Here is a 130,506-nt window from a genome sequence, read left to right on the forward strand (position 1 = left end):
AATAACATAAAGCACAATAGGAAGACTGTTGTTAGAAAAGAAAAGAAAAAAATAAGTGCTCAATAAGAAGGAGTATTTCTGCTTTTCTTCTGGTCCTGCAGAGCAGACTTTTTGTTGTTGCACAATTAGTGCTGTGGCACAGTTATCCCAGTTTAGTGCTTTAGTGGAAACTAGGCTATTAACCAGAGTTGAACTCCACTAAGGATCATTCAAGAGCACTCGGGGTCACATCTGGAGCAGGAGTGCTGTGGCTGACTGCTCCTTAATTGATTGCAGAATGGATTTCGCACATGTTGTCTTCTCCGCTGGGATAGCTAGATGATGACTGTGGCTTTGGACTTTGCTGGAGCAGATTGCACTGATCTCTGTTCTGTTCTGACACCCAGCACTTAAATCCCCTGCGTGTGCATCAGTTTGAGTTTATATGTATGTTAGTGGGCGTGTTAGCATGTAAGAAAGGATACAGGGAGACTCTCAGATCTTCAGTTTGGAGACAAATTTTTGTCGGGGGCTTGATAGAGTAGAGTTTATTGTTGCCTCCAATCAGCTGCCTTACCAGAGGTATCCATGGCAACTGAAAGAGTAAAAGTAAGGTTTGAGGTCTCCAGAGGATTTGGAAGAGACAGAGAGAAGGACTTTGTATTTCCATGTAAGCACTCATTTCAAGAGCTGAATATGACAGAAGGGATATGAAAGTAGAAAAGTAGAGTGGTCGCGGTGCGAGCGATCTGAGGAGAGATAAACACGCAGCCCACAAATGCATAATGTAAGATCACTCAAACACTCCTCCATGCTCCCACATTGACAATGTGTCAGTGTTTATGTAGGAAGTATAATATATATGCTCCATAAAATTACACTTCAACACTTCAGCAAGGCGCAAGCTGGAACTTGTCTTCTAGGGTTAAACAGGGATTTGCCTCCTCCTTCGTTATTTAAAAATGCAAGTGATGCAAATGCAAAAGCATCGCCAGGCACCGGAAAATTCAAACCTCAGAGTTCCTTTTGCAAGAGGTGTTATGTTTTACCGCTTCATCTGCAAACTGAACATTATGTCAATATTAAGATTGCTTTTTTCTTTTCTCATTTTCTTTTGGGTTTTTTTGACGGGAGACTATATACTGCGTGGGTGTAGTGCTGGTAAGGTTAGCCAGTGTGTTTGCATATGTTTCCTTCCTTTACTTTCTTTGCTTTTTTTGGAAAATGCAAAGTGAGCAGGAAGTATTTACTTTTTTTAGAACAAGCGTCGACCACTGGGAGTTTTTTTGTGAATCGTGTATTTATATGTTGTGTTGTGTATCGTGGACTGTGAAGTGATAAACAGGCGGCTCGCGGGTGATCAGGCACCACTTCAGCTTTGAAAGCAAATGCAAAAATTTGACCCTGTTGGATAAAATGGAGCAAATATAACCACTAAGACGCTATTAGTAAACAAATGAAACAAAATGACTGATCTGTTTTTACACTGTCTTGTGATTGGCTGACCACAGCGGATGGTAGAGATCTATTATAACATACAACACATGAATACAGTGTAAAGAAGCAGAAAACGTGCGATAATACTGGTATTTTTGGGGGGTTTTGCTTCGTGTGGTAATCTTACAGGTGGCAAAGACAAAGATATCCTTTTACTGAGGACTGCAGTGCAGACTGACAGTAGACAACAGGCTGCCCTCAAGCCGTAACAAGTATAGACAGGCAGAACTGAACAAGAGGTAACAGGCTTAGACGACTCGGCTGATGATCTGGGAGAAAATAAGTAATGGCTTTTCCTTGATACATAGTGGGGCTGAGGAGCTGCTACGGTGACAGATGAAGGGATATGTGAGGTCGAGACTCTGTAGTGACAGCTGTTGGATGGTTACAGAGTGGGAATGCTGGAGACATTCCCATTCTGTATAAACTCATAGGTATCAAGTGTGTGTGTATACATTTTTTAAATGTACATTGGTTTATTGTCAAAAGGAGGAACAAATGACAAAGGCAAGGCAGGACTGTATTATTTGGTACACCTTGGTAGTACTGGGTTGGCCCTCCTTTTGCCTTCATATCTGCCTTAATACATTGACATGATAGTGATGATAGTGCAGGTTTGGTGAGCCCAAGCAAACTGCAGTCTCAGTTTCCTGTTCCTAGCTGACAGGAATGGCACCCAGTGTGGCCTTCTGCTGCTGTAGCCCATCTGCATCAAGGTTCTGCATTCCTTGCAATGAGTGGTTATTTGATTTACTGTTGCAGCTTCTGAAACACTTTGACCAGCCCGTCTGGAACCAACAGCAACGCCATGTTCAAAGTCACATGGTAACAAAGAGAGAGAGGGAAACAGTGGCGTGACTATAAGAATAATAAAATCAAGACAGAAATAAAATAAAAAACACCACATCATAAAACTGAAACTTATCATCACACAGGACCCAGGAGCTCAATAATGAAGTCTGAGAAGGTCTGAGGAAGAGGCAGTAAAATCCTTTAATGGGAGCTGTTTGGTGTGCAGATCAATCTATTATCATATCATCAGGACTTTCTGGCCTTTATTTAATTTTATTGAGAGCAAAGATCTGTTTACGGTGTTTCTTTTTCACACCATTTTTCTTTATTTGGCTTTGTGCAGTTGAGCGTTTTCACTTTGAAACAGGAATCAGTATCCCTGCACTGCTGTTCCAAGTAGACTGGTGTCTATAATATATTATATCTTAATACTAAAGTTACATCGTCAAATGGTACAGAGTGGTCTGGCATGAACTATGAGTACTATGAATAGGCTTTCACATACTACCTAACATGAGGCAAAGAACAGAAGCAGTGGAGTTGAAGACTAAACTGCTACCCTGCTAATATAATTTCTTTCTTTACCTGAAAGAACCACCATATCACACTGTGCTCGTTCCTCAGAGAACTCGTAATAGTCACACGCACATTGCCACCTTTAATTAATGCACAGTAATCATCCCACTCAATATGGTTACCAATATGCAAAAGAGCCAAATATGATTCTGCTGTGTAGTAAAGGCAAGGTCATGTGTGAGACTGAGCAGCAGCAGGACGCTCTCTTCTCTGTTTCTGTTCGCGTTAACACGACGGAATTCAAGTCTTTGGTTGTCCATTGACAACTAATTAATCAAAATCAAAGGGAGACAAATCCCATAAACACACACGAGCTGTGAGCGTGGGTCCATAGGTGAGAGAGAGACAAGCAGAAGGGGAGAAAAGGAGATTAAGGAAGGATTCTCCCCAGACGTCTTCTTTCCACTTTCTTCTGGTAGAAGTCATTAGGATTCATACCCCTGATCCTTTACTCTGTGCGGCTCCTCCGCTGCTCGCGCCGTGCATCTCTAGCAAGCAAAAAAAAAAAAAACTAGACAGAACCTGGACGCCCACGCCAGAATTAAAATGGTGATGCAGCACTTGTTTTCTGTCAACAAGAGTGAACATACTGAAAAAGAGAGAGAGAAAGAGAGAGTGAGATAGCACAAGAAGAAGAGGGAGAGAGCGAGAGAGTTCGGGGCTGACTGCTGGTTGATATTCCTGAGGCTTAGCCAGAGAGGCTGATGGTGCAGAGTGGACATCAACAAGGAATTTCAATGTGGATGCAATGGCTTGCAGTTTTCAAACCTTTTATAGTAGTGTCTACAAACGACACACTGAAGTGGTTAACATTAAACAACATGAAATCGTCCCTCATTACCTCATCAGCATAAAATATCATTTTAACACATGTTAATTGGACTTCACATTGTGTATTTTCCTGTTACACAGCAAGTTTTATAAGACGACGAGGCAAATGTGTTTTTGAGTCATTGCAGCTGTTTTGTTTGGTTTTTTCAAATCTACTTTTTTGGGCACAGACGAGTCGCCCTGTAGTCAAGAAGAGGCGAGCACTTTTGATCTTCATTTTCCTGTGCTGTTAAGAAAGCGATTTGCAGTGATCTGTATGAGTATTTCACCAATTTATGTACAAAAATCAGTTAGGCAGATGAGCTTATGATTGGGATTTACGAGAGTTAAGATGAAAGAATCAGTGTTCGGGGCTGAGCCTCCAGCACACGGCACGGTCTCAGCCCCAACGTCGGCCAGGCAGCCATAAGCATCTGGATCCAGCCTCCCTCCTTTCTCAAGGGGGGAACCTAGCTCTCCCTAAACCCAACCAATTCACTCAATAAACAGCTGGATTATTACATAAGACACGGCGAGGGCTTAATAGCCCCAAGTTCTTTGAAAAACCTGAAAAAAAGAGAGAAAAGATTAGGCAGACTTCTAATTTGCTCATGCAGTTTGGAGTTCAACAGTCATTGACAATTATGCGGCCATGTTCATTCATCTACCGGGGCCAAAGAGCTTCAAGGCTGTCAAGCCCCGGCTCAACAATTTTCAATTCCTTAATAATTTATTGATGGCGGGCAGTCAAATTGCATATCAATAATGTACAAGGGCTCAGTACAATGTTGATACGAAATACCCTTTCAGCTGGGCTCATTCATGCTCACAGACCTGCAGACATATGTACCGTGTTTAGTCCCACGTGGTCCGGCGCTGGCACGTTGCATGAATACAATCTGTTTCTGTGAGCTGTGTAAGTCTAGTTGATGATAGAGCATCTAAAAAAAAAAGAGGCCTCTCATGTTTTCATGTTTCAGGATAAAACCTCAGAGGAGGAGAAGAAGAATTAAGCTTTTCATGTGGGGGCTGGGACAGAATAGCAGATCAACTACAAAGACACTGATATGAAGAACAATGACAAAGCAATCGCTGTGTAAAGTGATACAAGCGTGATGCTGTAATAATATACATTCTTTATATTGTTGCACACTCTTTCTCTCCATACATGCAGAAAGAAAGTTTGCACGCGTGAATTTCCCCGACGCTTGTCTTGGTCTTCGATTGGGCAGCTATACTATAGGTTTGGGCATGAGCCAATCACGCGTGTAGGACAAATTAAGTGACCAATGGCGGATTTCCATCTAGGTCAGCATCTTTTATTCAGGAGTCATGCGTACACAGTTACATGCCATCCCGCCCTGGGGGCCCTGCGGAGACCCACTCTGCCATAGAGAGATGGTCCACCATTTTGTTCTGTTTTGAAAATGATCTCCATGCATGAGATTAGCTGGGGGGCCCGCGAGCTCTTCCCTTTGTTGTGCATCCCAGTTTGGATTTTCCCGGTTGGTGTCTGTGCGCGTGTGCCGGGAGTGTGCACGTGCAGGGCGTGCATCCGTGGCGGCGAGCTGCATCTGTGCATGAGCGTGCATATTGCCTGTGTGTCTCAGAATGTGTTTAATGGGGGCTTTTGCTCTGAGCAGAGGAAAATGCAATCCTGATGGAGACATCCGATGCCCCACTCAGTGGTCTGCTGCTGAGCTCAAAGCACATCTCTGGCTTTGGCCTTTATAGCAATGCACACTTTTTCATTCATACCTCTACATGTACAGCAGGTATCTATGCCTCTTTGCCCGAGGAAGGGTCATGGACTAAACATTTATGAAGGTCATTTCTTAAACTGTGCCTGACACTGCACTGTTGTTCCCAGCATCTACGCTTTTGTAGGAGGCTTGTGCCTTGGATGCATCGGCTGGTGTGTTGTTTTACATAGCTTAAAAAAAACCCAAAAACAACAACACCTTTACCGTATGAAAAATAATGTATACAAGTGGCTACAAAAGTATGTAAAGTTGGTTTTAAAGCTGATGTTGCCACTGCACCAAAATGTAAAAAGCTGTCTCTCTCAGCCGTTGGTTTCCCTCCACAGACTTAAAGCAGCAACAAAGCAACTAGACAGAGAGACGGAGAGTGAGAGATAGAGAGGGAGAGAGACTGGGGTATGTGGTTGCTATAGTAACCATCTGGTGGGTCTGAACTGTTTCTCCCTGGCATTCATTTCATCATATTGAGCCCCTGTCTCTCTCTCCGCTCTCTCTCACTCTCTGTACGTCTACTCTCACTTTTGTTTATCCCTCTCTTTTTTCCCCTCCATCTCTCTTATCTCCTGATTCCCATCTCGTGCCGCTCTCCCACTCTTTCCAAGCTGCCTGGCTTCCTCCTCCTCCCCTTTTCTCCTCCGGTTCTCCTCACTTTTGTTGCAAAGCAGTCGGAGATGGAGAATGTTTAATGTTAAATGCGCAGTGGTCATTCCATCTCTGTCCTTTTGGCTGTCCGTCCATTTTTTAATCACCCTGCCCTGACAGACCCATCTGTTAATCCTGGACCTTTTCAACAAAAAAAAAAAAGAAAAAGAAAAAAAGAGGGGGGGAAGAACTCAATTCGTACAGCCAGAATTTTTGGGCGGGATTCAGGTTTTGGGAGATGAGCAGAAGCTGGACTGATATCTAAGCGCAAACTTGCTTGAACGATTGACGTCATCTGTAATCACGATTTAGATGCAACCAAAGCGGGTTTTTACCATCATATCATTGAGGAGAGTTGCTTTTTTGGATAGATCTCTCTTTAAAAATGTGACGTGTAACTCCACTCGGGAGCAAACAGAATATTCTGGAGTGGTCTACAGGGATATTTATTTTATTTTTCCAACCAGAGCTGCCTGCATTTCCCCCCTTTTCCTTCTTATCAGCAGTTGTCCTTGTGATTTCCCAGCAGAGTCTCAATCAGCAAGAGAATACCTGATCCCAATGCCCACTGATATTTTTTGCGTCCACACACACACAACAAAATAAAAAGAAACATCAACACATGCATGTATAACCGCACACACGCAGTGGAACCAAATGCAAATGTCGCCTCAGCCATTTGCATGCGCACACATTATATTGCTGAGCCATATAGCGCCCACTGATTCACGCCAAAACCAACAGAGCGGGTGATTTTCCCAGGGAGTGGTTCAGCATGTCAGGTCACACTGGGTATTTCCCTGGCAGAAACAAAGGTCAGATTCAGGGTTGCAGTGGAGAGCAGCATAGTTTGGGATTTCCGAGGGGGACAGCCGTGTGAGAAACTGCCCGAGTGTGTGTGTGTGTGTGTGTGTGTGTGTGTGTGTGTGTGTGTGTGTGTGTGTGTGTGTGTGTGTGTGTGTGTGTGTGTGTGCCGCAGCTAGCAGGGTGTGGTTTCTTTTTTCCTCCACTTTCTGCCAGCGACCTGTGAATGTTTTCTCTCATTCTCTCTGGATTGTCTCTTCCTGTCCTTCACAGTGCTCCTCTTCATCCTCTTTCTGCCTCGTCTTCTTCACCTGTCGGAGCTTATGTAACCTAACAGCTACGCTGAGTTTGACTTTCATTTGCCCCCCCCGTCACAGCACTGGTGATTACTTTCTCATGAGTGCTCATCACAAAACTCAACTGCCACAATATCATCCAAGAAGCAACTAAGCATATTAAACTGTTAATGACAATAATAAAGAATCTGTTGAATCGTACGAGTCATCTTTTGAGCATCTTTTAACAGTGATGGCCACACAGGAAAAGTCTGGGCAACATCTCCTGCACTTCTCTGCATCAGGAGTTCTAGTTCTGCTGAACTACAACATGAGAGAGAGAGAGAGTCCTGCAGTGAAATCCATTGTGAAAGAAGGTGGTTGAAATGCAATTTCCAGAGGTAAAAAGATTTAAAAACCTTACTTTTGCGAGCAAAGCCAGCAAACTTTATCAGGCTTGACCGGCTGATTCTATAAAGGCCGTTTTTATATCACAGTGGCCATTGACATTAAGGTTAATTTATATAATATTTTATAGTAACTGCCCAAATAACTGCACAGAGACATTTCAGCCCCGGCTAAAGATATCTCCCCAGAGTGAGTCAAAACTGCACGTTTATCTGTGAGCATGTATTAGCTGTGTAAGCTAGCAGTGATAAACTGTATAATATAAAATGGCTAAATGATTTCTGTTGCGATGCACAATGAGGCCCCCAGAGTTGTAAGTTGTGCTATTTATCCAGTGTTTTGCTGGACCTATGCTTTAAAATATTCCAGAATGACAACTGAGTAAGTTTATTATTGTCATGATCCTGGGTCAGTTTGACCCAGCGTTTTGTGTTTCCTTGGATTTCATTTTGTGGTTATTCTGATTTTGTATTAGTTTAGGGTTGAACCTGGACTTTAGTGTTTTATCAGCCCTACCTGTATCTGTCCTCGGTGCTCTGTTCGTGTCCCCGTGTTTGTGTTGTAAAACAGCCTGTGTGTTTCCTGTTTTACTTTGAAGGTTCGTGTCTCGTCTGGTGAATTAGGTTCAGCTGTGCTCCCCTCTTGTGTGCCATTCCCTCATTACCTTCTGTGTATTTATAGGGTGTGTCTGCCTGTGTCCCTCGTCGCATCGTCTGTGTTTCTTGGTAATCCCAGTGTCTCTCTGTCCTTTATTCCTGCTCTCCTTTCGCCGCTCGTAATCCAGGGGGTCACTTCCTTATGTTTTTCCGTGAGTTATGGTTTCGGGTTTGGTTTGTTATTAATTTCCACAGTCTAGGTTTATGTTTAGTTCTGTCCTGGCTTTGGTTCTTTTCCACTGTAAATAAATCCTCATTCGCATCTCCACCGCCATCTGCATCTTAGCTCCTCATTCATTCCACAACACGACTGCTGCCCCAGCCGTGACAATTATAGTCAGCTAATATAATCTGAAAACCAAACCAGGTGAGAAAAGCTGAAATAAACGGTGAAAGACAGACATTTTTTCAGAAATGTCTTCTTTTTTTATACTGTGAAAAACAAACTTGTAGATTGCGGAAAAAAAGCAATATAAGAATCTGTTTCTTGATTACTTTGGTGTGGTATGAATGCCAACTGAGAGCAGGGTCTTGATCAATACAAAAAGCTGTAAAGCGTGTCAAACACACAAACTTCAAAAGCTTGCCCACCTTTCAGCGGCCAGGCTTTGTTTCCGGCACCCGGGCCTGATGTTTGACACCCCTGTTGTATGGGATGACTTCATGTTTAGACGACTCTGAGTAAGCTACCTTCACAGTTTGTGCTGTTTGTATTGTGGTACCTGTGTTGAGCTTTTTTTTATAAAAAAAAAAAAAATCTCCTAAATAATACCGTTAAATAATAATTTCTCAATATAAATACAAAATAAAAACTAATATAAAAATGCTAAACTGTGACAGCTACGTCTCACCACTTTGGTAATGCCTCGGGGCAGTTACCTTTCACTCTGATCATGTATCTGGTTTTAGTCCAACACATATACAACCTCACTTTCTATTTCTAACCTTGCACCATACATAATGAAGTTAAAAGCTATTTTTATGCACACAGATCTGTTATTTATTGCTCTGCACCCACATGAATGTGGAATCTCCCAGAACACAAAGCTTTGCATGACTTGCAAAACTTGTCTTTAATGCTGATGAAAGAACTCGCTCAACAATTTGGTCCAAATGAAGGGGAAAACTCTCTTTTCAGAAATATTTCATAGATTCAGCTCATCTTTAAGCTTCACAACTTGTGGGAAACGAGAAGATAAAACTAGGCTTTCTTCTAATGCTGAAAGAGAGACATTTGTTGCAGCTATACGAGTTTTGTTTTCTTGACTGTGTTCTGTAAACACTTTTCTGGGATACTGTATATCTCTAATATATAGGCTATGTTCCTTGTATACCTGGATTGGCAGGTTCCCTTTTAACCTCCTGCACATGGATTGTATTCATTTTGAACTTATTCTTTGGTTAAATCCCCCTTAAAAATTTCCCTCCACATGCACAGCTGGATAGGGATAAGACTGTTTTGTTTTATTAATTTTAATCTTTTAACTTTATGCATCAAGCAAAAATGTAATTATATGCAACATTCTCTGACTGGAAGAAATTTGTTTAACATTTAAACCTATTTTCTGCACATTCCAGCACATAAAATAAAATAATTTTTTTGTGTTTACACTCAGTCTTTCAAATAGATGCAAGTAAAACACAGCAGAAAATAAATAAAATCAAAGACTAGCGGTCCTGTTGCTCTATTTTCGCTGTAAAGCAGGAGTGGGGCAGGTGGAGGTTTGCCCTGGTGCAGGTGTGCCGCAGCGGTCAGTGGAAGAATCTGCGAGTTTCTCTGTGAATTTCCCATTACGTGGTAGCGCACTCGGTGCTTGCTTGGAAGTTACGGGAAAGTAATGGTAATCTAATTACCGTTTTTGCAATAGTGATCCCTTACTATACTCGTTACTTGAAAAAAGTAATCGGATTACAGTAACGCGTTACTTGCCCATCTCTGGTGACGAATAAAGCTTGCTTGTTTCTTAGAAAGAAATACCTTGATCCTTGATATTGGGACACAAAATGCCCAATTTTATCCAAAGTTGTAATCATAGAAATTCCTGCATCGAGATTCAGACCTGGTTAATTAAATTAAGATCAAGTTGAGCCAAGCTGACCCTACGTCTTGTTACATTTCTATGAAATCAATCGAGGTTGCTAATAAAAAGGAAAATTAATACTTACCCAATTCAGGGTTGCGGGACAGACTGGAGCCTATCCCAGCTGTTTGTTGTGGATTCAAACCTAGGACCATGCTACTGTGAGGCAACACAGTTCACCACTGTGCCACCCCAAACCATATCATCTAACCTAACTGGCTAATGTAAAAATTATCCACTTATCTACAAATGGCACTTTTTTTTATCTCCTTCGTGCAATCATAGGTCACTCAGACTCTAAAGGTTTGGTTGTGTGGGAACAGTTTGTGAGTTTTACTTCAGACTGAGGAGACCCAAACTTCATCCAACTAATCGAATCGAGCATTCCATGCACGATTTTGTATAAAAAGATCCACCGCACAGGCAATCGTAAACCGCTACTCCCCAAATGTAACATCCTCTGATCCTGTGTGTGGGGATAGACTCTTACTGCAGTAGGCATTGCTGTCATGCTTTACTGCCATCTTGGAGGAAGGGACTATTTTGGCAGGATAATGTGGTCACGCCACAGAGTGAATAGGGGGTCTTGAGAGAAGAGGGCAGAGATAAGAGAATGGAGAGCATTCCATTAAAGCTCGCGATTGCATCAAGCCGAGACTCAGGGAAGACTATTCTGCACCGAATACCCACCGCAACACCCATCAAGTGCAAGGTGCATCTGTTACCATGGTACCCGGCGCAGGCAGCCCCTTTCATGTCTGTCAAGATGGGGAGGGAGAGAGAGACTAGCAATATGTTAGTCTCGCCTGCAGTTGGAGCTGAAACGGACACGCGAGTGCCTGTGTTTACTTGTATGTATGCGTTTGTAGCATAGATACAGGCGGCCCGGGTTTTAAGATGCCGTACGCTGACAGAGGCTCGTCACACAACATGAATCATTTAGCCGCCACAGCAGAGCTGGAAATGTCACGTCTCATCAGCATTGCTCACGCCTTGGTGCTCCTGCACCATTCACATCTCCGGCAGCGGAGTTGAGGGACGACTTGATTAAAGAGAGAAGCTGAGATTTTAAATGCAAACAGACATTTATTGCATTGGGAAGCAGTGGTGTACATTTTCCCCACAAATTAATTTGCAGTACTGTAGCACTTCATGAGATCAGAGTCTGTTGTGCAGTTGTCCAAGCAGTGTGTCAACTTTCCTTTTCGACAAATCGCTACAAAGTTTAGATTCCAGGCTCTTTGATGGGATTACTCGCTCATCATGCCGTCTCCTTCCATATCTGCTCTTTCCAAGGAGTAGGATGCTACTTTCTCACAGTGGAAAATGCTGACTTGCCAGATAGGCAATCCAATAACAACAGGAGAAACTGTACAAGGAACATATCCAAAATTTTAAGCCAAGCTATCTGCTAATGTCTCTCTTATACAAAACTATATTTTTTGTGTTTTTGCTACAGATTTAAAACAGTTTTAACAAAAAAAAGCAACATCAAGTACATCATTCCTTATTGTAAACCACAATCAACACTAACAGTAAATAGTACTTTGTCATAATCTTTATTACAAGATATTAGGCCACTGTACAAATCAGTGTGAATCGTACAGTACAACGCAGAGTTAAGACTGTTTCTCGAGGTTTGTCATTCAAAGCTGTATACGAGGTGCTTCAAGAATACACAAGATTTTCAGAATTTTCTGCCATGCATGCATGATTTTATATTTGCCATGCATGAGTCGGTATTTCAGTGTTTTAAGAAAGAGCCCTAAAAAATGGCAACCCAACAAAACAATTGAACTCAACGAGTAAATGTATAAAGCACGAAAAATAACAAGTTGTCCGGTACAGTATATCCCTCATGAGATTTGGCACACACAATAATGCACAATGCAATATAAATAGTCTTTTTTTTTTGTTATCAATAAGGTGTGTACAGTCAAGTTACAGTATCAACCAATCCAGGTGAAAGCCTGGGAAGCTTACAAACAGGTGGGAGGTACACGGTATATAAATGACTCGTTAGCTGCAAAGTATGGTAACAAAAAACACTCAGGCAACATCAAGAATTGTTAAGTGAAAAAAATATCACTCTCGTTTGCTCACAGTTTTCTCAACATACAAAAAAACACTCCCTCAGGCCTTAAGTCACTGCAAAAGACATGTTCCCAAGGATCAATAATAAATAAAGTCTTCAACACGAAACAAACCAGTTTACCAATTCCCACTTTGTGCAAGAAAATATGGGCTACCCTTTCCATATTTACAAACTGCTATTCATTTGCCCTCGCTCAAAATGAAGAGCAGAACAAATGGTACCACAGGTTTGATTGATAAGATATAGGAGAATTGTGTGCTTTAGGTTTTATATTAGATTTTTTTTTTGTATCCTGTCCCTGATTTCTGCATTTCGACAGCATTGCCTCCTGCCTTTACCCCCCCACCACTGCACCCCTTGCCCTCCCCCTTCCCCATTGCCTTCTCCTGCGTTTGTATTTATGGCAAAACCCTGTAGTTGAGGGTGTGTGTGTGTTAGTGTAAGTGTGTGTTGGGAGTGAGGGGGGAGGGTCCACTTGGGGGTCTCCTTTGCTGCCATCTCCCACCCCTGCCAGCATGTGTCATCCGGACAGCCATGACTGACTGGGAGAGGAGGGTGTGGAAGTGCTGCTTGCTGCCACATGAGAGAAAGTGCTTATATACAGTGTCTTTGGATTAAAACTGGTAAATATCGCCATAAAAAATTTAAAGAGTGTCTTTTGAGGGGGGTGGTGTGCCGACCACTCTAAGCCTCTGCCGGGGTCTTCTCTGTTCCATTTTTCTGCGCTTCGTCGTCGCCATTCTCATCCTCAATCACAACTGTGGATGACAGGGGAGAGAGTTAATGAGGGGAGGGGAAGGGGGGGGACTCATCTTGGTGTGGCGTCTTGAAAATTCAACATCGACACAAGGGTGTCAAAGCCCTGAATCGTTAGTGCTGCAACTGTGTGAGCATAAGTGATTTGTGCATGCACGAGAGCGTAAGCCCATGCAAAAAGAGCGCGACAACCACCAATGTGCATCGGCGCCTCTGATGCATATTTGGGAATGTGCAGGTGTGACTGAACGAGTGTCGGCTGTGCACCTACAGGTGCAAGTCTTATGTGTCTTTGTGTTTGCCCATGTCTCTGTGCACTACTGTATATAGAAGTATGTCTGTCTAAATGTCTGTGCCACCACAACTGAGCCTCAGTTTTCAAGGACTATCTACCTTGGTAGATATGCAGGAATGCAGGACACACAAAAGCACATACATGGCCAGCCTGACTTGATCATGCAAACACAAAAATCTCCATCACACTGCATATAAAACTCGTTCAGCCATTCATCTGGGAGGGGACAATCAGCACAACTCTGTTGAGCAAGATTCAGGAGGCATTTAGCGGCACGCACTGCGCATCCAACTTGTGTAGCAATGCGAACAGAATTTTTTTTTTTTTTAAAAAAACCCACACAATACACACGCATGCAAACAGCAGACTGGTTCGCTGACCATACACTCGACTGAACATCACGTCAAGGCAATAGTGTCGCCGATCTGGTTTCTCAGGCAAACATCCTTAAATATGGTGCACTAACAGCCGATGTGCGCATTCACCACATCACCATACAGGCGAAAACGCCTTAATTATATAATTACCCCGTTTGCTCCTGCCTATTTGCCCGAGTTTCGGCGGACGTTTGTTCTGTGAGCCGTTGAAGAAGTTGTTGGTGTCTTGAAGACGACAGGTGAAGGAAAGGTGTCCCTCGTCGCCCTCATTTCCATAATGACTCATATTTTCTTCGTTGAAAGGCAACACTTCCGACATCTCCAAATGCGTCTTTATCACCAAGGCGCACAAACTGAAATGTATAGCTCGTCGCCAAGCTTGAACCGGCTCCTTCGTAAAAACACAAAAGGGGAAAATAAACAATGAAATCTGCTGGCACGACCTAGCCCTTTTTGCGTGCCCAGAAGACACGTGTCTGTCTCCGTAGGTGCGCGACAGAAATATCAGTAACTCAAAATGTCCTCAGTTTCCCTGCTCGTGGAGGCTCGGCAACATTATTCAAAGAAAAAAGAAAATGGGGGGGAGAAAAAATCCACAGGCTTTCTCTCTGTGCGTATTGCTTTGGAAATGGAGGCGCGCGTATAACCGAGCCGTGAAGCGCCCGCTGGTTTTGAGCGGCTGAACCCGTCGCACGGAAAATCTGAGGAAGAAATGCAAATTGAGGAGCGATGCAAAACACGGATCCCGGGGAGACCTGGCGAGGGAGCTGTTCGGGGGTTTTCTGGTGCAGCCCAGAGAAGCCAAGTCCAGTTGGAGTGGTGGTGTAGTACTGCCAATGCTCCTCTCTCCTCGAATGTGGATGCAATAAAAACAAATGGCGATTTGAAATTCGAAGGTGGCACATAAATGGGAATCGATTCATATCTTTATGTGTGGAGGGGAGGAAGCAATTCCGATTGCGCCACCAGTTAACGAGCACGAAATATTAAAACCTCGAGCCTCTTTTATTAATTTTCAGATTTTTTATTAGGGTTCGTGGGGTTTACGAGACCGTCAAACCTCACCAGATGATGGCAGTCTTTTCACAGGCTGGGATGTGACTTTTGGCCCCGTGGCGCACTTTAAGTTCCCAGCTGAGGCCCTGGTGGTGTTTTCACGTTATCGCCCACAGTATCTCGGGAAACTGCACATCAGCATTTTGGAGTGAAAAGAACGAAGGTTAGCATAAAAAAGCAGTGACTGTGTTTGTTTAAAATATAATCCATGTTACAGAAACGATGGCTAACTATCAAGTAGACCCCCCCAGAAAGAAAACAGTATGTATGATTTTTTTTTCTTCATAACATAATTATTCCGAATACATATGCTGTAATAGTATAATAGGATCCACACTGAGAACATTTCGCCTCATGTTAGCACAGAAAAGTCTAACGCAGCCTGAAAAGGTGTTTGGTTAAACTGATTCCTCTGGAACTTCTTTTACCACCCACTGCTGTCTACTGTTTGCATTAATCTCACTTCTATAGGTATGACAGTACAATGGACTGTCTTACAAAACAGACAGGGCATGGAGGAACGGACAGGTATTCAGTCTTGAGCTAGACTATCCTTTCTCAGAGGAACTTCCCTAAATATCATTACACAGACAATGAAATGAAAAATGATATGGGAGCCTGCAGCAAAGCTAACTTTTATGTGCCGTCATGACACACCTCCTCCCTTCGGAGCTGAGGTGGCAATGATTTTATCAGAGGATCCTTCTTTCATATGAGAACGTCTCAAAGAACAATATTTTTCACAAAATGTGGTTACATCGCCATCAAGACTGTTTTTTGGTCTTAAAGCTCCCAAGCAATGAAGACAAGTAACCTGATAAAATAGTAGCAGTAAACCCTTGAGAGTGTTGGATTGTGAAAGAGTGCATTTTCTTCTTGCAAATTCTATTTTTTTTTGTCTGCTAAATCAAGTATTTGTCATGTTTTCTTTCCTAAAGCTTCAGTGCAGCTGCTGAATAAGGTTTGATGCTAACATCAAAAAGAAACAAACAAAAAGAAAGAATAAACACTGCAGTAGTTAAAACTCAGATGAACTTCTCTTTCAGGCCTGTTTGGGTGTGGTTTGTTCAAATAAATGACTCCATATATTGTCATCAGATACTGACTCAAATGCTGCCTCAAATTCTTCATTGTTTTTGCTATCTTGCATTTATCAGAGTCACAGTGAGACATAGACAGGAAGGCAGGGGGGAAGATTGAGGGAGATGCCACGCAGCAAGGTGTGGAACCAAAGGGTGCTACACGTGGCTCTGAAGTGCGAGCTGTGGGGGAAGACTTCAAAGTACAGACAGGCACGTGGCTAGCCTGCTTTTAAACAGAAAATGAAATAACAACTTGTTACAATCAAGGTACGCAGAAGAGCATTTCTGAATGCGCAACATATTACAGGGTAGCTGTATCAGTGATTCAGGCTACTGATGGTGATGTAATGGTGTGGGGGATATTTTCTTTGCACAGTTTAAGCCCCTTTTGTACCAGCTGAGCATGATTAAACACCACGGCCTACCTGATTATTGTTGCAGACCACATCCATCCCTTTATGATCACAATGTACTCATCTTCTGATAACTTGTTCTAGCAGAATAACTAGACATGTCACAAAACTCAGATGATCTCACTGTGGTTTCTTGAACGTGATAATGAGTTCAGCGTGGTCAGATGGCCTCCACAGTCACCAGAACTCAGTCCAGTAGAGCACCTTTAAGATGTGCCACGAAAAAATGGGGTCAAAGCAAGTTTTAGCATTTAATGAATTACTAGTTGAGTGTATACCACACGAGAAACTGATTAAAAATAAGTGTTTGGGTTTTTTTTTTTTTTAGAAAGTACATGATCAGATCTTTCTATTTATCTTTTTTGTACAAAAGTCAAACTATGACCAAAACTGATTTTCGTCATTCAGCATTCAGAGCTGACACAACTCCACACCAGCCCCAGAGTGTTTTATTGGAATCAAAAAAGTTTCACAAATCTGTGAGCTCTACTAAAATTACATTTACAGTAACTGTAAACGGTGCGCATTCTAGTGAATCCTATAATCATAGTAATTATTTCAGAATATACAGCGTTTAACTATATTCAAAAGGTGATCTGAATTATCACTGCAATGTTTTTCTCAACAGCCACTGCAGCTTCCAACAGAACCACTTCCTATTCATGCTAATTTAAATGTGTTTATGGGAATGTTTCCTTTCAGGCACAAATGGCTGCTTTCATTATCTCCACGGTTTGAAGCAACGCAGGTATGACCCGTAGATGGTTTGATCTATCCACCGGCGGAATCTGGACACGGCCGTGTAGACTCCAGGAAACTTAGCATCACCACAACCATTGCCCCAGGATACAACTCCATAGATCCGTCTGTCACACACCAGCGGTCCACCGGAGTCGCCCTGTAATAAATAACAATAAAACCCTTCTATTAGTTCCCATTTCACAATGTGACTCCTGGAAAAGTTTTTTGTTACCATAGTATTGATGTAAAGCTGCTTTAATTTCCCTGATGTTACATGATACACAAAATAATACAAAGTGTCTGAACATGGGCGCCTCATAGGAGACTGTTTCAAAAAGCATTTACCGCCCAGGTGGGTCAGATATCCCAGGCATTGAAGGTTACTTGCTTTTGGTCTATTTTTACGGTGGCCCCTAGAGACAAAGCACGTACAAACTCCAAAACACATGCAAACCCCAAAACATGTGCAAACTCCAAAACACGTGCAAAATCCAAAACACATGCAAACTCCAAAACACTTGCAAAATCCAAAACACATGCAAACCCCAAAACACATGCAAACTCCAAAACACAACGGAAGTGCTCCAGGACGCTAGGGGCAGTGGTGAGCTTTTGTTACCTAGTAACTACACAAGCCAGGAAGTACCAATGACCGGATTTGGGGTCTGCAGCCTTAAAGGCCGCATTTTAAGGCCGATTACGTCACAGCGACAGGACGAAGGCTGTCCCAGTTCAAAGGCTGCTCGAAATGCGGCCTTAATTTCCCTGAATTTTAAGGATGGGTCGGTGTAGCCTTCATGGCCCAACATATCCCAGACTTCATAGCACAGCGGTGGTGTGGATAATTTTGCCGGAAAAAAACGGCGGAAGCGGAGCGGAGGAAGAGTAAACTTTCAGAAGTAAGTACTGAATATTATGTCACTTATTTATGCGCAAATGTTTTTATAATGAAGAACATTAAAACATTACTGCTGGCCACATGTCAGGAAAGTTATGTGACATTAGCGATGTTTGTACTAACTTGGTTTTAAAGCCTTTACTTCAAAATATACACCGTTCAATAGTTGACTTTAATCTTACAGAGAATGTGATGATTTTGTGGATAATTAAAGTCAGTCATATATCCACAAACACAACAAGCAGAAAGTCAGTGATGCTGCTCGGTTTGCAGTCCTGAATATCACGGCACCAGCAGGATTCACTGCACTGTTAATGTTAGCTATGTTATATTGCTGCCTCTGTTCGGTGGTGTCGAGCCAAACGGACTTTAACGTGTGTTTGAACGAGCTGACGGTTCACTCATTAAGCTGAAAGAAAGATGCTTTAATCACAGGAGTCACACATGTGTCCACTGTACCATCTGGGAACTCTTCTTGTTTAGCACTCGTAATAACACAAACACTAAATCCTCCTTCCCTTGTGCTGTTTTGTCGCAGTGTATACACCTGAGACTGTCACCTGTCTGTCTGTCCTGCACTCTCTCTCTTTGTCTTTCTCTCTGATTGTGGAATAAAAGTATGAACATTCATTTATAAGTTACACTTGTGTTTGAATCCTGCAGCTTATCACACATTTGATTTCCATGTGTGACAACTGCAAGTGTCCAGAGTGAGGACAGACTGAGGGACCCACTGCTGCACATCATCTGTGAGGCTTTGCACCCCTGATGATCCACCGGGACAAACTCAGCAGTGTGTGAGGAAGAGGAGGAGGAAGAGCCAGCAGCAGCTGACAGATGGAGAGAATAGACAGACTGTTCCCTGTTTGTGAAGGACTGCTAGGAAAGTTTAACATAACTAATTGTCTGTCCTGAATCAGTCTTATTAGGTAATGTTCAAATAATTTTATCATTCCAGTGTTTTCAGTGTGGGAGAAAGTACTCAGGGACTTCAAGTTACACACTATGAAAGGCAGCAACAAGTTTAATGTTCAGAAAAATAAAGTATGTATCAGCAGCAGAATGGACCTAAAAATAAATGTTTGTTTCAGTTCTATGAAGCTTTGAGTATTTTGGATTAATAGCACTGCTGTGTTTGTTGCATCATATTGCTGTAATTGTTTATATGCTTTATATATTCTGATTTAGCAGAAGTCAGCCTGTTTAAGGCTCTGATATCTATTCTGTATGACTTAAAGCAGTTATGACATGGTCTGATTTTCTCACCCAATAAAGGAATATTCAATATATCAGTCTACTCTTCATTTTTATCAGAAACAGTTATCACAGCTTGTACATTTTCTTTTTATAAATATATGTAAGCAATGAGCCAAATTTAGTAATGCCAACATTTGTCTCTTATATATGATACACCTATATATGCACTGTCAATATACATTTTGAACCAGCTGCAGACGTCAGAGTAACAACTGACTGACCCCCACATAAAGTGTGTTACAGTAGTCCACAGGGGAAGAAATAAAAGCATGGATCACGGTTTCAAAGTGCTGCCTAGAAAGAAAAGATTTCACTCTTGCCAAGTGCCTTAAATGATAAAAACTGGACTGGTCCAACTTAAAACCAAGGGCAGTAACAACAGGTTTAAAATAAATTTCCAGGGGTTCCAAATCAAAAGAAGAGGACTCACAGGGGCCACTGGGTCCAAACATCAACAAATCTGTTTTCTTTTCATTCAAATTTAAAAAGTTTAGAGCCAAACAATCTTTAATGTCATCTAGGCATGTCAAGAGAGGTTTTATTCAGATGCCATCCTTCTGCTTCAGTGGCAAATAAATTTGGCAGTCATTCAGTCATACTTGTCTTTGAGTGAAGATTTAAGGTGATAAGACATGTAAATAACTGCAACTTGAATCTGTACTGAGGCTCAGTATTTGACACAGAGTTCATGTTCACTGCTGTAATAGCTAATAATGATTAATATAATAACTATAATATTGGCCATATTATATTTACATTACCAAAGTGATATGACTTTAGTCTCATGAACAACATTAGCTAATTGTTATTTACTAACTAATCTTAAATGACTGTTCAGTACAGAAATGAAGCCCAACAATCATGTTTTACTGTCCTGTGGTCTCAGCCTCAGATACTTATCAAATCACACAAAGCTCTTGTAGAAACAAACAAACAAATGAACAAAATATGTTCTCCTTCATTTCTGTCAAACAAAGTTGTTTCCAGCTGTTAGTATCATGGTTGCTAGGCAACCTGGGAAGCGCGACGGAGACTAGACCGCCCCATACAGCCCATGTGTTTGCAACAAACTTGCCGTTTATTTTGCAAATCGAGCTCAACACTGCCCCTAGCGTCCTGGAGCACTTCCGTTGTGATTTGGAGTTTGCATGTGTTTTGGATTTTGTACGTGTTTTGGGTTTTGCATGTGTTTTGGATTTTGTACGTGTTTTGGAGTTTGCATGTGTTTTGGATTTTGTACGTGTTTTGGAGTTTGCATGTGTTTTGGATTTTGCATGTGTTTTGGAGTTTGTACGTGTTTTGGAGTTTGCATGTGTTTTGGAGTTTGTGCGTGCTTTGTCTCTAGGGGCCACCGTATATTTTAGCTCAAAGAACAACATCAACTGATTCCCAAAATGCATAAATGTGTTTTTTGAAAACTTTCTTATAAAAAAACAACAACAACAAAAACCTGAAATTGTGTAAAATGTGGCTATTGATGTAAAAGGGACATGAAATGATACAGATATAACAGCTAATTTGCACCATTGAGCCCTGCTCTCTAAAACTAAAATAGCTGCAACACTGTCTGTGAAGCTGGATTTAAGAAATAAGTGCTTAAAGTGAAACTTCTAAAAACATGTTTAGTGCCATCCTCTGTCAGTACGCGACGTCATGTGGTTGGTTGGTTGCGGCTAAAAGACTTACTTTAGTTTATGTTAGTTAACTAGCAACAGAATCAATAACCCACAGGAAAATAACAACACTAAAACTAAAAATCAGTTTAAGGGGTTCACTTTTGTGCTGCCCCTGGCTGCAACAATGAGTTTTATGTGAAGAAACCGAGGATACACTGTCTACTTTCACTCTGTCTCTTTAGCTGTGGCTGTTTGCTGTTTGGCTAGCTGCACTCAAATGGCTGCACCGTTAGCCGTAATGTTGAGGTTTGTAGAGCACTTTATAAATAAGAACAGCGTGGAGGAGTGTGAAGTCCAGAAATAAATAATGAGAAAACATGTTTTTATCTTGTGACTTTGGCCTATTGTTTCTTGGCTAATAACCAGGGGTGCACATAAGTGGTCCGCAGGTGCGCATTCGCTGTCAAAATAAAAGACGCGCACCAGATAAGAAGTTGCAACGCGCGTTTGCGTACATATAAAAGGCACTGTTTTTTGTCAGCTAGAGTGGGATTTTCATGGCATATTCTGCACCACATCTCTGTGCGTTCATAATTTGTTTGAAGCCAGGTCGCCTCCTGCAACCACTTTTCCGAGAATACGCGCTTCTTTTGCGAATCGGACTCCTTCTGACATTTCTTTGGAGGTGGAGGAACACCAAAGTAATTGCTTAAAGGAGCTTGCTTCTTCGACATCTTTAAGAGTTCTAAACAAATGTCTGTCCTCCTCCAGAAAATCTTATGTACGCAAACGCGCGTTGCTACTTCTGGTGCGCGTCTTTTATTTTGACAGTGAATGCGCACCTGCAGACCACTTATGTGCACCCCTGCTAATAACCCACATGATGTTATGCAGTTGTAGTTCCTGTAAACGCCATTAAGTATAAGAAGGTGAAATTGTTGCCCTTCTTACAGTAAAATTTAGTTTACATGTTCCAATATTTAAATGTGCAATAGTCTTGAGCCACCCATTGCATTTTCATGTTTTTCTTTCCATAATTTTTCCAAGTTTTTGTTTGGGCATTGGCTGCTTTTTCACTCATTTGGGATGTGTCATTGGTTTTCAGTTTTTGTGAGCTCATATTTCCTTTGGATTGTGAGAATGTTTTATGTTTAGGTTTCATGTCTCCTTGGTGACTTCTTTGTTTTTTATAATTACCTTTCCTGCACCCTGTTTGGATTTTGCTTCTTTATTGGAAGAAGTCCTGCATTTAGGCTACCCTCTGGGCTGAGTTTCTGTATTCCTTGTTTAGCCAGTATTCAGTTTCCAGGCTATTCAGTTGTTGTGTTATTTTCAAGTTGTGTTTAGGTCATGTTTTGTATAGACTCTTATTGTGTACTTTATAGCCGTGTTATTTGGGTCTGATCTATTCTTTTTTCCACTGATTGTCAAGCCTTCAGTTCTTGTTAGTTTCAGTTTCTGCTGACGTTCCGATTTGCTTTGAGTTAGTTTCTCTTTGTGTTTTTTTGTGTTCCAGTCTCATCTGCTTTTGACCTTCGTCTTTCTGTGCTCCCCTGTGTTAAGTTAACCATTGTTTCCCATTCAGATGTGTCTTCCTGTTTTATTTTGGTAACTGTTCTTCTCTTTGTCTGGCGTTGTGTTTACTTCCCCCACCTCATTATTCCTATAGCTTCCAGCTGTGTGTCCTACTTGTTGTGTATCTGCTTATTATCCTGTGTGTGTATATATTGTCTCTACCTCATTTCCTTGCCCCCCTCATCCCTATGAGTGTGTTAATGCCAGACCTATGTTTTACAGAGAATCTTTTATTACTGAATGATTCAGTTCATGTTTGTGCCACAGTTTCATGAGAGAACGTTTTTTCTATGAATCATTCAAGCTTTAAAGGGGCACCTAAGTCAAGATGTGAATAAGGGTTGTTTCTAACAGACAAGTTAGCAAACAACCAATTTATCTTTAGCCAGATAAATTGGTTTTATCTGGCTAAAATGTAAACTTTTTGCAAGAGCTTAATCAGAAAAGGTTTCTGTGGAAGGGTGGCTGTCAAAAAGCCATTTTTAAGGTAAGGGAAGAGGGCGAAAAGACTGAGGAATGCCAGATTATACAAGAACTGGACTGAAAATCAGTGGTGACAGGCCTTATGGGCGATGAATCCAAATTTTGTCTACAGCTATCTTGGTGTCAACATGGTGGAGGCATTGCAGCCAGTGATCTTGTCAAAAGTGATGGAATTATGAACACAGAAGTATCATGGGATACCATGTAGACAGCATCTGAATGGCAACAACTGTGTTTTTCAGGGTGACAATGATCTCAAACAGCAAAACCATATCTGGATAGAAAAACTCACACCTGAACACAGTCAGTCATTGCATCAGCCTCCCCAGAGCCTGGACCTCAACATTACTGAAGCAGTGTGGGATCATCTCGATAGAGACAAAAGGCAGCCAACATCCAACAGGTGCAGTGTTTCAGTAATTCACTGCACCTGTTTCCCTTTTTTTTTTTTTTTTTAGGAAAATATAAAGAAATATTGGACGGCTTAAGACTTTTGCATAGTACCATATCTCATGTATAATGCACTGCATGTGTGAAATACTCACATGTGGCTTTTAGGATGTAGTGGTGAAGACAAATTCCAACTGGCCAACAAGGTATGGATTTAAACTTGACTGAGTACAGCTGGTCTGCTTTTCCTTCAGAAAAGTTCTGTTTTTTGTTTTAATACTTATCTTTAAATCATAATGTCTTCATTCATTATTATTGCTTGAAAAAAAAACCCAACACACAAAGACTTTGTCAAACACACAGGTTTTACATAGAGTTTATTTTAAACTAGTCATTCTCTACTTTGCCGAAGGTGAGACATAGCTTACTCACATATCACACGCTGAATTTCATGTAAATTATTCTTTCACACCAACGGCCGGGCTGAAACTCTTTCACGGTGCAAATAACCAAATCATAGGTTATTTTTGCTGCTATCTAAGCGTTTACAGCAAAACTCCAGGTTTTCAGTTGTGTTGCTACTTTAAGGGTTGCTTTTCTATCTCTTATGATTATTACAACTGCAGTAATGTTTCAGGACAAACAGGCATGTCTCCTTAATAAAAGCTTGTAGCTCGAACCAACACTGACATAATCAACTGTATCCTTACACTGTCGGGGGAAAGAGGTTTCCAGAACTGTGTTATTGTTTTGCTCTTAAGTGAGATGATGAAAGTAGGCTCAGCTTGTGCTGTGTGATAACCATGGATGGTACCTTTGAGAGTCTATTACTTCAAAATGAGTTTCTTGCCTTTTCAAAACATCAAATGAACATGCTTGGCACAGAGGGCCGCGGCGGTGTCCAACACTCACTTACCTTGCAGCTGAAACCTTTAAAAACACGTTTTTTTTTCCTGATTAGTGAAAGGTGGTGTCTTTGTTCTTTGTACCTTGCATGCATCTTTGCCTCCAGTGCTGTAGCCAGCGCAGATCATGTTTGCTGTGATGTTTCCATTAAAGGAGTCGCTGCTGTTACACCTTGCAGTTGAGACAATGGGCACTGTGACTGTCCTGAGTGTGACAGGCACCTGGCCTCCTTCCAGACTATTGTAGCCCCACCCAGACACCCGACACACGTGGCCTTCAGCTACACCTGTCCCCTGCCTGGGAAGAGGCGCCAGCGACACGTATTTGTTCAGAACCATGGGAGCCCGCAGCTGGACAGAAAATTGTACAGTTTCCATGTGAACATGTTTTTTTTAAAAAAGAAAGATGTAACAGATTAAACTTTAACAAACCACTGGTAACTTTACTGCACCGATTCTGTGGCACCTTAATGAGCATGATGTCTGCGTTGTTGGTGCTCCTGTTGTACAGGGGATGGATGACCAAGATGCGGGGCTTAGCGTACTGCTCAGTACCCTCAAAGATGTTTACCTTGTAGTCACCTGCCACTATCATCATTTGCTCTGCCCTAAAACACAGAAATCCATGTTGCATCACATTTGTTAACAGAGCACTAAAAAGCCACGGAGATGTAATCGTGTAATCGTGATCTCTCTGAAAGAGGAAACAAAAGAAGCCTTTTCCCACAAATAATATGAGCTTAGTTAGTTATTCTTTTGTATTATACTAAATGAATGAAAGACAAAGATAAAGTAAAATGACCTGAATACAAAGTCAAACTCAAAGTGTGCACAGGGCTTGATCGTGACCACCATGAACTGCTTGTCTGCCAGTGAACAATGGCTTACTGTGAGCAGGCGGGGATGGGGACAGTGTGACAGAAATATGGCCAATTTCCTACATCCAGACAAGATCACACTTCACCGTCTTTCTCAGTGATGTGCCAAGGTCAGCTGACTAAACCGCATCTGTGTGCTGTTTGACTTCCCACTGGCCCCCATAGAGGTTGAGTTTGTGTCCTGACGTTACCTACCCACAGCAGAATGAATGTTTGTGTTTAGGCATCTGTTGGGACCATCTGCTCGCAATAGAAAATCATGCCAAGTTAACTCTGAACCACAGTGTACTGAAAAAATGCCAGAGAAATGTTCCCGTCTGTGAAAGTGTTTCAGATTTATGATGGAAGTGTACATATCTTCATCCTTGATTTGTGGCTGACAATCCATTCTTTTGATCAGCTACATCTGAGTTCACAAAAATGAAGGCTGTAGAGTATAGCCAGCCCACATTTGGAAATGATGCACACAACCTGCAGTGCCTAGTGGACATTCCAGGTTACGTAGATAACAAACTGCACCCATGGCTCCCATAATCTCTGAGCTTAAAGTTAACATACTTAGTTGCTGCTTACTTACTTCACTTGTTCTTGCTACAAGTTGCTGAATTTCTTAGACCTTTTGCAGTCCCTTGTTTGCTACGATGCTGTTACTCTCTTACTGTGTGGATGCCCATAAATATTACATCTATGGCCATGCTGGTGGCTCTCTGCAGCTCTCTTCTCTCACAGCGAGAAGGTCCTGGGTTCAAAATCCAAGCTGTGGCATTTCTGTGTGGAGTTCAGGTTACTGTGGCTTCCTCCAACAGTCTAAGACATCCATGGGCTTAAGTTAAATGGTGTTAAACTGGCTTTAGGTGTGAATGTGAGCCTGAATGGTCTCTATGTGTTAGCTCAGGAAGATTGGCAACCTGCCTCTCATCCACCCCCCTTCGACCCTTAAGTAGTTAAGTGGAAGAAAATCGATGGATGTTTACTATGACGTACTAAGATCCCCTTGTTACCATAGCACTATACCTGTTTGAAACGTCCAGCCATCAACCCTTATGAAATAATAAAACTGAGAGGAAGGCTGTGCTCAATGATATTTGTTACTTTCACATAAGCTTCTTCTTCTTCTTTTTTTTTTGGAGTTTAGAGGTATGCTACAGTATTTGAGTGCTAAAAGTTTGAACTTAGGAGATCGACCAAGTTATTGCAGTATATGCTGCTGTTTGTAGATTACTCAATTAACTGACTGATAAACCGTAGTTGGATTTTTTTTTTTTAGACACATGAAACTTTAGAAGTCACAGATTGCTGCTAATGGCAGATCTTGAACATTCTTACCCAATGTTGCAGTGCGCTGCAGTCAGGACCCAGTACCTGTGAACTAGTGAGCCACCACAAAAGTGTTGGCCGCTGGTGCTCTTCAGTGACACGAGGTATCTGATGGAATTTGGTGCAGCGGTGTGACCACCTACTATACGGCTCTGCATGAGCACACGGCCTGTATGGAAACATTAGCAAGCCAAGAAAGGAACATAAGTTGCGCGTGTTCTGTTTAACTTATCTTTGAAAATGAATAGGATATGAGGAAGTGGACTTTGTGAAGATTAGACACAGACGAGACACGGCTGACAGTTGTTTCCAGTCGCTATTCATAAATCTAACCGTGAGCAGACTTTGAAACTGCTTCCCCCAAAACAAATTTCCATGTTCAGATTAAAAACTTATTTTTTTCATACTTTCATCAGACCTGCTTGTTGTTACCTATATGGATAGTAAAAAACTACAGATTTAATCTGGGATCTACTGAGTTTTTGCAGACACATGACCAGTGCTGCAGTCATAATATGAATGGAAGTGACAGACTTGTGTGCAAACAGTCGAGCTGCTCTCCGCACTGCAGCAGAGACTATTTTTGCTCTTTTGAAACTTGTCTGCAGTGATGAAGCACAACTTTTACTCTGAAGGCAAACCTTCAGAAACTTACTGTTAATCAGAAGAATGCCATGTAAAAGTATAGTTAGGATACGGGGGTGCTGCTGAGTGGATTTGGTTACCTAACCGTTGATGGTAGCCATATTTAAGTAGTCATATTTAAAGTTTTGAAAGTTCAACAACATTCGGACTAACTCTCAGTATCATCACGCTGAGACATAAATTGCCAAGAGTTTTTCGTAAGTACTAAGATACGTTTCTCAAGACCTCTGATTCTTTTCCCAAAACATTAAAAACACACAAAAAAAATTCAAACAACATTTACAACATTTTCTGACATTGGCTTAATTATAATAGGAAACTGTACAATTTGTAAATTTTGAAAGATAGCTACAAAAATTTCAGAACAAGATGCAAAAAAGAGAAATGGACTCCCAGCCACCATCTCCCTCTCCAGACTCTTTTTTTGTTAACAAGGTGATGCACTGAAACATCAGCGTACACACCCATCAGAGCCTCTGCGCGGTGGCAACAGAGGATCTGATGACATTAGGTCTTTCACTTGTTACTGCTTCCCTCATTCACAAAAGAAAAAGAACAAATAGATTATATGTTATATATATTTTAGATTGCATAAGACTTGTATAAGACTCATATTACATGTTCCTTCTATTTTTTTTTTTTAAATTTCATCCACAGTATACTCTGTCTCAGTTGCTCACAGTCCATCTAACATTACTGAACTGAATTTGCTCTCCCTTCTCTGCCTCCCAGATTGCTGCCATCCAATGTTGGTATCAACCTTCAGCACACCCATGCACCCATGCACACTCTACCTTTTATCAGTTCCCCCCCCATCATTAGCAACAAACTATGCACCGTTTTAAGCTGAGTTGAGAGTTCTGTGCTTTAGGTGTGTTTAACTTCTGCCTCCTGAGGAAAATAAAAGTGCTTGCAGAAAGGTTAAATGATAATTTACCATTTAGGGTTTTGCTAAAAGAGCGATTGATTCAATAAATTAGCTTAGGCACACATCTGGGAGAATGGGAGCTAATGTTTTAGTAATGTGGAAAAACTCTGATTGGATATAATAATTTAAATCAAAGAAAGCTTGAATCTTTTGTTAGCAAAACTATAAAAACAAAACAGATTAGATACTCACTGTGGACTGCCATAAGCTCCACCAGCACACAACATAAACACATAAGCAGGCTCGTCATAGCAGAAGAGGTTTTTGAGCTGTTGCACCATACCAGCTGCTGAACCACTGCAGTGTCCTCTGCTCCTGTCTGCAGCCTGGTCATTCATTCCTCACAGGAAACAGTGGGTGTCAGCCCCACCAACCTTTATCCTCGAGTTTCCTTGAGGAGTTTTTAATTTCATTGTTGATCGTGCAGCAGCGCGAACCAACACTGTAGCATTGATTGAGGAGGAAAAAGAGGCGAGAGAGCAACAAAGTTCACATTCAAAACGTATCTCCTATCACAACTCTTCCTTCTGACCCTCCTGACTTGTCGAAAGGCCTTACATTGTTACTATGGCAACACTGTGGTGAGCAGGTTCATCTATACTGTATCAGGGCGCTCTGTCTGTGTCATCATCCAGGCTTATCCCTGTTGAAATGTTTCAATAGTCTCTCTCTCTGTGAGTAAGTGTGTGTGTGTGTGTGTGTGTGTGTGTGTGTGTGTGTGTGTGTGTGTGTGTGTGTGTAGACTCGTAGCAAAGCCAAGACAACGCAGAGGTATTCTACGCACAAGTGTTTCTCTGTGTGAGTCATCATCCATCACTGAATCCGTGTCAGCAATGATAATAACATATTATCATCAGCCCAATGATGATCATCACCACCCTTCTGGCAAGTCAGCATCGTCCACAGCATGGAGGGAAGAATCTCGCCTGACCTCCTCTTGTCCCACATTTACAGCAAGCTGAATAATTGATGCTTCGCCTAGCATAATAGGAGAGGGAGAGCTTTGTGTGGCCTCCAACTGTCAGGTGTTTCCTGGGCCACCACTAACCCGCCTTCATACAGTAATTTTCTTTCTCCCTTTCATAAATTGCTACAAAGCACATAATTCAAGTAAATGGTATGGAGCTATTGTAATACAATGGTAATATAAATGCATTGTTAAGAGGTCAGTTCAACTAATGAGATAAAACCATTGACTGTATACAAAAGATGGACAAAGCCACCCTCATACCACACAGTTACTTCATTTTAAAGCCTTGAATAGCTTTATGGTTCTTCCCACCTCCATAATTTGGAGCCAGTGACTGTGCTTAAATGAGAGGACAGTGTTAAGTTACCACACATTACCTATCAGTTGATTTAATTAAAAAAGCATCAACGTCACAAACACAGTAAAGAGGTCCAGTTCAGCTCACTCAATGAAGCCTAGCAGACACCTACCAAATACAGCTCCTTGTTTGGCCTCGGCTAACGTCAACTTTAAGCTTACAGGTGTTATGAAAGAGCAAATTAGCTCGTTCGTCATATAATTAGACATACATTTAATTCCCACTGGTTGTGTTTATCAGTTTTACAAAATATTCAAGCAATGATCAGTTTTATATTGGGGCGTATTTCTTTTTCGTTAATAGAAAAAATCAGGGAATTGGTAGAAAATGTTTTGTTATAACCTTTTTCCCCCTAGTGTCTGATTTGCTAAATGTCAACTCTTTAAAATAAAACCAGGAAATATGTTTTTGCATCATTATTTGTTTAAAATAATTATTAAAACATGAGAAATGTGTTTTTAAAACTATTTGATTCATTCATATGCTTTAAATTGCACTGTAAAAAAATGCGTGAAAAAGCAAAAAATGTTCTGGAAATTTTCTCCCAGTACATTTGACATTTTTTGTGACATTTTCCATAAATGATAAAAAAGTAAAATTGACTGTCGTTAAATTGTACTGTCAAACCCCCATAACGCATCAAGAATTTGTTCCAAACCCACATAACAAACATCGAAAGATTTCATTTCCTTCATCTGAGGTGATTTTAAATTCAGTGTGGTAAGTTTCTTCCTCTCTAATTCAGTATTTCTCTAATGTCATTGTTGGTACAAATGCTGTTATATTCTTGGATACTTGTTTTATATATTATTGTTTCAACAGTTTAGAGAAAATTTGTTTTAATTTATTTAAACATGAGTCCATTGTCATAGTTCATTACTATTATTATTATTATTATTATTATTATTACTATTATTATTATTATTATTATTAGTAGTAGTAGTAGTAGTAGTAGTAGTAGCAGTAGTAAGTTTTGTATTGTAAAATATGAAAAAAGTGTTCTTACATAGTAATTACATAAAATCATGCAATTCACATGATATTTTTAGAAGTAATGGAACTAACCACTCTTACATTCTCTAGGTACAGTATATATTACACTGAGTACATAAATACACTTTTCTACCAGATTAACCATGTGCAATACTTGTATGAACAAAACAATGACGTGATGGCTCGTTTTGATATGATTGAGTGGTTTGAAAGGATGGGTTCCTACTGAAGTTTGTGTAATTTGATCCATAACAATTACATTTGGAAAACTGCAAAGTGCTCCTTTCTCTTTTCATTGTTATTACAGCGTTATAACTGCAGTATTACATATAGTTACGTATAGTTTTTTTTTTATCTTTTGGGAAGATAAGGTTATCCTCTACTGAGAAGCTGAAGAGAGAAAGGCTTCATATTAATAAAAATTCACACACAGACTACCACCTTTATCTTAAATAAAGGATTCTCTTTTTCTCCTAATCCGTCCTGTCAACTGTGTTACGTGTGATTTTTGTGTCATAAATCTTTTAAATGTTGGCAGACATGCAATGAAAATTTCTAGAGAGGAGTCTTACATAAGGATGATTAGTAATTCCAAATTCAATGTAGTGTGGATTTATGGTGAAAAAAATATTTACCCTTGATGATATCAGCACACAGAAATCCATCAGACTTCATATTTTTAAATCAGATAGACGTAAGACCTCAATGTGAAGCCTTTTTTTTTCAAGCATGTATAATCTTATCTGACTTCTATGACACGATTTGAGGGCACAGTACAGTTGTAAAACAACAACAACACTGAATTTGAATTGTTTGAAATTCAGTCTTAACTCTGACAGTTAATGGATCCATGGATTTCGCTGTGTAAGCAAGTTGAATATTTAGAGAAAAGTAACACTGGTCTTTTGGTTTTAGTTGATATGAAGTTTAAATTTAAAATCACTCAGTTATGGAAAGAAAAGACAGGCTGTAAACAATTTTTATTTATGAAGCTGAACCTTTTAATGTGGAAGTCCGTGACAATTAACTACAGACGTTGTATGGGACCGACTCACTTTGGGAAACAGCCTCAAGTTGCCATTAAAGAAGCTCACCTTTCTCAGTACTTGAACTCACTGATCATCACTTGTGCCTGGCGGTGTAGGCAAATTAGGTATTATTTTCACAAATATCTTTTTGCCATGTAAATTTATGCAGATGCTCCTCTTTAAGCTATCCATACTGTGCATGTACTTTTGCCAAAGTCATCTGTCCTGCTCTGTCGCAAACACACACAAAGAAACCCTGTTTGTCGCATCGGCTTTGCACCTGAGGGAGAGCTGAGCATGCTATCGCCTTTCACCCTCACGGTTACAATGACACCTTGGGGAGTGAAGACTATATGGAGGTTATGGCCTGCAAACGAAATGCTCCAACGTGTGGGAACTCAGAATGGAAAAAACCCTTCTGGGAACCTAAATGAGAATGACACCTGGGAAGAGAAAACTCAGGGAGGAGAGGAGAGGAAGGATACAGGTTATACATGCTCGAGCAGGCTAATCAACACAGGCAGGCTGTGGCACTGATTTCTCAGCTATGACAGTGAACATTTCTACAACACTAAAAAACATTACCCATAAGCTGTTAAGATGTTTTCAAGACAACATTTGAATCAACTGTTCAAAGGATGTTTGAAGGATGATGACGAAAAATTAAAAAGTTTGTTTTTAATTATAAAACATTTGCAAAATGTTAGAGCGCTGTGAAAAAGTTATTGCCCCCTTCTTAATTTCTTCTTTTTTTCAGATATTTGTCACACTTACGTGTTTCAGCTCATCAAACAACTATTAAATCACAAATTAACTGCATGTTTTGGAAAGCTAAGTTCAATTTCACAATCCACACCCAGGCCTAGTTACTGCCAGACCTGTTGGATCAAGAAATCACTTAAACAGAGCCTGTCTGATAAAGTGAAGCAGGGTAAAAGATCTCAAAAAGAAACTCATCATGCCACGATCAACAGAAAGTCAGGAAGAGATGATAAACAAATTCTTTGCCATCTATAAGCATGGAAAAGGCTTTGGGAATCTAGTGAATCACGGTGAGATCCATTATCCACAAATGGAGGGGGAAAAAAAGAGCAGTGAAGCTTCCTTGGAGCAGCAAGCCGACCAGAATCCTGAAAGAGAATGTCCGACCATTGGTTCATGCCCTGAATGCATCAGCAACACACCACCAAGTCCAAACCCCCCAAAATGAAACAAAAAATAAAATGAAAAACTGTACGTGTATCCTGGAACAAAAAAAAATATTATGCAAATAAGAGTGGGCTAAAATTCCTCCACATTGATGTGAGAGAGTCATTGTCAGTTATCGCAAATGCTTCATTCCAGTTTTTGCTGCTAAAGGTGGCACAAGTAGTGGTTTTTAGTTTAGGGGGCAATTACTTTCACACAGGGTCATGTGGGTTGGTTTTTCCCTTTAATAAATGAAATAATCTAAAATGTATTTTGTATTTACTGCGGTTATGTTTGTCTAATATTAAAATTTAAGATTTGCCAACAAAAACAGAACAGCCTGCAGTTTTTCACGGATGTGGTGGATGTGGTGTGGGGGAGCTGTTAAGGTAAGAAATTGTTCTTTTTAAGCTCGTCTGCTTGTCTATCCCTAAACCCCTTTGGTAAACTTTAGTGACTATACTCATTGCATGCTTTATTTTCCCAGGTAATAAACTTTGCCATACTAGGACTGCACTGTAGTGGTACTGTTGCTTCACAGCAAAAAGGTTCTGGAAACCTGGTGGATACCTGGAGTTTGCATGTTCTCACTGTTCTCCACTACTTTGGCTTCCTCCCACATTCCAAGGACATGCATGTTCGCTTAATCTGTTAATCGCTTAATCTGATAATCTGTGTATGAATGAGAGGTAGATGAAGTACTTAAAGTGTCAAAATTAAAACACTGTACGAATGTATGGCTAAAAGAGTGGTCAGTAGAAAAGGTTCTCCTCCAGGTACTCTGGCTTCCTCCCACAGACATCGATGTTAGGTTAATTCATTAGAAACTGGCCATATGTGCAAATACTTGACAATTACATAAGCTTACATAAGAGTCAGACTTGTTATTAAAAACATTTTGAGAATGTTGGGTCCTAATGGTTGAAAATGTGACACGTTTTAAAAGGTTTACCACCAAAACTTTTACATTTTCCTTTTTTAAGAAAACACCAGAAGAACAGTTTAGAGCAAACACTGAATCATATCGCTCTGCAAGTGTTTCAGAACAAAAAAATGACAATGGTGTCTATTTATGTGGACCTGTGTGTGCAGGGGGAAGCAGACGGAAATGCTCTCACGCTCATCTCAGTTTAACGCAATTTCTGAGAACACGTTTTTCCTTGTCCAGGTAAAGAATAAATGCTGTTATAAGTTCTGCCACATCTCAGGTTGATATCATTCCTCATACTCGTGCTTTTGTCCTGCGCTCTCTAACACCACTGGATATACTAACAAGATGTCTGGTAGGTGTATTTTATCATCTCTCTGGCTTGTTGGGTTTCACCATTGCACAGCAATACTTTGTCTCCACCACTAGACAATAGGCTGAAGTTGTGAGAACAAAGGCCCCAGAAAGAAAGGTGTAATGAAAGACAAGGCTGGGGATGTCTTTTTTTTCTTGTACTAGGTCAGACTCTCCTTTCTGTGTGTGAGAGAGAGACATTTAGATAAATGGTGTATCACGGTGGGGAATAATGAGAGTGACAAGTATGAACACAATATAAAAGAGGCCCAAGTTCTCAAACTTGTCTTGGTGTGAGAGGATTGTGTTAGAGCGTGTGTCCCGGCCTGTGCGGATTTATACTCGACTCCCAATAAGGTGAGGAAGCCTTGCTTATATAGTATTGCTCATTAGCAGCTCGGGTGTGGAATTAATGGCAGTGTATCAGCTGATTGTGTAATAAGAAAGTAAAGCTTAATCTGGATTTTCTTTATTTTTAATTAAAAGTTCAAATGACTCCATTTAAATGTAGAACTTGGACAAACTTTATGAATGACTTTGCCTCTGTGTTAATGCCCATAACTTCACTGCACCATTGTATTCATAAAATTCAAACTTTGCAGGAGTTCATATTGCTACAGACGACATGTGTTGAGACTAGATTTCCCTTTGTGAGGTTTTGAGTACCTTGGCAGGTTTTTGTACATGTGTGTTGTGTGCTTGTGTAGCGATTTTGTGTATTGATACTGTCACTACTATGCTACATAGATCACAAAACTCTGAGATAAAAGTTCTAAGATGTGATGAATAGTTAGTAAATGATGCTGGTAGTAAGAGTGCTAATGCGGCCTGTATGAACAACTTTATTTGATGTATTGATACATATAATTTATTAGCTCTGATATATTTTTAAATTCGTGTGTGTGTGCGTGTGGTCGTGGATACACTTACAATTTTAGGAACTTACAACAAATTGCGTTTATATGCATTGGCATGTTTCTAATGTCTGCCTGCGCGTGGACTGATTTGGTCATTATGTTTGTGAAACCATCTTGCAACCTTGTTGTGTTTGGTTACAAATGATCGCACACGTCACATGAGTTTCCTATTTAGGGCTTTTGGTTTTGTGCAAAATAATACCAGAATTTTTCAATCAAACTGATGATTTTACCTCATTAGTCTGTGCAGATTATAATTTACAGCGTATGAGATTAAAATGTCTGTTTTTTCCACTCTACAAAACATCTTCATGTATTTGTGATCTGTGATACTGACTACCATTGATGCTTATTTTTTCTTCTTGCACCAGTTACTATGATGAACCCGGCTCAATCCTGCCACCTCCTAATGGCCTTCCTGTTTGTTGTTAAACTAACAGGTGAGTCGATGACACTGACTGCACAGTTACACAATATCTGACTTCAGGTATAATCCGGTTTCCAAAAAGTTGGATGTTTTGCAAAATTCAAATAAAAGCTCAGTAGAAAATGTGGGAAGAAAATTTCAGTGTATATGATTCAAAGACCATCTTCTAGATGCTGAAACTGAGGATTATCATTCGATGCCAGCAACAAAAGCTAAGGTAGTTGCAATTAAAGATTAAAAACAAAAGAGGCAGTGGGACACTGTACAACATTTTGAATTATTCAGTAATATGAGCGGTATAAACATCTTTAATTCTGAGAGGCTGAGCCTTTCAGAATTAAAGATGCAAAGGAGTTCACCTTTCTGTGAAAAACTGTACAAGTAAATGGCTACAATTTAAGTATAATGTCTTCTCAACATAAAAATACTTACAGTACATTATATGATTAAAAAAATACAAAAACAATGCAAAATCCATATTAAATGGCCACAATCGTCAGGCAGTCTGACAGCACTGCATTGAAACAGGTCTGATTTTGCTCATGGACACTGGAGAAAGCCACTGTCTGTGAACATGGATGGTCACTGCAAAGAAAATACCCCTATATGTATAAAAAATACTGAAACACTGGCACACTCTGTCAAACAGAGCTTATTTCAGCCTGACTGAGGCAAATCAGAAAAACCCTTGAAATCATGGACTAAAGAGGAGATGGTTAACTTCTGTGTCAGAATCCCAGACCTTGACATGACATGGATAATACACACATGTGTAGTGCTTAAAGACAAATGCTGCCAGACAAAATCCTTATCAGGTTAAACCTTGATTATTTCAGCAAGATAATCCCAAACACAGTCTGCATGTCTTGTAGCAACATCAGTCTTCTGGAAAAAGTTTCAGACCTGCATTCACTGTGAAATGTCTGATACATCATGAAACAAAAAACATGGCAGTGTCCCTGCTCAACTACTAAGCCTCTAAAAAAAAGTTAGCGTTCAAAACTGCAGCGTTTTTTGTTTTTTGTTTTTTGTTTTTTCAAAACAAACATACATAATCTCTAGATTCCTAAATTTGATGTGTTGTCCTTTTCAAACGGTTTCTAGCTATGTTAAAAAAAAGGAAATTTAATATAGACTAAGCTTGTATCGTGAATGGGATCTTTGACATAATCCTTTGTCTCTGTGTATCTTAGGTGCATATGGGAACAGAATAATTGGGGGTGCACTGGTAAACCCTTACACCATCAAATATCAAGCCTCCCTCTTGTACAGCAACTCCCATTTCTGTGGAGGCACCCTCATCCACCCACAATGGGTGGTGTCTGCTGCCCACTGCTGGAGGGCGTAAGTTACTGCAGCTGCACATCAGGAGCACAGACACTGATCAAAACCTTGCATTCATATGTTAATACAGAGCACATCAATGTTTTGTGCTATCATTATAATTATTAATACATTTATTCCTTTTTAAATATTTGGACAACTTTTGTGTGTCTTTGATCAGTTGAACAATTATTCATGCCTTCCCCTCTTGTAGGAGTCACACGATTAAAGTGGTCCTGAGTCAGCACAGTCTCACCCAGTGGAATGGATTGGAGCAGATATTCAACGTCTCCTTGATCGTTAAAAACTCACAGTACAGCTACTGGATGCTTGACAATGATATCATGCTGCTTAAGGTAAGGGACAGCCATGACTAACACCTCATGATTTATAGTTACTGTTTCTAGACATTTACCTTGGGATGGGAGGTACAGATAAGTGGCAAACCCAGGTTGTAGTGTGCAAACAGAGCAGGATGCTTAAAGATGTTTAAATAGTTAAGAATATTTAGAATAATTAGAAAAGCACAGATTTTCTATTGTACCCGTGCATTAAAAAGTAGACATGTAACTTCCAATAAGTTAGTACATATAAACTGAGAAAAGTAGTTATAACAGTAGTAGTTGTTCAGTTGATTAGTGCAAGTTACAGCGCAGATGTAAACATCTATGTTTGTTGGGAGCAGTTTTGATTGTACAGCTGCAGGGAGGAAGGACCTGCGGAAACGCTCCTTCGTGCCTCTAGGATGCAGCAGTCTGCCACTGAAGGAGCTCTGCAGTTCAGCAACATTTACATGCATGGGGTGGGAGACTCCATCAGAAATGGTTATCAGAATAACCATCAGAATGGTTATTTTGGCCAGAGTCCTGTCTCCCACCACCTGCACTGGATCCAGGGTGGATCCCAGAACAGAGCTGGCCTTCCTGATGAGTTCATTCAACCTCTTTCTCTCAGCTGTCGATAAACTGCTGCTCCAACATACAACACTGTAAAAAATGACAGATGCCACCACAGAGTCATAAAAGGTCTTTAAAAGTGCTCCCTGGACTCCAAATGACCTCAGCCGCCTCAGCAGGTAGAGTCTGCTCTGACCCTTCCTGTAAAGAGCATCAGTGTTGTGGCTCCAGTCCAGTTTATTATTCAGGTGAACACCCAGGTACCTATACGAGTCCACTATCTCAATGTCCACTCCCTGGATGTTCACCGGTGTCAGTGTGGTGGGTCTGCGTCTCCGGAAGTCCACCACCAACTGCTTGGTTTTTCCGGCATTGATCAGCAGGTGGTTCTGCTGGAACCAGTCCACAAAGCCCAGAGTCCACTGTCTGTACTCTGAGTCATCCTCACCTGTGATGAGGCAGACTATGGCAGAGTCGTCAGAGAACTTCTGTAGGTGGCAGCGTGGGGAGTTGATGGAGAAGTCTGCAGTGTAGAGGGTGAAGAGGAACGGTGCCAGCACAGTTCCCTGTGGGGCCCCCGTACTGCAGACCAGCGTGTCAGAGACACAGTCCTGTGTCCTCACATACTGTGGCGTTCTGTGAGGTAGTCCAGTATCCACTGGGATATGTGGTGGTCCACTCCTGATAGCTCCAGCTTGTCCCTCAGAAGTCGTGGCTGGATGGTGTTGAAAGCACTGGAGAAATCTAGTAACATGATCCTAACAGTGCTTCCAGGCTTCTCCAGGTGAGTCAGAGCTCGGTGCTGGAGGTAGATGATGGCGTCCTCCACCCTGATGCCAGGCTGGTAAGCAAACTGCAGCGGATCCAATGAAGACCTCACCAGGGGGCGCAGATGGTTTAGAACCAACCTCTCGAGGGTCTTCATCAAATGTGATATCAGGGCTACTGGCCTATAGCTGCTGAGGTCCTTTGGATGGGAGGTCTTTGGTACTGGTACCACACAGGAGGTCTTCCACAGCTGTGGTACTTTGCCCAGCAACAGGCTCAGGTTGAACAGATAACCTAGGATGCCACACAGTTCATCTGTGCAGCACCTCAGGACCCTGGAGCTGATGCCATCTGGACCTGCAGCCTTCCGCACCTTGATCTTGCGAAGCTCGTTCCTCACTTGAAGTGCTGAGATAGATAGAGTGGATTTTGGGGGAGGGGTGGTGTATGTTGGAGTCCACAGAAGCCTGTGGTGGGTGTGACCGCTGGGAGCTGAGAGGTGTGAGATGAAAGACAGGCAGTCCCTGAAGATGAGGGAGATTGCAGCAGGGGGGACGATGCTGGGGGAGGTGTGGGTGGTTGATCAAACCTATTAAAATATTTGTTTAAGTCACCCACCCCAAATCTCCTGCAGCCTGGGGGGTTGGTTTTTGTCCTGAGCTTGTCTTCAGGCTGTTCCAAACCCCTCTGATGTTGTACTGTTGCAGCTGCTCTTCTGTCTTCCTCCTGTAGTTTTCCTTCCCTTCCCTTATCTTCCATTCTAGATAATAGATAGAAGAAAAGTCTTTAAGCTGGTAAACAAAATTACCTATGTAGTTTATTTAGTATTACATTTGTTGTTTATAGAGGATTGTGTAATTGTGTTGCTGAGCTCTATTAATCATTTCCTGACTGATGATGAATCCCTCATTGAGCCAACAATAAAATGTTTTCCAGCAGTCACGGAAAGTCGATTCTGTTCGTCTGGACATAGCATTTCCCGAGGCAGAAACCTTTTGTCACTCATCGAAGTGACTTCTTCAATCTCAGCTGACTGCAGGTTTGATGACCGAAACTAGCCCCATTGAATAACAACGGACCAGGAGGTCACTTTCACGATCTTTAATATTCACCCTCTTACAACGCTGTGAGTGCTGTCATTCCTCAACTCTCTGTGAATAGTATCCATGGACATTGATCAATGGTCATGACAATTTGCATATTAATGATCATGAAACTGACCTCACAGCCTGTTGTGCTAGTTTCGGTCATTATAGGAATGTACTGTTTATAAGGTTGGGGAAATCTGCAGTCAGCTGAGACTGAAGAAGTCACTTGGATACGTGACGAAACATTTCTCCCACTGAAAATCCTACAGAACAGAATCAACTTTGTGGGATTTCCTTACCTGGATGTTTGAGTATGCAAGTGTGTCAAACGGCATAAACTATTATGTGGTAACAAAACCCATAATAGATCTTCATTAAACCTTATGTTTTAACAGGTTCTTCAGAAGCCTAATTATTTTTGCTGTATCGCCACATTGCCACTTTGCTTCAGTTCATTGAACTTTGTGGGCATTCCCTCTGCACAGCTCTCTTAAGGTCTTGGCATAACATTTCAGTCAGGCTAAGGTCTGAACTTTGACTGGCCAATCGATTCGATTCATTTTCAGCCACTCTGTTGTATATGTTACTGCCCTTGGGATCATTGTCCTGGTACATAAGCCAGTGACTCTAGAATACTTTGCTATACAGAGGAGTTCATGGTCGTTGTGCTGTCTTTGATTTTTGCAACACGTGGTGCTGTGAAATTATGGCCAAACATCTTCATTGTTGCAGGAAGTCTTGTTGTTTCCTCAGAGTCTATTTTGCAAACTTAAGTTATATGCATGACTTGGGTTGGGTTAGGTTTGCAAAAAAGTTTCTAAGTATAGCTTGTTTGTCATGAACTTTAACATTTAACATGCTCACTGAGGCCTAGAGAGTGTAAAATGTAATGCTCCAGACCTTATGCTCTTAATTGCTATGGAAGCAGTGAGGGTGTACTCAGTTTTTACCAGAGAACTCTTTCCTTTTCACATTACTGTACCTCGCACTATGATTACTTTAAGTTTTACTGAGTTTCAGTAAACGTTTCCACAAAGTTCATTTTAGTATCTAACATTGTTGGGATTCTATACTCACTATACCCTCTGTCTCCAAATCTATAAAACAGTAGTTATTAGCTAATAAAATGTGTTGTCATAATCTGAAGTTTTCACTAACTGTGATTTTATAATAATTGTGTTAACATGCTTTTGCATCTTTTTCCTTTTTCTGAATCATTCTATCAACCTGGCAGGGACTGCAGAAGAAAACTAGCTTTTATGGCTAAATATGGCATTAAATGATAGACTGAACATTGTATTATGTATGATATGTAGACAATGTTGACTGACAGAAGGATTTGTTTTTTGTGGGTCAGCTGGACCGTCCAGCTATCATCAATGACATGGTCGAGCCAGCCTCGTTGCCAGACCCTAACTCTCCGCCACTGCAAAACCTGAATCTTTGCACAGTTAGTGGCTGGGGTGTTACCTGGATGTACAGCCAGAGTTTATCCCCCGAACTGAGGTCAGTGGAGGTGGAATTGTTCACCAGCTGCTGGAATTACTACCCCTTCAGGATCACAAACAACATGATCTGTGCTGGCTCTAGGAGTGGCGGGAGAGACTCCTGTCAGGTAACATATGTAAATACAAAAGTGAAATACAAAAGAATGATACAAGACTTGGAAATGGACACTTCAGTTTGTCTATTTTACACTGTTGACTTTGCATTTGTTTTTGCTTTTTAATGGAGCAATGCGGTAAATTGCCAAACAGCAGCAACAATGTCCCACTAACAAAAGCAATATCACTTCTAATGGTTGCTGGACTTTGCATATTTTGTATTTCCTTTAAAAATAAATAAATAAAATTTGTCCTATCAGGTAACAAACACCCTGAAATCTTTTTTTTTTTCTTTTCCTTTTTCAGGGTGATTCTGGAGGACCTCTTGTTTGTAACGGTAAATTTGAAGGCATTGTATCTTGGGGCATCGGCTGTGCGATTTCATACTACCCTGGTGTCTACACCAAGGTCAGAAACTACATTGGATGGATGAATCAGGTTATTGAGAACAGCTAATAACAATCCTTACCACTAGCTAACAGAAAATTCTACCTTGATTTAAAAAAAAAAGAAGAAAAAGAAACAAACTTGAATGGCTCCTGAAGGACCAAAAATGCTATGTTTATCTTTTATATAATTGTTTTTATATAATCACAGATATATTTGTTAAAGCTAAATTACCTGGAACCTACACCTGACTGACTTTTATTCCCACTGACTGAATATCACCGTTATGATACAAACTGAACCAGGTTTTACAATTCATCCTGCTAAAAACACTTTTTTAAGTTACAGTTATATTACAGTGTTATACAGAAATGAAAACATTGTCATAGATTTTGGATAACGTCTGTTTCAGGAATTGTTTTTGCTCTTTGAAACCTTCTATTGTCCACTGACTGTAAACATATGGACCTTAAATAAACATTTTCTGAGAATAACCTGTGTTTTTTTCGGTCATTTGTCACAACTAAAACACACTACGAAACTTCCTCAGAATCCGGTCAGGCAGGTGAGTCACACTTAAGTCAGAGTCTTGCCCAAACCCCGGTTTCATGTCACATCTGCACAAAAGTCACAAAGGGACAACACCTCCCTTTCTTTATGACAGCATGCTGACATTCTGGTGAGTGATTGGCTGCTTGTGCCCTCTCCCCTTTCCCTCTGTCCCATTCACATTTAAAGCTGAGCTACAACAGGCTCACACACCAACTTTAAAAGACATCTTAGAAAATACAACCGTAATCATGGCAGGAACCCAGTCCAACAGTGAGGTGATGCATATTGAGGATCGTGACATTAAACATGTTTCCAAAGAGACAGTTGCAAAACTGATTCAGCTCTCCCACGAGGCGAAGAAGCAAGCCTACTGTCCTTACAGCAAATTCAGAGTCGGGGCTGCGCTGCTCACCCTTGACAACAGTGTGCATACAGGTAAGTCTCATGTGAAACTTGTTTTTTAGTAGATGCATGTATATCATATGAAGCTTTAAGGTAATGGTTTTAGGTTTGGGGTGAACAAAAAAGCAAGTTACTGGCTACTATTTACTACTGAATGAATGCTGTTGCACCAAAACACAAAAGTAACTTTTAGCATAATTGTACCCTGAAAAGTATATAGTGAAAGACGGGAAGACGTGAGCTAAATTATTATGCTGTTTGTATTTGAGTCAAGTCAATTCTTGCTTCTTTATGGTGCAAGATCTCCACACACGAGTGAGAAATGACAAAACCTCACAGCTCTTACCTTTGTTTTTGTTTTATCCAAATGAAATGCACAAGAAATTACACATTAGTTTGTTCTGAGTTGTCTTGATCCGCTGTGTTAATGATTACCTGACAGTTCAAATGTCTGGACTTGGTGCAGAAAGCTCAGATAAAGGTTTATTATTTATCGTGTGGCTCTACATCCTCAGCTTTTTATAATTCCACATGACTGAGTTAAATCACATTTCTGAGAAGGAACACATCTTAGCGTTCCCGCGAGCTAAGGGAGCCCTTCGGTTATCACTTGCTTCAACGGCACTGTGTGCACCGAGAGGGATGTCAGACCACTGTCTACAGTAAAGCAGACACAAAAGTCTGGTCAGTGTCACTGGACTGTACAAACCTTGGCAAGTGTCCCTCAGTAGGAATGTCTGGGGAGGGTAAAAGGCTGGTAAACAGCTGTGAAGGTTTTTTACCATGTGAAGAACCCCGTTTATTGCTCATGTTGCCAAAAACAATCCCTTTCTATTCTTGTGTCTTTGGCAGGTTGTAATGTGGAGAATGCCTGTTACAATCTGGGAATGTGTGCTGAGAGGAACGTTATTGCACAGGCAGTGTCAGAAGGGCACCGATGTTTCAAGGCCATTGCAATTGCCAGGTAAGGAGCACGTATAATTAACACACACCCGCACGCACACACACAGTAATCTGGAAAGTTCTCCATTTCCACAGATGCAGGCATCCTTCCCGCTGTTGTCTGAGACTATGACTCACTCCACATTGCGTGTCTTTGTGCACGTCGCTAAACCTTAAGAAACACAGACAGACTACCAATGTTATTTCTTAAACCAGGTTAAGACTTTTTTTTGTCTGTATATTGTTTGTTAGGGAAGAGTTAAGGCTATAGGATACTTCTCCTTAGCAGTCAGAAATCTTGAAAAAGCTGGAGAAGTGATACTATAACTAATTATGTGAAATTCTGCCATGAATCCTAATATTAAATAGAAGCCATGAGTTTTTCTTTCTACATTTCATATAAGTAAACAACTATTTGCCAATTCAAAACTCTTCTTCTCCTTTCCTCAGTGACATGAGTGACCAGTTCATTTCCCCATGTGGAGGCTGCAGGCAGTTCATGAGAGAGGTATTAACTCTGCTCATTTTGGTTTGGAGCAGATTTGTTTAAAAAGGACCTTTAATCTCCAGTCAGTGATTGTATACAGTACACAGTTTCAAGCTCACACGTCACTCTAGGCAATATTTATCCTGTTTGTGGCCTCTGTGACACATTAGAAGGTGCTAGTTTGTCATTAAACAAACATTTCAGTGTGAAACACTTGACTATCCTGTAAGACTCCAGCCCTTTGCTTTCCCCGTTTTCTTTACAGTTTGGATCAAACTGGGATGTATACTTGTCAAAGCCTGATGGCTTGTATATGATGATGACTGTGGAAGAGCTTCTGCCAGTTTCCTTTGGCCCCGAAGACCTGACCAAGAAGAAAGTGTCTTACATTCCTAATAACAACTGAGCCAGTCTTCTAGTACGAAAACACGCGAGTGTATTTATGGTCAATATTTGTTCTTGTATTATTTGTTGAAATGTAAACAATGTCAAATATTTAAGTGTACTCTAAATACCAAGTGATGCTAAAAATATACTGTGGAAACAATGCATCTGACTCAATTAGTCATCCATTTGCCCACTTGTATATGATGCACTGTGTAGATACATAAACAATGTGTGTCGGTTAAAAGAAGCACAAACAACAGAGATATCAAGGTCAAACATATTTGCACACTTTAATAAATAAACTGTTTTAAAAAGGAATTTAGTTACACTTCATTTTATACAGTTAGAATGACTTCCAAAAGACAGAAGAATACAATTATTATTTGTTGAGCAGCAAATTATTATATTACAGAGACAAGGGTGAATTTTATGATGTGATTTTAGGGCTACTTAGGCCATGCATTAACATCTGCTGTGGTTAAAGGGCCAAGTATTAAAATGGACAAATATACGGTTTGATTTATTGTTCCTGTTGATTGAAGGTAACAAACAAAACAGGTAAATCAGCCTCAAGCAGGTTAATCAATATGCATTTCACCCTGTTATTGGGTGTTCTGAGGCTGTGTAAGTTCTGTTTGTCTGAAAGCGATGTCAGCTATGAATAGCAAACTAAAGTACAAAATCAAATTCAAGTGAAGGATCCTGCAATCCCACAGAAACAAATCATCTGTAAACAGTGCAACAATTTCAGTTCGCATGCCATCATTAGCCTGCTCCCAAAGAAAGCCTCTGAAGTGTCAGATTTTTCCATCAGTGGGACATAATGTTAAAAGGTCAAACTCTAGGGAGGTGTTAACAGTGGATGGAAAGTTCAGAGGTTCAATGTGGTTTTTAAGTCCTTGAGCAGACAGAAATAAACGCACATCTCCCATGCTGCATGAGTTTAACCTCATGAATGTAGATAAACATTTTTGCACACACAGCTAGCTAGAGCTAACGTCTGAGCCATAATGCATTGTGTGGATGTAAACACGTTAACAAAACAATTAAGAATGCGCATTCTGCTGTTGTAAAACACTGGATTTCAACAGTTCAGTGGCAAACTACATCTGCAAAATAGAGCTTTAAAAAAAAAACAACAACAAACAAACCTGAAAACTAATTTTCTTACTTCAGCTTCAGCCCTCTGCGGTGTCGTCAACAAGCATGGGCCATGCTGGGACACGTATCCTGGGCAGGGTCCCCTCCATTAGCCTCTCCATCCACAGTCCCAGCCTGTCAAGCTTATGGTGGACCTCTATGCTAGTGGCCCTGCTGGAGCCTCTCCTGGAGCCGGATCCATCCTCCCTGGAACGGGATCGCGATCGGGAGTGTGAGCTAGACCTTGACTTGGAACGGGACTTCCTCCTGCTGTCTGAGGAGAATGAGGTATCAGAAGATGAATCGCTGCCATCGTCCCCTGTGAACACGGGTCTAAAGAGGCAGAAATATTTCTTGTGGCCATTCAGGGCCAGGACATAGCCCATGTAGTTGGAAGACTCCTCCTCGTCATCTGAATGGCTCTGGCTCTGCGCACCATCACGATCTAAGCGAAGGAGTGATGGCATCCAGTGGCGATGCTTATCGGCGTTGAGGAAGGAGAAGTGGAGGGTCTCAGACCTGCAGATAGGCAGCAAAGAGGTTTAGGATTTAGGATAGCCATTGGAGGATATTAGCAGGCCAGATCAATAGTATAGCAGATACCACTTTAGACTCATGAAAAGTAAAACCTCCACACTTACCCAGAGAAAGAGAAAACCTCCTTGGCAAATTTCCGGAGCAAAGCACTCTTGGAAGCATTGGTGAGCACCAGCAGGACATTGATGTGGCCAGGCCTCAGCTTGACAAGGTTACTGGTGTATGTAATGCCTGTTAGCTCTGTCACCTCCACAAAGTCCTTTTTTGGAGGACGGCTACACAAACCAAAGGGGAAAAAATAATGAAATATGCTCTTGTAATTCATGTCCATATACAGTACAGTGCAAAGGTTTTGAGTCATTATTCATTTCTTTATATTTTGCTTCCAAAGAGCCAAATGTTTTTGTGAGTTTCAAAGTTAGTCTTGAGCAGTAGCTCTCCAGGTTTCTCGGAGGTCTTTCAAAGTTTTTCTTTGCACACTGCCTTCTTTTACAATCCTTTTTAGTCCAGTTTCATGTTTCTTTTTGTTTGTTTTTTTACACCACTTCAAAGTGACCGAAGAATCCTTCAAGCATAAAAAAAGTACATGATCATTTATCTAACAAAACTCACCCATACCTGCACTCTCTTTTGACAAAGGTTTTTGGTGTATTGGACTGAGAAACTATTAACATACAATTACTACTCTATTAGGTCACATGGATCCTGCCTGCTAGATAAAAACCTACAAAATTTCAAAATATGCTTTCAAAAGCATTATTTCCAGTTAGAGTCGCTCATGGAAGGTATGAGAGTGGCTCTTATACTTGTCATTACATTACCTGAAGGTACTTGCTCTGCTCGATGCATCATCCTCAGTTCGTGTTTGCTCCTTTGGTTTTGGTTTTTGGGGTTTGCTCTCACCCGGCTCACTGAAAATATACCAAAGAAAGAAAATCGTCAGTCTTTTGAGATCATGATATTTTCCCAGAGTTTGACTCAGCTCAACATCTGCAAGCACCTGCCAACCAGTCAAGTTTCGGTATGCATGCATGTCTGCCAACAGGGTCTACCTCACCTGAACGCCTGGATGATGACGGTGCCAAAAACAATGAAGAGTGCTGAGAAGATCAAGGACAGAATAGGCATCATCTCTCGCCTTGCAGGAAAAAAATGAAGTAAAAAAAGGAGTTTGGATTGAAACATACAGGAAAAAAATACAATGCACAGCGCAAAGTTTTCATTTCAGCTAATTTTGTCTCTACATGTTGATACACTTTAGAGGAGCAGCATTACAGCTGTAATTAAAGACAGAACGTAAGAACATACAGAGCCACCTCAACGTACACATTCATTCTGATACAGAATGATTCACCTACTTAATCATTTCAAAAATATCAGGAAAAACAAACATTGTTTGACTGTCTCTTTCTTACAATGAACTCAGCAGATTCCCTGGATCAGTATTGTCTTACCAATTTGAGTAGAGAAGGTCATCGTATATTTGAAGCATGTAATCATAAGCAGCATTCATCCACCGAATGATAAAAATCTGGTAAGGGGGAAAATAAGAACATTAATGCAAAAATATAATTCAATGAAGTTCACCCTCAGATGAATGTGTGAATGCCCATGCAGACCCAGCCTGGCAGGCTCTCGACTAAAGCATCTACGCTGGCACTTACGGGGGCCATCTCGTTGTTGAGTTCTGGTAAGGTGGCGTCTGAAGTCAGATAGGTGGGGTCCTTCTGAAGGAGCTCCAGCTGTTCATGAAGGTGGTACTTGTCTTCCTCGCTGCCATTCCAGCCACCGCTCACGGAGCGGTACAGGACTTTACCAGTCTGGCTCCGCCTCTCGAGAATCACCACCTGTCAGTGTTTAGGAGCACTGTGACTGTAATTTGAGGCGCTGCACCATCTCTAGTCTGCACATATCGGTAATGTGACACATCGTATCAGAGAGATCTTCCATTGCAGGTTGTTCTGGGTATATGAAGGTGGTTTGCCAAAAAGTGCAGGATGTCCTTGAGGTTTTGTTTTTTTGTAGACAGAAAAGTGATGATTGTTGCAAAGCAGTGATTCCCAAAGCGTTGGCCGGAGTGGGCCGCAGTAAAGTATGGACTGTGTGTGTTTTGACCACTGACCTGAGCAGAGTGTGCTCCCTGATTTTGGAGCAATGCCTGGCAGAGAGGCTGCTGCTGACGCTGGTAGACATATGCAAACCGTAGCACATCTTTGCTGTTGGCTGAGGCGAAGTCCAGGAAGGCCTTATTGGCTGCGAGATTGGCTGGGTCATCACCTGTGATCAGCAGCACACAGTACCTGCAAACCACTCACAATCAGCTCCCCAGCCACCGCAGTCAAATGTAGCTACACAACCTTTGCATTACCATCATGACAACTGTCCAACTATTCTGCTTCTTACAGTTATAAAAAATTATTTTTCTTCTAACAGTCTTGGTTCAGTTTACAAGAGGTCAATCTAAGTAGGATCATAAGTGCAGGACTATTGGCTACTAATCTGGTCACAAAATGTCTTACTTCCTCCGCCGGTGGAACTGCTTGACAGGACATAGCTCATCAAAAAGCTGCTGGCTGACCAGTCGTGGCACCTGCAGGAACTTGTTGTTTGAGACAAACTCGTCCATCATCTGTCGCTTCATCCCTCTGGCCTGATAAAAAAACAAAGGTCCTTCTATGTAAAGTTGAAATCTATTACCATAAGGAACCGGCTTTAAGCTGCAGCATATTCCTGGTGTACCTGGATGATGTCAACAGGCTTCACCGTGTCTTCCTTAAAGAGCAGCATGGTGGGAGCATATGTGTTTATGTTGTACTGCAGCAGGAGCCTGGTGCTGCCTGTGCCACCCTGGTCCACAAAGCCGAAACGCACATAATCTCTGAAGGCGAATGCCGTCAACTGAGGGGTCGAATGGAAAGATTAGAGCCTGAAAGGGTGCTCAAAACAAAAATGACGCTGCTTTTGTATTCGTTTTTGATTGTTAACCATCTAAGGTGAAAATAAATGAGCTAAAATGGATGTATTCTTCTCCTACCTTGTAGAGCAGGGGAACAATGGGGACCTGATCAAACAACAGAACTCTGGGTTTATTTTCCACATGCCAGTTTTCAAGAAATGCCATGTAGTTATCGTCAGTGATCTACAAAAACAACAGAAATTAGCTGAAAAATATACTTCCTGCAACTTTACTAGCCATGATGACTAATCTATAAACACAGAAGAAAAACTGATGATGGCACACGCATGCAGTAGCAGCACAATTGTGTCAGTTTTAGTTACCTTCATCACCAGTTTCTGGGGCAGCAAATCTTCAACAAACTGTCGCAGGAACTCCCGCACCACTGCCTGATGGAAGAAGGTCACTCTTCCGTTCACCACCCCGATGATGGAGGGAGCACGGTAAGCTCCCAGCTGCTTGGCCAAAGCCCGATCAAAGCCCAGGTCTACAATACCGATGCCTACACCTGGAGTAAAAATAACAACAGATTACAGTTGGACCTGGCACAGTTAAGTAAAACAAATCCTCTGCCTCAGCAAGTTAAAAAATAAATAAATAAATCCTAAACAGTATTGGCAGATTTGTTATCATCCAATAATTTTACATGGTGAGTTAATGTCATTGAATGTAACTTTTTTTCACTTACAACAAGCTGATGGCAAATTTCTCTGTATTCAAATGTATCTATGGCTAAATCTGTTTATAATAATAAAGGATGCAAGTGATGTGAGTAAATTCTATTTTAGCTCTTTCCCCTTGGACACCTGGTAGTGCTAACCCTCGTTTCTCTTTTCTGAACTGAGTTTCAGGTTTCTGTCATATTTCGGCCTGCTTCCAGAAAATAAAATGACTGTGTGTGCGTCAGAGGTTTAGCGAAGGAGGTCTCAGCCTATACAGCTTACTGGGGCTAGCCTTGGAAAAAATATTCCAATGATCTTTACTTATATACACCGGAGACGATTTTAAATGTCGTCTTTACGAGGTAAAGAGTTAAGATTGATTTTCACTTTCACTAAACAACTACTGTGAAGCTCAGGAATAAGAGACTCTTAAAGCCTCTAAGAAGAACTACTATTTCCCTAGTTTAAGTCATAAAATGACCTGAACAGCACAGTACTTAATACTGCTTTAGCATCAGAAGCTACACTAATTACTGAACCCGTCCAGACTCAAGCACCACTGTTAAGTTTGCAAATAATACAATCATGAGTAGCCTCCTAAATGATGCACACAGGGAAAAGGTTCAAATTATGATATTATGGTGTGTGAACACAAAGACCAAAGAGATCATTGTAGACATCTGGGCTACAAAATAAACCACACATGCACCTCAAAAACATCTATACATTAATGAAAGAAGCCATGGAGATAGTCCCCAACTTCAGGTTTCTGAAGCTGGGATTTCTTGGGATGGCAAAACCTCAGCAGTTGTAGGTGAGTCACAACAGCTGTTTGACAGACAAATAAAGAAAACATCTTCACAAACTGTATGAAAGCTTGATATGGTAGCTGCACCAAATGTACCAAAAAGGCCCTTGAGCAGGTTGTGAAAACAGGATGAAACATCACCAGCACAGAGCACATCTCTGCATCACTCGCTGCGTGAAGAGGGCCAAGCAAATCCACAAGGACCCTCCACACACCTTAGACGCTATTTATTATGCTCGCCCCATGAGGCAGGCACCTTCAGAGCTATGCTTCTTCTATATCTCACGTACAGTCATGTTTTCATCCTTCAGATAGACATATTTATATGGGTACATGACTTATTTTATCAACATTTTAGAACTTGCGTAATCATTTTGCACTCTGTCCAGTACTATAAAACTGCTAATGCACCCTCACTCTTGCTGTTCTTTTTAGCTTTGTTAGTGCAGAATTTTTAATCATTTGTACTTCTTACATTTTACTTGTTTTCTTTTTTATTTCTGTCACCATCTAAATGTTACGTGCCACGGGAGATTAGTATCACTGTAATTTTGTTATGTTTGCATAGTGACAATAAAGGCCTTGAATCTTGAAGCAAAGCAAGAGATTTTTGTTAAACAGTTGTAACATCCACCTTGTGAAATTCAATGTAAATCCCAGTTGTTCTCACAGGTGACATCAGCTCGGTGCAAGAGGGTTGCATAAACAGCAAGACGGCTGATACAGACTAACTGTGCTTCTAATAAGCCGAAATCTCAACTATTCACAATCATTATATAGAGTTGAGTTCTCTTGTTTCACTCTTTGCTTCAAGAAACCAAGAACAACAAATAAACCATAATGAATAATTAAAGAAGTGCAAGGATCTCAGTAAAGCATCTCAACACTGTTGCCCTAATGGGCAGTTGTGCAGACATTAATCTTGTGAGCTGATGCCTTTATCCCAAGATGGTGTTAGGACACACTGATATCCTTACCTAAAGGCTCCAGCTCCTGCACGGTCTCCTTCCACACTGGCTCGATATGGATGCATGCAAAGCACCACTCTGAGGTCACTTTTATTAGGTATGGCCTCTTGTGGCTATCTGGAAGGACTTCGTTGTTAAACTGTGCAAGGCGAAGCATGTACTTGCTGTCTGAAAAGTCTCTGTTCCTGGAGAAAAGCAGGGAAAAACATGAAGTGTTTTAAGATCTAACCTCAAAGATGCTAACAGTACACAGCTTGAGTGTAAACTGCAACTGTAACTTTCATTTGTTTGCTTGGGTTAAATTAGTGTTCATGAGATAGAGAACCTTCTCCAAAAAAAGAAAGAAAAAAATGAACAAGAAGAATAACAGGATCAAGTCTAAATATGTGTAAAAGGCAAAATTGATGTATTCAGTGTATGGACTGATGTGTGGTGTATGTAAGGAATCTGCTTATATATATTTTTGTTTGGTTTGCAAACACAAAGAGGAGCCCAGATTACACTGACAGCAGAGGGTACCTGGGGAAATGGAAAAAGGACTCATCAAAGTAAAAGCTGCTGTGAAAGCTGCTGTGAAAGCTGCGGAAACCGTGATGCTGTGACTGGCCAAAGGGCTGGTTTTCATCCTTCTGCCCAAACCGGTCAAAGTTGGACCTTCGCTCCTCATTGGATAGAATCTGTGTGCAAAACAGGAAACGGGAAACGATAAGGCTCTGACAGTAATGTCTGCAATTTAGGGAAGAGACTATGATAAAGAAAGTGAAAGTGAATTAAATGAACCATGTTAAAATGACATGTAATGATCCCTTTTCACCCACCTCGTAAGACTTAGAAATCTTGATGAACATGTCCTCAGCATTAGGGTCCTTATTTTTATCTGGGTGCCTACAAAAGGGTGACATTACGGATTACCAGCAGGTTCAAAGAGGGTTACATTTAAGGTTCTGAAACAGGCCTACACAGTGATGGGTTAAGCAAATACTAACAGCAGTTCATGCCATATGTGAAATGCACACTGCTGACTGTCAGCTAAGATATGATGCGCTGACATTAGGGGCCTGGTTGTCAGTCACTCACCATTCTCTGGCAAGCCTCTTGTATGCCCTTTTGATTTCGGCTTGACTGGCACTCCTGCTGACACCCAGGGTGTAATAGGGGTCATATTCAGAGGCTGTTTTCACCAGCTCTGCGCTCAAAATTAGCATAAAGATGGCGAGAAAAGCTACACATTTCCCAGACTGTCGGCTGGTCCTCCAAACCCTCATGATCTGTCTGTCTGTCCTTGTCCAACAGTAACGTCAGTTAGCTACCGTACTGTCCAGATGAGTAACGCTACAAAGCTCTCCAGCAACAGATGGGCTTACATGATCACACATGCCGAACTCTTTGACTGCTATGCATAACCACACACAACATTGTAGTATTTCACTAAGACGAAGCCATTATTTCCAGGAACTGATGGACATTAGCACAGTCGGTATCATGCCGGCGATGAAAACCAGCTTCCGGTTGAAACTTTCAAAGTAAATGAAAATTAGGCTAACTAAAGGAACAATAACTGAAAAAAAGTATAATTCAAGAAGAATCCATAATTAATTACAACGAAGTAATAAAAACTACACGAGAGCTAATAAATGCATTGTCGAAAGACCGATTAACTTATGATAAGATGACTGCCGATGATAGATTTTTATTTAAATAGCTTAGTGCAGACCTCACTTGTCTCAGTTAAGGTCAGAGTTCATGATTCAACAATAAGAAAGAGACTGGGCAAAAATGGCATGGCCTAGTTAAAGCCCTGACATAAATTCTTTTGAGATGTTTTGACGCGACCTTAAACAGGCCGTTCATGCTCAAACCCTCCAATGTGGCTGAATTAAAACACTTCTGCAAAGAAGCGTGGGAGAAAATTCCTCCACAGTGATGTGAAAGACTTATTGCTGGTTATCACAGACTCATGACTGCAGTTCTTGCTGCGAAGGGTGGCACAAACAGTTATTAAGTTTAGGGGCTAATTACGTTTTCACACACGGCCAGGTAGGTTTGGACAACCTTTTTCCTTTGAAATTATCATTCAAAACTGTATTTTGTATGTACTCGGGTAATCTTTGTCTAATACAATATATATATATATATATATATATATATATATATATATATATATATATATATATATATATATATGTGTGTGTGTGTGTGTGTGTGTGGTCTGAATAGTGTAAGTATAAACATGAAATACTTTTCACAGCAGTGTAGATGAAGGAACAACTAGCAGCAGTCTTTTAAAGCTGCATTGTTCAGTGGTTAATAACTGAGTGGTCAGGTTACCCATCACTGGTAGCTCCTGGTATCCTCCCGAGCTCTACCTCACACAGACCCAATAATGACAGCCTTAGTTTTTGAGGTTTGTGATTATCTTTAATTTGCCAAAGGACTTGCATGCTTATATTTTGAAGTAAACAAAATAACATCCGGTCTGGGCTCCAAGCTGGAGAATGACTACTGCGTATGCTCTAGTTTACAGCTGTTCACAGCACTCAATTTTCTTCAGTCTGCTTTAATTTTAGATTTTTTTCTTTATTATCACAAGTGGCAAAAATCTCGCAGCTCTTTTTTTGTGTTGTTTTATATTACTGTAATCATTGTGTTTTATCCGTTTTCGGCAAAAAAAAAAAAAACTGCAAAATTGAGCTGTGGTGTTTGTCTATTTGCTTATGCTCGTTTTTAAGAATAAAAATTAAATTAAATCTTTGTCAATATAAACCTATCTTTTCGCCATTTTAAAACCTCTATTTTGGGGGGGCGGAGGTTCACTTCCGTTTCCCCTGCGTCACGAAGACCCATAAGTGACACTACTTGGAGGTAGACAGTGATTGCATTGATACCTTGTGTGCGGATCTCTGAACGGTGAATGACAGAGGCTGCTTATTGTAACCCAGACTGACCCAGTGAAAAGACCAAGTTTCCATCCTTCCTTCCAATATGAGCTGTCTTTCTGCGTTTGCATACCGCGCAGTGAGCTTACAAAGTGCGCAGATGGTCTGGTCTCGGTAGCTAACGCTAGCTCTGCAAAGCTGCTATCAGTGGTCCGCTCCAGCTGTACCATTCACACCACAGGCACACGCTTTCATTTGCTAAGGTAACTAACAAATTCTCTTCAGTTCAGTTCATAACTGGTTACCGCATTTCTTTGTGTGTGTGTGTGTGTGTGTGTGTGTGTGTGTGTGTGTGTGTGTGTGTGTGTGTACTGTTAAGCTACTAAGCTTAGAAACCAGGTGGTGCTGCAGAATCATGGGTGAGTGAAAGAGCTGAGGTTACTTTGCTATTTCGCTCGATAGCTGCAGTTATCCAAGGCATAAAGCATCTACGTGAAAACAGAAAGACGCAAAAGCTCTTTGCTCATTCCCCTTTAACCATACTTGTTCATATTTATGTTTGACAGTTATAATTCGTGATGATAAAGCTGATATATTTTGCCTCTTTTGTTTTTTCACCCCAGAGTCCGCATCATGAATCTGTTTCGTCTGGTGTGCCGCCACAAGACAGCGCTGGTCATTGGCACAGTTTGCAGCTTTGCTGTAGTTCTTGTCTTCTTAGCAAAATGCACATCAGAAACCCTAAAACAGGGTCACCCCGATCCTCCTGGCAGAGCACCCCAAGCCATCGGTTTTCAGTCCCGCCCAGCGCAACAGAATCCTCCCTCCGCATCCAAAGACTTGTCAGCATTTCTCGTGGTCCTCATCACAACAGGACCGAAGTACACGGAGCGACGTAGTATTATCCGCAGCACCTGGCTTGCCAAGAGGGACTCTGATGTTCTGGCCATGTTTGTTGTAGGAACACAGGGCCTTTCCAGTGAGGACCTTCAGAATCTTAACACGGAGCAAGGGCGGCACAAGGACTTACTCTTACTGCCCGACTTGCGAGACTCTTACGAGAACCTGACCCTCAAACTGCTGCACATGTACACCTGGCTGGACCAGAACGTGGAGTTCACGTTTGTCCTGAAAGCAGATGACGACACATTCGCTCGCTTGGACCTCCTCAAAGAGGAGCTGAAGGGGAAGGAGCCCAACCGGTTGTACTGGGGCTTCTTCTCAGGCAGAGGCCGGGTGAAATCGGCGGGGAAGTGGCGCGAAAGCTCGTGGGAGCTGTGCGATTACTACCTCCCCTATGCGCTGGGCGGCGGCTACGTGCTCTCAGCCGATCTGGTGCATTACGTGCGTCTTAATGCAGGATACTTCAAGACGTGGCAGAGCGAGGACGTGTCGCTGGGCGCGTGGCTGGCGCCGGTAGACGTCCGGCGGACACATGACCCACGCTTTGACACAGAGTACAAATCACGTGGTTGCAATAACAAATACCTGGTGACGCATAAGCAGAGCTTGGAGGACATGTTGGAAAAACATCAGACTCTGCAGCGCGATGGCAAGCTCTGCAAGGAGGAAGTCAAGCTGCGTCTGTCCTACGTGTATGACTGGAGTGTGCCACCCTCACAGTGCTGCCAAAGAAAGGATGGGATCCCGTAATCATTGTTTTCTAAAAGGCTGAAGTTCGCTTTATATCTATAGTCATGTCGTCAAAGTCAGTAATGTTATTGGATTTTTCCTTTCCACCAAGTCTCCATTGGTAGACCGTTTAAAGTCACCTAACTGATACAAGACATTATACAAATTGTAGCATTTGTGAAAACACAAAAAGGGTGCAATTCACTGTTTTTTGATTTTATTTTTGTTTTATCATGTTAAAGCAGCTTTAGGAGCTCTAAACCTACAATTAGTTTCATTTCCCTTTTGTGTGGGTTTGGCATGTTATAGCTGTAGTTGTGAGGGTTTGGATGGAGAAAAAGCCATGAACTAAGAGATTCACATTTTCACAAATCTAAAGCTGTGTTTCAAACACTCTTTTGGGGGCTCCACGCATTAATACTCGCTTTTATGTGGTTATAGAGCTAAAATCACCCATTTAAATCAGAGCGACAGCTTGAAGTACGATGTCGGGTATCAGTTTTACGGCTTGGCTTGAACCGTCAAGAGATATTGCTCCTCGAGTATTTTAACAGAAGCCATCTTCAGTCCTACTTCGTTGTTGAGCCCCTTCGGTTTTACTGTCAGTGCTTAACCTTATCACCTTCTGCCTACTTCTTTTCAGTGTCTGTATGTTCTCTTAACCTGCTGTACCTTTTTCTACATATATGAGATATGCTTTAAAGTTATTACAGTATAGTAGCTAGTACAAGAAAAACCCAGACAGGAGATCGTTACCCTTCTGTTGATTCTGTTGATGTCTACCTTTTTTCTTTTGTTATTTTATTCTGCGGCAAACATGACACACTGGTATTGAGTTTGGACGGGCTTGCAGTGGGTGTGGTCGCTGCTCATGGATACAGTTTGTATTTAAAATATGTTTGAGAAAATTTACAAAAGTCGTAGATTGACTTTTTGTTTACGATCGATGGCGCTCAAGGTTTCGCGTGTCTCCAAGAATGTGTACGAGAAAATGGGCGAACATGTGGGATTCGGCAGGACTTCTTTTTTTTCCTCATGTTGGAACCTGTTTGAGAATTCTGTTATGGTACTTACATTTCTGATAGAGCACTAAAATCCAGGCGTGGATATTTTACTGTACAGAGGCATAAATCTGAATGTTTTGTTTGCAACACGGATGCGGGAGTCGACTACCGGCTGGCACTGAGTCACTTTTTTTAAGCATGAAGACTTGTTTTAATTTCTCTCAATCGTTATTCATCCGTTGTCTGTTTTCTCTGATGTTAGCCTCCCGAACGGAAACCCACCTTTGTGATGTCAGTGGCTGTTTCCCAAAACTTGTGAAATCTGTACAGCAGCTTTGATCAAAGGGGTAAGATACATTGGAGCGCTTAAAAATGAAGACTGCTGCACAAAGGGCAACATTTAAGCTCTTTTTTTTGTTGTTTTGTTTTTAATGACTGCTGTTACATTGTTGTGAATAATGAATCTTTCTCAGTGTTGTCAGTAGCAGATTTTAATTCAATGCAATTCAAGTGTTTGTCACTTTTTTAATATATATATATATATATATATATATAAATATGTAAATGGTCAGCTGCCCCTGGATGTTTTATTAAAAAAAGAAATAAATTATTCTTGTCATGTAAATCTTTTACATAAGTTGTTTAAAGGGACACATTACAGCCAAATGCATTCATAATGGAAAACTCTACAAAAGGCCGGTCCTGCTAAGATTTAAGAATATAATGCTGCTTTATTAATACTGAAAAACTGATGTGCCAACACGCCACGGCCCTCTCTCTTGCTACTAAAGTTGATCTGTTGTTATAGAGACACGGGACCTCTGGGAAGGTCGTGTGGCAGCAGCATATAGGACACATGTCCAGGATGCTCAGTTAAATTGGGATCTGGGGATTTTGGAGCCTGGGGCAACATCTTGGGCTTTTTGTTGTGGTCCTTCAACTGGTCCTTAGAAGTTCTTATACTGTGGTGGGCCTCGTCATCTCGCCATCCTGCTGTGTCAGCGTGTGCCAAGCAAAGAGACTGTGAGCTCAGTCTGCAACAATGCAAAGGTCGGTGGTGGTATATGTCAGAGTAACCTGAGCCGCATGTAACCACATGAAGTCTGCCCCAAGTAAGCAAAACGCTGCATTTGCATCATAACAAAAGGATCAATGTGGCTGTGATCCTTTACCTGGCAGCAGTGGTTCTATTGTTGTGGCTGAAATCTTTACCCATGGCATTCATTTTAAAAGATTTTTTTTTTTTCCGCTCAAATGTAAAATGTAGCAAAACTGATTTTTTTTTTTTCACTGTGAAGCTTGGAGGAGCCTTTTTGCAACTCATAACTACTGCGGTTTATATGAGTCGGCACACTTGAACATTCTCAAAATAATCACAGATACATTTTGATTATTGTTTTCTGACATACAAACAGTTCTCATTCAAGGATCGTGTTCCTTTCAATTTACAGTATCAACAACAATCTGTCTGGACTTCACGTTAACGGTATGTGCAGATTTTCTCGAATCGTCACAGGGATGGATTTGCGATGTGCTTCAGTGTTTGTCTCACACGAATAAATTCTGGCACATTCTTCAGACTTTCGCTCCTCCTCTTCTCCTCCAGCTCGTACTGCAAGACAGATATGTGTTGTTGGATGTCCTCTCTAACGATTCAATTTTAGTCAGCATGCAAATATTCAAGAAGTATACGCATTATTGTAGAATTCCCTGCATCTTTTTTTTGCTTTTTTAAAAATCAGAGTACTTACAAATTGCATTCTCTGCTGCCGTATACGTAGCTTCACCTCCAAGTCAGAGGGAGGGTGGAGAGCCAGCTCCTGGTTTTTCTTCTGTCTCTGTTTTTGTTCGAGGACGCACAGCAGCTCCGGCTTTTTTCTTGGCAGTACACCTCTGAGGACACAATAAAAAAACTGATAGAAGACGTGTCTCTAGATTAAGACAAACAAGAAGACCATAACATTGAATTCCTGATGTGGTTCTTATGAGTAAGTGCAGAAAGGTTACCATTAATGCAACAAATCCTTTGTTTTGTGTAGGTATATACAGTAGATGGGTGTCTATTGATAGAAAGTAGTTAATAAAACTTTTAAAGTTATTTTCTTCTACCTGCTCCTTTTCACGCATGGTTGCAATGTCATATCAAGGGAAAGCATGGTTTGTGTGTATGAAAGGACAAAACTGTTGAAACTATTGAACCAAGTGTGAAATAAAGAAATAAATGAAAGTTTAATAGAAATCTTGTTTAAGCACCACAAATGTCGTTAATTGTGTTACATTGATTATTTTGTTCTTTCTCAGACTTGAGAGCGAGAACACTCAGTGCTGATCCCTCAACAGGGGTCAAATGGGCATTTAACTTTTGACTTGATCCACATTAAACGCCACCTAAGCATACTGCTAATCCACGGCTGCCACAACTCCAGCCAGCTGGAAAAAGGTTAAATAAGAGGATTCGCCAATGGACGAATGTTTGAACACCCAAACTAATAAAATACTGCAACTCAGAGTGTTTTTAGTAAAGGTAGTATAACATAAAGAACAATTCAGTGCAGAACTCTCAAGTAGACAATGCTGAGTAACATTTGTGAACAGCGCCTGCTACCTGTGTCAGTGTTTTCTCACCGTCTGTGGCAGAATAGCAGCTCTTGATGGAGAGCTCTGTGTTGGTGGGAAGCCAGGACGGGATTTGGCAGCTTTCTGGGTTTGATGAGGTCACTGTCCTCCTGTTGTTGATTTTCAGTCACCTGGTGAGATGGGACCATCCAGCACTGACGTCTGCCTGATACACATGATAACAAGCCAGTGCAATTTGTTCAGTGTACACAATACTACAGCCTATGTTTACAGCAAGATATTCATAAAGTAAACTAAAACTAGTTTCTATCACGTGAAGTGAAGCTCGTTTGTTTCTTTAGATTCACTCAAACTCCATGAGCTTCACTTTCATCAAACTTTAATCTTACCTCTTTTATTGTGGATGCCCATTTTGTGTGGTACCTGAATGAAAACCAGGGGTAATTATGTGAAATATGAAGTGCAAACACGAACAAAACAAAATGTAAAATGTGCATATGAGCATATTTAAACATTTGATAAAATGAAGTCAGACTGGTTATTAAATATTCTTAAATCACCAAAAAGGTAAATAGATTCCTCTAGTGTGAATCAATTGAAGCCTAAATTTAGGATGATTATTATTATGCAATCTAAACTGTAAAATCTAGTTGTGTGACTACCTTTTTAGCTAAGTATGCAAAAGCTCGACACCCTTCCTGTTAAAGGGAAAACAACCCCCCCAAAAACTCTTAAATACATATAAATTGTATAATATGGCATTTAAATATAAATATAATTGATAGAGTCACTATTTAATTTCAAACACGTAAATAAAATAAAGAATTAAAAGAAAAAAACATTATGATGCCATGACTAACTGTATATATTACAAAATTTACATGATCAAAAAGGAGTAGGATGAAGTTCACACTTCTTTGATCCTACGCCGCTTAACTGTAGAATAATTTACAAACCAGTGTTCATCAGGCAGCAGACATGTATAACTGATAAATAATAAATTTTAATTTCAAACCCTGAACCTGAACACGAGTTCGATTCAGTTGGATTCAATTTTCTTCACACAGGGCCGACTGACAACAACAGTCGCCTCCAGGCACTTTCTATTGTAAAGTAATGACCCTACAAAGATGTTACCAGATTTAAATGATCACCTTTAGCTACATGAACTATGCAGCTGCAAAATGAACTATGAAGAAGTAAAGAAGTAACTGGTTAGTATTGATGCTTGCTTCTGCCAAATAAAGAAACAGAATTTTCCATCCATTAGTGAAAATCTTAAGTATCTCAAATTTTTGAGTTAGGTTTCTCAAAATTTACGTAAGTCGATTTAATAAATTGAAATGTTGTGAATTTTGTGACTCCTAACTCAAAATAAGAAAAACTAATAGATATAATTATTTTATATCTCTATATATTTTATTTTATTTATTTATTTGGCAGAAATATGCTTCCATACCCCAGGGTGGTAAGTCACATGCACTTACTTTTGATAGATATCTTTATCTATAATCCAAATAATTAATTCAGTTGTTCCTTATATGGTTTTCCATTTAATAAGTACTCACTAATCATAATTGCATAAAAGCAATTAATGAAACCGCCTTACCTGGTTGTTCGGGTGGAGAAGCATTGATGAACAGATGCCAAGGAGAGACTGCTGAGCTGTGTTCCTCAGAGACGAATGCACCAGAGGAGGAGGACTGCTTTGTTTTTGAGACCGGGGTGCCCCGTGCTCTGCAGCCGGAGCGCAGATGATCAAACAGGTGCCACGCTATCAAATCTCATTAACTGTCTTACGACTCTTTGTTTCCTTCAGGGAAGAAACTTCTGTTGTCTCAGAGCAGCAGCATATGCAGGGATTAGGGCAATTCATTATAGCGATAATGAAAAAACACTGCCAGCAAAATAAAGATGGCTTTTTGCGTCTTTTGCTCTGTTATTACACACAGTGATGGAAATATTCAACGCTCACATTAAAGTGTTAAACCTATGAGTCTATAATGCATTTTTCTTTGTTGTTAAGGTGCATACTTTTACCCTACCCTCCTTAAATATATTATTAAATATATAAGCATAAGACATTTAATTAAAGTAGAAAACAGGCTAATCTAAGACTGATACAATGAGCCAGTGAGTGTAGAAATGTAGGGATTACCCATCTGCGCAACACAATCTGTGTGTTTTTATAGGTGTCAATATGTTGTCACCCTGACAACATTTCTGTCTTTTCCATGTCTAGGATATTCAAACATCACCGAGTCTGGACTCATGGTTTTCTCATCAGTAAAGCCGCACACTTGCTTCAGAGGCTCACTTGCACCTCTAATTCTCAACTAAGAATGTTTTTTAATGTTTTGTGTTATGTATTTTACATAGATACATAATACACAAATTATTATTTTTGTTCAGGTTTTCACATCATGTGTTAAGCACTGTGATGCCACTCTGCCTAAATCTGACTGAAGCTTTCTTGTAATTGATTTATTTGACAGGGGCAAATGATGTCAGCTCACTGTAGTGTGGGTGGAAGCTCACTTTAATCCTCATCCTTCCCTCTGCTGCTGCATAAGGTGCGTCCAGGTTTACAGCTGCAGCAGAGTCAGCCTTTTTCTCCAGTTTGTTCATTGTGCCTTGACTTTCCACCCATATTATTTCCCTACGGGGAGCAGTGTGCTGGCCACAAGAAACGACCAATAAAAACCTGCCTTGTGCTGTATTGATTGTTTTTTACTGGTGCATTTTTCTAATGCTATAATAATTTATTACCTCTCTGTAGAAGCACAAGGTTAGAGCTTATCATGTTTACAAATATCTCTCAGCTTTGTTGCCTTGGTTGTGCTGCATTAAGAAGAGTTTATGAGAAAGTTTGTAGAATATTATTAAAGTGATTTTATCCCTACATCAAAGAACTAGAGAGGTACTCAGTAAGCACATGAAATTTTAATATTAGACAAAGATCACCCAAGTAAATACAAAATACAGGACCCAAACTCTCACCAGGCCACAGAATATTTTTCTAGAGTCTTGGGGATCCTCAAGACCTTTGTTCTTACATGGCTGGTATTTTTGCACAGTGTTGTTCTTACTGTTGAATCATGAACTCTGACCTTGAATCATGAACCCTGTAGTTCTTTAATGTTGTTCTGGATTATTTTATGACCTTCTGCACGAGGTGTTGATGTGATGTGGTCTTGGAGTAATTTTAATTGACCAGCCACATTTCATATTGCAACACGGCTCTCAGCATGGTTTGGTGGAGTTTCAAAGCCTTAGAAATTGATTGTCCAGATTGACTGTCAATGACGTTGTTTTCAAAGTCCTTGAAAGTTTCATCTTTTCTTGAGATCAGGGCATGATGTGAATCTGTTTAACTGATTTATTGATTCAGCAGGTCTGCCAATAATCAGGCCTGTGTGTGGCTTGTGAAACTGAACTCAACTTTCCAAAACATATGGGTAATCACAGTTAATTCACAATTTAACAATGGTGAGCAATTACTTTTTCACATAGGGTCAGCTTTGGATAGGGGTTTTCCCTTAACAAATGAAATCATAATTTAAAAGCTCAATTTGAAAGTAGTTGCAGTGTTGTAGATGTTTCTCTTTGCATTACAGATATCAGTCAAGAAATTCAATTGGGGATGTCTAAATCTAATTTTAAGAAGTCGAACTTGATGGGTGAGTGAAATTGTAATTTTTTCATTTCATATTTTGAAAAATATAAATCCGATTTCCACAAGTAAAAACTTCTAGCTACATCCTAATTGATTACAAGTTTAAAGGGGCGTTTAAAACTGTAAATTTGAGCTCTTAATCAAATATTCCAGTAGGTGGCAGTAATGCTAACTGAACAGCAACAGTGTGAAGCGTAGAAGAAGATTTTAAGTCAGGGAAACGGAAATGTCAGCCGAGTGACTGCATAATATCTGTACTTTAAAATTTAGGATGGAATGCTAGTTTAGAGGAACAAACCGTCATATAACATCGTCAAAGAGAAAGCTGCGAATATGACAAATGGTAGGTTTTCCGTGTTTTCCAACTAGCTAGAACGTGTCGACAACAAGCGGGACATGAAGTTAAGCTACTTCTTGGAATTGAGGCTAGTTGAGGCTAGGCTAGTTGTAGACGTGGCCCTGGGCAGCACTGCCACTCTGTTAGCACCAAAACAAACTCCTCACATATTACTGTGCTATAGTACTTGTCTTTCTATTAAATAGCAGTACTGTCACAAAGCCTGCTGTGTTTAGTATGAACCTCTTCCTAGCTTCTATTTTTTTTGTAAGGCTACACGTATCTATGCTATCAGGCTTTGACTTGTGTGTGTCTGTGGCTAATGCTACAAAAAAATTCAGGATAGCCAGGTAGACAACAAGCAGCAACAGCACAGTTTGGTCAAAGGAAAAAAAATCACTGTTAGGCAAAATATACATGTATGCTTCACCACTGGCATAAATATTTGTCTCAATGGTAACTACAGAGAGGAAATCAGAAGGTGACATCCATAGTTTTGTTTTGCATACTATATTAATATGACGCTTGGAGTTAGTGGTTGATCAATGTCAATATTTGCTTCCTTATAAAGCAAACCTCTTTGGAGGCTGTGCTGCATTTAAGAGTGTATTTGGTTGTATCTGAACAGAAGTGAGTGATTGTTACTCTGTGCTCTTAGATTCTCTAATATAATAAGTGCATGCAATGCCACTTTTCCCTTTCCATAGTTTATTCATTCGATGGCATCCTTGTCTTCGGGCTGCTTTTTATCTGCACTTGTGCATACCTCAAAAAGGTGCCTCGCCTCAACAACTGGCTGCTGTCAGAGAAAAAAGGAGTGTGGGGTGTGTTCTACAAAGGTAAGTATGATGTAGTATGATTCAGACACAATGACTTCCTCCTTTTCTTTTTTTATATGCTTAATATTAGCAGCCTGGTGCTTTCTTTTTTGTCTTGCACTCTTGTACATATATTATTTAAATTAAATAATGACAACACGCAAGGTTGGTTGATAATAAATAGATCACAGGGCAACAAATACTGGACCCTCTTTCTCAGAACTCCTCATCTTCTTACTATAATGATCATAGTGTATGTATGCATGTCCTCCTAGTAGCACCAATCAATCTGGATGAAATATACTATATAAACTGTCTAGGGTTACAGGATTATTAATATTTATATAGGTTTTGGGATTTATTTAACTCTTAAATCCTTCCAAATTATTGATTAAACTACATATTACGTATTACACTGCATATTAAATATTATATGTAGTGGCTGATCTCAAAACGAATGGCAACATTACATCTTTGTTACAATGTATGATGTTGTTTGTATATGCATTTTTGTTAAACTAGTTTTAGTGGTGTGGCACATTGGAATATTGTCATACATATCTGTTAATAAGTATATCTCAAAGAATTACATTAATAGTGCATGTAATTGATTACTTTGTCTTATACAATGAATGTGTAGCTTATAAAGAACAACAATGATAAATGTGTTTTTATTACTTATATGTTTGATATTAATGTACAGCCATTTTTGCCTTCTCACTATATACAGAGATATAAAGGAGATTAAAAAAAAAAGAATGATAACAAATTCGTACATGAACACACAAGCGCTGCAAAGCGGACAAAAACTGCCTGTAGTTTAGGCTTTTGTTAGTAAAGGTAATAACAGTTCAGCTGTTTGGCATTTACAGTTTTATTATGTCATTATAAACAAAGGGAAGTAAATGCGAGGCCAGCTTTATTGTACTATTTGACTAGAAGAACTTTTCCAGTTTGATGTAATACCTTCATTTCTCACGCACTTATATTGTCAGATTAACCAAAAATGACTGAATTTCCAGGAAATGTAGTATGTCACAATATCCACTGATATTTCAGCTCAAGATCTGACTTTATGTCTGATGCTTTCTTCTTGTTTTAACTCATCTTATCTCGTTCTCAGCTGCAGTAATTGGGACAAGGCTTCACATCGCTGTGGCAGTATCTTGCCTGGCCATGGCCTTCTACATTGTCTTCTTAAAATGATGGTGAGGCTAGATGGGAAAGGACAAACTTTTCAGAGAGGGGATGGACTCATCTCTGCGGTCACGTGTTAATCCTTGTTGTTGGGACACCTTTTGGATTCTATGACTGATGAACCCCCGCTGGACCTTTGGACCCATGTGAAAGTGAAGTCAGTGCTGCCCCCTTCTGACGACTGGGTACACAGCTTCTACCTTAATATTATGTATGCACTACAGATGTGAAGTACTCCAGTTATTTCAGTGGAGGGAGAGTGCTGGGTCACATGGTAACATTCTGTTGTTGGGTAGTACTGTCTGACGTCTCCATCCACCCCACGTAATAATTAATACTGAAGGATGCAGAAGATTGAAGGGCTGTGTGTGCATTATACCTTACACCTGTATACAACTTAAAAATAGCCTACCTGTGTATATTTGGAAATAAACATAACGCTAGTTATTTGCTAGAGGTTACATGTGATCAAAGTGAAAATGATCAACTCTGCTCATGCCCAGCAACTCTTTTTTTTTTTTTTTTTTTTTTTTTTTTGTTTCTTCTGTCAGTGGTGGAGGGAAAGATAAAAGCTAATATATAAAAATGTCCATGTGTACACTTTTATTTACTTTTTTGGATCTCCCATGTTAACATTTTTTTAGGTTAGAAAAATACAGATTTTAAATAAGTGTATGTTGTATATACTTTGTTATCAAAATGTATACTGGATAACATGTTTTAAATGTCACACATTAGACTGTAATTAAAATTCTGTCAAAACTCTGGAGAAACGAGTAGTACCTGCAACAGATGAGGCATATCTCAAAATTTTGCAAAAATGTGTTTGCCGTGTCTTGCTTGTAGACTTACAAGCAATGCCAAATAGGGATGGTGCTTCTCATGCCATTTTAAATGTATACTGCTGTTATGACTTAATTTCTGTCACATTATTTCTATTCTCAAAAGAAGAGATTGTTTTGGGAGGGAATGCAATGCAATTTTAAGTAAAATGTTGATCATACAATTTCTATGTATTGTTGTCTTTAAAAAAAAAAAGTTTATCTGCACTGATTAGCCACTTTTTTAAATATGCCTGTTCAAATGTTAAATGTACATATCTAGTTGGCCAATCTCATGGCAACAGTTTAATGCACTGAAGCATGTCAAGGTGAACTGCTGAAGTTCAAACCCGCCATCCGAGTGAGAAGAAGCAGCATGGTATATGTTGCCAAATGGGTTTGTCTGAGTATTTCATAAACTTCTGATCTGCTAGGATTTTCCTCATCTTTCAGACTATTCTCTCTAAACGGTCTAAAGAATAACCAGTGAGTGGCAATTCTTTCGGTGAACATGAATCGTTGATACCAGAGGTCAGAGGAGAATTACCAGACTGGACTGAGCTGGTGGCTAGTCAACAATAACTCAAAAAGCTACTCGTTACAACCAACAGAAGATAATACATGGAGCCTGGAAGCAGATGAGCTACAGCACCAGAACACCACACCAGATGTTATAAGTTTGGCAATATAAGATTGGAAAGATGGCGCCTAGTATGAGGAATCATAGTTCCTGCTGCATTATTCAGATGGTAGGGTCAGAATTTGATTTTAAAAATATAAGCAAAGATCCATCCTGCCTTGGACTTGTATTCCAGGCTGCTGGTGTTGTAATGTGGTGGGGTATATTTTCTTAGTTCACTTTGGGCTCCTTAATACCAAATGAGCATTGTTTAAACACTGTAGCCTACCTGTGTATTTCTGCTGATGATGTCCATATCCTTATGACCATCATGCTTCTGATGACTGCTTCCATGTCACAAAGCTCAAATCATTTTCTTGAATGTGACAATTACTGTACTCAGATGGCCTCTTCCAAAACCTTGCTGAATCTGTACAATTACAAATTAAACTAGTTCTGAAGAGAACAGGGGGTCCAGCCCAATACTATTAGGTTTTACCTAATAAAGTGACCAGTGAGTGTATAAAGTATATTCACCCCTGTCCTTGTGTTTTTTTTTCCTTTTTGTTTTCCATTGTGATACAACTGTAGTTTACATCAGCTTTGCACATCTTGCAACCTATCTGAGTTTTGCCCTGACAACATTTGCATTTTTGACTCTCTGTTTTCTGTCACTCCTGTGCAGTAGCACAGTTCTTTTTAAAAATCTCTGTCATCATATTTGGGATCTAAAGTCATTTCTCATGAGGTAAGGTGACTTTTTTCCCCCTCAATATAGCAGTGTTTTTGCTGGTTTCATTTTTACCCACCAAAGTCTGCTGCAGAAACCCCCCAGCAGCATTGATGCCTTCAGCATGTGTCATGAGGGATAACTGTGTGCTGAGGCTAGTGTAAAAAGTTTGCACCGAGTTTCTAGATCATTCTGGTTCTGTAAGACCACTAACCCACAGCTCAGCACCTAGTGAACCTTGTACCTCTTTACACGTGTCACACGCCTTTCAGTGTCTTTTGCCACCAATGCCCTCTCTGTGAACATTCTCTGTTATTAAAGGCAACCTTCAGCAGATAAGTTATTATCTGTAAGAATATGCCTTACTTTCTGTACTTTGAGGGACATGGAGTCCTTTGAGAGTTGTCTGATACATTTACTGTCATAGGAAGGAAAGCACAGGTGGAATTTGTATTTCCAATCCTGGCGTGGTCTATTCTGAGTTATGACAGTGTGATTGTGAGTCAGCGTGTTCGTTAAAAGGGCACTAAAACAGAAGTTGACCATAATTCATGTTATTATTTGTGTGTCTGCTTTTCTTGTTATGAGTGATAGACCTTTAGTGACATGTGAACATTTAGAAATACCAAATTTGCTAATAAACAATCTTGGACTTTCCAGTGTAATTAAATTCAAGCAGCTGTCACACCTTATTGACATACAGGTGGTGTCAAGGTTCATTTGCAACCAGGTATGCAGCTAGTGAGAGCAAGCCAGGTTTTGCTTGGGGGCATTATATAAAGGGCCTAAATGCTGTGCTTGTTTAACCAGTCAGGACTCTATAATTAAGTAATGGTCTGGCATTAATACCACATTAATAAAGTATTATTAAAGTACCACAGTGTAAATGAGCAATGTAGCAGGGAAACGGTACTACTCGGCTAAAGATGTCCCCTGTGAGTGTTATATTGCTCCTGTATATTATCAGATATTCCTATTGTTTTTAACTTAAAGCAGGATCTCTGTCAGATCTCTCTCAGATGGTTAAAACGGAGCTCATTTGCTCATCTGATAACTATTTTCATACTTGTATGTTCCACTGCCTGACGTAAACATTTAAAGAGGAGAAACGTGTCGCAATTAACATAACGGGAGGGGGAGATTCCCGCTCCTGTACACGGTGGGGATGGGATATCCCCTAGTTTCCCAATAGCGGCTAATTTCTCGCGAGATAAATTTATCGCTACGTGAGCGCGCACTGGCTGACGTAGGAGCGAAGAGACGTACGCGTACACGTTTCCGCGCGCCCAGCAAAGCGGGGACAGGGCGAAAAATCCAGCGAAAGCCAGACTGAGCTTCCTGACCCCAAAGAGCTTCGTAGGGGAAGTTATCTTCAGACGGCCCTCCCGGCGTGCACGGAGAAGTGGGATTTTACCTGCGCAACTGCACCGAAATTTGCACGACAAGACGGCTGGAGTTTTTTGTTTTGTTTTGGGTTTTCTTTGCTTTGTTCGGGGTCGGCTCCGTGTAGAGTTTTATTGCAGAGCAGCATCACTACCGCACGTCGTGCCGCACAGGGAGGAGAGGAGAGGGCAGAAGTTTCCGCTGGCTTGTTTTGTCACTGCGGGGCTGGTGAATCCGCAGGAATGTCGCAGAAGGAGAGACCCACGTTTTACCGACAGGAGCTCAACAAAACCGTGTGGGAAGTCCCGGAGCGCTACCAGAACTTATCTCCTGTCGGTTCCGGTGCTTACGGATCCGTGTGGTAAGTTGTTGTTGCACAGCAGAAGCGAGCGAGAGAGCTAGTGCACACACACACACAGCGCGATTGCACAACGACCAAACGACTTCCCACCAACCACAGTGGCCCGGGAGAGCTATCTGTCGCCGGGCTGCTTAACCAGCCTGCGCAGGGTGTCCGTGGAAGACACGGGGATATAACTTGTGTCCTTTGTTTACGTCCTAATACTCGGGCCGCGGTAGCTCAGCCGTGCACACTCCCCACAGTAGCTCGCATTTTTTCGGCGGGTGGGGATTGTTTGTGATTTGTGCACGTTTTTTTCTGACTTTGTTGCTTTACTTTCTCGTGTCGCCTGAACAGCCTGGTGTAACTTGTAGCGTACGGTAAGCACAGTGATGGCCCCAGGGCGAAGTTTAACTGCTGCTTTGAAAAAAACAAATCTTTTATCAACAGAAGGCTACATGTGCGGCATGTCTATGCTTGCGTCATCTGGTTTAAAAAAAGAGAAAAGGAAAAAAAGGTGGTGGTGGTTGGTTGGTTGGGGGGCGGGGTGTTCTTCCTTATCAGATCACATCTGTAACAATTACACAGTTTAAGGGTTAACCAGGACGTCACGAAGCACGCGTTTTCCACTTGAAATAATTGCCGTGTTGCTGTATGTGCCGCCTGTCACTTTACACATCCGCACATTGCATATATTATGCATTTCTAGTTGGGTGCAGCCTGCAGAGTACCAGAACGTCACGTGGTTTTCGGAAAGTAGGCCCCCCTCATGCACAGTGAGCGCTTTCTACAGGAGCCCATCCGACGACGTCGACGACTCTAGAATGATGTCATCCTTTCGCCCGCTGTGGTACACGCATGACTCACGGTCCCGAGGTTAGGTAGTGGCATCAGCCCTGACGCCTTCTAGTCAGTACAAAGTCATGGACAGCAGCGGGTCGTAATTACAACTTTACAACTCATTTTGGCTGCACTTTCATCTCTTCAGCTGTTGACTGTAACGGGGTTTTTTTTTAGTGGTGGATGGTGGATGACCTCATTTTGTCCTTAAGACAATAACTGGGTTTGGAAGCACCAGTGCCAAAGCCAAATGCAAGGCATATGTTCATAGATGACCATTGAATGAGGTTTATTCTTGTTACGAATTTAAAATGCACCACTTCCAAGGCAAAATGTGAGCACTGCCATAAGCAGCTAGTTTTTGAAAATTCCTGTGGTTTTTTTTTTTGCTTTTTTTCTGTAAGGAGCTGTCAGCTTTTCTTGTGAAAAACCTTTTGCGTAATGCAACTTCCCAAAAACAAAAAAGAATAAAAAATCTGCAACTAGAGTGGTCCAGAGAGCAGTGTGCCTCTAAAGCCCTTCAGATGGTATCTGGAAAAATATAAATAACCTCATAGCTCCTCCACCAACATGTCACGGCTGTTGGTTAGCTGGGCACATGCTCCCAGGCACTCAGCGGGCCAAGTCTTTGTTGTCTCCACCAAAATGTTGCTTGAGTTCTCCACTCAGTAAAACAGCCCAACAGGCATTAACTGTGTGGATTTTTCATTTGAATTGCCCGATCAACTTTGCACTCGCATACACCAAAGATAATAACACTACTGATATCTACTTATATCTTGGCTGTACTGTTTTTTGAATGACAGACTTGAATGGATAGCCACGGCTGGTGTGGAGTAATAGCTGCTGGCTGGGATTTCAATGTGTCCTTGCACTTTTATTTGTAGGCTTCCCAGCTAAGGGTGTGTGTAGGTACTTTAACACAGAGCAGAAATATTCTTAGCCATAGATAAAAAGAAAAGACAGGCCAGTAAAGAGCACGCTGCTCAGTATCACAAAGCTTTTTAATTTTTTTTTACATATGTATGTTGTAATGTCAGTGTTGTGCAAAGACATACTCTCAGATCCGCAGATTCCCGTTTTCATGGTCACTCTTTCAAAGCATGCTGAGATTAACACTCGTTATTGACAGGCCTAAACTGTTTTTGGCAAATTTGGAACCTAAAGTTTACTCTGCACAGCTCCAGCTGATAATGCAGGGTAAACTCTGGCTCTGCTTACACACATTTCTTATTCATGAAGTTGAAATTCGACCTAAATGATTCTGTTTATATTTATTAAGCTGCAAGTTACAGCTTCAGAACTTCTTTACTTGGAATGATGGCTTTATGTGCTCCTGTTTTGTTTTGTTTTTTTTTTTTTTTTACATTGTCAGACAGCATTTAGCGTTTCATATTTTGCTGATGAAGAAAGAATTGCACAAGGCTCATTATATTCCATACTGTGGCTGGCTCCTTGGGTTGTCACCTCAGAGAAAAGTGCAATGATTTTTCAGCTTATGCCCAAAAGCACCAATTTTGTGACTTTGGTTTTAGCAGCTGGTCATGTGAGGTCTATGACCAAATGCATCAGTGATGTCAGAAAAGTAAACCCCCTCATTTTGGTATAAAGTTATGGATTAGAGTTTGAATCCCTAAAACACAAATACGACTTTTTGCAGTTTTTGTTTTTTTTCCCTCCGACAGCTTTAGCAAGCAAAATCATGGTCTGAATGTCCTGTTGTGCCAAATCTCTGTAGGTAACACTTGCTAGTCAATTTCTTTAGATTTTAAAAACATACTTAAGTTTTCCAACTTCTAAAATTACTTTGATTTGTGAGTGTGACTAGGTGATAGAGTAGACATAGGTGAGTCAACCCCCGACCCCATCTGTAGGTCTGTTAACTGAGCAGGTTTGGAAAATGATTGTGTTAATAACGCCATTGATAAATCAATTAAACGATGATGATTGCTATTATTAGCTGGAATATGGCTCTAATGAGATTATTTCAAAGATCAAGTAAACACGATAAGCACGTAAGCGTGGTTGTAACGTCACCAGATCATTAAGTCACCCCACTTTCCATATTTATTATATTATTTAATGTCTAACATTGATGTTTGAGTGGCCCAGAGGAAATTAAGCCTTATCGCAAGAACTGCTGTGCCTTATGTCATTGTGTGCGCATATTAAAACACTTCCTGCACCACAATGCACTCATCATGAACTGATGATTCGTCCCCAGCTACAGGAAAGCTTGATGATGACGATGATGATTGGGAGTGTGGCATTGACTGCGTTGCTGCTCTGAAATGCAGTCATCAGAACTCACGCTGCTTCTCACCTATTGTTTTACTGGTTTTTCAGGACACGGTGTCCTGCATGACTGTCGTCTTACGGTTGCTTCCTTTCGTGACTGTATACTGAGGATTATGATGCATTGTTGTTCCTAACAAACATACAGGTTAGATGAGGTTCTTTTTTGTTTTTCAGAAAGAGGTGTTACTACCATTTCTCGTTTGACCTGCGCTAAGGTGAAGTATGTGGCTCAAAGTGTTAATGCAACACAGAGAGTAAAAATTGTAATGTGTTGCTTAGGGCTGCCACGATTAGTCGACTAGTCACGATTACGTCGACTATCAAAATCGTCGACGATTGATTTAATAGTCGACGCGTCGTTTGAAGCTTTGTAAGATCACAAAAGATGCAGGAATAAGTAGTAGGATTTAAGAGTGTAATAACGGACTGAAACAGAAGATGGCAGCACTGCATGTACAAGGATGCCAGCTGCCGTTAAACCACGAAGAAGAAGAAGCTGTGTCCCAGAATTCATAGCGCAGCCCAGCTCAGTTTACAACAATGGCGGCAGCTAGTTAGTTTTAATATTACTCTTATTATTCTTTCTGGGTCACAAAATAAACGTTTAACATATTTTTAGGCGAGAATGTAGCTGTGTAAACCTCAAATATCTGCTCAGTTTATCAAGACACCACATATTTTCAAAAGCGCTCCGACGTTTTCGGTGACGTCTGTTACCCACTAGCTCGATAGCTAGCCGGGGGCACGGCTCACCAGAGCCCGTGAGAACACCGGACTCCCGGCAAATAGTTTTCAAACCCACCGCCGTCTTTCTCAGGTTAAATATATATAAGTCACTTAGATAACTTAAAAATGTTATTGTTTGGCTTTTTTTTAGTATTTTATTTGTTCCTGAGTAAATCGGTTTGGCTGAGATTAAAGTTATAGTTTTTACACAGCTGAATAAACGTCAAGCAGACAACTGATTATCAGAAGTGTGAGATGCTCGAGAATATACTCCGGTGTCCCGTTATATTTTAGATAGCAAGGAGTTTATTAAACTTCACCGAAACAATCTGCAAATTTCATTAAAATTTAATAAACTATCATCTTGTCTTTATTTTTAGTTAGCACATACCATAAACACTTAAAGCTGTAAGCTAATGATAGTTATATAAGAGCAGATGCTGCTGGTGCAATAAGCTGTACGCTGTACGTCCAATGGATGCATGATCTGATTAGTCGACTAATCGCAAAAATAATCGGTGACTAGTCGACTATCAAAATAGTCGTTTGTGGCAGCCCTAGTGTTGCTATAATTCTGAGTTTAATCCGTGTCAATTATTTCACCAATAATGAACAGATCATACGTTATGGCTTGTTACTTAAAATGATACTGCGTGTGGTAAGATTTGGCAGTGCCGATCACGTTGATGGCGTACACGAACCCCGTCATGCTCTGATGTGAAATCCAATGTATACATGTATGTGCTCAGATAAAGAGTGCACAAATGCAGCCTTCCAGCTTTCTCGATGCATGTGCACGTCTTACGATTATAAGACAGTTACTACAGACATCTCGACGACTCATCTACAGCACATATTTGCCTGTTTGCTCACTCTGGCCTTCTGTGAGTCAGCGTGCTGCCTCTCTACTTCCCCGTGAAGCCGTTGCTCCTTTTTTAGTCTACGCTTTATGGCCATTTCTTATGGCAGTTCCATTTACTGCTGACTAATTGGATAGTGTATGCTTAGACCCATCTTGTTTGCCCTACAGATTAGCAGCAGTTTGAGTGCGTGTGCCTTTGTTTTGCCATTTAGGATTGGTACACTGTTTACTGACTATGGGTTTTCCCTCACTGCTGACACATTAAAGTTGTTCTGCAAGCCTCTGACATGGAGTACATTGGGTGTGGGAGATTATCTCAGCCTTACTGGAAAAAACATAGTGCTTATCTTAATGTTCTTATTATGGATGTGTTGCACTCTGGGTCATAGCTTTGTCACTCACACAGAATCAGTTTTAACACTTCTCCTGTGCGTGGCGTTGCACTCTCAGCCATAGGCGTGTGCAGTTAAAGGGTCGACAGTTTGAGCAAAGCATTTCAAGAGAAACTGACTCCCATCTCCTTTTAAACTGAAAGGCAACAGAAAAACTGGCCCGCTAGTCTAGTTCTGGTGGTTTCCTTGTGTCACTCCATGCAGTTCCTGCTTTTTGTTTTAGTTGGTCTGCGGTGTAAAAATAACAACAGGAACAACAACGAACACACATATGGGAGCACAGATTTAAAGATGTTGCAATCATCTATGCACGATGTACCGTATCTGACTGACCTGGAAGTAATGTGGTTAATTGTAAGTAGGTTGCCTTCCCTCACAGATAAAGGAAATACAGCAATGTCAAGCTTCTCTTTCACATTGTCTGTCTAATAATCTTAAGAGTCAACCAGTGCTCAATTATTTGTTATTGTAAATAAGTAAAACACGTTCATTTCACTCATCTTTTTCGTGTCTATGCTTTTTGGCGTCTACATTAACCATTACCAGAAATGAAGAAAAATAAAGATCTGTGACATCTCCATCACATTTATCAGGCAGTTGCTAATTTTGAGTTTGCTCGAGTTAAATGAGATATCCAGCACATTGAACCGTTTTGAATTAATCAGCTGTTGAATGTTGACAGTTGTGTAGACAAAAGAGGAAATTGAGGCCACACACTTAATTACAAGACCTTTTTCTTATGTGTTTTTTTTGTGTGTGTTTTGTTCCTGTTACATAAAATGATCTGTTTTGCTGTCTTCCTGTGATAAAAATACTACTAATAATGTTTTGACAGATTGGGCCTTCAAAAAGACGTCAGCCGTGCTTTTCTTGAATGACTGGGGAAAAAAAGAACCAATTCTCCAAATAGAGCTGCAATAACAGACTTTCAGTGGTCAGTCACAAGTGGTTGTGGACATCTTGTGCAAAGTCAGACAGTCAGCTGGGTTACATTAATGTTACAACACTCTAGCATGTAAACAACAGTTTACAGCAGCGCTATAATAGATGAATGTTTTACTCTATCTGGAGACTGCTGATCATCAACCAGCATGTTGTGCAGTTAATTGTTTTTCAGTAATTAGCTGCTGTATTTTCACACTCCTGTGTCATTGCCCACCATGCAGCTGATATTCGAGAACAGGTTCAATCGTGTTCCCTATTCAACTTTAGACTGTAGAGTGTAATAAGAACTGAAACCAAGCGCTTGGTGTTATGTAAGTATTTGCTTTGTTTACTGCGTTAGACACCTACGCAGTCTAATGAAGAATCTCATTGTCAGTTTGAGAAATGTTTGGGTTTTTTATGTGACAGCTGTTGGTAGCGATGCATTTTCTTTTTTCTGTTAAGAGCCCACCCGTTTCACACGTTACCTTTCTTTCAGCTCGGCGTTTGATGTGAAGACGAACCTGAAGGTAGCAGTGAAGAAGTTGTCCAGACCTTTCCAGTCCATCATCCATGCAAAGAGAACCTACAGAGAGCTGCGACTGCTCAAACACATGAAGCATGAAAATGTAAGTCACCTACAACTGGGGAAACATCACCTCCACCTCTCAGCAAGCGGCAGTGATTGCTCGCCTCTTTTTCAGTATTTACACAACATTTATTGTGCATTTAACGTCTAAAGGAATTGTGGCATGCAAGTGGACATGGAAAAGCACACGAGGTTTACAAAAGGATCAGTCGCTTTCGTGACTTCTGACCATATCTTTGAGTTGGTGGATGTAACAAGCCTGATGGATTGATCAGGCTGGATTGATGGCGCTTGAGGGGTTAACTTGCTGAAAAATGACGATGAAAGAGTTGAAAAAACATGTAGCTCGTGCAGGAATTCAAAAAAGGAAAGCATGTAAAGACACATCTATAACATGGTGATAAGTCTGTGTGGTAGGATATTTCTGCTAGCGTCTGCATTGTTTTGACTTTGAGCCACCTACAAAGAAAGGATAGGTACTCTCAGTTTAACATCACAGCATCTGCATGTCAACTACCTGGAACTGACTACAAAACCTTTCAAAAAACAAGAGTTTAACTGTCATGTTTAAACCCCAGTGTTAGTCCTTCTGGTATTTTCATGTGTCAGCATGAGCAGGCACAGGTATACTGTCCTCAGGCAATAACTGTGTATGCTAACAGGACATCACAACGGAGGTTTTCCCCTGCTAGCGTCTAACGCCTATTGCTTGATGTTGCTTGGTGAGGTATGAGTCACCAAATGGGTTTACATCTGCAGCCCCATCACCTACTGTGGTGTCTTTTTTTTAAATCTTATTTTGTAGCTGCAACTTTAAAAAAAAATCTTGCTAAGTATCTCAACTTTTTTGCCTTTGGTGTGAGTTTCCCGCCTATAATCACTGCTTTGGTGTGTGTGTGTGTAGATACTGCACATGCAGACACTTGCCCGCATACAAAACGCAAACATTGTTCCTGGTTTCTGTGCTGTTGCTTCATCCGGGGTTACACTTTTGACCAGAGAGACAGGATCTTTATGTGTTTTGAAATGTGAGCAATTATTTCTCAAGCTGGCGTGCAGATGAAGGCTTTTTGAGTGCTGTGTGGAAACAAATCCACCTGGTGAATGTTGTATATGAGTTTAAATATTTCTAGAAAAGAGGGAAGTGTACAGTGTGAGAAGCGGTTTGCCACTAGCCGTAGGTAGAAATATTTAGATTGCCACAATATATGCAAGTGGACTTTATGAGATATCATCTGCCAGCAGCAGCTGTGAAGTGAAAATTTTCAGAAGGCATGCTCACAGAGGAAAAAACTTTAGCTGTAAGAAGCATGGAAAGTCTTAAAGGGGAAAACCCCCTAACAACAGTACAACAAATCTCACAGTTAAATGAAAGCCCATCTTGTAAAGTTACAGTTTAATGTAATATTAGCTGTATTCTGCACTGTTTAATTAGCTTTAAGAACTCATTGCAGGCGCTCACAGAATTCATGCAATAAGTGTTGAGCAACTCTAGAAGCTATCACAACACATGTTGGGTAGTCTTTCTAACAAATGACAGCTATGAAGTCATTAAATGGAAGATCTGATTTGGGATTGTTGCTACTCAGAGTGTGCCTGTTTGCTCTGATTAGAAGCTGCTGTGCAGAAGTTATTCAAATCTTATGGAAATGTGAGAAAGAAGCGCACCTTTTAGCTTGCCTTACAAGTATTTAGATGAAAGGCCACCTGGAAGAAATGTACACAAGAACACGCCAGATCACTGTAAAAAAAATCCAGGTCTCCTTATTGTGAAAAAAGTTTCATATGAAACGTCATCGCCCATGCCAGAACTTGCTGTGGTTCAGTCCGAGCGCGCTTGGCTCAGCATTCACACATTACTGTATTTTTTTAAAATTCTTTCTTAGATCCTGTTTTTTGCACAAGCCCTGATTTCACTTCTGTTACAACTCGAGCAGTTTTGGAATTAGTGTTGCGCTGTGCGCTGGCACTGTGGGAAAAAACACACCAGTGCATTTGAAAAACAGGTTTTACGTGGAATACGGATTATGGAGGATTATACAGAGTCAGTGCCTGTATCGCTGTGTTGAAGGCAAGACGGTAACATCGCGTAGAAATGTCATTCTGATAAAGAATCTCACTTATCTCGGCGTGAACATGCTGCTGCCAGGTTTTTTGGTGTACTAACAGGAAGAAGAAAAAAAACATCAAGTTGCGGTGGTTTTCTGTTCATAAATCATCTGTGCTTTAATACATATCTGTGGCTTACATAGGGAGGGATTCTGTGTTTTGCTCATGCTGTTGCCAGGAGACTCCCCGAGTTTTGAGTTTGGAAAGCCTGAGTGGACCAATCGGCTGTTTGTTGTGGCCGTGGCCCACCAATCAGCTGCAGATTTAGGTCTTGTGTGGGTGGGTCGCTCCAGTATTTTTACAATACCTATCTACCTCAGTTCCCCTGACTCCAGGGGGTGGGGGTAGCACTCAGGGCTGCTCTCTGCCAGTATATGTATATGCATGCCTGAAGTGTGTGTACAATACACGTACTGCTGAAAGACACATAAATAAGAAGACTTTCTGTTTTTTCTTTCTTTAGTTTATTTTGATGCACCGTGAAGCTGCAGATATTCAACTGTAGTGATTGTATGCATCCATATTTAGTCACTTTCACACATTACGTTGTTTTTTTTTTTCATACAATCACAAACTTATTGTACAAGAGACTGTGGAAAGGGGAGAAGGACCCTGTAAATGCAGTGTATTCTAGGTTAAAGACTCCAGAACACACCCCATCTCTAAAAGCTTTTGTATTGCTAGAGGAAAAAAAGGAATAATGCATCCAGCATTTATAAGCCATTATAAATAACTTTGCATTGTTGGAACCAGCATAACCAGTTGCATGCAGCTTTAACTACCTGAAAGGTGCCTGTGCTGTCAGCTTGGTGGATTATCCTAAATAATGCATCAACCAAATAATGTTCACTACTTCCTTTGAAGAGACGAGGTAACTTAAGCACAGCACGTAGCGCTAACACTAAATTTAACATAAATCAGCAACAAATTCTTTGCTTATTATTGTTGTTTTTTAATTATTATTATTGCTATACTGTGCAATATGCATTGTTTCCTATTAGGGTTTGGAATTGATAAGAATTTAGCGATTTGATTTCTTATCGATTCTCATTGGCTTCACTTTGAGAGGCACCACCATCTCTAAGCAGCATATCAAAGACATTACATTCATGCAAATGAATTACATGGATCTTAGAGGTATTTCCCCTCTTTGTTCTGATCAGTGTTGCGTCATTCGTCAAAAAAAGTAAAGTAAAACAAGCTTTTACACATATCACACAGAAGACTTTTATTAAAAGTAATGCAGTACGTTAATTACACCCAGGAGAAAGACATTTGTTATACTACTCATTACGTTACTTTCATTTTACTCTGTAAAATGAACTGAAACACACTGATACATAATTATAATTTAACAGTATAAACCTGCAGGCTAGCTATTCTAATGAGGACACGTGATCTTTCCCTTTAGTATTTAGGTATGAACACAAAGATGAAAACCAGCACAAAGAGACTTTAAAGCGATTCTACTTTAGAAACACAAACAGGTAGAAAAGGAGGCTGCTGTCTGGCTCTACAAGAACCGTTCTCAATTTCCATCCCTATTTGCAATCCACATTGCACTGGACCCCTACGGCCCCTCCAGTAGTCTGTGGCCTTATGTGGCCTATTTACGGAGAGCACAGCCAAGGCCCTGTGCCAGGCCCTACCTCCTCTTGGCCAGTCTCCTGGCTGGGACCCCAGTTACCGTGATCAGCTGGGATAACATGATCTGTTATTTTGTTTTTTTGTCAGGCAAAATGGCGTTGACAGCCTAGGTGCTGAGATCACTACAGTGCTTAAACCTCTCTTATAATAAGATGGTGATTCAGGGTGGGGTGTTTGCTTATTTAACTAAATTAAACTTCACACACCAACCAGTTGCTAACTGTCTCTAACCTCTGACCTCTCGGTTTTTCCTTCAGGTGATCGGCCTTTTAGATGTTTTCACACCAGCGACAAGCTTAGAGGAATTTAACGATGTGTAAGTCACTCTTTCTTTCTTTTTTGCTCTCTGCTTTTCTCCTTCTTACTCTTTCAGTTTGTTTATTTTCTTGCTTTCTGTCTCAGCATCTATAAGCTTCACTTTTTACACAATGAAAGCGTTTGTGCCAGCAGATAATCGCAAGATTACCTCGATAGCCAAAACTAGTTAGAGATGCACGAGGATTCTTAACTTCATGAGGGAGCAGCATGTGGCGAGTGGTGCCAAGGTGAATGTAGGGTGAACATGTGCTCCTAAGGAACATCACAGCTAGTCTCCATGGTAACAGCCATCTGGCAGTGTATGTGTGCAGAATAGTCAATCAGCGTCCTTGAATTCTCTGCATGGTGTAACGTCATCAGCATGTTGCACATTTGTGGAAATGTGAGATGAACCTCAACGCGATCTCATACACGAGGTGAAGTTTAGCCAAAGACGTGGTGCTTATCTTTTCACATGACCATTAACGAACACCTCGTTCTTTGACAACGACCTTGGACTAGTGCTGTGTGATTAAAGAGGTCATATATATACTACAATCACTGCTGGCCTCATTCAAGTGGTTTACTTTCTGTTTAAATATTTTGCTGTTGAGAAAAAAAAGTGTGTTTTTTTTCTGTTGTGTTGTTTTTCTGTATTCAACACTTTAATCTTGCCAACTTTTAAGTTGCCACATTTAGAAATAATTCTTACAGAAAATGATGAATGATTTTTTATCAAAAACACCGTTAGCTGCACTTTACACAGACATGCTAATCTGCAAAAATTAAATCTTTAAAGTTTAAACTAAATAAAGCTGCAGCAGAAATCAAAGAGAGACTTTCCTGAATTATAAGATTACATCTGGTTGGCTGTTTGATTTGCAGGTACTTGGTGACACACCTAATGGGGGCAGACCTCAACAACATCGTGAAGTGTCAGAAGCTCACGGATGACCACGTCCAGTTCCTCATATACCAGATCCTCAGAGGCTTAAAGGTAAGCGAGGCCCTCATTTTCAACTCAAAACTGGCCGCTCCTAAAAGTTGACTTGCATTCAATCTGTGCAAAAGCGGTGCCTCGTGGAACCAGGCAAAGCTGACTCACTAGACCACAGATGCATCTGCATTGTTCTGCGTTTAGACCAGCTGAATTCTAGTTGGCAGTGAGGTTTCTGTGCCACTCTTGTGACTGTTTTTTGTTTTGTTTTTTTTTAAATTTTCTGCAAACAGTGGCAACTGAAAGTGAATGGATAAAATTCAACAGTTCCTCTTTTGCAGATTGTTGCAATGCAGGAAAGAACAAATGCTGCTCAGTTGAGTCTTAACACAGACTGTAAAAAGTTAACTGGATACAGCTACAGCTAGTAAAATACTGGCTTTTGTATTTGTAATGTGAGCAAACCATGTATGATTACAGCCTATTACACACTTGATTTTGTTGTTCCATGAAAGTGTTATCTTTGTCAATCACTTGTTTACGCCACTTGTTGAGAGCAAGCAGATATGTCAGAGTTGCTGTGATTGTGTTGGTGTAGTTACATTTCAGAGGAGAGAACGGTTTTGAAACTTTGGCTTATATTTGTGGATCTAGACAAAGCATATGATAGAGTGCTAAGAGAGGAACTGTGGTACTGCATGAGGAAGTCAGGATGGTGCACAACATGTATGAGGACAGTGGTGAGGTGTGCAGTACGAGTGACAGAAGTGTTCAAGATGGGGATCAGGGATCTGCTTCGTGTTTGCAGTGGTGATGGGCAGAATGGCAGATGAGGTGTGCAGTAGGGGTGTCCGCTGACTGTGATGTTTGCAGATGATACTGTAGTCTGTAGTAAACATGGAGAGGTGGAGGTATGCTCTGGAGAAGAGGCATGAAACTCAGTAGAAATAAGACAGAATACATGTGTGTGTCAGTGAGGGAGAGACAGGTGTAATAGTGAAGATGTGTAGAGGCAGTAGAGTTAGTGAAGGTGGACAGATTCAAATACCTGGGGCCAACAATCTAATGCAACAGACAGTGCACAAGAGAGGAGAAGAAGAGAGTGCAGGCAGGGTGGAGTGGGCGGAGACGTGTGTCATGGGTCATCTGTGACAGAAGGATAGCAGCAAGAGTGAAAGGGAAGGTAAGACCTGCTGTACAGTTTTTAGACGGTGGCACTGACAAAAAGACGAGAGGCCGAGCTGAAGATGTTACAATTTTAACTGAGAGTGACCAGGATGGAGATAATGACCATGTCACAAGGACAGTTTCAAGTTGAGCAGTTTGGAGACAAAGCTAGACAGGCAAGGCTAAGATGGTCTGAGCATGTGCAGAGGAGGGAAAGTGGATACACTGGGCGAAGAATATGGACCTCAGAGAAAATTTATGGACAGAAGAGGAGGCTGAGGCAGATGATTGGCTACGAAGGAAGATGTTAGTGGTATTTCTGAATGATTACTATTTAAAGAAATGTACACTAGTTATGTTGATGTTCTGCTCGTTTTATCGCTTGGGAGTTCAGCTGGTGTACATTTAAAATGACATAAGCTAATACACACTAATGTAAGTGATGTGTTTTTTGTGACTGCATGCTTTCCATATGGATGGATGCATTTGCATTTAAATATTTTTATGTTCTTTTCCCCCTACAGTACATCCACTCTGCAGATATCATCCACAGAGTAAGTGATGGCCTCACTGAATGTGTCAGTGTCTGCAAAGAAAAACAGTCCAATGCTGGTTAAACTGAACAGAACAATTAATGGCACTTTAGTTTTTCTGGATGGTGTTTTATTAAATCTATACACTAGAGCTTGAAGTAATCAGATTAACACAACAATAAAATAAAAATTTGGTTTGGAATGTTTTATGTTTCTGATTGTGGAATAAAAATATAATTGAAGGAATGAGTGCAAAAACAAAAAACATACACAAATGTTTGCAATATGATGACATGTGTAGCAATACCAGCAGGATGTCTCCCTGTTGTTTCTAAATTCTCATCTGGACTCTTTTTTTTCCCCTCTCTCCTCAGGATTTGAAGCCCAGTAATCTGGCTGTGAATGAAGACTGTGAGCTTAAGGTGAGGAGACTGATTGTTTCAGATCCAAGCTTCACCATATGCGATATAACTTGCTGTAGAGCTAAAGGTGCTCAGTCATGTCTCATTTGGTTGTCTTTATGTCGCCTACGCATCGTTGCATCACTCAGATCCTGGACTTTGGTTTGGCACGGCACACGGATGATGAAATGACAGGATACGTAGCCACACGGTGGTACCGCGCCCCGGAGATCATGCTCAACTGGATGCACTACAACATGACCGGTACGCACACTGACATTCAATCATGTTTTGAGTGCAGTTTCATAAAACTGTGTTGAAATAGCTTTTTGCACATCTGTTACAAGTCAAGAGTCATGCGTTTACAATGATGTGGGGGGGGGGGGGTTATGTGTGCAGTGATCATACAAGGATACTAAGTTTTTTCTTCTCTATAAATAAGGAGACAACTTTAGAGAAACTAGGACAGCTTTTCAATTTTCTTGTTTATTCAACATGATGTTTAGAGGCCTTTTCATCAGCCTAAATCATCCAAAACAGACGTTTGCCTTGCTGAGTGCCATTTAGTTCTGCTTCACACTTTCTTTACAAAGCATTAAGTGGTGTTGGTGTAAATGGGCAAATAAACGAATGTGGACTTAAACTGTGCAAGCTGTTTAGCTGTGCTTTTGAGCTGTGCCTTCCCCAGCAGCTTTGAAAAGTTTGGTTTGTGAAAAAAAAAAAATAGAATTTGTTGTCATTATGTCGTAAAGAAATTCTCTTCCTATTTAACAGTGAGAGTTATTGAATTAAACGTCGCCCATGTAACACAACATAATGCAACGCAGTTCGTTCACAGTTTCATAAATTGTCAGGATGCTGTCACAAAACTGCAGTCTCAGCTCTCATCAGGAAGCAGCGTTTAAATCTGAAAAGAACAAGGCAGACTTCGTTGAATTCACCGCAAGTAGTGAAGATTACAGGATGATACCATTACATCGTTGCATTTGCATATGCATGTGCAGCATGCACGTACAGCTGTGTTGTTCTGCATTATGCTGAAAAGCTTGGATTTGTGTCATATCTAAAGGATTTGTTGAGATGCATGTTTGAAATGATTTCTTTTTATTTAATAGTGGATATCTGGTCGGTGGGCTGCATCATGGCTGAACTACTTACAGGACGGACGCTCTTCCCTGGCACAGACCGTATCCTTCCACCTCTGCTGCTAAAATAAATGTCAGATTGTAGCCAGCCTGCAGGTCTGTGTTAGATTAGGAGGAGGTACTGGTTGAGTTCAATCTGCTTATATGCACACGGTTTGCAAATATGTATTAGACTAGTTATATAAGAATTGTTGTCCAGTGCACTCACTGCCAGGCTCTCACAGAATCTATTGCTGCAGCACTGTTGCAAGCACAGACAAAAGCACCATTTTTACCTTTTTCAGGCTGACTTAAAAGCATTGCTGAGTATTGAATTTAGTGAGCTACATGCCAGAATAGCCAGGAAAGTGTGTGTGTATGTGCATGATATGCACACACACACTCTCATATGGAGTTAATAGTGCCCTGTGGTCTATGACTCAGTGCTGCCCACTTTTATCTCCACTGCTTTTCCACGATACACTACCTTCCTGTTTCCCTCCCACAAAACCCTTACACACCAGCAGAGCTGTCATGTGATTTGATATAAAAACATACCGGAAAACCCTGTAAATTAGCGCGCGCGCACACACACACACACACACACACACACCTTTAAATATAGAAGGTAGCATACGCCACCAAGTTGGTGGTTTTGTTAAAGATCAAAATCTGTTTCATAACGTGTTCATAATTCCTGCTCTAACTAATCAATCAGCCGATCTACACCTTCTTCGCTGCATGCCTTGCAGGGGTATGTGTGCTTGAATGTGTTGAAACTGCTTTGTGATGTAGTGGAGCTACCAACCCACAGTGCTTGTTTGAATATACAGCAAGCAGTCTTTCTGGTCTGTCTCCTTTTACTTGTCTGAATGGAAGCTGATCTCTGCACATGAGTAGAATGGGAGGGATTGTGGATACAATGCATCTCATTAGCCTTTGTACAGTGTAAGTACAGGTGCACTCCCATAGCACTGGGATTAAAAATGTTAAATAGTAGACATACTACAACTATATGTGGTTCATATTGTGGGTACTAGGTAGTAGTGTGTCAACAGTAGCATGAGCAAATCACTTCAAACTGCTCGTTAGATGTGATTTAGAGAATTCTTGGCATGCTTTCTGGTGACATTTTTGCAGAGTGGAGACGCAGTAATTAGTTCATTTATTTTTGTTGATGGATCAAATGATTATCTGAAACTTTGTGGACAATTATTTTATAGTTTCAGCTTGTCTGCACTAAGAATTATAAACACTCTATTCCAGATTCTCAATTTTTTGTAGATTCAACAGTCTGTGATGGTTTTATCACTGTTTATAAGATTTACACGGTGAGTTATAATCACTAGTTGCACACCTAATTTTATGCATATTCATCTATCCATTTTCTACCGCCTGTCTGGGTTCGGGTCATGAGGTCAGCAGTCTGAGCGGAGATACCCAAACTTCCCTTACCGCAGCCATTTCTTCCAGCTCATCTGGGGGGGGGGGGATACGAAGTCACAGGGTATGCCTAGGAAGGATTCAGGAGGCATCCTAGTCAGATGTGCGAATCACCAAACTGCCTCCTTTCGATGTGAATGACCCCACACCTCACCCTGTGGTGATTTGGTTAATCAATAAAACGACGGTTTAGCTTTTATTATGAGCCTTCTCTTCACAACAACAGGTCGATGCATCCGTATCACTAGAGACACTGCCCCAGTCCGTATGTCAATCTCACCCTCCAGTCTTCCCTCAATCGTGAGCAAGATCCTCAAGATACTTGAGCTCCTCCACCTAGAGTAGTATCTCATCCCTGACCCAGCAGACAGATGAGAAACAAAAACAAGGACTTCTTTAGACACTAACAAGAATTCAGGTAGAAAACAACAGGAATTACATTTATGAAAGAGCATGCCCAGAATAAAAGCAGCTTTCAAAAACGTCCATGTTCAACTCACATGAGTCTGAGGGATGAAAATTCCAGCCAGACTTTCTGTTTTGTTTGTGATGGGTGAAGTAGAAGTTTTGCTTTTCCCTTTTCACCACAGCAGGCACAGAAACTACAGCACTGTAGCCTGTTAGCTCCACCAATGTCACCTCCAACTCTGATTGCTTCTGGTCTTTCATTTATAATTTGCTTTGATATTTTCTCTTGCATCTACATTCAGTCATTTTTAAGTACTTTAATACTTCACACAGTCACAGTAAGTGATATAGTAATATTCAACTCATCTGTGAATATTTATCAGTGTGACGTTGTATGATTTTAAGTTGGTGCTTGATATCTTTTATTTTGAATAAGTGGACCGTTATCAGTTACAGGCGACAGCATCGACAGTTGTACCTCTCACCCCTCTGTCCCCGTTACGTCCTCCATCCTTTCTGTTTTCCTTCATGTGAGTGTGGTAGATATTGATCAGTTGAAGCTTATAATGATGCTCGTCGGAACGCCAGGGCCCGAGCTCTTGATGAAAATCTCTTCAGAGTCTGTGAGTGCCATCCCATCCAGTTTTGTTTTATTTATTTGTTTTTTCCTTTTCTTTTGCATTGCCCATCCTCCCTGTTGCCTTTGTGTTGCCCTGGCTCTTTATTTTACGACCTGGTGTCAATGCTACTACCTCTTAGCTGCACCTGTTTTGCTCTTAACACTCTGCTTTTATCCCATTTGAGCACAGTGCTTTGATTTCTGCTTCTTTCCAGCATGCACTACGACTTTTTTCAGAGCCCCGCTGATAACTTTTGTGTGACAGTAACAAAAACGTTAGTGCCAAACTGGGCCACAGTGTTCGTGATTATCTGAATATAGGTTGCAGACAATGAAGGTTTTCTTTATATTAAAGTTTAGAAACTGTCTTCCTTTCTTTCACATCCTCCTCATCCTCACCCCATGTGTGTTCCCACCCCAGTCCCTATCCTTTCTATACATCCACCTTCCTAACTACACCTGCTCTTTGATGTGCTGACCTCCATGTTATGATACCCCTTGACTCAGAAGGTTTAGATATAAACCAGCTGCAGCAGATAATGCGCCTGACAGGGACGCCCCCAGCCTCCCTAATAAGCAGGATGCCCAGCCACGAGGTGAGACAAGTTCCCTTCGTCTTCCCACATGCCCCGTCTCTTCCCCACAGCCGGAATCAGGGCCATGCTGCAGTCATCCATCAGCTGATAGCTACATTACTGTTTAGAGATAAATGCAGCTAGACTTGATGTTTAAAATATATCCTACCAGTTCCTTTCTGCATACTGTCCTCTGCTCTCACGCCACACATTCCCTTTTTCCTCTTTGACTTGTCATGCTTGTCACAGCAAGGCTTATGAGAGTGCTCTGCCAGTGCAGCCAGCGTGTTCTGATCATCTATCCTATTTGACTATGAAAATAATACCACAGTGTTTATGTAATGCATGTGATTTGGGTGTTAGTTAAAATGCTTGGAACATGGCTTAATGGGAGGATGTACAGTTTGTCTTGCAACAGGCAAATTCAGTTTAGCATTGTAGTTCTATTGAAATATTGCAAGTTTTTACAGTTTAAAAGCTGCCTTATTACTTGGAAATCTTCTGCAGTTTGCTTTTACAGTACACTTCTTTGTTTCTGTTTTCTCACAGGCGAGGAACTATATCAACTCACTTCCCCAGATGCCAAAGAGAAACTTTGCTGACGTGTTTATTGGTGCCAACCCTCTTGGTAAGTTCCTCTTTCAGAATGACACCATTGGGTTAGGCTGCTATTGGCTCACTGGCTCCCTCTAGTGGTGGTAGTTATAATAATGGGGGGGCGGTTTCATCTGTATTTGTTTTGGCAAGATTTTTTTTTTATCACAGTGGGGGTTTTTTTTAGCTTTAGCTAGTGCAAAAGGAAAAACAATTAGCACTGGCATGAAATAACAGTGTCTCATTTGCTCTGCTTTACATGAAGCATTTGTGCTTGTATGTGTAGTTACTGCACAAAGACCAGCTCCACGCCAGGAAAAACCCTGATTGCTATGCATGTTAAATCAATCAAGTTAAAAAAAAAAACACAGAATGGATACAGGTGACAGCCGAGTTGGATTAGTGAAGGGTGCTTTCTCATGTGCATCTCGTACCACATCAGGAAATTATTTCACGTAACCAATGTCAAGTTATGTAACGTGAACAAGCTACATTAACTTTTGTCACCTCGAGTCATAAAGAGCTCTTCAGCAGATAATCTAGGGGATGTCACTGTAGGATTATTCCGTCACTGACTTGATGCATTTTACAGCACGCAGTATTTGTATAAATGCTTTAGATAAAATGCTTTTAGACTGGGGATGTTCCTGGTGACTGATTTTCTAGTCGACTAAACGAGGAAAAAAAATTAGACTAACCAACTACTCTTAAACTAAGAGACTCTGGTATCAAGTTTTGGAAACTGTTTAATGTCAAAAACTCTGCAAAGCTGCATTATGAATGACGCACGCAGATAAAAAATTCATGATAACCACTTAAAAAAAAAAAAAAAAAGTCCTCCAGCTTGTCCAGGGAAAAATTGATGCATTCCCCGACCGTATTATCTCGACTTGGTCCCGGGTCTCCTCTGGGCCTCCTCTCGGTAGAACATGCCCAGTCGGAACCCTTTACCCAGGGGTCGACATCATGAATGACTGAACTCCTCACCCTATCAAAAGCCCATCCACCCATCAGGGAAAGCTTATTCCCCCCGTTTGTATGCATGATGTCATTTTTTCTCCTTTAAAAAAACTAACAGTAAAAGCGTTAACCCCCAAAATCGGGCCCAGATTAATAGATTTATGGTGTTTCTCAGCAACCATGCTCCATCTGGTGGAAGATGGCTGCATAACATTAGGACAAAAGACTTTATTGGCATTGGGTATCAATTAAAATGTAAAACAATTGGATTAAACGACCCGTACATCTGGTACCGACTAGGTACCAGATCACACACAGTTTCTTCAAAGTCTTCACTGCATACAGTCATGTGAAAAAGAAGGTTTTCACAAGACTCTGTGCAGTGCTGTGAAAAACTAAGCACACCCCATGATTCAGTAGTTTATAGAAGCTCTCTTAAGGTCCCAGCACAGCATTTTAATGGAGCTGGGATCACTGGAATCAAAGTGTTTAGTATAGGCTGACCTTTTTTCTTACACAAACAGAAGCTGATGCCATTATTTGAAAGGCTGCCCATAGTTAATATGAGCATCGACCGTGGTCACAGTACATATATTGACAGAAAAGTTAGCATTCTGGACCTTTTTGCTCTGACCTGTAGTTTTTCTCATACTCACCTTTGTCTCCTTTCTTTCTTTTAGCGGTGGATTTGCTGGAGAAAATGTTGGTGCTTGATACAGACAAGCGGATCACAGCATCTGAGGCTCTGGCCCACCCTTACTTTGCCCAGTATCACGATCCAGATGACGAGCCTGAAGCAGAGCCTTACGACCAGAGCTTTGAAAGCCGTGAGCTGGAAATTGAGGAATGGAAAGGTGAGTTGTTAGAAACCAAATAGATTTTAAAGGTTATTTATTCTGTACGTTGGAAAGTAATTTCAATTATCTGTTCTCAGCCTTAACCTACGACGAGGTCATCAGCTTCGTGCCACCATCTTTCGACGAAGACGACATGGAATCTTGAGGAGGAAGCGGCTCTCTTCCACGATTTGTTTTCCAAGAAACACTCTCTAAAGACTATCGGTCTCATGTGACTATCTGCCACTTTCCTCATACACGCGCACAGCGATGACATTCAAGTGCCTGCCGTCATTCATATGTGGGGGGGACGTTGCGCTATCAGGGAAACGAAAACAAAAAACTTGACATCGTGTTCATACCGTCCCCTGCTCTGCTGTTTTGTTTTTCTTAACATGAATCCCACCGTGCTGAGGTAGACTTTAACTCTCCTTATGCATTAGTAATTTTTTATCTCAGACATATATTCTTTATATTCTGTCCCTTATTCTACATACACAGCAACAAATAAATAAAAAAGAAAACATTACATGTCAGTATCTCCAGGCAAATTGTAATAACGGAACATCTATTATGTATTTTATTAAAAAAAATATGGTTGAAAATAATGCTGTAGGACAACAATTCTGGAAAGTTTTAAACCATGCTGAGTGTGAAGTGTATCTTTTGGCACATTTTAAATTCTGTTATTTCTACGAGTACATAGAACTATGTAGATACTACAGAAACAGTATTTGTACATAAATCTTTCTGGGAAAAACGGCTACCACACGTGTAGTACTGAGGCTCGTCAGCCGCCCACATTGACAGTTTGTTCTAGAATGGCATATAAACCGATACTGTGTGTAATTTATTTAGAATATGTATAGGATACGCCAAAATATGTAAAATATTCAGCCCAGTATGGAAAATTCAAGGCTTCATATTTCTTAATGATTGAGTTTTACACATGGCAAACCCCCCCCCCCCCCTCCCAAGGAGAGCATTTCCCACGTGTTCATTTTCATCTATTACTTTAGTAAGCTTCTTCCGTCTTCTCGCACATGTGTTGTTTCACATGAATGTTTCAGCGAACAGCCACCAATCTTTGCAGTTTCACCACAGCATGTTAAAGCCAGAGTTCTTGGCGTACTAGTTTATTCAAATTTTAATGTTTTTCCATCACAACGTCAGCCGACAATGTAATTTAATCATATTGCATTTATGAAACAGTACTATTAATGTTTATGGAATGTTTGGGGCGCCAGTTTGCGCCGTATATTTATGATCTTTTCTTATATTGTTTGTATATTGATGTAAAAGAGAATATTATTTGTCAGAATTTAAGGTTGTTTGTATTATTTATGGAGAGCTTATTGTATTAGTATCCAAATGTGTCATTGATAATTTCATAGATCACTTGAGCCACAGTGGCTACAGCTTTCATATCAAGAGCCGACAATGTTATCAAGAGATCGTTTGGAATCAGTTTGATACATTCTGCTCAGTTTGCTAAATTACCGTTGCTGAGGTTGTGTTTACAGCGCGCCTTGATTCACGGCCCAACAAATTATCACAATTTTTTAAAAAAAGAAAACATATCCTGTAATGGTGGCATATAAGTCACCATTTATTGACTAACAAACCACTAAACTATTTCTTTAGTGTGAAGACTTTTATGACAAAATGCTTCCAATGTGAAGCGTTTGAAAAGTCAGACACGCAAGCTGTATCCACAGTTGCTCTGCCTCTGGCACCCAAACAATATCAGACATCATTCATGTTTGATTTCAGCCGCTTGTTTTAAATGTAGTGATTTTTCTAATGTATTATTTTACTCTTTGTGTGCTAAATCAAGATTTCATGTTATTCTGTGATTCTGTAATGATTGTTTTATAAGCAGCACCAGAAGCCTGTTAGAGTAATTTCGGGGGGGGGGGTGTCACATGTATGCAGGAAAGTGCATATGTTTACTCACTGGATGCTGAAGGGCAATGCCGAAGCCTCATATTTTATCATTTTTAAACAACTGCATTGATTTAGATAGGATATTTATTTTGTCCATATCCCGATGTCAGTAGTAAATTTGGTTACACTTCGTCTGCCTGAAATATGTTTTTCTGGGGTTTTTTTTTTTTTGACCACATGTATCAAGATAGCAGGCCACGCCACCTGTAAATACCACCATTAGAAAATAAAGCCTACTATTTTTCAAAGCTGTAACAGAATTCATTCATTGGGTGAGCTTTTGCCTTGTTTTTTCCTTTTTAAGCATGTCACCATTGGATGGCAGCATAGCACAAGTAGAGCAGAGCTTGTCTGTCATCTGGTGTGTGACGGGTTGAAAGCCTGCTGGGCTTTTCAGAGAAACTCCAAGATCCCAGTGCACTTCAGACTCAGCAACACTCTCTCAGAAAAAATCTGCTTTATCTTAAAGAAAAAACGCCTAAACACAAACAAAGCCACATAGATTAGGCTGTGCATGTGAGGAGTGATCCAAACAGCCACTCCACAGATACACGGCACAACAGTGACAGAGACGTTTTAACAGAACAAGGATCGGCTGCACACCTGCATTTAAGGTTAAAGGATGCCAGTGTTCACAGTTTGCTGTGCTTTGCTCATTTGACAACTCACATAATCGATAGTCCAAGACCCCTATGATGTAGATGCTGAAAGAAGTAGCAGGATGACTTCTGAAGTGCAGGGCTCTCCACTCCGATGCAGATGAATGCTGCAAAACTGATCACAGTTCTTCACAGTGCAAAGGGATAATGAGCCGAAACAACTTGCAAAAGGAACCTAAGAGCTTTTCAAGGCTAATTGTGATATTCTTCAATGGCCAAGTCAGTTACCTGGTCTCAACCAAACAGAGCATGAATTTCACTTATTAAATACAAAACTGAAGTCAGAGAAACCCACAGAAAAGCAGCAAATGAAGGTGGCTGCAGTAAAAGCAAACACATTTGGTGACGTTCAAGAATTCTAGAGTTCAGGTAGACATTGACTGCAAATGATTTAGATCCAACTATTTAACTTAATCCTTATAGTTTAGAAAAAGCTACAAGAGACCTTTCCAACTTGTGTAAATCTACAGTTCTCTTTCTTAGATCTTCACTCTGTTCTTATTCCATTGTTCTGAGTACTGATCTTATCATAAATCATGATCACAGATAAGAATTGTATGTATGTATATATTTGATTTATATATATATATTTATGTATGAACCCTATGTATTCTTTTAGACTTTTAGACCCTGTATCGATTACAGAAAATCCAAGATAAATTCAAATCAACACTTGTTTTTTTAAATTAATTAAAGATTTATTCTGTACAGTCATTCCACCCTGGAAAAAGAATCATTTAAAGAAATCATCAACAGCCCAAAATTACCATGAAATTCATATCCACAGATTGGCCACATCCAAATCCAGATTCTCTGAGCCATACTATGTTACTTTACGCCATATTTACTGCCAGTGCAAAACTGAAAAACAATGGTAGTAAAAAAGACAAAAACTCTTATTTCCCAAAATACAATCCCCACTTCATTTTCTTTCTGGTAGTTTCCATCACATTTAACAAAATCTCCAAAGCTTGTGACTTTGTAGTGACTTTCCCTAATGAGTATGGCATTAGACAGGTTAACCTGCTACTAAGTACAACAGCAAAGCATTCCCATCATATCCACAGTGCAAAAGCCAGGATTTAAAAATTTGCCTGGCCTACAAAATCAGTCAAATTGTGGGACAAGGGATAAAAATGCAGTGCATTCATTCCCACATAAAAAAGAGCACCTGGTCACCCAAGCTGTGACACTTGTGAAGCATCAGAGTTAAATACCAAGTATAAGTCAGTTGAATGTTTTCCCAGTATTAAAGAAGCAAATAAATAATAATTATTAGTAAAACGAGTACAAGACTTCAGTTTGTTACCCAGCTTGGAATTTTAGGTAATTAAAAGTAAATGATGTTTTTTCATGCAAACAGAGTGCTGAGTCAGTGCTCCTCTCAGGTTGATAGCTGCTTTGATGCTTCTCTCTGATGCTCTCAGCACTTTGTAGGCTCTCCCTGATTTATAAAAAGCCCAAACTTTAAGATGAAGGGGAAAAGTAATGATTAAAATCCAAAATACTCATAAGTCTTTCCTCAGGGAAGCTTTTCTTCTTCATGGAAGAAGTGTAAATTTTCAGTGCAAAAATAAACAACAATAAACAGTAAAGCTAACAATCAAACTTAGCAAGGAATTCCAAAATGAAGTGCTGAGCGCTAAATTTATTTGACAAAAGATACTTAATACGATCGAAGGCGGTATCTACGGACACTGCCCCCAGGAACAAACTCATACCGCTCTGTTTGGTCATTTTGGGAGAAGGGTCTGGCTGCAGCCAGGTGCTCTTGTGGGCATTTTGGCGCACTTTAGAGTTTTCACTTTTCCAACAGTCCTCGAACGCAGCATATGCCCTGACTGGTTTTCAGCATGGAAAGAAAAGGTAACGTAGCTAACTGAAGCAAAAGGCTTTTTATACGGATTTTTGTAGGACATACGCTTTTCTTTTCGACATTTATCAGGCCAGTTGTCTGCTGAAACGATAGTAACAACTAATGTTATAACAAGAAACGTTAAGAACTGACAGAAAGTATAAGTGGACCATGCGCTCTGCTCTCTCTGTGTATGTGTTAACAGTATGCTAGCTATAGCCGTCAGATAGTAGATTAGATGGTGGACAAAGTATGCGGAAAGTGTCGATCCGAATTAGAGTATAAATGATACACACAGTCCCAAAAACTTTAAATAAAATTTACCAGGGGTCCACATGATAATGGAGAAAGGGGAAATATCACATTCACTGTGAAAAGCACCAAGTTGGCTATTAGCAGCTAACTTAAAATGCCTCTTTTATGTGAGGCAACACACCCCTGAGGCCGGTTTTCTGTCTATTTACGTACGCGGAGTAACCTGCTAGCCTCATTTGTTGCTAATATAAGTTTGAACTACGAGTTACACCAGCACTCCCTGGAATAAAAAGTCACGAAAACGGCTTTTGACATGGTGTCGTGTTATAAAGATACAGTTGCTATTTTTGGAGCTGTGCTTTATGTTGTACCACTTTCCTCTCTGCTCTTTAGTACTAGCGATGCAAGCAAGGAAGAAGAGGACAAAGCCCCGGAAACCTGGCAAAAAGTAAGTGAAAATGGACCTTTCTCTTGTTTTTACACCACAAGTTAATTTATATTATTATAAAGACACAAAGCAGATGGTTCAGTCATCAGCATCACATTGTAACGCTTTATAATTGAAGATAATTTTAAGTTAGTTCATAATTATACAGAAAGGGCTTTGACATTTGAGGGTTTTTGAGTCAATTTTAAACATATTGATGCTTCAGATAGTTTGAGTGCATGGTTTATAAACTTTATCACCGTGGTTAAAGTGCATTATTTGACCTTTATAACATTAAGGGCAGAGGAGAATAGATTTTAAACAGCAACCTAATAAAGGCACAAAAAGGCTATTATGTGTGTGTATGGAGTGTATAACATTTGCAAGCTATAGATGTTTACAGACAGTTGTGTATTCAGGTGTATATGTATGCATATGCACATGTTATGTGTATAAAAAAACAAAACAGAACACACAAAATGTATTTGCAGAACAACCCTGCCATATATTTAACTAAAAATACCACTTGGAATACAGATGCTACTTTAAGACATATGTTAAACAATAAAAGCTACTTCTGGCTGCTCTCGTATTTACAAGGGGTCGTGACAGCTGATAGCGCCGCAGTTTGATCTGGCAGATTTTTTTTATACAGTGGATACATGGCTGGATTCCTGATGCAACCACAGATGCATTTGTGTGTTTACACCCTCTAATTTCATTTTGAGAGAGCTGTGCAAGAATATGCATCACATGTTGAAAGGGAGACCTTTGGTTATTTATTTATTTAATTTTTTAAAAATCCATACATGTGTTCATTATTTTGAATTGGTTGCCAGCAACACGTTGAAAACATTTACATTGTTATGCTGGAATAACCTTTCCTGAAATTGTCATGAAGATGGTAGCAGAAAGCTTGCATTCAGCATTAATGGTGCCTTCACATATGTACATGTTACTTCTGCACGTGTATACATAGTAAGGCTTTGATTATAATGGATTATGGACATGGACAGTTAGAGTACCGTTGGTCGAGTAGTCATTTCTGTTCTAGTTCGTTGAAGTCCGCTGCTGGGACGCACGTGTAGTTGGTGCATTGCAATGTAAATTCTCCATAGTTGAGTCTCCACAGTCACAAAAAACAGGCGGGCACGAACCCTTGTCCTCACTGTCTGATGACAGAATCACTTGGAGGACCCTAGTGGACTCATTATCCAGCTTAATGTCCCCACACCATCACAGGTGCTTTTTTGAAATCTGTGCAGATCCACAGGCTGAATGGTCCCTTTGTTCTTTAATCTGGAGGATGCATGATTTCCACAAAAAAATACAATATTTTGATTGTTCAGGCTGCAGGATTTTGGATTAGCCCATATTATATTGTTTTGTATTGACCTAAAACATGATTTTAATATTACTGACAAGATGGCAGTTTTGGGCTTAACTTCCTGTTCTTGTGATTCATTTGATTTGTTTTTTTGCTGTGTGACAGTCATTAAAATTTGCTACAACCCTTGAAAACTTTTTGCACATGAAACAATGATGCACTGCATGTATTTTCAGCATAGACAGTGTAAAAGATGGAAGTAGCATCCGGTTGAAGAAAAATGAAGTCAGTGTGGAAAAGCCTTCAACCGACATTCTAGCAAAGAGTGATAGCAGAGGGAAGATGTTCCTCTGCCAGGAGATCTAGAAACACTTTCCCGACACTCAGTTGCTCATTTCACGTCCTACTGAATAAAACATTAGGTCAGTTTTGTAAATTTGGGTTATTCTATATGCCAAAAAAGGAGGCTAACAACTTGGTTAATGACTGACAAGTGCTTAACCAATGAGCTTTTGGTTTCACCATCAGATCCACCACTCACTCGTTTCAAAGCACAGAGACAGTGAAAGCGTTCGTCTTGAAGCTTCTAAACGGGACTTCAGAAACCAGTGTGTGTCATCATGGTGGCTACGTCCATCTTTTATACAGTGTAAGGTGTTCAGAAGAAAGTGCTTACTTGCTCACTTACCAACACACAAGTAGAAACCATTCAAGGATGGATCAAATCTTCTTTTTCCACTTTTTTCCTCTTACTCTGTCTCCCTTTTGCACTATCTGGCTCTTTTTGTCTCATCTCTCTCTCTCACTCTCTCTCTCACCCTTACTCCCATCGTGGTCCTTCCCTCCCGCTCTCTTGTGTCAGTCGCTCTGTTGGGGCTGCTGTGCTGAAAGGACACAGCAGCTAGTGTACAGTTAAAGAGCCAGCGGAGAGCACACGGACCTGGTCTCAGGTCACAAAAGTCTTAATCTAGCTTTAAAAAGACCTTTGCCAGCGCTTATTTTAGTTCATCATAGACTTGTGTAACAAAGCTTTAGGCTAGTGTCTTCTTAGTCATGTGGCTTCTGGACTGGATCTTCTCCATCAATTCAGCTGTAGTGAAGCTTGCCAGCGGTCTAACATGCAAGTGAGTAGCGCTGCAGTTCTCTTGTGGGAAGCGAGTCAGACTTGGAGCATGCATGTTCTGGTTCTTTAATCTGCCACGATGGGAGTCAGAGTAGTGTTTTAGTGTGTGTGTGTGAGTTTGTGTTGCTAGTTTAGACAGAGCTTGGCTGACATACTGATGTTCTGATCCCATTTTTTCCCCTTTATTTTTGTTTTAAAATAGGGAGCACGTTCAGGCTTTTGCCTTACTAAGCACCTCACTGCCTGTTCATGTGTTTCACTTAGTCCTTTTACAAGTGACTGAGAACAGGATTGGAAGATTTATACTTGTCACACAGGACCTTATTTCTGCTTCCCTTAAAATTGTATTTCTTGTTTCAGTTGCAGACTTGTTTTCTTGTTTGTTTGCATTACGTCAGACAGGAAACATTTTTTTTCCCCTGCAAATTTCTGTGCCTCAGATTTTAATTTTAGGACTGCGGTCCTCTCAGGCGACTGAACACGAATAGCCATTATTATATTTTCCAGCACCATTGCTCTCTGTTATATTTTGCTTTCATTGCTCTCTTTTCTCTTCCAGCCATTGCTGCAGTTCATTACATAACACATCAAATCTTTCATCATCTGCAGCTGACTACAGCTCTGTGTTGCTCTGTTTCTCTCTCTTGCTTTCTTTTTGTCCTCATGCTGTAGGTTAACCACTGCACTGTTCTTTCTTCCGTCTTGTCAGAAGCAGAATAAATACACATAAATATGAGTATTTTTTGGGGGGTGTTTTTTTTTTGTGTGTGTTGGGTGTCATGGGGAGGCGGGTCACATCAGGCCTCAAAAATGTCGGGGTTTCAGCTGTTTTTATGGAGAGATTTGTTTTTGTGAACCATGGAAATCTGCAGTGGTTTAAGTAGTGGTGTCTTTCTCAGGCTGCTTGGAAACCTGGTTTGTACAAAAAAACTCTGCGTGTAACATAAAACACTGTCTCTATTAAGACAAATTTCTGTAAAGTTAACCCACATAGCTCTGAATATTGGAAAGAACATATTATATAAAGCTGGTGCTTACACAGCAGGTAGATGTAAATCATTTCTGTGAGGAAGATTTGAAGACGTTAACAAGCATCCTTTGCTTCACTCGTATGCCTTCAGTAGGTGTTCGAGTGCTTAAGGCAAAATGCTGCACCACACGCATTTACACTTTGTTTGCACTGCACCCTGAGGCCTTCGGCACAGATACCTATTGCTGCGGTTTCATTTTGCTGCCGAGGCATTTTGCATTGATTTCATTTCGAAGGGAAGCTAAACTTCTTGGCCATACTCCATCCTCACAAGCTCCACTGCTTCTGTGTGCCCTTGTTTGTTTTGCTCTAACGATCTGATAGGGCTGGATGGGTGGAAAAAGTTTGGCTAGGAGAAAGCAGGAGATGCTAACACATTCTGTCAGATCAGATGTGTGCTCAGAAGTGACGGGTATGTAAAGTGATTGCAGTTTTTTTAGATTTTGTCTCTCTGACGGACAATAACGGAATAACACATTTACAGACTATTTATTGGGTCTTTGTGTACAAAAGAGTTAAACAGTCAGCTCAGGGTGACCAGTTTTGTTGAAGCTGTGGCTGTTCAAATTTTGGCATGTGGTTATCTTCGCTTTAATCCCTAAAAACAGGAGTGTAGATAAGAGTTTTGGTTCCAGAGGCTTTCTAGACCAAGTAGTTTAGACCTAATATATTTAAGCAGGCTTTGGCATGAACATGAAAGGTCTGCAGGGAGAACAACACAGGGAATGCACTGGCTGCAGCGTGATCTCAAGATAATCAGTTATTTCATGACCACAGTTTAGCTTTTTATTATTTATTTTTTTAGATATCAGCTATCCCGACAATTGCTTACCCCACCAAAAGGATTAACCATTGTGGCCTAGAGGGTTAAGTTATTAGATGGCAGTCAGTGGGTTCCTGAATTGGTTGTTGTTGTTGGATAAAAACACTATCTGATTATTTTTCAATGTATAATAAAAACTGGCAGCAGTCACTGAAACACAGAAAACTGTTTTGAACTTCAAAGTGACTGCGCAAAGTTTATAGAGCTCTTTTTTTCACAGCTTTTCATTGTAATTGGCCAGGTTGCATTCAAGTGTGTGCACACGATAACACATCTGAAACTGCAGCAGAGAAATGAGATTCAGTTATCACACATTTCTCTATTTACACTTATGCTTTTACTTCTACTAGATTTTCATGTGTGTTCTGGGGACGAGTACAAACCAAGTAACTCTCATATATAGGAAGAAGGTGGATTTGCTGCATTGTCCAGATTTTGTATTATTCTGTAGTTGTATCTAATTTACTGCCTCAGATATCTTCAACAACACAAACATAGTACTCATAACTGTCTGCTTTTGTAGAGATAACTTTTATTTTGTACTTTTGTTTTGTTTTTTTTGCATCATTTGTATAATTTTATCTTGCTAATTTAGATAATTGGCTGTAAAGCAACATTGCTGAATTGTTTCGTTGACTCATAGTTTCTGTTATTCTGACAAATGACAAGACAATGACTAAATAAAAGCTAATGCGCGAGGACAAAAACTATTGTGAAATGTAATGAATAGAAATGGGATGAAAAAATTCTGGTGAGATTCAGAACAAATTACGTTGTGTAGAAAGGTGGGACGAATTTGGAATCTAAGATGCTTCGTAAACTGCATGGAGCAACTCTCATCTGTAAAAACACAACAGACTTTAACATTTTATATTTTTTAGTCAACTAAATCAACTTTAGATTGCATCTACTGTAATCTTATGATATTTAGTTAACTACAATATGACTTAAAATTTTCAGGTTTTAGTCAAAAAACGGACTAAAACAAAACCAGAATTTGTTGTCAAAATTAACATTGGTTGCGTTAACAAGGACAATACTACGCTGCTTTGAGATTCTTATCAGAATAACTACGATTGCAATGCACTGGAGACCTGTTAAATACTGTTGGGTTCTGAGGTATCCCGGAGCCCATACAGTGTACATTATCTTTATTTTAAAAGGTTTTTTTTAGTAACTTCAGTACGTGTTACACGTTGTACAACATGTTGATCATTTATCCCTATGTGTATGTTAGAAGTTGGAAAGAAGTTGCTAAATCATTCATGTCCCTCAGGTTGCTTGTTGGTATTCATTTTCACTGTGAGCAAGTATATGTGTGGAGGGAGAAGAAGGTTCAGCAATCTCATCGTGCGCTGTTGGAAAATGTTAAATGGCCAATCACAAAAAAATGGCCCCAAGTCATGCAAAGCTATTCCAATACAGCTCCAGAAACTTGTGAAGTGCAGTAGCATTTCAAGTTGCGGATACCTAGCTGATTCCTTCCCCATTACATGAGTCGTCCAACAGTTTGAAAGTCTGCCTTTCTATGAGTAAGGTCTGATGATTGCACAATAAACTGCAGCATTGATGTTTCCGTGCAAATATGAGTAAGTGAAGCATTGTTGAATAACAGGCAGGCACGATAGTGATCGACAGACAGAGAGGGGGAATAGAGAACAGTGTTGTTTTGGTCAGATTGGTTTGTGTATGTGTGCGTGTGGGGGGTTGATGTCGTCCCTCACCTGCAATGCAGTGCTGGGCTGTATCATCCAATCATGTCCCAGCTGTCGGCGAAAGGGGGCTGGGCCAGAGGCTGACGACAGCCAAGGAGAGTTCTCGGTCAGACGGAGAGAAAGAGAGACGTGAATGTGTGAGAGGAAAAAGTGAGCGAGAGAGTCGGGGAGTGTGCAGTGGTACCCTGCGCTCCAGGACTCAGCCTCAGTGCTCAGCCTGCAGCTGAGCCTCTACATTTCTCCTCTCTTCGCTCGTATTCCCCATCACTGCTCTGATCCATCCTCTCTCCTCTTCTCTGCTCTCTTCTGTTATAATCACTGCTTTTCAGTTGTCAGCACTGATCGCTTTCTCCTCCTTCTCCTCCACTTGTACTTTTTTTTTTTAACTCTCTCCATCCCTTTTCTGAACCTCTAATACCTCTTTCTTTTCCTCCTGTTGGATGGAGTAAGAGGCTTTTTCAACACCTACACCCTCTCTTCTCTGGGCCTCCTCCCTGCATCATCCCATGGGTATCCGTGCATCTTGCAGGTAAGAGTAGGATGAGTGTGTACGCGTTTGTTGACAGCTCCAGACGAGATATGACTCACGTCCAGGTGTTTCCAGTGCTGCAGAAGTCCTTGATGTATCCAGGTTTTTGTCGTGTGATCTGAGGTCATTGAACTGTCTCGGTCCAAGTGTTGTCGTACCGCAGTTAAAGGGGGGGGACCAAACAAACTTAGATGCGTGATCTGGAAAAGCATGATTGCCTGCTGTGTTTTGGCTTCAAATGTGTGAATGCTGTTGATCGGTTGGAGGTCGTGCTACTTTTTTTCTTCTTCTCCTGGTTTACATGCAGGCATTGGTTTCTAACCTCCACATTTCTTTCCCCCTTTCTGTCCTAATGCTGTCAGCTATTTTTAGTTAGAATCTTGTCTTTGGATTCAATGTCCAAAAAAACTTTGTGGCTGATTTAAAAACTGTCAGCATAAATATGTTGATGTAGTTCTCTTTATTGACATGTCATGGATCTACATATAAAAATCCCTTCATTGTGTCTAAACAGTACAAAAGAAGCTTAGAAACTTGGAATCGGTTCTTTTCTTTTTTCTGTTTTTGTTCATTGTCGTTCTCACTTTAGCACTTTCCTCCATAAAGATGACATTTATTGACATCCCCTGTACCCTTATTCACTAGCTTTGACATGTCCAAATATAAATGTTGTTTCAGGACTATTAGAATAATATCCAGGTTTTTCCATGAGTAGCTGCATAGGCAGAGACCACCCTCACCTACTTTTGATACAAATCTGTTTTGCTTTTCATCATTTATATATTAGGAATGAAAGGAGTTAGGCCTTTTGAATGGTTTCGCTCAATGACTGTGCTCTGTTTGCTCTGAGTAAGCAAGCAAATTTAGTTTTGTTTTGCCTTCATCAGACTGTTTGTGTTCATATTTCTTGCAGTAATGTGCACAGAAAGTCTGGAGGCAGGAACGCTTCTGTTAGTCATAATAGAAATTCACCTTGTAGGAGTTGTCAGCTCTAAAAGTAGTGCGGTTTTGGTGTTTATTCACTTGAATACTGCAATCAAATCTAAGGGGACCCAAAAATTTTCAGGGGTGCATACAGTCCAATCAGAGGGCAGGAAAAAATGCGCGTATGCCCATTTCAGTGACACCTTTTCAGGAGGAATTCTCACCGCAGGTGGGTGAATGTGTAATGCAGACGCAGAACGAGTAATGATACAAAACCTTTTTGTCTTATTCTTTTTTTCTTTGAGGATACCTCCCACACACAGCAGCTAGACTGATATCAGCAGGCCTGTAGTGTTATTGTGATATTTAAAATATCACAGCTCTGTTGTACTGTGTTGGCAGATATGCAAATAGAAAGTGCACTGGGTACATGTTTCATTGGCTGCATTTGTATCTTCTCCTCTCTTATACACCTGCATCATAAAGCCAGAAGTGGTCAGGTTCCAAGCAGAAAGCCTATTTTAATTTCACCTACTTGAACTCCAAGCTACTTTTTGTCACTGTAGAAAAGGACTTTGGTTAATTAGTTAATCTCTGCAGTTCTGACTTAAGCTCAACATTATAATTGCCTTCCTGCCCTAAGGAGCAGTAATAAACAGCTGAGTTGAACAAACAACTAAACGTGACACAGCTTTGCGGGCACATTTTGTTAAGATGCATCCACAGTGGTCATCCTGCTCTGACCTAAGCCAATGAACTGATTAGCTATGCACGCTAATCCTAATTACTTTAAAATTGATCGCAACTGGAGCACGATAAAGTACCGACCGAAACAAATTTAGCATCTCCACACATTTTCTTTTTCAGAGGGTGCACAGTAATGTCAGCTGCTTATTACCCTGTCACTTCCTTTAATTAGCTGCAAATCTATGTGAACAACATGCTGTTATGCTTGAGCTCCAACATTGTACATTAGCTGGATAAATGAATCTGCTTAGACCTGAGATCATAAGAGATTTTATATGTGAGATTGGAACATCTATTCAAGGCTGGAAGTATTATAAAGAAAGAATCTGTCAGCTGTGAGGAAAAGCATCTGCCTGCACTGCATACAGAAAACATTTCTTGCTGGAAGCAGTGAGCTTTTATCTTACTTACCTCCACAGTGTACCGTCACCGGGGGGAAATAGGGTAGCCCATTATAAGCACTCTGGTTTTATTGATGCTCTTATTTCTGGAGGAATGGTTACTTAGATTTAGCTGATTATTTAATTTATTCTGATTTTAGATTTTGTTGAGGCTTGACTTTATGTAACCATTTACATAGTCAGTAGTCAAACATTGTGCCGCTCTTGGAAAAGCAAGAGAATTGTTTTGTTTTTGTTTTCAGCAACTGAAGCTGAAAGAAACAGTGACATGCCGTTAAATCATTCTTCAGGGGCCTTTGTTTAACATGTTTGACTTCAAACCTGTTTGTTTGTGTGTGTTTTTGACAAAATAAACACGGTGTCCTTTCACTTTGAATTTTCCAGTATGAGCACCTGTAGACTTGATTTTTAATATGCAGTAAATCATTTTTAGATTACCACTGCACATCCTGCTCAGTTAACCATCGTGAGCCTAAATCATATATTTAACTACATGGTATTTCTTTTTGGTGATATTATATATTAGTGCAGTACATCACTACATTGTTTTTGGTGATGCTCTACAACCTGACACTATGGATTCAAATTGTAGGTAATTATGTCAAAAGTATTGAAGTAGATTATTTTTATAATTCATATTTAAATAAAGATAAAATTGCATTAGAAATGGTGACATTATGAAGACCCATAATGGTTGCTACCTTATTGGCCTGCAGTTTCTTGTTGCACACTTTGGTATAAATACACACACGTAGCTCAAAGCTTAGAAAGTTCATGATCTTGTAAATCTTGCGAGAATCCAGTTGCCATGCAAAGTAAGATGCTTCAGTCTCTGTGTGGTGTTTTTCAGGAAACACAGGTCACGCACCTCTTCTCTTTTTCTGCTTTACATCCTGTGTGTAGCTAAAAAACAAAATAGATTCTGGAGCTTAAGAGCTTACATCAGTTTCTCTCATTGATGCTGGCACTTGCTTTCATGCTGTTATTATTTATTTCAAATGCTACTCCAGAAATGTGCTACAGTGGAGATGTGGCTCAGATGGAGTTGAGTAAATTATGTCTAATATTACTTGAAAGGAGAAGGATGACAAACTGAATTAAGGGAAGGCTGTGGAAGATTACATATTAAAATGGAGCCAAATAATAATAATAATAATAAATATATGAATTAACTGAAAATAACAGTAATATAATAAAGTAAAGCACGGGAATCATTTAAAGCATGTGTTTTTTGGGAAAATATGTTTTTGTGGAAAAATACATGTTTTTGTTCTTTTAATGTAATTTTTTCTAATTGTTAAAAAGGCTTTGGACTCTCAGAAGGTAAAATAAGAAAGAGTTTATAAGTTGAAAATGCCCCGCTTCGCACAGCTCTGCTAACCAGGCCACTTGGCTTCTCTGATCCAATTTTGTTCTGCATTGTTCTTGTCCTGACTGACGTCTCTGTACATCCACAGTGTGATGAAAAAACTGCTCAAAAACAAAATATTACTGCATTTAGATTTTTTTTAAAACATTTTCACTTTGCGTTATTGTTTTTTTTTTTTTTTTTTTTTAATGTGTATAACCTAATATTTAAATGAAGTCACTTTGACCCAAATTCCTCGGACTCTCAGGAGTGAGTAAATATCTGCGATGCGCTTGTCAGACCTCCTAGGGCGGGGAGAAATGGTTTTGGCATGTAAACGTATGTATAAAGTCACCACTTTAGAAAAAATGCCCCATGTTACTTTTAAAAATAGACAATGCTATAAATAAATAAAGTATTTTCTTTGTAACTTGTAGATTTAGTGATGATTTTGAATATCCATTTCCTTTTCAAACCATCTATTTCTTCTGTTTATCCAGTTCAGTGTTATCCCAACACAAATGGAACCAACCCACCCTGTCATTGACATGAGCTGTTATTTCCTCCATCCTATAAATCTCTAGCGTAATTTCCCACCATAATGACAAGGTCGGTATATCTTGCAAGGACCATTTCTTAGTTATACTTTTCTTACTTGCAACAAGTAAAGCTCTTAACAGACATTTATCATTTTTAGACCAGTTCTGCGGTATACAACCAAAAAACATTGTCTTCATGTCCAAAGAGAATGTACAGTCAAAAATGCTTTGTAATGTACCATGAATGTCTTTCCAGTAAGTCCGTAGCACAGGACAGTCCCACATAATATGGGTGTGATGTGCTCGTTGGTGTCCACAGTTTCTCCAACACACAGGAGGATTCCCATCATAATGAGCCTTTTGACACGGAGTAATAAAGAACCTTATCAAAGACTTCCATCCGAATTCCCTCCAGCTGTTGGAGGAAGTACTCCTCCATTGCCGTTCCCACATCTGAGTCCATTCATCCCTTGAAATACACATCCCTCCCTCCTTTTCCCATAACATCTTCACATAATCAGTTGAGTGGGGAAACTTATTTATAAGAAAATTATACCAAAAGGAAATGAGTCTTGTATCGACATCCCCACTGTACGCCTGTCTAAACACAGTTACCAGTTCCGCATTAGTATTTGACATCACACCGATTGTTGTCTTTATATAATGTCTTATTTGCAGGTATCGATAAAAATCCTGTTTTTCTAGATTATATTTCTGTTTCAGTGTGTCAAAACTAATAAAGTTCCCATCCTTTATCAAACTATCGAATGTAGATAACCCTTTAGCAGACCAACTTTTAAAACGTGAGTCCAGTTTATTCGGGACAAAGTCAGAATCATATGCATACCATTTAAATAAAGCCAAATCCTGTTCCAGTTTAAATTCTTTCACGACTTTTCTCCATATATTAAGTGTGCACGACACCCAGGGGTTGCAAACCTTGTCAATACATTTTCGAATGCTCGAATCCATCAAGACAGCTTGTATTGGAGAGGAAAACATGTTCTCCTCAATAGTCTTCCAGTGTGCTTGGTAGCTTGTATCACACCAATTGACCACAGTCTTCAGCTGAGCAGCCCGAAAATAATTTTTTAGTGACGGCAACCCCCATCCTCCCGCCTTCTTATGTAGTTGTAAAGTTTTAAAACAAACCCTCGGCCGCTTCCCCCCCATATAAACCGTGATATTATTTTTATCCCATTCATTGAAACGGCTTGAATCAATAGATATTGGTAGTGTTTGGAATAAATATAATAATCTTGGCAGAATATTCATTTTAATAGATTCAACTCGTGAGTGTAGAGAAAGAGAGGGGATCATGTTCTATCGTCTAATATCACCCACTATTCTCCTTTGTAGGGAACCAAAATTCTCCTCAAATAGTTTAGTTAGATCCTTGGGAATAACAACTCCTAAATATTTCAATGATTGTGCTTGCCAACTCATTGGATATTGAACAACCAAGTGAGCAGGAGGGCTATAGTTATAACTGAGAATTTGAGTTTTAGACATATTAATTTTATAGCCAGAGAGTTTCCCAAATTTTTGGCATAGATTCATCAACGGAGGCAGGGAGTTAGAGGGCTGATCTAAGTATATCAATATGTCATCCGCATAGCAAGCAAGCTTGTGTTCTTGTCCCGCAATGGTAATCCCCTTAATATCTTTATTTTTCCACCATTTTATTGATATTTCAGAGCAGAAGTTCAGAAGTTTACAGATTCTATTGGGGCGGCTGTTGCAGTAGTTTGAAAAGATGAGACTTTGTGGAAAAGCATTCGGCAATTTGCTAGCTTGTGGTTTAGAGTTCTTCTCTTCATATGTCAGCGCTGATGTTGCTATATTGTCTGAGTGGGGACACCTATTATTCAGGTGAATACTGCAGTGGCTGTCTCCACCTTAATACCGAGCATAAATAGAAGTGATTGCATGATCATTTTTGCGGCAGCACATGAAGTGACCAATGCAAAGGGTATGCCTGCACCTTAATGCTGCGTTCCAGATACCTCGGAACTTGGATGTTGGATTTGGTGTGTACCAGGAAAAGCAAGGAAAAACAAGATTTGTTTTGATTTTAATTCCAACTGGGAACTTGAATTTTAACTTCCAACTTATTCGGGGATGCACCATGACACATAGACAGAGTACCCAAAGTAGAACCTGCACAGGCACGGGGAGAACATTCACTTGCCACACAGAAAAGTCGGCGGATACAAACCCAGGACCACAATCTGCTAACCACTGCAGCATTGTGTTGCCGGCTAGTGGAAATTAAGGAGCTTAACATGACATCATTTCACTTTAACTTATTCTTTCTCAAAATACACGCTAACTGTGGTTACTTGTTATTCAGTTGATAACGAGTAACCAAGTAGAGTCAGATGATTACCACTGACGTATAGTTGTTTTCAGAGGTTTACATCCACTCACCTTGGGCATGAATTTCATGCTAATTTTAATGATTTCCTTTAATTGATTGGAATGATTTTACAGCATACATCTTTAATGGTTTTAAAAAACAAGAATTGGGTGCACAAGTCTGAATTTGTTTTGAATCTTCTCTGATCCAGACAGGGTCAAAAGTATCCTGGCTTACATATATGTATACATCAATATTAATACATTGGAGCGCAGACCCTTTCCATAATGGCTGTCATCACAGAAATATTACACTTGTACTTTTTAGTGGATTGAGAATTTCTCCTGATCCTTGATGTTGTTCATGCGTTTATTTTGGATAAAACCTTTCTGTAAACTCTTTGACATCCATCTCTGTGAGCCAGTCTGACATCATCTTTCACCAGCTTTTCAGCCGTCAATGTTTTTTCCTTCACACTTCCCTTTCTTCCTGTCATTTATGTTCCTGAATTTCACACATTCCTGTCTGTTTTACCATCCCTGTCTCTCTGGTTCTCTTCTTCACCCAGACCAGAGCCTCATGGCCGTGGAGGCGGCTCTCAGCCAGGTCAGGCAGAGTCTCCGTTACCAGAGCAGGATGAAGAGATCTTGGGCTCTGATGACGATGAACAGGAGGACCCCAACGACTACTGCAGGGGTACGATCTCTCTTACTCTTTAAAATGAAATGTGTGTTTGTGTGCAGGGGTGTCCTTTTATTCTTTCTTTTCTTTTCTTTTTTTTAAATGCATGAAGGAACTCAACCAAGCAGACAAACTAAAGTGTCCCACGAAAAAACTGGGTCTCAGCTAACACATCCTCAGAAATATCTTCAACACCTCTCTAAGACAGGCTGTCGTCTTCTCATGCTTCAAAGCCACCACTATACTGGAGCCAAAACAAAGTTCCAGTGTTGTCCAGTATAGATGTAAAGCTGGTGAACATGCCATCCAGGCTTTCTGTAACACTTAAAGTGTTCCATGTTTTAAACTGTGTAAACCTTTTTACTGATGATGATGATATATTATCAACACTTCACCTCATCCCAGTCATATCATATCTGGATGCTATCAGTCTTCATTCAACCTTCAACACCTTATTAAACAGAAATAAACAGAAAACACCACCCCACTTTAGTTTAGTTTCACCCATTTCAGGCTAATTGCATGAACAGTAAGACTTTTAAGTGAAATCCTCCTGCAGGATATTCTGTATACATTGTATGACAATGCATGTGCCTTTGGTCAGGTGGATATCACCATGTGAGGATTGGAGATCTGTTCAATGGGAGATACCATGTGATCCGTAAGCTTGGCTGGGGTCACTTCTCCACTGTGTGGCTGGCCTGGGATATCCAGTAAGTTTACTCATACAGATTTACAGAGATCATGAGGGGAATTTTCCAAGACAATAATAATATTAGTGAGGCCAGCTTTCACAAAATATTATTAATTTTTCTGTGTTCAGAATTAATCACCTGACAACCTGATTTATTTATTAAAGAGATTTTACTTTTAAAGATCAATGTGCGTTTCTGTAATTCAGACACCAGTGTGGCTAACATTTGATCAGACTTATGTAAGTTGAGATGCTGAATTTCAGACAGAAATATTACCAGATAAATGGAAGGAAATATGCACTATGGCACTTCAGATTGAAGGTTGTATTTCGATTCATTCAGAATTCCAGAAATGATGGCAAAAATCTGCCCAGGTTACCCGAATATATATTGTAAAAACATGGTACACGAATTGGGACTCATTTGCACTTACCCTGCTTCTGTCCAAGAAGCTCTTGACAAGATATTTCACCAAAATCTTGCAAGAGAGTCAAAGGTTGCATTGATCCGGTTAATACCGCAGGGTCTGAGAGGTCAGCTGGTAAATATCTGTTACAATTACTATTGACAGCAGCAATAAATGCATTATGATTAGGTCAAAACATGATGCTCCTACATATCATATGTTGTTGGATATGGTCTGGGAGATCTCTTAAGGCTTCAGAAAGATTTATTTATCAGGAGTTGGAGACCTGTTTTTACAATATTTTAAACATCAAAGAGAGAATTTTAGAAATCTGTGTTTTAGATGGGGGCATGACATTTTATTTTATTTATTTTTTATTTTAGTTTAATTGTTTCTTTTCTTTTTAAAAACTTACTATTATTGTTTAAAAACGTGTTAGTGTCATACATCATTATATGAATGATGATGTGCAAAATGTGTAAGAGTAATTTTACTAGTAGACAGAGTAGGTATAAGATGGTGATAGAATTCTAGCATAGCCCCAGTCTTTTTAGGCAAATGCGGCATACACTGAACTGTATAATGTGTTTTACTCACTGATTTTGTCCATGTAATTTCCAGGGAAAAGCGCTTCGTGGCCATGAAGGTTGTAAAAAGTGCTGAACATTACACTGAGACTGCTCTGGATGAAATCAAGCTGCTGAAATCAGTAAGGCACAGCACTTTACTTCACACAGACTCATAATGTAGATATCCCACAGCTCACATCACCGATTGTATCTCTTTTTTTATTTCTCTAGGTGAGGAACACAGATCCCAGTGACCCTTACAGAGAGAAAGTAGTGCAGCTGCTAGATGACTTCAAAATTTCTGGCATGAATGGAACTCGTATCCTATATTTTTACTCTGTCACAAATGAAGCGTTATCCTTTAAATGGTGCAAACTAACCAGTTTTCTGACTCTATCAGCTGATGCCTGATCATTCTGTTAAGGAAGGCATTAGTGGCTTGACAGCAGCTTAATTGCTAACTGCCCTTGTCCTTCCTGCTGTTGTTGTCACAGTTTGATGGCATGGGCATAATGATTACATTCATTTCCAGGCCAATTAACTACAGTAGTGATGAACGTCCAAGGGTAAGACCACACCACCTCAGGCTGGATGTGAATTTAGCTCATCTGTGTTGTTGTGCTTCAGTGCAGACATGCTGACAAGATGCATTTAGACTGACAGTCATTGGAAAGTCAGGATATCGCAGTTTAATTACACTCCGTATTTACATTTGTTGTTCAGACATTCATTTGAACTTTGTCTTTTCAGTGTGACAGTGTTTGATATAGTGAAGCTCATGCTATCTCCATCTGTCTTAGAGCTCTGTGCTGTATCCTGTCTAGACATCCTTTAAATTAGTAGTGAAGCAGTAGATGGAGATTGTGTTTGTGTGTGTGTTCGTGTGCACTAGTTTATATAGAAAAACTCTAATTTGTAAACACTATTTCAGTCCTTGACTTCCATTTCTCCAGATGTGTGTATGGTCTTTGAAGTACTTGGGTACCACCTTCTTAAGTGGATTATTAAGTCGAATTATCAAGGGCTGCCTTCGCCCTGTGTTAAAAGCATCATACGACAGGTACTGTACAGCAAAACACTGACAGGTTCTAGTGGGAGAAAAGTGTTTGTCTTTCAGTGAAGATGGTTATATCAAAACTATCTGCCATCATGAATGATGCATTTTAATTGATATTATGGGAGACGTTCACCTTTAACCCTGAATCTGACTTTTCTGAACTACAGGTTCTGCAGGGTTTAGACTATCTCCACACCAAGTGTAAGATCATACACACAGACATCAAACCGGAGAACATTCTGCTCACTGTGAATGAGCCCTACATCAAGAAGATGGCTGCTGAAGCTACTCAGTGGCAGAAGACTGGCACCGCACCTCCCTCGGGTTCTGCAGGTCACAACCTTTCTCATTCAGATCTTTGTGGTTTGATTGACTTGCTGCTTACAACTAGGAGATTTGCTGTTTAGGTTTGTCACCAGGTGCTGTGACTTGAGGTGTTTCAGATGTATTTATGTGGCGGTGAGCCATAATCTTCCAAATAATGCCATTAGAGAACTGTCACTGCAAGTAGTTTATTTTAAGATTGTGTGAAGAAGCACAAACAAGAAGTTCAGAATAAAATGTTTTTCCAACCCTATGATATAATCCAGTGTATGCCATGTACGTATTCAGAGACTAGAGTGTTTGTGGATGTTTTTAATAAAAGTGGAGAGCTTAGCTGTGTGCTGCTATGAGTCACCGCTGGATTGGTTATGGAAATTACCAGCTTGCTTAGAGGAGTGTGACTCTCACTGAGCAGGGTGCCACTGCAGACAGTCTATTAGTACAGCACTGGTATGAATCAGCTCAGCCACCCGAACAGAATACTAATAATAGAGGGACTGAGGATGTGCCACATGTCATTCAGCAACGTAAATCTCTATTTTTTTTTTCTCTTTCCTGCAGTGAGTACAGCCCCAACTTCCAAACCAGTAAGTTATCTTTTTGTGTTAAGCAGATCTTGTGCAGAGCTTTGTACAAATTTACATTTGAATGAATTCAAAATGCAAACTATCCTTTTTCTCTCTTTCCCAGACGGCCAAAATGTCAAAAAACAAAAAGAAGAAGATGAAGAAGAAGCAAAAAAAGCAGGCCGAGATGCAGGAAAAGAGGATACATGAGATGGAGGGAGGAGCATTACCCGACACCCGAGAAGAGGAGGATGACGAGGAGACTACGGAGAACACTGAAGATACGTCCTCAGCCACTCTTTCTACGTCTGCCACGCAGCAGGACATCACTAACCATACTAACGCAGGTAAATGACAGGACAGACCCTGGTCAGGGTCATGAATGGCAGCCGATAAGTTTTAGTTTTATTTGCAGATTGAATTCCTGTTTGATTGCACAAGATATATTTTTCTTTACAAAATAAATTATTCTCTTTTTGCTCCAGACTTGACTCCCGAAGAGCAGTCTGCTCATACGTCAGGGCTAAATGAACAGAGGGAGGTTACGGGCAATGAGGAGAACAGAATGGAGGTCAACTGCAACGGCCACGCCGCCACACCGGAGAATGAGACCAGTCTAGAGGTTCGAGGGACCGAGCAATGTACAGAGGAACAGGAGGATCAACAGGATGCAAAGCAACCAGAAAGCAATAAAGAGACCGACAATGCATTTTGTAACAAAGAAGAGCGGCCATCCTGTAACGGAAACTCTGATACCGAGCAGCAACGTCCCCCTGCTTCACTCAGTCCAGACTCTGTCACTGTAGAGCTAAAAGAGGGAGACAAGATAGAGGAGGAGATGGACACTCTAAAGGAGACCAAAAGAGAAAATGAAGAAGAGAACAGCCAGGATGGTTAGTTTGGGGGGTATTAATGTGTATTAAGAAATTGATATCTAAAATACAGTGTTTACAGCAGCTGAGACCAAAGGAATCATGTTTTTTGGTTGTCAGATATGTATACGTCCATTTAGAATATTCTTCAAATTAGGGTGAAAGTTCACTTAATGATGAACTGATTAGAGTATGGTGGTCAGACATCATTATCACATCTTTAAACACGATTTCTGACTTTAATGATGGGTTCAAATAAAGTGGCGACATCTTTTCTAAAAGGAGACGTCTGGACAGAGTACAACTTAACTGGCAGAGACATACCTCATGTTTATAAGGTGGTAATACTCTTGGATATGCAATGCCTCTTGGTCAATGCATTGCTCATGAAATTGGTAACAATATTTTGCATGGCTACTACCACACTGCAGTATTAAGGATGCTAACCCATAAGAAGACTGGGAAATGATTTGGAGTACACCAAATCACTTTTGCCAGTGTGGTGCAATGAATATGGGTTGTAAGGTTTGTTTTTGTTTTTCTGTAGTGCACATCGCTAATGCCCTCCAGTAATTAATTATCTTGACAATATCCTGCAAAGAATTGCTCTGCAGACACACCAGCTTCACTTTCTTCTCCTCTCTTTAACAGGAGCAACAGGCAGCATGTTAGTAAACCCCCTGGACCCTCTCAATGCTGACAAATTGCAGGTTAAGATTGCTGACCTCGGCAATGCCTGCTGGGTGGTGAGTATAATATTCAATAAAACTTTTTCTGTAAAAGACTTTTAAGCAGAACTTGAAACATTCACTGTGTCTTTTTTACTGTAAATCTTCCAAGTTCATGTTTTTCATTTTGTGACCCAGTCTTCACTTTTCTGTTTTTGTAGCACAAACATTTCACAGATGACATCCAGACACGGCAGTACCGCTCTCTTGAGGTGTTGATAGGAGCCGGCTATAGCACACCAGCAGACATCTGGAGCACAGCCTGCATGGTAAAACAGACTCACACACAGTACACCTGTATACAAATGAACTGATCCCACAAACCCCCACTGAAAAGCAAACTTAACATAACTTATGTTATGCAGAAGCTTTCAGTGTGATGAGTAACATATGTGTCAAAACCCCTGGTTGAAGGGAAAGAGAACATGGAAAAGAGGAATATAGAGACACCCTGGACAACAAACCGGACAAAACACAAACTGTCCAAGAGAGCAGGCAACAGGTTATGATATAAATTAATGGAGAGTGGAGAAGATCTTAGGTCATCGTGGGAAGTCTCCAAGCAACCTTAACCTGAAGCAGCAGATCTAAAAAGATGGTGTAAGATCCCCTAATTCAGCCCTAATTATAAACTTTATCAAAAAGAAAAAATTTAGCCTTAACCTTGCAAGAAAGAGGCATCTTATCTCCTGAATCCAAACTGAGAGGGCTGATAGCTGAAGACACTGCTTCCCATTCTACTTCTGAAAACTAGGAACTGAAAGAAATCCTCTCCTCAGAGATCAAAGTGCTGTATGGCAATATTGTCTCATTATTAGGTTTATGATGGAGCTTTGTCATTCAGGATTTTGTATTTTAGGAGAAGGATTTTAAATTGTAGTTTGGGTTTAGAAGGGAGCCAGTGGGAGAGTATGATCTCTCTTTTTTTTGTATTCGAGTTCTTATGTACTTCTTTCCTCAGGCCTTTGAGCTGGCTACTGGAGATTACCTGTTTGAACCCCACTCTGGAGAAGACTACTCCAGAGATGAAGGTTGGTGTGGTCCAAACATCCATATATCTAAGTTTAACTAGAGAGCAGTTCCTCCTACACCTCGTTTCGACATATTGTGACTTATGTCTTATACTGAAGAAACAATAATGAAGTCCATCTGTGTTTGTGTTTTGCCGCCTCACTGTAGATCACATAGCGCTGGTCATCGAGCTGCTAGGCAAAGTCCCTCGGAAGCTGATCTTGGCAGGCAAATACTCCAAGGAGTTTTTCACCAAGAAAGGTAAACATGGCCGCCTGCTACCAGCTCTCTGCAGCAGCTACATCCAGTTCAACCTTAATATACTCTCAGGTATTTGGTGCAGAAGTTTCTATTTTAGGCCCAACACCTGATGGCTCAAGGGAACAGCCATCTGCTCGGTTTGAACTAGCAAATTATAATCAGTGCAGCTATTTCAAGTTTATAGAGGTGGTGCAGTGGATTTATCCCCACAAAGTCTACAGAGAAAGTGCAGCATGAGCAGCAGTAAGCGATCCCACTGCGTGTTTACTCAAGAGATACTCAGGCTTGTTATAGAATCACTAAGACTACAATACCAGGATAATTATAGTTATGAATATAAAATGGAGATAAATAGATTTGAAGCCTATGAATTCACTTCAGATTGCTCCTACATGCTCTGTGACACGTGATCCCACATAGTCATGTTCAGTTACATGGGTGGTGAATAGATTCAAGATTCATTTAAATGTCATTATTCAACACATGCTTGTATAATAAACTTTAAGATGTAGCCTGTTACATTAAAAATCAAATATTAAAAAAATGTATTTTAGTCTTTATGTTAATAAATGGAACATGATTTTTGTGGTGACGCGAGGAGGATCAGTTCAGTAGTCTCACAGCCTGAAGGAAGAAACTGCAGCAATGTCGCAGTGGATATTTCTGCATTGCTCTGGGCTCTGCAGACACTTCATGACATCAGGATCAGTGATGCTCTGTCGATTGGTGCTGGTGATGTTCTGGGTGGTTTTAATCACCCGCCTGCAGAGCCTTCTGCTGGTGGGTGTGCATAATTTATACTGGGTTGTGATTCCTTAAGAAAAGATGTTGTCTGTTGCTCTTCTGTGCAAACAAGAGCTTTAGACGGGAATGTATCCTTGTTAAAGTTTGTTAAGTAGTATACTTTGTGAGCTGTCTTTATGCTGTGGTTGTGTGTGTGAGTGGTTTCCAGGAAACTGAACCTGTTCACCTGCTTCACTTTGCTGATGTAAACAGGGACGTGTTTGTCTAGTTGTTGGTTAAAATGTGGAGGTCTATTGTTGTGATTGACGACTGCGAAAAGTGATTGTTTGTGTCGATGAAGCAACAGATTGAATTTTAAATGTGTTTTCCCCCAGGCGATCTCCGGCACATCACCAAGTTGAAGCCTTGGGGTCTGTTTGATGTCCTGGTAGAAAAGTATGAGTGGTCCAAAGAGGAGGCCCACTCTTTCAGCAGCTTCCTGCTTCCCATGCTGGACCTGGTGCCTGAAAGAAGAGCCACTGCAGCCCAGTGCCTCTCCCACCCATGGCTCTCATCCTAGAGGACGCCTGTACACACAGCTGCATATTGTGAAAAGGATAAGATAGGTTTGAAGGGCTTAAGCTTGAAAACGTACAGTAAGCAAATACTTCCATTTCTGTGAGAGCCTGTGATTCCATCGTGCCTGTAGCCTGTTGTCACGGCTCTCACAGGTCTACTTACATTCATCGGGAAGCATTGAGACGATAGACAGACTGCTGCTGAATCTCTGTTCTGTTAGGGAAGGAGAATAAAACAGGCTTAAAGTACTCTCTCAGTATTTATGACTTTTTGTTACTGGCTGAATAGAACTTATTGATCTTATTTTCCCTTTTTTGCCAGCTCCAGCTTTTTCTCTTCTGCTCATTATTCTCTGTATTTTAGACACAAGAGATCATCAGGTTTAAAAGGACATTTTTCTACAAACGCAGAAAGGTACAGGATGCTAACAGAGTTGTAACAGTCACCATCAGAGCCACTTTCGATTATCATATAGATCACTTAGAAGTCAAATTTGTCTGTTTGCTTGTCATCATGTTAGGTGTACCAGCTTTTAAGCCTTTAAACAGAGTGCAGAGAGCTCAAAATTGATAACTACATATTGCTTACTGGAATGAAGAGCAGCTAGTAGCTTTCAAAGCACCGTTATCAGAGAACTTTTTACATTTGTATACAGGTGCAGGTCATACATCGGGAGTTCAGAATCACACTTCTAGCCAAACTGTTGTGTCGGTTTCTTGTGAAAGTAAAGATTTTTAGCTTCAGCATTAGTTTATGTTGACTTAAGAGAAGTACTTGACACATTATAATGTGAAAAAAAAAAATCAGAGCCCTTCTCTTTTTCATGCATGAGTTGGCCAAATGCTCTTTTACACCCGGGTTGCTTTTTTTTACCTGATAAGTTTAATTCCCACATCCACAGTCAAATCCAGCGATAGGTGGATTCACATCAAGTGTACAGTACAGTGTACCAAAGAGTCGGACTTTGATTTCTCCTTTTTTTGAGCTTGAAGCTGGAACAGAGTGAGGGCACAGTCAGTTCTTTTACACTTTCTTTTTTTTTTTTTTTTTTTTATCTTTAAAGCTGTGTATTCAGGTGTATAAGAGGGTGCTGGATGTGAAAATCATAGATTGTACTTAAAGTTATTGTAATATTCCTTTCAGTCCTATCAGAAACATGTTGCTTGTTTTTCTATAAAGGCTCGACTGTCCATGTCTCATCATTTGATTATTTTTTTCTTTAGGCAGTAAGAATAAATAATTTTCAAAGTCTCTCTGGGTTGTTTATGTCATTGCTTTCCACAGTTTTTTTTCCACTTAAATATTCTCTCCATCACTGAACACAGATGCATGTGAAAACAAATGCCCAACAGAAGTAGCACAAAATGGTCTTTAAGCTGGCAGCAGCGTAGTGCAGGGATTTGAACCCATGTGAGAGTATCAGACGTAATGGGTGGAGTCAAATGAAGACACTTAGGCAGCATCTTCCTAAACCTAACAGTATTCACAGATGTGAAATCATCCCTTAAGTCAAATATCTACTGTATATGCATATGGAAATATGTCTCTTAAGAGAGCATGAATGCTAAAAATAAATTACAGATGCACAAAACCAAACGTTATCAGCTTGGGTATCATTTTATTGTTAGTGCCATTAGATTTCTCACATAGAGAGAAGGCAACAGTGGCTAATACTGTCAGGCTCAAAACTCAAAATGATGAAAACATTTCCGCAATTAACATTTATTTAAAAAAATCAAAATGCTTAAAAAATGTAAAGCAGCAAATAAAAGTGAGAGCTAAATCTGATGTAATAAGTGGCTTTTACTGACAGCAATCTGAAGCTGTAGCCTTGGAGATGAGGATGGGCAGTGACTGATGAGCTCATTTTGAGGCAGAGATGGACTCTTATTTCTTCAAAGTGACTCAAAGCCTCGGGATATCCTCTGAAGTCAGTGGCACTCTTCATAAAATCTCCTCCATTCATGCCAGTGTCCACTGGGCTCTATGCGTTATCTGTAGTCAAGAAGAGACATAGCTGGTGTAAATATAAGCCAATAATAACTGAAGAAGGATACAAATACATCCTCATATAGTGTTGTGGTCTCACCATACACACAGCTAAGATTTAAGGAAAAGCATTCCCTCACTATCCTTCCCCACTCCTCACTTCCCCTCACCTTTTTCCTCCACCTGGAAGTCTTCAGGCAGCAGCTTGTCCTGTCTATTGCCCAGGCTGAAGGCCAAAAAGGAGAGGATGAGGGAGTCCATGATGCTGATGATGGCCAGGATGTAGGCCCAGCGCACTGTGCAGTTGCCCAGTGTGTACTTGTCAGTCCGCTGGCCGCACATGCGCTTCACCTCATCCGAGTCCCAGCCGTCAGGATAGATCATGCAGCCGATCACCATGCACGTACCTGAGAGGAGAGAAGGCACAGGCTGGCGAGTGCTGGACTTCAGCTCTGTCTGTGTGATGGTTTTACTTTTATCTTACTAGTGTTTTGAAAATTTTTTATTCAAAGTCCAAAAACATGCATTGATTTGTGGTGGGAAACCTGTAAAAATGAATAGATGTGCTCACTGTGACAGACCATCTTGCTGCTTTTGACAGGCTCGGGCAACAAATGACAGTGAAACCACCAGAGAAATTAAATATACACTGTGTTCATTCAGGTAGATACACACACACACCTACAGAGTTTAGTTGCCTAGCAACTCCAGAGCATCTCAACTCAAGAAAGATGAACTTGTTCATCTATTATTGACTCCACTGACAGACAGCTAAGACCTTTTGCCGTCCCACCTCAGCACAAGGAGGTGCAGCACAGCACACACTTGCCTCGCATGTCGCTCTCACTTTCTGATCCTCACAAAACCTCTCATCTTCATGCATTTCTGAGGCTCACTTTATCAAGTCCTCTTTAAAATTCACTACATATTTGAATACATTAGAAAGACCCTTTCAGTTAAACTAATACAGCAAAATTCTTTCCTTAAACTGACTTTATTAAGCTTGCACCTCAGGGGGCTCTGGTTCAGCAAATTAATGATCCCATCCTCCTAACAGACCCGATAAGTTCTGCATCCACGCAGTCCAAAGAAGGCCCTCAAAACAGCAATTTTCAAACAGCCCTCTCAAAGCCTGCATCCAAATATCCTTAAAAATGAACTTGGTGTCAGAGCCAAACTAACATTGCTTCTCATGAAGATGGATTTACAAGAACACGTGCGAAAGGGGGAGAGGAGAAAGTGTAACAGCACACCTCCGGGTTAATCTCATTACTTGGTTCATTACAGGCCTCTCCTTTCACTCGCAGGTACATCTGCTCACAAACTGCTTCATGTTTCAAACAGAATCATGTTTCAGCTCTGTCTGTGTCTGCGAGTCTGCAGGGAACTACAGAAATGTCACCAAATGCTTAAATTCATAGCTTTTCGTTTCAGCTTTGGGCTTTCGTACATGTTTCAGACTCTGAGTTTACAGCTGTGAGCCACCATTATCCTTCACAACCTTCTTACAGATCTGTTCCTAAATCTTAGTTTAATGTGTATTCATTTAGTTTCCACTTTGACTGTTTATTAGCTGGATTAATTCCTTTCCTTGGCTTTTTTAAATACTTACATGAAGACTTGCATGAATAAATACATTTTTAAAATACATAAACAAGATATAACCGTACAATAGCAAAATTATGAAAATAATATCTACATGCAAGCTCTACGGGTAGTGGAAGTCTTCTCCAATTCATCTATTCTAACTAACTGCATTCTACATCTGTATGATCAATACATCATATAAAACTGTTAAGCCTCTTAATCGTGCTCGATTAGTGCCAGTCTTTATCTGCAAAATACTAATATAGTGGAGTAGACTAAATGTACTGTATACATAGGCTATTTTCAGTTTTAAAATGATGTTTCTCTTAATTGGAGCCTACATGGTGATGCTGGTAACACCATGATGATGGTGTTACTTTCCAATAATGTAAACTCTACCCTGTAATTTAAACACACTTAAAAACTCTTGAAACTTTTTTAGTCACAGCCTGAAGCTCACTGGAAGCCAGCTGCATCCAGGCACAGATCTTGTAGACGCTCCCCGCGTTGCAGAAGAAGAAGAGGCTGAGGCAGACGATGCTGCCCACCACCAGCAGCATGGAGATCCCCACGAAGAACATGGCCGTCTTGAAGGCGCCGGACGGGATGGAGCCAAAGTCCAGTGCGCTCCCTTTGCAGGTGAGCTCCGAGGTGAGCGCGTTCCCGATGCAGTAGTGGAAGAGGCCGAAGTATCCGGCCTGCGGTGTGTTGACGCTGTCGCCGATCCAGTAGGGCTGGATGAACACCACCACGGTGATGACGGCGAAGGTGATGGTGAAAACGATCCAGAGCACCCCCATGGCTCGGGCGTTACGCACATAGTTGGTGTGGTAGATTTTGGCTGCCTCCTGAGCAGGAAGCATGGCAAGAGGTGGAAGAGCTTCTCAAAAGAAGGAAAGAAAGAAAGAAAAAAATGAGAATTTAAGTGAAGGAGTTAAAAAACGAACAAGTGAGCACCTTCAGTGTCCTGCTCAAAAACATCCGCTGACAAAGTCCTCATTCTTTAGTAAGTGCTTGCTCCAGTGAGATGGGAATAGCTCCAGTGGTTCTCTTTGCAATTCAAAACCACGGACAGCTCCCGGTACTGAAAACACACCTGTATGAGAGACGCGCTCTTAGTGGGCCCTGCAGAGGTGAACAGTCCCAGAAACCACTGCATACCACGGCAGCACTGACTCCACCGCATTCAATGAGGGGATATTTGTTCTGGATTTCACCTGGCAGGGGAGGTTCCTCTAGGAAGGCTGAGGTAGTCAGATAATAAATGATTAATGGTTAAAAGATCCGCTGGATAGAACAACACAGGATGGCAAGCAAGGCTGTTTCACATGTAACAGCATGTGTTACTTAATCAGCTTTCTTCTTTCTTTCTAATATCTATCTATCTATCTATCTATCTATCTATCTATATATATATATATATTACTGCTGTAAACCTGCTGTACTCATATAACACAAAAAAAAGCAAAGTAGGCTACTGAATACAGAAAAATATCCAATTTGAATTGTGTATTTGTTAATATATTCATTTGCTCTTAAACAAATGTACTAAAAATGTTAAACAGTTCAATATTAGTGTTTATTTGTAGCAATGTTTTAGCATAAAGGAGCATGAGAAATTAAAATAAAGATGCATTTAAGTTAACTTTTGCACAGTACTGTGCACTGTGATCGTTACCTTCACACTAGACAGCATAGCAGGGGGAGCACTGAGGGAGCACTGAGGGGGAGCACTGAGGGGGAGCACTGGCCACCCCCAAAATTTGCCCACTTTGTATGTCCCTTACAATTTCCCGTGGTCAGCCCCTCCCCTCCGCTGTGCCCCTGCACTGCTCTGTTTTTGGTGTTCCACCCCAGTATTTTTAGTGGCCTTCATATGACCACCCCTATGAAACAGTTCTGGAGGCGCCCCTGCAGCGTGGGCACAAATCCACAAAAACCCTTCCACATTGTTATAACCACACCTAGCATCACTTTTCAATAGATTCAAAATAGCTATTGAATATTGTCCCACCACCTCGACGGGACAAGGCTCGGCTGCCCGTCTGCATGTAAAAGACAAAGGTCACTCTTTCAAGGACGCCAGTGTTCACATTTTGGACAGAGAAGACAGATGGTTTGAAAGAGAAGTAAAAGAAGCCATTTACGTCCACTGTGAAGGACCATCTTTGAACAGAGGCGGTGGTTTACGACACCAACTGTCTGCCATCTATAATCCAGTTTTGTGAGCCCTTCCCACTTTAACGCCCACTCACACCCTGGGCCATTTGACCTCAGTAAATCACATGATAGGGTGGGGCTAGGTTTCACTTTGGGTTCACCCGAACCGACCTTGGCTGATTGTGACCCACACCTTTTCGCAACTTGGCTCGTGTGATTAGGTAGAGGATCCATAGTCGGTCCACGACCCTCTTGGACACTCCCATAGGGCTTAAAATCTGGGACTCCCCATCAGTTGCTCTTAGAAGTGAAGAAGGTTCTCGGATGAGAGGTGAAACGTCTTCAAGGAAACTTAAAGAAGTCCAGACGCTTTTTTAAAAATTCCAACCTCCTTAGACAGCAACATCGTATGCTTACCCTAACGACTCTGAGATTTTATAATGTAGTCCTGCTATTCTGTGCCGAAGTTCTCCTAACATCCCTCAGACAAACATCCGGAGTTTAAGGAGGTACACGGCGACTCCAGCTTTCTTTGCACGTGCTACTGATGGAGCGATTGAACGAGACGCTGTGACGTCTGCAAGCTATTTGTGGATGTACTACAATTAAACACTAGATGGAGCTACAGAACTGCAGTCTCATCTAGCGGCCTCACCTTGGCACTTAAATCAACCTTCCTGTTTTTGTCCCAAATTATTTCTCAGACAAATTCCAAGCTGCCAGATTTTTTCAGAACATATTCTAACATAAAGTTAAAAAAAGGGAGAGAGGTAGCTTTTTCTGATAACTACACATTGAAAAGCATTAGGGAAGTATTAATAAATATTTAGTTCATTATTTCTAAAGCATGACTTTTCCTTAGCATGCCATTCATATACACTAATGTTAGTGGTTTATTAATGATGAAATAGCTTGTATACAACATCATATATAACTTTAGCAAGTTCTTTCAGGACACTTTTGGCTTTTCCTTCCACAAAGGGGGTTGTTGCTCTCCAGCCTCTCTCCAAGCACTATTTCATTCTATAAATGCTTTGTAAGACATAGATCGTCCTAACTTTAGATGATGTACACACAAAAGAGTTAACTAACAACTCGTAACTGTATGAATTAACCATGAATTACCATATGAAATAAACAGCTATGGAAACATTTCTATTATCACACTCACAAACAACTAGCTCATTTTATAAGCTGTGTCTGTATTAATGTGCATCTAAACACACTGTTAATAGTTTATGTCACTTTCTAAATGATGTCATTAACAGCTCCCAAAAAAAAGGACCTGATATAAAACTTTCTTTAGTAATGTAGGAGTAATGTTTTCTAAATGATGAACTACATATTCATCGATACCTTAGTAATGCTTAATAGTGTCCAGTTAATATAAAGTGTTGACATTTTTGTGATATGGCACAAGAGCCGATTTGGATTCAGATCTTGTGCCATAAAAAGTTTTATAAAAATGTATTTGAGCATTACCACCTGCTCTCTTTGCAGAATGATCGCTTTAGAGATCATATGTTTATATGTAATCATTATTATTATTATTATTATTCTTATTATTATTATTACTTAATGTAGCATTTCATTGGGTAGTTTTATGATGGTAAATAATGTCTGCTAATTATATATTGATTATAGGAGCAAAATAAACCATATTGGCCTCTAACAGTTGGTGACCTTTGAACCCAGTTGCTCCTGTAAGATGAAGTAAACTGTTCTTAATTTGTTTTCGCCTTTTTCTGTTTTTATTTTTTTTTAAATGGCAGTTACATTCATATGCATTCATCTCTGCAGTGCATTCCTTAAACAAATGTTAAAGCATGGTCACAGTTTTTATTTTTGGCCCACACAAACTGCTCATATGTGAAAATACATAAATGTATGGACTTAAAGAAGCCTTTCGTCCACTGCTGGTATATTGGATCTTGTGTTAACCTTTCAGTTTCTCCTCAGTCAATATCTGAATACACAAAACTTCTAGCTGACTTAAAAAAAGCTGATTTATTGCTTCATTTGAGATCTAAAATTCACAATTTTCTCTAAGAACCTTCTGCTATCTGTTTAGATTAGCTCCATTTTTTCCCCGCCTGTTGATCTGGAAGGTGCAGCTGCTGACAATATAGATCTGTGATGGTGTGGGCTTGTGTGTCTATGAGTGTGGGCGCTGGCGTGTTGTTGCACTTAAGCTTTATTAAGTGATGCAGCCCCAGTGTAAGGCAGAGGGTGTTTATAATCAAATTATTTGGACCGGCAATCCAATTTTCCAAGACAGAATAGAGTTAGATTTTGTGTATGCGTGACAGTGTGTGTGTTTATGGCGTGATGTTTGCGCATGAGAGGGGTCTTGGGATTTCATGCTTTCTTTGTGTGTTTTTGTTAAATAGCCTTTCTGTGTGTGTGTGTGTGTGTGTGTGTGTGTGTGTGTGTCCGTGTGTGTGTGCGCATGACTTTGTGTCTCTGTGAATGGAGAAAAGACAAATCATGAACAAGACCCAGCCTTTGATAGAGCAAAAAATAAATATAGCACAGTCTTATTTACTGCAGAGACTGGAACAGTTAACTGTAGTCTGTTATCAGGTTATCTACAGATTTCAGGCTGCATGGCTTCAAGGGGAATTCTTGGATCTGGTGATGCTCCATCTCACCATGTCTTCCCATTTTTTGCTTAAAGAGGAGCTTATGAGTGTGAGTGTGTATGTATTTAACCCTGTCTAGCTTCTTTTAGGCCAACTCGATCTGAGAGCCTCTGCCGGCACAAAGAGGCTTTTCTGCCATTTCAGCATCTCTTCCTGTCCCTTTCTTCCTGCCTGCTTTAGAGGCAGTTTCCATAGAAACAAGTTGCAGGATGCCTTTAGAGAGAAAGATGGTAGATGATGGGGTAAGATGACTGCAGAAGTTGAACGAATGAAATGATTAGCCAATTATACTGATTTATAGTGAGCGCTTTTTTATTTCTTCCCTTTTACACTTACTAATGTAATATAAACATCCACACTTATACAGGCAGGGAAGGTTGTTCCTCGAGCTCGGGGGTCTGTCAGTCTCCTGTCAGCAGAAACAGATGGACTCTGTCTTTTCTGAATGTGTGTGTAAAAGAAAAATGCATGCAATGTGCTTGGGGCAGAGGACTGAACAACAACCACCCCTTGCTGACCTCCTCATCGTTCTCTCGCTTTCTCTCTCTCACACACACACACACACACACATCCAGGGTTTGAGATCGTGTGACGCAATAGTAAGTCGGTCAGTGAGTGTCACTACTTCTCTGTAACGCCCCCAGGCTGCAGCAGGCACTTGGCCTATGAGCCACCTTTCAGCCTCCTCTCACAGCCCAGCAGGAAGCATCAGAGCTGGGGTAGAAACGGGCAAAGTGTGGGTCAGTCGGTGCCCCGAGGACTGAAGCTGAAATGTAGGTCTTCTTTGTGGTTGATTGGGTTCATGAATCATTGCTGATCGCTTTCTGTGCATGAGCACGTGAACACATAGACATGATCAGCCATGCTCTTCTGGTCTCAAGCAAACACATCCTTGAAAAGAACTTCATCTCCTTGTCTGAATTTTGTCAAAGTCACTTTAACTCCATAGGAGTACCTTTGCATTGGCAAAAAAAGTTATCTTAATGGAAACCATGCAAGTGCTTACAGCTATTACTCAACTCCTGGCCTTGGACCTTTGTGACATATCTGTGCTTTCTCTCCCTTTGTTTCCCATCCTCTGCACTCGCTGTGAGAGAGCATGGTGTTCACATATGGATTCTGTTGTCATGACTGACCCATGCTTGCCCTTTACCCCGTGTGATTTTTTTGCCACACAGTTACTGCACATTAAACAAACATCACTATCTATGAATAGAGATGTAAATAAAGAAGACACTGTGATTTTATCCGCTGTTCAGTTTGTAAAGTCCTGTTAAAAAGGAATGCTTTTAATTCATTTCAATTCAAATTTATTTGTATAGCACCAAGTCACAACAACAGACACCTCGAGGTCCTTTATATTGTAACCCCCTAAGAGAAAAGCCCTCGGCAACAGTGAGAAGGAAGAACTCAATTTTAGCAGGAAACCTGCTCCAGAAAACTCCAAAAACTCCTCCACCAGGCTCAGGGAGGAGTAGAGGGGTGTGGGTATCTGCCACAACTGGTTGGGGGCACGACAGAGACAGAAGACACCTAAACACTTAACACTTAACCTAATATGCATGTCTTTGGCCAGTGGGACAAAGCTTGGGTACTCGGAGAGAAAGAAACTAATCCCACCCAGCCAGTGAGTGGACTGGTATCCAAGACCATCTTGATGTGAGGCAAAGGTGCTAACGACTGCACAACAAATAAATACCAGAATCTCCCTTACCAAAACTGGAGCACAGACATTTTGGATGGGCTTTTACAACATTACGTACGCCTCATACGCAGTGAACTGAATTAGCTGATATGCTTACTGCCTAGTAAATGATTAGTGGTGACACCCTAATGATGCAGACTCTAAGCTTTGATAAAATTTAAATAAGTGAGCAATAAAACTTCACTCCTGTGCCCCTGTTATGGACTAATCAGTGGTGAGCAAAGGCATTTGTTTTTGCTCCAAACATGTTTATACATCCTGTAAAACTGAACACTTGGAACTCTAAAGGAACTGACTCAGTTTAAGAGTCACCCTCGGGTAGCATTCGAGGAACTGCAATTTTTGGCACTTCAGCGCGCTTCCATTTTTTATCAGTTTTTTTAAGCCATAAAAGTTCCTACTTATGTAATAAACACATGATCAAAATCAGGCCTTGCAGTAAAATCAAGTGTTTTTAACATTGCTCTGCTGAGAGTAAACACATTCTTACATTACCTCTATCCGTCACGCTCATTCGGATGGTGAGACAAATCACTGTGGGAGTTTCGCACTGCCAAGAACTGGCAAAGGGCCCGCTCTGCTGTGTGCCACTGCAGCTGACACACATAAATCTAAAGCACATATGCAGCTCCTCTGTTGCACATCTGCATAAAACACAGGCACTGTTAAACATCCATGGAAATCTAGGTGCTTCAAGTTGAAGTGAAGGGCATGTAAGAAAGCAAAATTTCAACTACTTTATATATAATACAACGGCCCGACTTCTTATTTTCACAGCGCACCTCTTTCTGTGCCAGCCAGTGAGTCGTCAAATGTGCGTTTGCGTAATCCTGGCCAATTCAAGCAGTTTTGTTACGGTTAAAAAAAAGGGGGGATTAGCTTATGGAGCTTCAAAGCCAAATATAGAATGTGAGGGATTATAGACACATCAAAGTGTAAGAATAAAGATGGAGAGTATATCAGGGTGCAGTTTCATCTTCCATCTCCGTTTCAGCTTTGTGCTTTTTCAGTCTTTTTCACCAGAGGAGATGTGATGTTCAAGAAGTGTGGACTTCACTGGCGTTAAATGCATTCTGGTTTTAACTTTGTCTTTCATATAATATTAATCACTGCGTTTCACACAGTATAGTGAACATAAAAAAGTATTTACCTTCAAGCTCTTCTTGATTTCTTAGGGTTTTTTTTTTGCATATTTGTCACACTTATGTGTTTCAGATCATCAAACAAGTTTTAATATTAAACAAAAATAACCTGAGTAGATACAAAAATCAGTTTTTAAATTATGATTTCATTTATTAAGGAAAAAAAGTGAACCAAACCTACCTGGCCCTGTGTCATAAAGTAATTGGCCCCTAAACCCAATAACTGGTTGTGCCACCGTTCCCAGCAAGAACTGCAAATGTCTTTCGCGTCTCTGTGAAGGGATTTTGGTCCACTTTTCTTTTCAGAATTGTTTAAATTCTTACTGGTTTTTACTGATGAGCATTGTCTTGTTGCATAAACCGAATGAGCTTTGGCTTCAGGGCATAAACTGGTGGTCAGGCATCTACCTTCAGGATTTTTTGGTAGAGGGCAGAATTTGTGGTTCCATCAATTACAACGAATTGACCAGGTCCTGAAGGAGCAAAGCAGAGAACATCACACCACCACCTGTTGGTGTGATGTTCTCTTTATTAAACGCTGTGTTAGTTTTACACCAGATGCAATGGGACTCAAACCTTCCGAAAGGTTTAACTTTTGTGTCATCATTCTTCACAATATTTTCCCCAAAGTCTTGGAGATCATCAAAATGATTTTTGGCAAATGTGAGACGAGCCTTTGTGTTGTTTTTGGTCAGCAGTGGTTTTCTCCTTGGAGCTCTCTCACAATGCCATTTTAGCCCAATTGCTTACTTAAGGTCTCAGTTAAGGTCATGAACATGACCTTAACTGAGACCAGTGAAGTGTGAGGTACTTTAAATGTTGTTCTGGGTTTTTTTGTGAACTCCTGGATGAGTCGTCGATGCACTCTTACTGTGGTTCACTGCCTTAGAAATTGCTTTGTAACCCTTCCCAGACTGACAGATGCCAATGACTTGAGATTTTGGCGCAATGTGTTGATTTTTGAGATCTTTTAGCCTACTTCACTTTGTCAGACAGCTTCTATTTAAGTTATTTCTTGATTCAGCAGGTCTGGCACACTGGATTTCTCAAGGCAGAATTAGTTTTTCCTCTTTTTCACAGCACTGTACAGGTATATGGTAACTCTGGAAAAGTCTTTTATATCATGTTCCACTATATCACGGCTGATTTCCAGTTTATATTGGCCATTCAACATTTGAAAATAGCCACAAAAAGATTGCTGCAAAAAGAAAGTTATGACTCATCTTTATCTTTTCAGCCCAGGACATTACCATAAGCTCCCGTAATGAGGATGATGCGCATGAATATGTGTGGGTCACGAAAAAGCAAAGTGTTAAATCTGAGCTGGTGCTGACTTCACCGTGACTGACAAAACCCAAAGGCGACTTGAACAATTGTATTTTAATGCCGCTTATGTAATTATTTTGATTGTATGCCTCCCTAAATATAGGGATTATGCTGCAGTGTGGCAAAATATCTTCAGGGTCTTATAACCCACAGAGGATGGTTATGAAATGTTCTTTTTTACCCTGAAAGTGCTGAAGAGGAGGCAGTGGAGGGGAAAGAATCACCCAGAGCGGATTTGAAAACTGTAAACAGGTCGGAAAAGGAGTGAAAGGACTTAAACAAACGCTTAGGAAAACAGTGCAAGCTAATTATGGCGTGGTCTCTGGTTCACCAGTGTGTGTTTGTATGCACCACCCTTACTGCTGTGTTATGTTGTTCCAGTTGTGGCGGCTAGTGGCTGGTAACCAGCAGATCTAGGAGGATTTTAGCTATCCTCATAATCTTGCATGGAATCCAGCAGCCCCAACCACCACCACCTGGCCCCCAGGCACCAACACGCACACACACACTCGCACATAGTCATAAGCTCCTCTTTGCACTGAATAGGTTTACAGTGCATGCAACTGTGTGCAGACTCTGTTTCATAACATAAAAGTGATTGTCATCAGTGCTGATGCAGAGAGAGGGAGAAATGTTTATGCTGATCAGTATTGAGATAGTCCCAGAACCTCACACTAGGAATTCTAATTTAGTCAAAATGTATAGTTAAAGCAGCAACTGTCTGGCGGTGTGACACAGTGAGCTCGCAAGCGTGTTGGAAAAGGGAAAAGCAACTTGCTGTAGTGCAGACGTGAGTGTGTCACTGGCAAAGTCATCAGTTTTGTTCTGTTCACATCTTTGGTACATGAGGCATGGGTCATGAGGGGGATGAGTATTTGGAAAGGCTGTAGTGTAGATTTGATGTGCCAGTATAAAAGCTGCCAACAACTATGACAGTGTAGTGGCACTGTGGTACATTCACTTTGCATAGATTATTTAAAACAGTGAAGCAGAAACCTGAATGTAGAGTATGTCAGAGAAAACTGTACCTCCATAAATAGATCAAGATAGATCAAGATAAATAACATATAGAAAGAAAGAAGGCTCTGTGTATACGTGAAGAAAGGGAGAAAGAAATTGAGGAAGACTGGCAACAGATCTTCTTATTTGTTTGACTCAACTAAAGGGAAAGGATTTCAGTTTCCCCTTTTGAAGAAATGTGATTCAGCACAAAGAGAGCAGTCTGACTTCCCATCCAAGCCAGGGCCAATGAACTCAGAGTCTTAGCAATAATACGATAACTTTTGAATTTGAAGTTTGACCTCAAAGGTGTTCAGACCGGTGGCCCCTCCTCTGCTCATGTGAAAAGTCTCCCTCTGTTTATGGCATTTTAACGGACTTCAGATGTCACCGCTCGCAGTTATGGCTGTAGATGTGTAATCTTTACAGCAGGAGAGGTGTGTCACTGGGTGGGGCTAATCGGTCTGTTCTCCTCGATGATTGGTCTGGGATTTTTAAGAAACGGTGTGAGATTTTTACTAGTTGGTCCAGCTGCACGCCAATCAATACGATTAAGCTGCTTTCAAGGACGCCTCGTATTTATTTTTAACAAGTGCAATGCAGAAAAGCGACCGTAGTTATTGAGTTACCGTCCAAATGCTTCATTTTATGAATTACAATTAGATATTTTCTTATCGTATTGTGGTTAGTTTGAGATATAGATAGTTTAACACCAAGTATTTTGGCATTTGAAAGAAAGAACCCTCTCATTATGGTATGCCAAAGCATACCTCTCAGGCAGTCAGCCTCTGGGGGAGATCTGGCCACTGCTGTTTGTTGTGGGCCCATATGCATGCATCAGTCACAAAAGCAACCATGCTTATTGTTTAAGGCAGGCTTGTATAGCATTGGGGTCAGACAGTGGTGAGCACTGTCGCCTCATATCAAGAAGGTCCTTGATTCTAATCTGCAGCTATGTGTTGGCAAGTCAAAGATTGGTGACCTGTCCAGGGTGTAATATGCTTTGTCATGTGATAGGCTCCAACTGCCCCGTCACCCTGAATTGAATAAGTGGAAAAAGAGATGGATGGATATAGTGTTGCATGGTATAGTACAGGACTGGATTATAGTACAGTATAGCAGAAG

General features: G+C 40.5%; 11 protein-coding genes across 14 annotated transcripts; 6 read left to right on the plus strand and 5 right to left on the minus strand.

Moving 5' to 3' along the window:
- Positions 1–11,826: 11,826 nt before the first annotated feature.
- On the minus strand, positions 11,827–14,603 carry camk2n1a (calcium/calmodulin dependent protein kinase II inhibitor 1a). Its single transcript, XM_084928016.1, has 2 exons — positions 13,957–14,603; positions 11,827–13,136 (listed from the first exon to the last, which is right to left on the minus strand). The coding sequence occupies exons 1-2, from the start codon at positions 14,123–14,125 to the stop codon at positions 13,063–13,065; spliced, it is 243 nt and encodes an 80-aa protein (XP_084784142.1). The 5' UTR covers positions 14,126–14,603; the 3' UTR covers positions 11,827–13,062.
- Positions 14,604–17,078: 2,475 nt separating this feature from the next.
- LOC146386742 (trypsin) lies at positions 17,079–28,426 on the minus strand. The gene is made up of 5 exons (XM_084928015.1): positions 28,183–28,426; positions 26,427–26,586; positions 24,689–24,830; positions 24,307–24,573; positions 17,079–17,255 (listed from the first exon to the last, which is right to left on the minus strand). The coding sequence occupies exons 1-5, from the start codon at positions 28,322–28,324 to the stop codon at positions 17,079–17,081; spliced, it is 888 nt and encodes a 295-aa protein (XP_084784141.1). The 5' UTR covers positions 28,325–28,426.
- A 6,676-nt stretch (positions 28,427–35,102) lies between these two features.
- LOC146386743 (trypsin-like) lies at positions 35,103–41,298 on the plus strand. Its single transcript, XM_084927218.1, has 5 exons — positions 35,103–35,166; positions 36,347–36,497; positions 36,691–36,832; positions 40,586–40,843; positions 41,139–41,298. Exons 1-5 carry the CDS (start codon positions 35,103–35,105, stop codon positions 41,286–41,288), a joined length of 765 nt encoding a protein of 254 aa, XP_084783344.1. The 3' UTR covers positions 41,289–41,298.
- Positions 41,299–41,935: 637 nt separating this feature from the next.
- LOC146386744 (cytidine deaminase-like) lies at positions 41,936–44,261 on the plus strand. Its single transcript, XM_084928019.1, has 4 exons — positions 41,936–42,206; positions 43,026–43,137; positions 43,566–43,623; positions 43,868–44,261. Exons 1-4 carry the CDS (start codon positions 42,020–42,022, stop codon positions 44,006–44,008), a joined length of 498 nt encoding a protein of 165 aa, XP_084784145.1. The 5' UTR covers positions 41,936–42,019; the 3' UTR covers positions 44,009–44,261.
- LOC146386745 (dnaJ homolog subfamily C member 16-like) lies at positions 44,255–52,563 on the minus strand. Its single transcript, XM_084928018.1, has 15 exons — positions 52,138–52,563; positions 51,879–51,945; positions 51,580–51,737; positions 51,070–51,245; positions 48,946–49,130; positions 48,701–48,805; positions 48,406–48,564; positions 48,186–48,316; positions 47,789–47,966; positions 47,331–47,513; positions 47,121–47,197; positions 46,724–46,804; positions 46,488–46,577; positions 45,771–45,941; positions 44,255–45,648 (listed from the first exon to the last, which is right to left on the minus strand). The coding sequence occupies exons 1-15, from the start codon at positions 52,323–52,325 to the stop codon at positions 45,168–45,170; spliced, it is 2,430 nt and encodes an 809-aa protein (XP_084784144.1). The 5' UTR covers positions 52,326–52,563; the 3' UTR covers positions 44,255–45,167.
- A 1,309-nt stretch (positions 52,564–53,872) lies between these two features.
- b3galt6 (UDP-Gal:betaGal beta 1,3-galactosyltransferase polypeptide 6) lies at positions 53,873–57,144 on the plus strand. Its single transcript, XM_084928020.1, has 2 exons — positions 53,873–54,199; positions 54,560–57,144. The coding sequence occupies exon 2, from the start codon at positions 54,570–54,572 to the stop codon at positions 55,587–55,589; it is 1,020 nt and encodes a 339-aa protein (XP_084784146.1). The 5' UTR covers positions 53,873–54,199; positions 54,560–54,569; the 3' UTR covers positions 55,590–57,144.
- Positions 57,145–57,989: 845 nt separating this feature from the next.
- LOC146386747 (protein FAM107B) lies at positions 57,990–60,782 on the minus strand. The gene is made up of 5 exons (XM_084928021.1): positions 60,759–60,782; positions 59,539–59,572; positions 59,198–59,354; positions 58,324–58,465; positions 57,990–58,184 (listed from the first exon to the last, which is right to left on the minus strand). Exons 1-5 carry the CDS (start codon positions 60,780–60,782, stop codon positions 58,083–58,085), a joined length of 459 nt encoding a protein of 152 aa, XP_084784147.1. The 3' UTR covers positions 57,990–58,082.
- A 2,227-nt stretch (positions 60,783–63,009) lies between these two features.
- tmem167b (transmembrane protein 167B) lies at positions 63,010–67,149 on the plus strand. Its single transcript, XM_084928024.1, has 3 exons — positions 63,010–63,168; positions 63,870–64,001; positions 65,104–67,149. Exons 1-3 carry the CDS (start codon positions 63,159–63,161, stop codon positions 65,184–65,186), a joined length of 225 nt encoding a protein of 74 aa, XP_084784150.1. The 5' UTR covers positions 63,010–63,158; the 3' UTR covers positions 65,187–67,149.
- Positions 67,150–68,609: 1,460 nt separating this feature from the next.
- On the plus strand, positions 68,610–91,546 carry mapk14b (mitogen-activated protein kinase 14b). 2 transcript variants are annotated; one of them, XM_084928023.1, is made up of 12 exons: positions 68,610–69,091; positions 75,612–75,741; positions 79,715–79,773; positions 80,640–80,751; positions 82,383–82,412; positions 82,766–82,813; positions 82,942–83,056; positions 83,908–83,979; positions 86,311–86,390; positions 87,511–87,589; positions 89,196–89,369; positions 89,450–91,546. In XM_084928023.1, the coding sequence occupies exons 1-12, from the start codon at positions 68,973–68,975 to the stop codon at positions 89,515–89,517; spliced, it is 1,086 nt and encodes a 361-aa protein (XP_084784149.1). In that variant the 5' UTR covers positions 68,610–68,972; the 3' UTR covers positions 89,518–91,546. The 2 variants fall into 2 exon arrangements, with proteins under 2 accessions (XP_084784149.1, XP_084784148.1); XM_084928022.1 differs by lacking the exon at positions 86,311–86,390 and adding an exon at positions 86,903–86,982 and having other exon boundaries at positions 68,612–69,091.
- Positions 91,547–93,712: 2,166 nt separating this feature from the next.
- Positions 93,713–117,082, plus strand: srpk1b (SRSF protein kinase 1b). 3 transcript variants are annotated; one of them, XM_084928026.1, is made up of 16 exons: positions 93,713–93,823; positions 94,461–94,515; positions 107,928–108,055; positions 108,645–108,753; positions 109,763–109,850; positions 109,942–110,029; positions 110,664–110,770; positions 110,935–111,100; positions 111,653–111,678; positions 111,782–112,004; positions 112,143–112,550; positions 113,181–113,275; positions 113,419–113,526; positions 114,219–114,288; positions 114,437–114,529; positions 115,648–117,082. In XM_084928026.1, the coding sequence occupies exons 1-16, from the start codon at positions 93,811–93,813 to the stop codon at positions 115,830–115,832; spliced, it is 1,962 nt and encodes a 653-aa protein (XP_084784152.1). In that variant the 5' UTR covers positions 93,713–93,810; the 3' UTR covers positions 115,833–117,082. The 3 variants fall into 3 exon arrangements, with proteins under 3 accessions (XP_084784152.1, XP_084784151.1, XP_084784153.1); XM_084928025.1 differs by lacking the exons at positions 93,713–93,823; positions 94,461–94,515 and adding an exon at positions 96,493–96,945; XM_084928027.1 differs by lacking the exons at positions 93,713–93,823; positions 94,461–94,515 and adding an exon at positions 99,979–101,041.
- Positions 117,083–117,441: 359 nt separating this feature from the next.
- On the minus strand, positions 117,442–120,729 carry lhfpl5a (LHFPL tetraspan subfamily member 5a). The gene is made up of 3 exons (XM_084928028.1): positions 119,868–120,729; positions 117,991–118,227; positions 117,442–117,826 (listed from the first exon to the last, which is right to left on the minus strand). The coding sequence occupies exons 1-3, from the start codon at positions 120,268–120,270 to the stop codon at positions 117,816–117,818; spliced, it is 651 nt and encodes a 216-aa protein (XP_084784154.1). The 5' UTR covers positions 120,271–120,729; the 3' UTR covers positions 117,442–117,815.
- Positions 120,730–130,506: the final 9,777 nt, after the last annotated feature.

This window comes from Perissodus microlepis, chromosome 5 (genome assembly GCF_051167445.1).
Source record: "Perissodus microlepis isolate ML-2025 ecotype Zambia chromosome 5, ASM5116744v1, whole genome shotgun sequence".
NCBI classification, from domain to species: Eukaryota; Metazoa; Chordata; class Actinopteri; order Cichliformes; family Cichlidae; genus Perissodus; species Perissodus microlepis.

Excerpts from the sequence above, each read along its gene's own strand:
- LOC146386743 (XM_084927218.1), top strand. The coding sequence starts at position 35,103 with ATGATGAACCCGGCTCAATCCTGCCACCTCCTAATGGCCTTCCTGTTT. Across the intron at positions 36,498-36,690 it reads GCTGCCCACTGCTGGAGGGC|GAGTCACACGATTAAAGTGG; the intron begins GTAAGTTACTGC and ends CCCCTCTTGTAG. Across the intron at positions 40,844-41,138 it reads GCGGGAGAGACTCCTGTCAG|GGTGATTCTGGAGGACCTCT; the intron begins GTAACATATGTA and ends TTCCTTTTTCAG.
- mapk14b (XM_084928023.1), top strand. The coding sequence starts at position 68,973 with ATGTCGCAGAAGGAGAGACCCACGTTTTACCGACAGGAGCTCAACAAA. Across the intron at positions 69,092-75,611 it reads GGTGCTTACGGATCCGTGTG|CTCGGCGTTTGATGTGAAGA; the intron begins GTAAGTTGTTGT and ends CCTTTCTTTCAG. Across the intron at positions 79,774-80,639 it reads TTAGAGGAATTTAACGATGT|GTACTTGGTGACACACCTAA; the intron begins GTAAGTCACTCT and ends TTTGATTTGCAG.
- LOC146386744 (XM_084928019.1), top strand. The coding sequence starts at position 42,020 with ATGGCAGGAACCCAGTCCAACAGTGAGGTGATGCATATTGAGGATCGT. Across the intron at positions 42,207-43,025 it reads TGACAACAGTGTGCATACAG|GTTGTAATGTGGAGAATGCC; the intron begins GTAAGTCTCATG and ends TGTCTTTGGCAG. Across the intron at positions 43,624-43,867 it reads GCAGGCAGTTCATGAGAGAG|TTTGGATCAAACTGGGATGT; the intron begins GTATTAACTCTG and ends TTTTCTTTACAG.
- camk2n1a (XM_084928016.1), bottom strand. The coding sequence starts at position 14,125 with ATGTCGGAAGTGTTGCCTTTCAACGAAGAAAATATGAGTCATTATGGA. Across the intron at positions 13,137-13,956 it reads AATAGGCAGGAGCAAACGGG|TTGTGATTGAGGATGAGAAT; the intron begins GTAATTATATAA and ends TGTCATCCACAG.
- LOC146386747 (XM_084928021.1), bottom strand. The coding sequence starts at position 60,782 with ATGCTTCTCCACCCGAACAACCAG. Across the intron at positions 59,573-60,758 it reads TTCTCCACCCGAACAACCAG|GTACCACACAAAATGGGCAT; the intron begins GTAAGGCGGTTT and ends GTTTTCATTCAG. Across the intron at positions 58,185-58,323 it reads GGCAGCAGAGAATGCAATTT|TACGAGCTGGAGGAGAAGAG; the intron begins GTAAGTACTCTG and ends TCTGTCTTGCAG.
- b3galt6 (XM_084928020.1), top strand. The coding sequence starts at position 54,570 with ATGAATCTGTTTCGTCTGGTGTGCCGCCACAAGACAGCGCTGGTCATT.
- lhfpl5a (XM_084928028.1), bottom strand. The coding sequence starts at position 120,270 with ATGCTTCCTGCTCAGGAGGCAGCCAAAATCTACCACACCAACTATGTG. Across the intron at positions 118,228-119,867 it reads CTGGATGCAGCTGGCTTCCA|GTACGTGCATGGTGATCGGC; the intron begins GTGAGCTTCAGG and ends CTCTCCTCTCAG.
- tmem167b (XM_084928024.1), top strand. Across the intron at positions 64,002-65,103 it reads GTGGGGTGTGTTCTACAAAG|CTGCAGTAATTGGGACAAGG; the intron begins GTAAGTATGATG and ends TCTCGTTCTCAG.
- LOC146386745 (XM_084928018.1), bottom strand. The coding sequence starts at position 52,325 with ATGAGGGTTTGGAGGACCAGCCGACAGTCTGGGAAATGTGTAGCTTTT. Across the intron at positions 48,565-48,700 it reads TTGTTCCCCTGCTCTACAAG|TTGACGGCATTCGCCTTCAG; the intron begins GTAGGAGAAGAA and ends TCGACCCCTCAG. Across the intron at positions 48,317-48,405 it reads AGCCTGTTGACATCATCCAG|GCCAGAGGGATGAAGCGACA; the intron begins GTACACCAGGAA and ends TTTTTTTATCAG.
- srpk1b (XM_084928025.1), top strand. The coding sequence starts at position 96,875 with ATGTGGCTTCTGGACTGGATCTTCTCCATCAATTCAGCTGTAGTGAAG. Across the intron at positions 110,030-110,663 it reads TTCTGGCATGAATGGAACTC|ATGTGTGTATGGTCTTTGAA; the intron begins GTATCCTATATT and ends CCATTTCTCCAG. Across the intron at positions 112,005-112,142 it reads CACTAACCATACTAACGCAG|ACTTGACTCCCGAAGAGCAG; the intron begins GTAAATGACAGG and ends TTTTTGCTCCAG.
- LOC146386742 (XM_084928015.1), bottom strand. The coding sequence starts at position 28,324 with ATGACCAGGCTGCAGACAGGAGCAGAGGACACTGCAGTGGTTCAGCAG. Across the intron at positions 24,831-26,426 it reads GCAGCGCACTGCAACATTGG|GGCAGAGCAAATGATGATAG; the intron begins GTAAGAATGTTC and ends TCTGTGTTTTAG. Across the intron at positions 24,574-24,688 it reads CAGACATCATGCTCATTAAG|CTGCGGGCTCCCATGGTTCT; the intron begins GTGCCACAGAAT and ends TTTTCTGTCCAG.